This window comes from Patagioenas fasciata, chromosome 4 (assembly GCF_037038585.1).
Source record: "Patagioenas fasciata isolate bPatFas1 chromosome 4, bPatFas1.hap1, whole genome shotgun sequence".
NCBI lineage: Eukaryota > Metazoa > Chordata > Aves > Columbiformes > Columbidae > Patagioenas > Patagioenas fasciata.
The window spans coordinates 66,757,650-66,901,828 of record NC_092523.1 but is presented as its reverse complement, the minus strand read 5'-3'; the positions used below and the strand labels follow the sequence as shown (position 1 = coordinate 66,901,828).

General features: G+C 37.9%; 2 protein-coding genes and 1 long non-coding RNA gene across 10 annotated transcripts; 2 read left to right on the top strand and 1 right to left on the bottom strand.

Annotated features, from left to right (window-relative positions):
* The first annotated feature begins 45,438 nt into the window (after positions 1–45,438).
* On the top strand, positions 45,439–98,228 carry INTU (inturned planar cell polarity protein). Of its 6 annotated transcripts, none has more exons than XM_071808070.1 (17): positions 45,439–45,613; positions 55,094–55,680; positions 67,173–67,258; positions 72,010–72,171; positions 73,870–74,073; positions 78,740–78,858; positions 81,328–81,417; positions 81,962–82,039; positions 83,134–83,323; positions 88,318–88,371; positions 89,793–89,855; positions 90,902–91,123; positions 91,693–92,115; positions 92,619–92,716; positions 93,430–93,661; positions 96,504–96,649; positions 97,317–98,228. In XM_071808070.1, the coding sequence occupies exons 1-17, from the start codon at positions 45,501–45,503 to the stop codon at positions 97,426–97,428; spliced, it is 2,979 nt and encodes a 992-aa protein (XP_071664171.1). In that variant the 5' UTR covers positions 45,439–45,500; the 3' UTR covers positions 97,429–98,228. The 6 variants fall into 6 exon arrangements, with proteins under 6 accessions (XP_071664171.1, XP_065693769.2, XP_071664170.1 ...); XM_065837697.2 differs by lacking the exon at positions 45,439–45,613 and adding an exon at positions 51,060–51,189 and having other exon boundaries at positions 93,430–93,619; XM_071808069.1 differs by lacking the exon at positions 45,439–45,613 and adding an exon at positions 51,060–51,189.
* Positions 93,613–112,242, bottom strand: LOC139827837 (uncharacterized). 2 transcript variants are annotated; one of them, XR_011738890.1, is made up of 4 exons: positions 111,431–112,242; positions 105,222–105,327; positions 101,503–101,617; positions 93,613–96,337 (listed from the first exon to the last, which is right to left on the bottom strand). It is a non-coding gene; the product is annotated as an uncharacterized lncRNA (long non-coding RNA). The 2 variants fall into 2 exon arrangements; XR_011738891.1 differs by having other exon boundaries at positions 93,613–94,727.
* A 125-nt stretch (positions 112,243–112,367) lies between these two features.
* HSPA4L (heat shock protein family A (Hsp70) member 4 like) lies at positions 112,368–141,628 on the top strand. 2 transcript variants are annotated; one of them, XM_065836252.2, is made up of 19 exons: positions 112,368–112,598; positions 116,790–116,847; positions 118,327–118,467; positions 119,568–119,690; positions 121,173–121,272; positions 123,175–123,308; positions 124,237–124,481; positions 124,567–124,643; positions 125,805–125,956; positions 126,472–126,578; positions 126,982–127,115; positions 128,064–128,266; positions 130,891–130,992; positions 131,512–131,649; positions 132,542–132,667; positions 133,863–133,970; positions 135,057–135,176; positions 135,739–135,900; positions 136,357–141,628. In XM_065836252.2, exons 1-19 carry the CDS (start codon positions 112,492–112,494, stop codon positions 136,549–136,551), a joined length of 2,532 nt encoding a protein of 843 aa, XP_065692324.1. In that variant the 5' UTR covers positions 112,368–112,491; the 3' UTR covers positions 136,552–141,628. The 2 variants fall into 2 exon arrangements, with proteins under 2 accessions (XP_065692324.1, XP_071664174.1); XM_071808073.1 differs by lacking the exon at positions 130,891–130,992.
* The last annotated feature ends 2,551 nt before the right edge of the window (positions 141,629–144,179 follow it).

The following is a 144,179-nucleotide window of genomic DNA, read 5'->3' as shown; positions in this document are numbered from 1 at the left end:
GGAAGCATATTATATATAAATATATTTGTAAGAGAGAGCCAATTTAAGATTCAGATGGTATTTCCCATGTCTTTTGTTTTCAGATGTATTTGGTCTATGTCTTTTAAGACTGTCTCAAATGTATTTTACATTTAAAAGTATGTTACTTACACGTTCAGATTATGGATAACAAAGCATCTAAAAATAAAGAATATTCTGTGTTTTTATATAGAAAATTTAATTTTTGTATATTTTTTTAACTATTTGTATATTTTTTGCCAATAAAAGTAAGAGTAAAAAGTCTCTGACCAGATTTCAAAGAGTGACAACACCCTTCCTGCAGAAGGGTGCCGTGTGTTGTTACGATAACTTTTTATGATACAAATTAGAACACTTATTCACACTGAGGAAGAGAAAAAACTGTAACATTTTTTGCATAGTATCACTGTATGGGAAGATGTGGCAGTGTAGTCATGATAGTATTGGATAGATCACAGTAAAAATAAGAATTGGTTGGTACTAAGATCACTGAGATAATCTACTTTTTAAAGCACTTGGGAAATTCTAAAAATACTCATAGTAAAAGGGAATATAGGAGTAAAGGCAGATACAACTTATCATATCATTCATGTCAAAAGCAAGTCAATGGAATGATTGCAATATAAACTGAACAACAGGAATATATTACCACATCATCTTCCCAAGTAATAAAGCAAAAGTCAAACCCTTTGATGATCTTATCTGAGATATAAAGAATGGGGATGTATTAACAGTCCATTTTTCCCCCTCTGAAAATTCAATCATAGTTGAAAATGGCATTTATGGCAGTTATTTTTTGTGTCTTATCAGTGAGAAAACCCACCCTGAAAACAAAACAAAATAAAACAAATACAAATATAGCATAAGTATTTTTGCAATCAGTGGCATATGAGTAAGAGGTTTTCCTAAATCTGCTATTGTTGAGGTCTATGTTCTTAATTAATAGATGCCAGGAAAAAAAGTAAATGAGTTGAGAAGACAAAGCTAAATTTAAGTGAGGAAATGAATTGGCAAAACCTTTTACTGACATATGATTCTGAACATAATGTAGTTTATTGTTACTTTGTTGCTTATCCTAAAGTATTAGATTTGCTATTTTACCTGCCTCTATTATACATTACGTATTCCTAAAGAGAAACATTTAAATTTTTTAGAGACATCTTTGAAATTAATTTCTCTTGCTCATAGGCCCTCTTTCAATGCTGCTGATTTATCGATATGTTAGTTTATTAAATTTCAGGAGTATAATGAATGTATAATAAAATGTGATGCATGATATGAGAAAAAAGGGGGAAGAATTTGTGGAGGTCACATATACAAAAGCTTGGGAGGAGATTAAAGTCACGCTGCTGACACTCTGTTGGTTCTTAAACAGAATCCTCTACAGACATTTAATTAATAATACTTTCTACATGCTGAGAGAACACTGCACATGCATTAGTGGGGAAAATTACTATTTAAAATGTGAGAGCTGAAATCAAAGAGAAATCCAACTACTCCCATCAGGGTTGTTATGTTTGAAATTCAAGACGCTGTCTTCAGTGCTACACAGAGAGACCCAGGGAATATGCTTTAATTCTCCTTGAGTTCAACAGATGGAAAAAGCTGCAGTACAAACTAATACAATCAATAACATTGTTAATCCGTGATAAAATATGAATATTAATAATATTCATATTATTAAAATATTATATCAATTTTCAGTAGGCTACCTAAAGCAAAATAACTGAAATGGTTAATTTACAGCTGCACAGATCCTTAAGCACACAGCTACCCATTTCCTTTTGAATTTTCCTGTAGGATTATAATATTTGTAAGCTATTTGTATCTCATGCAGTGACATTAGGAAACTGTGTACCCATGGCTTCAGAATACGCTCTGAAGAAGAGAGAGATAGTACCTGGTTTGCCAGGCTATTGAGAAGCATAGTTTGAAGGAGCTATGTCCCTTCCAAGGGACAACTTGAATTAGAAAATATTTCCATGAATGCTAACTAGCAGTTAGCCATTATTCTGCAGAAGAGCCCTCAGAATTTTTAGGACAGAGAGATCTAACCATTTTATACAGTAGATACCCCTTCTGTCACTTGATTTGTAGCTTCATTTTGTCAGTTATGTCCCTTGGCATCCTTCGATATCCAAAAACCCTTTTTCTGCCTTTCAGATCATTACTGAAAATAATTCCTTATGAAGATGTGGCAGGTCACACGCATTGCACAAATTCCTCTCACAGACTCTCGACCAAAGCAGTCAGAGTTTTAATAAAAGTGCTGTAATGTAATTTTGTCTAACTTCTAATTTTCTGATTTGCATTCTGTGGATCACATTACCAGGAAAGAGAGGCTGTAACATAGCAGCAATCTCCTGTGTGTTTCAGAGGTTGAAAATAGTTTTGGAGTAGAGTTTTGGCTTGGGACACATACGCTGCTGCCTGATTAGAAACAGTTTTATTGCTGGATTCATGCACTCTTTGGGATATTTGTTTTATTGCAGACATTTCACTGGCTTCTAGCTCACACACACAAAAATGTGACTGTCTCTGTTGATAAACAATTTTGTTTACCACAAATGGAACAATAACTTTTTGGAAGTACCTAATTTTTTTCTTTAACCTAATATGAAATGCAGTGTAGGAAAAATTCTACAGGAGTAAACAAAACTACTTTGTTTTAAAGTACTCAATACATCAAAAAAAAAAGTTTTACTGAGGCTGCAGAGACTTAAAATGCAGAAGCTACTGTATTGCTCTAGAGCAGAGTGAATGTGTATTCCTGGCTCTGCTATCAGTTCCAGTGTCTGTGTGTATCTTGGATGTGCCACATGGCAGGGAGCTCATTCTTCTGGTTATTACCTGTGGAGGCGGGAAACCCGAACCTCCAACTGGAAATAAGTGTAATTGCGATCTGCCCTGGCAGCGAGCCTGCAGCCGTATATTGTACTTCTGTGGGCTCCTGTCCACTCCCACACATGCCATAGTGGTTTGTCAATACAGACAAGGAAGGAAGAATGAGACTATAAAAAAAAAGGCAGTCTGAGAAAGGAACATTTAAATAAAAGACATTCAGTGCATTACGTATGGCTATAGGCCAATATATAGCACTTGGGCGTAAAGCAAGTGCAAACATACTTAAGTTCCCTGGTTGCACTTCCCTACACTTATTTGCTTACGCCTTCAGCTACTTCATTACCTCTTGAAAATGACTGTCTTCCACATAGCTAGCTCAAGAGGCAAAAAATATTATATTTAAAGTCAGATGCTATTATTGTGTTGAGTCATTTCTCTGTGCTTCCTATTAATTTTGTGCAATTCAAGTGGTCCAAAGTGCAGAAAAGAGTCAGAAACACTGATGAAGGGACTTCTCCTGTAGGTGGGAATCTTCAAGAGATAAAGATGGAGTTCCTACCTCTGATTTCACAGCAGTTGAAGTACAGATCAAAAGGGGAATGGAGTCTGCTTACCCTTGGAGCACAGTAAAGGCATATAAAAGAAATTGTCGCAAGTGACAGCAACCATTTAAATCACGTTGAAAAATGTGAGAAGGCAAAGATAAGTACACAGAAATAAAAGCAGAATATGCAGCTTTCCAGTGTCAGCCTAAATTATTCCTCAAAAGCAACTCAGTGCTACAGCAACTCCCTGATGCTTCACACAGCCTTGAATTTCTTTACCTCTTTCTCAAAGCACAAAACATTGATAAGCGAAAAACAGCAGTATACATTGATATTTACCTTTCTGTTTGAACATGTTTTCTTTTTTTCTCCAGAAAGGTAACTTATTTACTAATTCCCTGTAGAAATATTCAAACGAGTATTATGTAAAATCAAAAGTCATCCTTGCCTCTCAAACAATATCAGTTTTAGGTTTTCTTCTGCTTTTTTGGGGGAGTGGGTGATCTTTTTTAAATTAATAGATATACCAATGAGAATCAAAGAGAAAAATCACTGCTAACAACATGGTCAGCAGATCCTTTGAACTGTTATATGCAAAATGAGGACAAACCTATTAAAATCTGCTTCAGCAACAATAAAACTAAAAATGCTTTAATCCTTCCCATTATTATAGGTAAGATACACACTGCACCTAAATTTTGAGTTTTATCTTGAAGGTGTCTGAGTATAGGCCACAAAAAAATTAATATTTTTCATACTCCAACTCTTCAAAATATATGTAAACTGCTCAAACATAAACATCTAAACCTTAGTATATAATAGAAATTAGCATATAAGCAGGCACAGTCCTTTTGTTGAGATGAAGCTGTAGAAATAAAACAGGAAAACATGATCTCTGAAGAGACATCAGCCGAAAATATGTACAGATGTCTAAGTTGAAACACAAGTGATACTATCCTTTAACCATAAATCTTGGTCTTTGACGGGCACTTGTTGGATTAACTCCAGTGAAGCTCCAAATTCTCACACCAAATCTGTCCCAGTGACATCAGTGCAAAGAACAGTGAAGAATAAGTCATACTGACTGCCAGACAGTTAGTTTGGAGAAGGAAACAAGAAGAATGGAGATATCAGGTAATTCCTCATCCTCACAGGTACACGTAACTGCAGAGGAGAAGGAGGAATGAAATATAGTGGAGAAAAGGGAATTTGGGTTTGGGGGAAGAAAAGTAATTGTGGAACTCCTAAAAAAAATAAAAAATAAAATAAAATAAAATAAAATAAAATAAAATAAAATAAAATAAAATAAAATAAAATAAAATAAAATAAAATAAAATAAAATAAAATAAAATAGCATGGATGTGAGGGGCAGGAAAGGCTGCACACTTTCAGGAAGGCAGGAGAGAGAAATCCCAATTACACAGCCTTTCACAACCCTTTAAAACAGCCCTGATTTCTTAGCGCATTCTTCAACGTCTTTGCCAGTTCAGATTCACCCTGATGTGCACACACACATACCCTCACTCTCACCCCTTCTCAACTGCCCAGTTTTCTTCAGTACTCTTCTCATTTCTCATTTGCACCCTCCTTATCTGTTCCAGCTTCCTTTAATCCCATCCAACTGCTTTTCATCCAACAGGTTTTCACCACTCCTGCCAGAACCACATCACCACAGAACTGAACCTTGCTTGCACAGCTGAGGAACCCTAACCCAGTTTTGCCTGCACTATTCAGGAGGTTTGATGTAGTTTTCAGCTTCTCAAATTTGCAAGTGTTTAGCTGGTCTTCAGCAAGGTTGAGACCAGAATCGCTCTGCTCCTTACAAAAGTATTTCTGCCCAAACAGAAGTCTTAAGACAGGCATTAAGGACAGAGATTCACCCTAAAGGAAAGCAGGTGAAGTTATAGATACCAGTTGGCTCTGTAAGTCTCGCATTCCTTTCTTCATTCCGTGTTTTTGAAATTTATCTCTGATTCTTTCAAATTTCTTTCTCACATGGACACATATTCAGTCAAACAACTCAGTGTTTTACTTGGTTAAATAAACAAAGATAATGAATTGCTTTTAATTTAAACAAAATGCAGAAAGCTGACACAGCATCTCTTTTTACCAGCTTTCAGACTACGTGTGCAATCATGTGCCTTCCCCTCTCCCCAGTGACAATACTGGAGAGGAAACTTAATTTGCACCATTGTTTTCATAAATGTGTATGCAGATATTTAGAGATTGATCAAATCTAGTGCTGTACAACAGATGTTATGAAGAATGAAAGCCAAAACACTGAAACTTTTGCATTCTGAATGAGCAAGCTGTTCCTCTTTTATTGTCTTAGTTCTGGTGTATTGCTAGATTTAGATAGCTCTGATAAATGTAATGATACAGAGATCCGTGGAACAGTGAAACCCTGTGCAGGTGTACCTCATTAACGTCAGATATGGAAAGATAGCTCCTTGGAGACTAGAGATTTATATAGCTGAATGCTTTACATATTCTGTGCTGAAACAAGCTAGATGCTGTGACTCTAGGCCAAAGCAAAGCCAAAGTTCACATCTAGATTGTACAACGTAACTAGCAATCAACTATCTTAAAATGGAAGGCAGTTTTTCTTTAAAACTATCATGGGACATAAAGTCACATTTACTTTCAAATTCCTCTGAAGCTTGAGTCAGAACCTTTTTTTTTTTTTCAAGTTTCTCACAGAAAATATTGCAAGAAGAAAAATGTAGTCCTTTCTCAGAGAAAAACACAACATGCTGCCTTCAGATTTATTGGAACACCAGTTGTTTGCCAGAGGGCAATGGGAGCTTTAGCGTCCCGTTAATGGTAACTGGTATAGCCTACAATTCCATATCATGTGCTAGTCACAATAGTAGAGGCACAAGCCTCCTCGGACATGGGAGCAATGGGTCCTGGTGTATGTGTCCCTGCCTGTATTGCCTTCCATTTAAATTGTAAAAGAAACATTAGAACAGGTTGCGTGTTTGAGCTAAGATATTGTGGCTGTTCCTCCCACTACGGACTAGAATTTGCTGGTCTTACTCCAAAAGTTTCTCATTTACTTCAAATACGGTGACTCGTGTATAAAGTGAATAGATCTGATAGTGTTTTAATAGAAATGGTTTCATATGCCACACACTAGCTCCATTTCTAAGTCACACAGTATTTCAACAGAGTGTTCATTTTTAAATTCTCTCACCTTTTGGAATTACAAACTCTAGCCTATTTCAGTTTAAACATATAAAAATTTCCAAAATTATTTCAGTCACTACAAATAAATCAGTTGGACTCTTATTATTTAAAATACTCCTGATTCATTTTTGTTCCATTTTTTCTGCTTCCTGTCAAACTTTCTCTTCCATTTTTGAACTGACAAAACTGACAGGCTAAGTCCCATTTAACTGAATGCTTCAGTGAGGTAACAGTAACTAAGAACTTTCATAGGCTGTCAGTACACAAAAATAACGGCATACGTCCATATATTCCCCACTGAAGCAAGTGGAACACAGCAGAAAGTGAATGTGAGACGTTTTGTGTATTGCCTAACATGGTCCTGAGTGCTAAAGAACCTGTGAACAGGTGGTATTAATCTGCAGCTGCTGCCAATCAAATTACTGCTTGTCTAGTGTAAAGGAGGGAGTCAAGGATTCTTGAGCACTTCTGTGTAATTCTCCCCCTTCCCTATCACAAGATATGACTTTTGATATAATCTAGCTGTTAGTATGAAGTGAGTTATTATGGCTTAGATTTCAATGCAAACATCTGTAAGTACTCCTGTAAATATTAGAAATTTCATTGCACACGTTCTAAAGTCTGACGTCTTCGAGGAGGAAGAAAAGGAGGTTAGATTCCAAATATAGAAGGCCTTTGTCTTACAAATTCTTGATAACAAAGGCTGCAGTTGTCAAAAATAAGCAGTTTTTCACTTAAATGGATATCCCTCCATTATGGCTATTTTAGGACACACAGCAATGTGAATCACATGTCCAGCTTCAGGAGTGGACTGCAAAACTGAAATGTTATTGGTAATATAAGCAGACTCTTCCCATTTAGAGAACAAAGTCCAGCAATTTTTCTGAAGTGTCTCCATGTACATTACAGAGTTCAGGCTCATACAAAGTCAACCAATTTAGGAAAGATGCCAAAGAATCATATATTTTTTTAATTCACAGGTTGAGAAAATAATTTCTGACAGTGTTCCCAATCTGTTGGCTTTGTGACTAGAGAGCTACAACCAGCTCAAAGGAATCTGGCACAGATGAAGGGTGGATATGATTCTCCAGATCTACTTAAATGTTCAGTAGGGATTATAAATTAGTACATAGATCCCTGAAAATTACTAGAGTGGATGGATCTGTTTTGTTCCCAGTTGCTGTACGCTGTGGTACTTTGAAAGGAGAAGGCTGAGCAGCTTGCTGTTCCTGCAGTACTGGCTGCTGCCCTTTGGGCCAAGTAGAGACAGGAGTGTTCCTCCCCAGAGCAGAGAAACTTGCTCAGCACAGGAAAGGATCTCAAGTGGAGCCTGAAGCAGCCAGAGAGAGGAAGCAGCACACACAAGGAGAAACATGCTGCAAGAGATACCAGGGACTTCACTGTTACAAGCCTTAGAGGTGATGAAACTCTCACACATATTTTTTTCCAAGGACTCACAGAATACTCGGCAGGGGTCCCTGCAGGTTATCAGGCCATGACACTCTACTAGAAAGAACAGCAAACCTGAAGACACTTCATGCAAGGATACAACATGTAGAGAAGACAGCTCACATTCAAGTAGCAAGTGATAGGACAAGAGGAAATGGCCTCAAGTTGTGCCAGGTAAGGTTCAGATTGAATATTAGGAAACATTTCTTCATGGCAAGGGTTGTCAGGCATTGGAACAGGCTGCCCAGGGAAGTGGTGGAGCCACCATCCCTGGAGGTGGTTAAAAGGTGTTTAGATGAGGCTCTTCTGGACATGGTTTAGTACTAGAGTTAGGTTATGGTTGGACTCAATGATCTTAAGTGTCTCTTCCAACCCAAATGATTCTATAGTTCTATATAAACATTTTTTTCTGTCTTACTCAGCAGCTTTTTTTTTCTACTTGGTAGAAGCTCGTAGTTCTAGTTTGTGCTCCAATAAAATTAGCTTTTCTAGTTCAGTGCTCTTTTGATGGGGGGGGGGGGTGCTTCCTGACAGGAAAAATGGATCACAAAGACAGCTTTAAATTTTTGATGTGCTAGAGTCCTGTCCAAACCTTTCCTCCTCTGCTTTGTTGTGTTTGTGTGAGTTGCTAATACAGAAATAGAACCTTTGCACAAGAGTGCTGGCTCTAACAGAACCTGAAGTTCATTTGAAAATATTAATAGAATCCATAGCAGACTGAAAACTTGGAAGGCTATTTGATCCACCCCACTGACAGTGGGCAGGATCAGATACGCAGAAACCATCATTGATACATGCTTTTCTAACCTGTTCTTAAAAACTTCAGACAGGCTTTCTCTGAGACCTACTCCATGTTTAGCTTAGGCAGAGATTGCCACTAAATATTTCATCTCATAAAATCATGGCCTCCAATTATTCCTACCTGAACGCAGTGGTTTTTACACATGATAAGTGAATTGTACTTTTAAATACTTCAAAACTTTGCAGCAATTTGCAGTCAAGATACTTCAAAATTCTAATATTATCAGATAATTCTAATATTAAATTATTAAATGTAAGATTACTTTCTCCACAGGAACTTTAATGAAATATTCTATTCCATAATTCAAGTTATTGATGAGATTATGAACAATAACGAACACAGGAGAGACTCCTGCTGAACTCCACTTGGCCTGTTATTCCATTTTGTTGGGGGCCCTTGATACTTACATTGAGTATAACTTTCCATGGATTCACATGATAGTAATTTAATCTACATCAACTTGTACTCATTTGCTTAGCAGAATATAATCTGAGACAGTGTCAAAATCTTTATTACAGTACATGTGACATGTACTGCTTCTAATTTAAACAAGGAATCCTGCCAGAGATGAAAATTAGCTTGTTTTAAGATGATTTATCTTGAAAATTCCATGTTTGTCCTTTCTGGTCACTTAATTATCTGTTATGTAACTGCAAATGGATTAGTTGATTATTTGTTCTTTTATTTTTCTGAGAGTTTTAGCTTGGGACAACTTGTGTATCATTTTATTTTACTAATTTCCCTGTGAAGACAGACATGTTTACCTTCCATGAATCTTATCTCTTCTTTATAAGTCCTCAAAGACAGCTGCCAAAACTTTAATATTCCATTGATATTATATTTCTGAAACAATTTTATATTCAGAAAGAAACCACGAAGACCTAAGTTACAGCTATATGAAAAATGGAAGACATGAGCTGTCATTTCTCAGCATAAAAGTACATCTGACAGTGCGTATTGCAACTTAATGAACCTCTTTAAAATATCCACTTTTACATTTCAGAAGGTCTGTCAGGTTAGGATAGTTATTTTTATAATGAGAATTTTTGATCTTTAGTATTGTACACTGAAAGTGTCATACATATAATGATTCTGTTGAGTAATATTTTACTCAGAGTATAAATTATGGAATGACTGACAAGCAGAATCAATACAACTCAGTACAAAAGTGAGTTTTTGTCTTCTTTGCAAGCCAGAGTGTAGCTATTAGCAAAGTAACACAGCCTTTTAAGAAAATATGGAAAAACCATGTTCCAGGTGAAAGGTTCTCCACATCCTTGAAGTTTCACTCTATTTCTAAAACAAACTCCAAGTGGAAACACGTTAATTCAAAGTGGTGGGCTACAGCCCCTTGCAAGGTTTGGATGCAGAAGAGAACCCTGGGTCTTTTCTCTGCAAGGCCCAGGCATCCTCACCCCACAGAGCATTTGCAAGGGCCAGACTGCCTCCCTTTTCTCTGTGCCTTTTTGTATTTTGTATTAGACAAACAATTTGTCTAAAACTTAATAAAATGACTTTTTTGTCCCTTGGCTTGTAGATCAAACTCTTAAACTGCAGTCATCTTAATTTCAATTAAACAAACCATAGCAACAACCATGACCACAAAAGTACTGCCAAATATTCTATGAAAGATTATCTGCCACAGCCTCTTGTGGGAATACAACAAAAAAGTGTGGCTATTCTCTCTGTGCAATAACTTCGATCAAGAAAGTTAATAAATTATTTTTAATTGTGAAATTCTATGCGTTTTGTAACCTATTTTTTGAATAAAGGGTGGGGACCAGGACAATGAAGTTGCATGCTACAGACAAGCTTCACCAGTCTCAAAACCAGAGTGTGGAAAGCCTGGCAAAGCTGCACTTGCTTTTAGCTTTCATAAGTAGTGAAAAGTTGTTCCACCAAAAGACGTTAGAAAGAACCAGAGGAAACCAGAAGGAACCAGAATGACTCATTAAGTAGTGCAAGAATAGTTAGATCTACTTTTTAAGACATTCAGAGAAACTGATGTTAAAATTATATCTCTAATTTATGTGGGGAGAGAATGAATATCTGTTTTTTTAAGAAAGCCCCTCCCTGAAATTACTAAGAAAATGCACTATCAAAAAGTTGAAATAAAAAGCATTAGAGCAGTAATTTCAAATTAAACTGAGGAGCAGATTTCAGATATTATATGACCTTAGTACATCACAAGAAGACATTATAAATATGCCATTGTCTTTTTTTCATGGCAATATCACAGGCATGATATAATTGCAGCTGTCTCCCAGACAAATAAACCCACAGACCTGCTAAGAGATGCTATGGGGAACTGTGCTCAAGAAAGGAAACATGCCAAAGCAAGCATAAGCACTTCAAAAACACTTTTGGAGATGTCTTTTGTCCTGGATAAAAAGCAGAGAAAAAAATCTGTATAAAAGAAAGAACAGGGCAGTAAAAAATGGAGGTAGAAAGGAATGAGGAAGTATGTGAATAATATTGCCAAAGAAGTTGAACTGATTGCTGAAAGAAGTAATACTAAATCAGTTTATCAGCTCACCAAGGTCCAACTAGCCAGTTTACACTATGTGGAGAAGTTGTCAAGGACAAACAGAAAAAAAATTTCACACAGAGAAAAAAACGAGAAGCATCACTTTCCAAGGACTAACTCAACTAGCACCACAGGACACTTCAACAAAGAAATTACATTCTCAAAATTAAACATTAAACATGTCACATCACAAAGTGAGGACTGGAAGACCTACAAACAGTTGAAATTTGCAAAAGTGAAGGCATGTCCCCATGATATGGGACAAGAAAACCATTAAAATAACAACACTTGAAATTGAGATACTAAAAAAGTGTCTTAAATGAGTGTGACTTAGTGTAACAGTGACTGAGGTGAGTCATCTGCTGTGTCATTTTAAGCACTTTTTCCTTTTTTTTTTCCAGAGGAAGTAAAGCAAAACCAAGCTACGTTTCATGTGTTAGCCAGATTTTTACCCTAAGTATGATCATCAAAGAGAGCATCAAATACCATTTACCACTCAACACAAATTTCATAGATTTCCTCAGCATACGGAGAGCTTCTGTCACAAACCATTATAGACCATCTTGAACTGTTATTATTTTCTAACAAAATTGCCATCATTACAGCAGAGCTTGCATAGCTAAACATAGGATTGAAAGAATGGTTTATCATATATATTGATATTAAATAATGATGTATTCTCAAAGCCATCATGTTTGGTATTGTCATTAACCTCAATATTAGCAAATAAAGACATATAGAATCATAGAACCATTTTCGTTGGAAAAGATCCTTAAGATCATCAAGTGAAACTGTTAACCTAGCACTGCCAAGTCCACCACTAAATCTTGTCCCTGAGTGCCACATCTACACATCTTTTATATACCTCCAGGGATGGAGACTCCACCACTTCCCTGGGTAGCCTGTTCCAACGCCTGACAACCCTTTCCGTGAAGTGATTTTTCCTAACATCCAATCTGAACCTCCTCTGGTGCAATTTGAGGCCATTTCCTCTCATACTATTGCTTGTTACTTGGAGAAGAGACCAACACCCTTACACTACAACCTCCTTTCAGGTAGTTGTAGGCAGCGATAAGGTCTCCCCTCAACCTCCTTTTCTCCAGGCTGAACAGCCCCAGTTCCCTCAGCCACTCCTTGCAACACTTGTGCTCTAGACCCTTCACAACCCAAAACTGAACACAGGATTCAAGGTGGGGTCTCACCAATGCTGAGTACAGTGGCACAATCACTTCTCTAGTCCTGCTGGCCACACTATTCCTCATACAAGCCAGGATGCTGTTGGCCTTTATGGCCACCTGGGCACACTGCTGGCTCCTGTTCAGCTGCTGTCAACCAACATCCCCAGGTCCTTTTCCCCCAGACACTTTCCAGCCACTCTTCCCTGAGCCTGTAGTGCTGCCTGGGGTTGTTGTAACCCAAGCACAGGACCTGGTACTTGAACTTGTTGAACCTCATACAGTTGGCCTCAGGCCCATGATCCAGCTGGTCCAGATCCCTCTGTATGGCCTTCCTACCCTTCAGCAGATCAGCACTCCCACCCAACTTGGTGTCACCTGCAAACTTGCTAAAGGTGCACTCAATCCCCTCATCCAGAGCATTGATAAAGGAGATTAAACAGAACTGGCCGCAATAGTGAGCCCTGGGGAACACCACTTGTGATTTGCTGCCAACTGGATTTGGCTCCATTCTCCACCACTCTTTGGGCCCAGCCATCCAGACAGTTTTCTACCCAGTGAAGAATATGCCAATCCAAGCCAATTTAAACAAGATTTGATCACCAAAAGTCTCCAACTTCAAGACCAAAGTGTGAACCTGTAACACACATTGTTTCCATCATACCAGACGGATCTGAAAGTCGGAAATCAACCAGAGCTACAGACATATACACCTTATCTTCAAACTTACCAATAAAGAAAACGGGAATATCCAGGACATGTTAAAAGATGGTCAATCAAAATGACCTTTTTGTAAAACTCCTTGGAAGAAATAGTATATGGGAAACAGGCCTATCTTTCCATTTTAAGTCATAATGGTGAAGCCCTTTTACACCCAAACAAAACTCTGATGTTATGGGAAAAAAAATCAGACTTTGGATAATCTAAAAAAGGTATAAATCAGGCATATTTGAACAACATTTGCTTGGATTACATGCTATTTATAGTTCTTGCAAAAGAATCACTTGCTGGGAATTCAACATAATAAGAAAGAGCAAAAGTACAACATACTATATTGTAAGTTATAAAAGAACAGGAGTCCATCTGGCAACCATGTAACAGATATTAAAAGGCTATTTATAAATGGAACTTTAAAGTAAAGTGTTTCTAAGATTTGATCCTTAAACATTTTGCAGTTTATTTCAATTGTGCCAAGTCAGCTTTATAGCCTGTATGAAAATATGTAGCACTGCTTTATGTTATTGCCCAGACATGCTGCCAAAGTCAGGCATACTGTATTTGGGACTAAACTTTCCAATCGCAGGAGGCAGCTCAGGTAAGAAAAAAAACTTAATTAACAATCCTCTTCTACAGACTCTTAGTAACCATCACTTCCGGCGAGAGACACTGAAATGATCCATGTGCCTGACCAGTGGCTTTTTGAATACCCCAGGGCAACCAGGGCTTTTGCCTGGCTAGGTCTGACACATGACAAATGGAAGAGCTGGAAGAGCTGCCCTTCTATAGCAGCAGCTGGAAACCAGATGGTTTACCTCAGAGCACGTAAAATAACACTACATACCTGCACTTGAAGTATTTGACTCATACTCATGGTTTTGTTATTGTCTGTTAAAGAACCAAAAAAGGAATCTCAGTCTGATTAGAATATCTGCCCAAGAATGAGGTGCAAATGATAGGTATGATTTAGTAACTTATTATGGGTTTAGCCCATGCACATCTTTCAAACAAAGTGATGGAGATGCTTGCATTTTCATGTTGTTGCTGCTAATCAGTGTGTCTGACTAATGGTTTATCTGCATGCAAGGCACATAATATTGTTTAGATAAAAATATTTGGAGGAATAAGGTTTTGAATAATTTTATCCAGATGTTGGCCAGAAGCTTCCAAAATAAAAGAGTTTACAAGTGCCAGATCTTATAACCCTTATTTATTATCACAGCTGGGAAGCAACATGCTGTCACCCAGATATCCAAGGCAGGACCACCTGGTTTGATGCAAGGAGATGGATGTGTAAGTAACAAATCCTGTTATTGAAGAAGTACACCAAATTGTGATTTAAAGTACAGTTCATCTTGTAGCCAAGATAGTATTAGGCAAAGAAGGAGTATGGGCAGAGAATGACAACAAAATCAAAGCATGAGGGCAAAGAATCACAGAATCATAGAATCACTTAGGTTGGAAAAGACCTTTAAGATCACTGAGTCCAACTGTAAATTGCATCACTTCCTCTGACTCTGACCCCTGTTAATACATATGGACAACCCGTTCATCCTTCAAGAACCTGCTATCCATCCTAACAAGTCCAGTCTGTATTTCGTTGAACAAGCAAGACAGAAGATTTCACAAGAGTGTCATTCAATGTCTGATTGCCAGTTTTGAAGCAGACTAAACAAGATGCTAGGAGAAAATAGCGTTAACCTCTTCCTTTTTCCACTATTCTCTTGATCAAGTTGGCACTATACTGTAATGACTCTCACTGTTTCGTATCAGTAGGGTAAGCTTTATCTAGCCAATAGACTTTCCTGTAACAGCTTATGCTGTCAATCAGAAAATACTCTTGATGAATCTGAGAAATCACAGGACATCAGATACACGACCTTTTACAATCCAAGCCTTTTGCCTTCTGCCAAATCCAATAGCTTTTTATAGAACGCCTGCCTTTCCAGCTTTGTGCCATTTTTCCCCATGATTTCACAAGGCTGAGTCCTGTACTGTAAGATTCTCAACACAAATGTAATTAAAGAAACAAAGAATTGCAACTAATTTTTTAAAAAACATAATGAATATCTGAGCAGGGTCAAGTACAATGCTTATTGTTTTTTACACATATGGTTGCTGTTCTGGGCACATACAAATAGTGCTTGAGCTGCTTTCCTACTTTCAAATCAGAAAAGACTCTCCTACCATGTCATATAAGCATACAAAAACTCTCATTCATGAGGAATATGTATAAAGGTAAGTTAGTCCCCTAGGGCAGTACATACTAACATATCACAAGACAGTTTTAATAATAGGTGGTTTTTTCATCAGTTCCACTTACACCAGCTTTGAAAATATTATATAGCAAATGCATAGTCTGACACACCATTCCAAATAAACAAACAGAAGAAATTTAATTCTTCTGTACCTCTTTTCTCCTATTACTCTAATTCTTCTAAGGATAGACATTTCCTAATTTTTTGAAGTCACAAAGACAAAGGCAGACTCCATTTCTGAAGTTAATTTATCCCTGTCCTGTATGGTAACCAGTGATGTTTTTTCAGAGCATTCAGTAATGTAAAATCTGGGAGTATTCTCAGCTTCATGTGTGTATTTTACTTGATATACCCAAGTCACTGATGAGGTTATCACAGGAACCTTAACTGAAATATTATTTTCCAGCCTCCAAGTGAAAATTCAGCATCAAAATCACCTCTAGATAGGAACTAGTGCAATTACACTGTTTCTCTCATCATTTCACTGTAGGACTCACTAATAAAATCTAAAAGTAATAAAACCATTTCCTCAAAGACTGAAATTCAAAGAAAACAGCATTTATGAATGAAAAAACATATATAGTCTGAAAAATAAACCTATCCTATTATTGTTTTGCCTATTCAAATCTTTGGGTTTTATATTATAATTTAGTTATTTAACTTCCTTTTTCTTAACAGTATTTATATAATAGAGCGATATCTTATTCTTACTATAAGTTTAGCTAACTCAGCTTCTATTGCAAATTATAATCTTCTTCTGATACCCAATCAGAAAGCTAAACAAATTTTTCAGTCCTTAAGGAATGAAAAGGTCAAAGATAGATGGCCGAAGTCCACCCCGTCACCACATCGCACATATAAATCCTCCTTAGCAAGTTAAGTACAATTTTCATGTGAAAAATATCATTCCTATTTACAATAGCCTTCAAGAGTCAACAGTCAACAAATGAGCAATAACTGGGACGTTTATGTAAGAAGTTTGCGGATGCCTGTTTTCTCACACTGTAATGTTTTCCCTTCTGGTTTTCTTAGGATCCAGTTTGGTTCCAGTCTCCTGGTTTACTATGCTCCTTCCTTCACCCTTTTCTCCAATCCATACACTATGAGCATGGCACTGAAGAGCATTTCTGCTTTCAGTAAGGGTGATTTACAGAGCTCTAAACATTGATGAGCCAGGACATAAAAAGAGTCGTACCTTCAAGTACTTTCCATGTCTCTGCCTCCGTGCTAATAGCAAGTGAAGAAAAGGTGGGGGAAAGTAACTATGCAATATGGGAACACATCAGCTGAGTGATGCTTCATATTGCATCCCACACTATCTTCAGTGCGGTATTTGAGCTGAACCTTCACTTCCTTAGGAGGACATTAGCAAGACAAAATCACAAACAAGCACCGCTCAAAATTTTCTTCTTATTACCTCAGCCAATTTCCTTAGTTTTTATATCTTATCTATGATGATGAAAACAACAAAAACGAACAACAAAAACACAACAACAAAAACCCCAAAACAAACCAATGAAACAAGCAAAAAACAACCAACAAACGAAACCCAACCAACCAACAAAAATCTCATGTATCATCTTAAAATCTTCAGTGGAAATTGTGCCACAAACTAAGATCAGTGCATGTGAAGGATCAGGAAAGAAACCTCTGAACAGCATGGCAGAAAAATGCAAAATCTACATGGAGATTATAAAATAACTTACTGCAATCTTCTGAATGTCTCTAAAATTACATCTTGTCTTTGTGCTTGCCAGACAAGATTAAAATATTATTATCATTATTATCATTATCATTATTATTAAAAGAATACAGTTATAATAAGTAGCTGATTATGATAATTCTATAAAAATGTGTGTTATTTGCTCCTGCAAAACAAGTTTACTTCTGAATGCTTTTTCCAATTTGATTTAAGACTCTGTGTTCTCATTTCTGTGAATATGCTTTGGCAATGATGAAATTACATCCCACAAGTAAACAGGGAGATCATATACCATGATTTGCACAATGAGGAGCCTACCTGGTAGTGATAGGTGCCACACAAGCTGAACTATAGCAGCACTCCAGTATTCTCTATGTTCTGTGAAACAGAACTAGATACAGGATGAATAAAAGCTTTTTACAGGACACAAGTCCAAAAAATGAAGATACTGCATGATAGTAGACAAATAAAGGAGACAGTCATACACATTTGCATTACAGAAAAATCCTCAGAAGTATTTGTTCTCCAAGATAATTTTTCTTACTGTCTTAATAACAAAAGATCATCTTCTCCTCAGTCACACACATGCAGTCCCACTGAGGTCACTGGTGTTAAAAAGGAGAGCATTAGACCCACCCTACTGAAAGAAACAGCTAACATATCTTTTACATGCGCAAATGGACTAGGCTAAGGTGCCACTGGGAAACAGGAGAGAGAAGAGATTAGGAGCACTGGAATCAGCAGAGGGGAGGCAGCGACTGAAGTGAACCAGCTGTGCTGTGACACTGTGACACTGAAAGAGCTGCAAATGGGCTTAAAAACAACAGGTGCCCTTTGTCGCATTCAGACACACTCCAGATACATAGTTGAGGGTGAGTTTTAAGATGTATTATTAATATATTATAAAAATACATAAGCTAAGAAGGCAACTTCTAATGAAAATTTGTTAAATGTGCTTTTTAAATAATTATTTCTTTAACTTGATAATTATTTTCCTTCAGAAAAGGAAAGTGAAGGCTGCGATTCTCTAAAGCATTTCAATCAAAAATGGCATTGTTACTGACTTTTCTCTTTTGTGTGCTGCAACTATGATGCAAATTGGCCTGTGTATAAAAGAGACTCACTTCTACTATGTTGTCATTTTTGAAAGGAATTTCTCCAATAAAGCCATTCAAAGAAACAGATCTGGTTTTTTTTCCTTGTTGTTGCAATTCAAATAGTTATAGAACCTGGTAAAGAGAATGCCTTGGAGCCTCTCATTTTGTCTCAGTCTGAAACAGGGTTGCAGATTTTTAAATAGTTGTTTTTCAGCTGCTTGTTCAGAATCCCTTATAGAACTGAATATGCCAGCTTGTCTCTTACTAATCTGCTTGAGGCAGATTGCTATGTTTTCAGAACAAACAAACATTAAAATACACACAGAATTCAGCTGAATGTTAAAAACAAGACAGTGGAGTCTGCTCACAGCTTACTGCAATGTTTTCACAACAATCTAGTCATTTTATTTTCTGAAATTAATTTAAAGCACTGCTAATCAGAGAATTTCTGTTGTTGTTGCCTTCTGTTTGGAAGATCTAATCGTACCATCTTTAACCAACGCAATTATGCAATTTTAAGTCACATTTTAGCACTATCTTCTCCAGATATAATAAATCTGATGTTCTGGACTACTTAAGAAGGTGCAATACCATTCCATTGTGTTTGCAAGAAGCATAATTTTGAAAGAGTGTTTGATAGAGCAAACCCATGGTTCTGGTGATATCTTTTGTATACAAATCGATCTAGCGGTGAAGTGTGTATATTTGAAAAGGTGAACATGTAACATTAGATTTTTTTCTTCTACCCTGCATTTGACTTTTTGCATACTAACCATTCTCAAGTTTTACTTTATTTTTGAAAAACAGTAAAAGGCCTGAATTAATACATAATTTACTACATATATGATGCATATAACAGTTTTGCTGCTAAGATTTTATAGGGTATTTGATGCAGCACTGATTATAGAGAAATTTGGAGGTCACATTAAAATTAGTAATGCGTGGCTCTCTCTTCACTAATAATTGTTCACAGCTCAGTGATTCTTCCTGTGAAATAGACAGTTTATTTTAAAAAAAAAAAAATATATATATATATATATAAAGCTTTGGTCATCCTGTATTTATCTATTGCCTATTTTTGCCAGAACACCTCACCTGAAAGCTTTTCCGGGGTAATGGTAACAACATGAAGAGGGTTGCAGTGGTCTCTTCAACATAACAGACCACAGTAGAGTATTATTACCCTGTTTCTCTCTTGCCAAAGTTCCCTGGGGTCTTGAACAAGCAGTGACAAGTGAAGAAAGATGCTCTAGAAAATTCCATCAAAAAGATATTATTGTTAATGATAAATTTCAATACCAAAAAAATGCTATTCCCACCCCTTTCACTTCGACACCTGATATAAACCTACTGAAATGTAACCAGGTTGTAGAAAGCCAACTAATATCCTCTGAAATAGGCAGCTCTGGAAGAGTCAGCTGAACTGACTGATTTCTTCTAGAGAGCAGTAAATGATCTCCACAATGCCAAATCAGGTCAAGCTAAATTGTAGGCCCCTCTGGTTGGTAACAGTTGGTAACAGCATTGTCATTCTGGAGTTTTTGCTGAAGAAATACTTGAATGAGGAAAAGATTAAAATCTCTGATCTAATTTTCTCCACAAGGGCACATTACGCTGTTACTCAACTGGTGAAAGAATAAGCCCCAAGGCTTGCAGCTCTGAAGGGGATAATGAGTTACAGCAGCTGACATTTTAAAATGAGTACAGTTTTAGAAATATACTTAAAATAAAATTTAAAAGCCTTATTTAATATGATCAATTAATCTCTGAACCTCTAAGGTTGATCTCAAGACTGACCGTCTCTTCAAAGGAATTACTTTTGTTGTCATGAAGCATGTTTGATAGACTTTTATGCACCATTGCATAATAAAACTGGGATGTGTGCTGAAAATATTTTCCAAAGAGCACAATTGAAAAGCACTTATTTGAATGACCACTTTCCAGATTTATTCTGAGAGGATGCTTTGTCTTCAGTCAGTTAACCAAAACCAATCATTGTTGCCGTCACCCATCAGGAACATGGCTTGGTACTTAAAGCCCAGCAAGTCTGAATACCGACACAATCTAGGGATGATAGCTTGGAGCTTTCAACAAGCATTTAAAACTTGCTTCTCAGGAGATTCAATTCAGCATGCTAGTCTGGAGTAGTTTTTTGCATATTGTAACAAAGTATGCAGGCATATGTTGATGAAAAACAGGAAGTTAGCGGCGAAAGAGGCTCCTGAGCACTTTGAAGAGCTGTAAAAGGACTAATGCAAGCATAATTTTATTTTAAAATTGTGTCCTTTCTTAACCGGTCATCTAGCCCTGTAGTTTTTTTTTATTTTAGGGAACTGCATAACTAATGAAAACTGTTATTTATTTAAATGTAAATAACAGTTTACATGAGAGTCTAAGTTGTCTCAAATATTACATTTGGTATCTAGTTACACCTATCTTGCTCTTCTGGTGCAATTCAATAAGAACTGCATTGTAGGATCCAGCACAGGTTTTATTCAAGACTTGCTGTATATGAGCAAGGACTTCAGAATTTGTTAGTCATACCTTGTGTAAACACAATAGCCTGATAGGATTTGATTGAGAAAGCTGCTGGTTCTTTGCAACAATATCAAGCCTTAGTATGTTAATTCAAGGTTCTCAAATATCTAAGACAAGTTGTTTTTTCCTTAAACTTCCTTTTTGACCTTTTCACTGGCATATCCTTTCACCTTACACTCTTTTTCAAATAATCTCAACTTTTTCTTGACTCACATCCAAAATATTCTTTTTGAACTCTCTCAGCAACAATCCTTCCTCTGCACAATGTTGTGTTATCTACTCGGTTTTTCTTGTTTTCCTTGACATTCAGTAATCAGCAGGCCTGGCTTATGATCAAATAAGTGTTAGAGCTGAGCAGCCCTGAACACATGGAGTGGCTGCTGACATCACAGGGTCAACTGCAGGATAGATTTTCCTGGAGCCTTTGGTATAGGGTATCAAACAGACTGTTAATTGCTGTTCTTCTGATAACTTGTGGCCATTTTTGTCCTAGCAAATTCTCATAAGGTCCTGGAAGATTTTGTGGGCTGAAATTGATGGAGCAAAAATATTTACCAATGGAAGAAGTCCCATTATTGAAGATTTTAATTCACCGATTCTTCATACTGAAGGTTTTAATTCAAGCCTGTTTCTAGCAGGCCAGATTGTGACTAGTTTTTATGCAAAGCACCATTCAGGGCCTTGACCCCCTTATCTTACACACCTGCCAACACCTGTACCAGCATAGCATAATTTTTACCATATAAATCTCTCGTTCATACTTCCTCCTGTCTATCTTGTCCTAGTCCTGTTTTCACCATTCAAGAATCAGAAATTATGATCAGTTCTAATTAGGAACAACTTGTATTTTAAAGTTATTTAAGGTCTCATTACTCACTCTATATATACAAAACTGATAGCTCTCTGTGGTCAGTTTAGGAATGTCCAGAAAATCATCCAACCCAAACAGTCTGAGAGACTAAAAATTTGTGAGCTAATGTTTTTCTCCTTTGTTTATCAGGAAATTAGGCTTATTTACATAATTTAAAATCAGATATGATCAGCCTTTCTGTGTGCATAAAGAATTAGACCTGATATCCCAGGGGAGCCAAAAGAAATCACATACATTTTGGAAAATTATTACGTGGCCAGTATATTTCTCTAATAACACAATTATTACAAGGTTTTTTTCTTTTCCATACACAATAACCATGCTTCTTGGAGCTGCTTTCATGACAGTTCTATCATAAAAAAAGTCTGACAAATGGAGAACTGAAGACATTGCCCTACAAGGAACATCACTGGGAAAGATTTTTATAAGTACAAAAATAGTATTTATAGTTTGGACAAATGTCTTTAAATCCATGTTAGATACTGTAAACATCAAGGAAGGATAGGAATAGTTTAGGTTAATAACAGACACTATAAATATGAGAAATAGGATTACCATTCTTTGTTTTATGTAATAACACCTGATGGCCTTAAACAGTAGGAAGCTGAATTGCTACACACTATCCAAACACAGCAGGTCCTTGTCCTGTTGAATCAGATTGGAAGTTGAAGAGGGGATATAACAAGTGAGAATAGCATGTGGTGGAATCTGGCAAAGAAAAACCAGGGGAATGTTACAATAAGGCATACTGCTGTGTTGGCTATATAGATACAGACATGCTTCTAAATCGCATACAAATTTAGTGAAATACTGTCCCTTTTGTTAATAAATCTGAATAGTAGCAACCCACAGTGACTCCTTCATTCTTTGAAATCAAAGAAAATAAATGGGAGTGGGATAGAGGAAATATTTTCCAACTGTGATTTCTACCAGGAGATAAAATGCTCAGGCAAACAAAGCTGAGAATATTTTGGTTCCTCTGGTTAATTAAAGTGAAAAGAAACACTGTAAAATATTTACCAGTGGACAACTAGGAAGAACACAGAGCAAAATATTTAATACGATCTCTTAATAGCCTGCTACTCCAAAGAGTCATCCTAACATGCAAGAAAGAGAGCTCTAATGAAAGATGAGAAATGGGAAGAGCAAATACTGAGTGTTAGAGCAACAACAGGGAATGAACACGTGTCAGTAGTACAGTACAAGAAGGGAAGAGAATGGAGGGAGAAGAGCGGTTAAAAACTCTGCAAGCAAAGTGAGAGACGAAACAATCAATACTAAGCCTGGAAGAAGAGTGAAAAGAGAAAAAACAAGGCCACTTTTTTTGTAGAAAGAGCTATGTTCAGGGTTTGGGGAGGAGGGAATAGAAAGCTATAAAATTATGAGTTACAGCTTGGAATTTCATCTGAGGTTTTGTGACTTGAGTTTCACTGTTAATAAATTAACTTAATAGACCCACCCACTACTCTGATAGATAAATGGCCCCTCAGTTTACACCAAACTATTTATTCTATATTTAATACTCCCTGTAGGTGATGGAACACTTGAGACTGCCGGCTGTCAACACGGCAATCTGACATTTAGTATTAATGAGTCAACAAATATGCCCTTTTTGTTATGTATGAAGGCCCAAGATGTTCTTTTGTCTTTGATTTTTCCTATTCATTAAAAATATACAGCCTTTCAAAGCATTCCCTGTCACACAGAGATAATGGAATTTCACTGGCCATTGCCTTGTACATGCTGATACATCTTCTAAACAAAAGTGTCAGAATGTTTACAGAGGAGGAATCTGGCCAGCTGGAGGGCCTTACTGGGTAATAAAATGTAAAATTAAAGCATTTATTACTGTTGCTTTTAATGTAGAAATCTGCAGAAGGTAATGACTGAATGGGTAATTTCAAACAAAAGCATCAGCAGTCAGAGAAATATAACTAAATATTAGCAGGGGGAATTCTTGTTCCAGATCTCTGGAGAGCATAATTGGAATATGGTGTGTGTTTTTGCAATGCAAAGCAATTATGGGCATCTCTGAATAATAAAAACACATAAATGTTCTGGTGTTCTGATGCATCTTTTTCATTAGATAATGTTGAAAAGTTACAGAATTGCATTGTATGCTGACAGCTCTCCACATCTGACAGGAACACTGGGGAGATATAAATGCTTATGTAATCAAATGCTTATGTAATCAAATGCTGTATATTTGTTTTTAAATGTATCCTTTAGGTTGAGTACAGCATCATGAAAATGAATATATGAACTTGTAAAAACTGAGAACTGTATTTGTTCCTTAAAGAATCAAAGTCAGTGCCTGTGGCCATGCTGAAACAAAGTGCAGCCAGTACAAGATCTGAAACATCGCAAAATAAAATTTGGCCTGTAATAAATCATCTAAATTGACTTTCACAACTTACTGTTGATGGTGACCATATCAGCCATTGGGGGAAAATCTTTCTTTGCATTCTGATGAAAGACTTAAATACTCAAAAGTAGAAAGGATTTCCAGTTATTTTGAAAACCAGGATTTCCTGCTTCCAGACTCACTCTATAGAGGTTAATCCATAGGAAACACTACTTTAAATTTTAAAGAAGTTTCTTTCCATTCAAGTTAATTGAGATGGGTTAATCCTAATCAGAAACTAGATAAATATATGAAAATTTGGTATCAGACTCAATTAATACAGATTTCAAGTTATAAACAATAGTACAATAAAGAAAGAAACTATCCTTGGTTTATATTTGTCTTTGGACCACATTAAAAATTAAAAGGCAATGTGTTTAGATTTTTCAACTATAACTGAAAAACGGTTCATTAAAATATTTGTAAAGCACAGGTTAATTAGCTTAAAAATGGTTTATTTATAGATCTCAAAATAGACATCCATTAGAAATCTTCATTCAGTAAGGCTGCATCTGATAGGGTTTTCCTGGCATTAGAATTAAGCTTATTGGTATTCAACATTTTTATCAATGATCTGGAAGTAAATACAAAATCACAGTTGATAAGATGTGTGGAATCCATGACGAGTGTCAGACTGGAAGGAAGTGATGTGATCTGGATCATTTGGCAAGCTTGGATCATTAGAATTCTATTTCACCATTGCCAAATTCAGAGTTCTGTCCAGGAGTAAAGAATGCAGATTTTATTTATAGAGTACAGGCTGCATCCTGCAGAGTAATGAGTGGAAAATATTTAGAGTCAGAATTGAGAGAACACTTGCATTCCTTCTGCTCTCAAGCTACGGCTCACAGAGTGAATGTGACCTTTAAGCCTACAACTGGGGAGGACTGAATATAAATAAATGGGCATTATTATTTTGCGTAACATTAGGAGATTGGGCCTGAAATACTGCGTAGTTTTGATCCTGATAGTTCGACTGTATTTACAAAGCTGAAGAAGATAATGCAAGAGACATTAAGATGATACAAGGAGAACCTGCCTTAGAGCAAGAGACTCTATGTAGGTCAATATGCTTATTAGAAAAAAAGAAAAAAAAAAGGCCTGAGTTGCTGAGTTGCTATCTTCAGAAAAGACAAATAAATTCTGTTTAACAAAAGACACGGTATGGACAACGGCTGTAGCTGAATTGACACAAATTTAAGCTGGAAATAGGGCACAGATTTTTGACTGTGGTTAACTACTTGAGCCAATTACCCAGGATAATGGTGGGCCCAGGCTTCCCTATGTTCTCCTAAGTCTCAGTGCACGTGGAGTTACAAGAAACACAGAGCTAAGAGGATATTAATCCAATCACTGGCATGGCTGTGGGAATTCACAGTGTTCTAGCAGGCCTCCCTCAGCTCCTCCGGAGTACATGGCAGCTGTAGAAATCATTGCTGGGCAGAGACCTGTCTTTTTCCCTCCCTGTGGCTGCTCCACATCCCAGTACACAAACCAACACCGGGAGGAAATTGTTCAGCCTGCCTTTCAGCAGTTTTATTTCAGTGTGTTAATTTTTACTGGCTTCACTTGTAAGTACCAAAATGCTTTTGAAGATTAGACTTTACTGCCTATGTCTGAGCAGAAAGATATCTAGACCAGGAGAAAGCAGAACTTCCACAATTACTTAGAAAAATTAGGGGAAAGGTTAAACACTTTAAAATATCTGTAAAATCCTCACTGCAGGGAGGAATTAAAACACCTGGCATAACGTAAGAGTTTGTCATTGTTTCACTGTTGTTTTTCTAAACCTCTTTTCTATTTTTCTGGCTAATTTCACATCTTGATAACAACATTTGGATTCTAATAGCTAAAGGAATATTTTATAAAGGTCATATGATACTGAGTGAGCTGAACATAAAAGATGTCTGCAAGCAGTGAGATGCCATTCCTTAAACTTACTTGCTACATAAGACGCAATCAGTTCGTCATCTGTACAATTTGTGCAATTTGTTCTACCCCACTCAGCTAGTACATTAGTTCAAGGAATTTGGATATAACTCTTCCTATTGGAAAAAGAAAGATTTAAATCATTTAGTAGTATAAAATGTAATGCTTTATATCTCCTTTGGTGGAGAAAATACATAAATTTATATAAATACATCTCAGAAGTTCTGCAATTATTTCATAAATGCTTCACAGTACCCTTGTAACTTGCTGGTTTAAAAAAAAAAAATACATATTATTCTTTGATAGAAAAAAAACAAAAACAAATGTGAAAGCAAACTAAGTTATCAACAACAGAAGCACAGATCCCAACCACACACACAAAATGCTTCAAATAATTGAAACTGATAGTCCACTGGCATCCCAAGTATGCTGTGTATACATAACGCAATTAAAGATTCTTAACCTATTAGTTTGCTGTATATTTTCTAGATATGCCTCGTAGTTTTAACAGCAACACACTTATCAATTACAAAACATACTTGAGAACACTAATGAGTTTATCATTCTTAACCATATAAGGACAAGAAAGTAAAGGTATTATTCCATTTATCTTCTTATGAGTTCTTGAAATGCCTTTTTATGAGAGTTAGAATGCTGGCCAGCTACTAAAGGGATGGCAAATTAGGAAGGAAATCTTCAAAATGTTTTCTTTTTTCCATCATACCTATAAAGTTGTTAACTACATTTACCCAAATGAAGTTTCCCATTGTGACTCAGCAAACATGAGCAAGACCTGATGGTCTTCCTACAAAGACTTAGAAGCCAAATTACTACAGGTATCAAACACTTGAAGATCCAACAAACATTTTTAATGCTAATTGATAACTCCTCTCTGATTAGACTACCAGGTAAATCTCGTTTTCTTCATATTTTTAGTTCCTGAGGAGTTTTCTCACTGAGTTTAATGGAAATCATACATTTTCTTTACCATCCTTAAAAAGGAATGTGCTCATATTAATGCATAATTTGCTTTCCAGAGATCCCATATTCTCTCACAGTGTTCACTACAAATCTTACAAATACCCAAATTCTTCCTGAAATAAAAAAAATAAATGTCATATGTTTTGAGGTTTAATAAAATAATTGTAATAATTTGAATACAGTATATATAATTCACTACGTTTGTATTTTTATCTTGTAAGAGATTGTGTTATTGTCTTTTATGACACAGGGTGGAGTTTTCCTGTTTGGAGGCCAAAATGAATCCAGACCTTACAAATGCATCCGGGAAAACTCTTATTTCTTTCACGTCTCAAGAAGTCTGTAGGACAAAGAGGCCTGAGTATGCTACTTGATTTGAGGTATGTATTTTCTATCTTAACAAGAAAGAAGACAATCAATTACTTAAGGAGGAAAGAGAACAAATCAAGAGGAGGCTGAGGTATACATTGCTTTCTCTAGTTACGCTTTTATAAAATTAATTAAATTTCACAAGATTACAGGTATGCATGTCAATAGAAAAAGGTGTTGCAAGGACTTTGAAGGACAGATTCAGAATCAAAAACTATCTATCTTGGCAAATGTGAGTTATACTTAAAAATTATAGTAAGAAAGGTAAATGCCAGGTGTCACAAATGAAATAATTAGTAGGTAGCAGATCAGGAAGTGAAGAGAATCCCAAATGATCCAAGAATACTACTGCAAAGAAAGCTTGTTCAGTATAGAATATACTAACGTAACTGTTATAACAAAATCACATAAAAAATTGCTCTGTAGTGGAACCTCAACTGAGAGTGTGCACAGTTTCAGGCATGGTCATGTGGGAGAGATAGAGAGGAATGGTTTTGAAGGAGAACAGGAGGGAAACACATTTAGAAAACATGAAATATGAGGGAAACCTGAGGGAATTTACTTTATTCTATAAAAGAGAAAAGTGAGGGTAAGACGTGTCTTTCACTTTGTAAATAGGACAGCTGTCAGCTCTTCTCTGTGCTAACAAGCGGAGAACACGAAACTTCAATTTGCCAAAAAAATAACAAGGTAGGTGTCACACAGGGCAGCAGACTTGCAAGCACAGGGTCTGAGAACTGCCGTGTTAGACAAACACCTGCTTTCCCAAGGAACTATCTGATAGCCTACGTACACTCCAGTCTGCCTCAATTGAGTTAGATTAGATTGGCAATATCTCAATAACTCCAAGCAGATAGTCCTTGAAACATATGTCCTTGAGGCTTCCGTTCCCCTCACATGTCTAGGATTTAAAATCCTAGTTCACATGCATGGGTTAGGTTAGATTAGACACAAAAGATAACTCTGCTACACTTTGCAATGATGGTAGGTTATATTTTTACATCATCGTGCAGAAAGGATATCTCAGCTAAAAAGTCAGCAGAAAGTACACCGTGCTCTTTTCTAGTTTTACTGAGAAACATTGTCCTGTTGTATCACAGTAAAGAGACTTCTATTTCATCATTGCATCATTTTCCAAGATCTGAAAATACCCTTTCACCATACACAAAAAATTGTATGTGGTTATAACTCTCCATAGCATGTCCAAATGAAGATCTGAATCTTCCAAAATACGATTGCAAAGCTTCCAAGCTGCCTGTCCAGTTTTGTAAGCTTGTGTTTCTATTCTGCAGGCTGTCCATAGACATTAAGTAGTAGACAAAAATATTTGGAGGTCTGTAAAATGACATGTTATCATAGAATCATAGAATAAACCAGGTTGAAAAGGACTGGAGGAGGTCGGTTGGTACAACACCTTGGTCAAAGCAGGGCTAACTGAATTTAGATCCAACTTCAAAGTTGGATCAGGCTGCTCAGAGTCACATCCAATCAAGTCTTGAATATCTCTAGAAATGGAGAATCCACAGCCTCTTTATCTCTCTGTTCTACTGTCTCTAAAAAGTCCCTTTTCTGGAATAATGTATCATTAAAATCAGATGAACACTGAACAATTATTAGTACACACCAGTGTGTTCTAACATGTTTAGGATATTTCTCCTTTCTGCAGAGTTTGGATGTGTGGTTCATCAGAAAGGTCAAAGGCATCCAAGCTTCGATTTTACAGTTGTTTACTCCTGTGGGCTTACTTACTTATCTTTCTTTGGGGGGGTAGGATAATTAACAATACAATCAACTAAAAGGCATCTCCACAGGGCTGCTCATAATGAGAACACACAAAACCCCCTATCACTCAACACAGTTAAGGCCACCTTTTTGTATTATTTGGTTTAAATAAACCTTAATTATTTAAAGGCAAGGCAGTGAATAAGCTGTGAATTTTAGATTAAGTGCTATTTAGATATTCAAGGGATTTTTCAAGTACCTATTTTATCAATTATGTGCCACTAAATACAATCAATCACATTGTTATTGTTATTTGTGAACCATATTGACCGTAATAAATCCATGTATCAGACTAATAAACATTGCAAATTTTGTCCAATTTGGAAGCCAAGCCTTAACTGCACTAGATTTCATAAACTCCAAGACTGCTGTCTTAAAAATTTTCTAAATGCCCTATCTCTAGGATCCTGTTTATGTAAAGAATTATGGCATACACTGAGCTGCATGCAGGGTCAGCAGGAATAGTCACAATGTACAAAATTAAACGTGTCTTATAATCCACCCCAGCATCTGGACCCAATTCAAAATGATCCACTGTATTTAGTATATAATAGACAAAAAGAGGGAGGGAGAAGAATCATGGATGTTGTCAGAGTTTACAAGTGTTCACAATTCAATAATTTTTTAAAATGTTTTTGTCTATGACTAAAGAATAACCTCACTTTTTTTCTAATATATCCATTTCTGTTTGTCTAATAGGTAGGTAGCATCAAATATGCATCTAGACGAAAGATTTCAGAGATGGTAGTATTGCTGAACAATGGAATAGTTGCAATAGAAAACTAGCTTAAAAAAAAAAAAAGATAAAAGATAAAAATTGAGGAAGAAAATTGTGGACATGGACCATTTAATACAACTCAAGTGCTTAAATAAAAGGAGCACTTTTAGTGCTACCTATTTTAATTGCTCTATTCTGGAAAAAATATTCTTATCAGTGCCCTATGTAGCACAAACAGCTTTTGACGTTTTAGGCATGTTCCATTACCAAGGTCTGTGCTTACACTCCAAACACTTCCATTGAAATAATAGCCTTTAGCTTCAACCCAGGTACAAACAAGTTCAGTGTTTTTTCTGACAACAGTATGAACAAATATAAAATAACGTGGGATTAGGCTACAGCATGTAAGAGAAGTATTACGTACTATCAAGCACACTGCTCTTCCAAGATGCCTATAATTTTTCATTCGAACTGTAGTGGCACACAGTCTCTTTGGAATATGTGGTTTTATTCCAAAGTTTAATTGACTGGTAGGCAAGAGAGAAGTATCTTCAGGTTGTTTTACTGAAGTAAAGTAATCCTGAGGTTAGGATATTCCAGGAAGCTTAGGATAATCTTACATAATTATGTAAAAAAAGACACATTTTACGTTCTTCCAGAGGATACTGTCTTAGTACTTCTACCAGGCAGATAGCTATTTCTTTCGCTCAAAAAGCACCGGTCCATGCAACAGCAGCGACAGCTGTTGTTTCAAATCCTGCTTACGGCCCACAGTACAGAGAAAGGGTATCAGGAACTTGTCACTGCCATTTAGGGGAAGTATTGCAAAAATATATTTTAACATATGAAACGTAAAATAATTGCAGGCAATTCTTGTTGGATAACAATGTACAAAGTAGCTCACAGTCAGTTGTTACTTGACCCCTCTCCAGGGCTCAGTACTCAAGCAAAGTTCCCCTGATTTCTGGGGAAGCAACTAGCTCGGATTGACTGTTTTCAATGGAATCTGCAGATTAAGTGGAATTTACTCCATTAAAACCTATACTTGACAAAACACTTTATCATTGAGTGCAAAGCACTAACTGGACTTCTTTATTTTATTTCAGATAAAACCAGAAAAGCTTTCAGATACAGAAATAGTATTTGAAAGTTAGCTATGCTATAAGGTGTTATTAGGTATAACGGTATGTAGAATTAAAAGAATTTAATACAATTGATGAAATAAGTATTCTTTTAAAATGTTTGTGCTAATATATTTTCAAATTGCACAGTATGAATTTTTTTCTTTAGCCCTTTGTAAAATGGTATTGTCTGCATTTTCCAGCCTTTAATCAATAACACCCTGCTGTTACTGTTGGCTTCTTTTGTGGAGGAGATCAAATGGGGATTCTCCCCCGATATATAATTCCTTAACCTTTACAGAATTCCTTAATGGGCTAGAGGGCAATTCTTAGTGCTCTCTTGTCACAGAGCTGCCGTTGCCCTGCAAAATGCTGAAAGTGATAGGGCACAACCACAACTCAAAAGGATTCTGAAAAGTAACTTATCTGACTCCATTCCTCAATGCTCAGCCTGAAATCAGAGAAATTCTAGTGTAAGCTCTATCGTCTAGTCAGATTCTGACCTACACTTCAAAAACTTGCACACTTTCCACAGCTTTACTTATAATGAAACTGAAGAAATATAAATTACAAAGTTTTATTTCTTTCTTCACAGCAGACCTTAAAGCTGAGAATCCAGTTCTCCAAGTTTAAGAATGTATTTTAATTGCACTGACCAGCTGCTGTTTTCATACATCTTTAGCTGTTCCTCTCTGTACTGAACATTCATTTTACATGAGGTAAAGAAGACAGGATATTTTAACAAATAAATATCCAAAGGAATGCACAGCACCACTGTGGTATTTGTCAATAGAATAAAAGGTGCCAGAGCTAGTACAATCAGTGAGCTTTAAAGTGTTACTATATTAAGTGACATTGTTTTTGAAGTATTTTTAAAACACTGTCCACATGTAATATAAGCAGAAATATTATAAACGTTTCAAATAATACTTCAGAAAAAAAAAAAAAAACCACAGGTGTAGTTTATAGTTTACTATTCGATGGAAACTAGCGCATCATCTAAACAATATGATTACACCTTACCCTTCCAGTATTCCCCAGTAAAGTCAGAGCATGATTTCATCAGTTACCAATCAGAAAACAGAACTCTAATCTACAGTATGACTTTTATTGCATACCTTGTCATTGATTTATTATAATCATGAAGGCCTGTTATGCATCTTGACATAACGAGGCATTAATAGAAACAGCTGCATAAGTTCTGCCTTTATAGATGTTTCTGGAATCCTTTGGTTTTATTTTGGCATACCATTTTAACTTGAAGATATGTGCTCTGCTGTAATGCAGTTTGATTTTTCTTCATATAAACCATCGTGCTTAAGAGAGCTCTAGGTAAACATAAGTTGAAGTGGTTTATGCAGCATATACCAGATATTACAATGCTATCAGGCAATTGGACAGGTATTTTCTGCATATTAAAGACATGCGAATAATTTGCAGATTCCAGCATTGAAGGCCTTGTCTTAAGATCCTCCTGAGAAAGATATTTTCCTTTATCTTAATAACCTAAAAATGTAATTGCATCTGCCTTAAGTACACTATGACTCTAATGTTCAACTCATTACACATCTTTTCCTAGTGAAGATAAAGCTGTTGTAGTCAGACTAGACAGCAGCAAGAGTCAATATAAAACGCTTTACTCTCATTTGTTTTGGCTACGTTCTGGTTATGCAGCTGTCTCTTCAAGATGGCTACAAATACTTGTTCCGTGTTTTATTAATACTTGATTTGTGACAGAAACCCCACCACAGTGTGGCTCACAGAGAGTGATGGTACATCTCAACTCATCACAGTAGACCTTAAATGACAGTTACACTCCTGTTTCCCAGTGGTACAGTAGCTATGAAAATGTATGTTGTTCTAAACCAGAGGATGGCTGATTAAGGCATGTATCATTGTGGCAAGTCAAAATAATTTTCTGATTAGCCATAGCTAGAAAAAAGATTGTATCATTCTCCACTACCTGAGATGGACAACAACTAAGCACTGATAAGGTGCATGTTCTTAGCGCCAATTGATAATGAACAGAAAAATAGTTAAATGGTAAAGAAAACAAGGTTTAAAGACAAATACAATGACAAAACACAAGATATTTCTGGTGCAGAAGGTTCAGATACTGTGTTTCAGTTCAGTGTTGGGCTGCAGCTTGCCTGCCTGCATCTGAATTCCCTTCTATAACAGCTGCAAACAAAAAGCAGAATCCACAGCATCTGAGACTTTGAACAGAAACATTTTCAAATCCCATGGTGCAATTGTTCTGCTGAAAAATATAGCTAGTGGCAACTCCAGCAGTTTGTCATAATGAAAAAGAAAGCTACTCATAAAAGCCTGAACTGGTGAACACAAATCTGATGCTGCACCACAGGGAAACACTATGGGAGTTCTGGTCTTCATTTTGTAGCTTCCATTGATGATTTTCTATAATTTCTTAAAACATTCCTGTGTGACGTCAACCCTTACAAATTTTTATTGGCAACTTGTGAAAGATACAGTAAGATTTATGTTATTTTTGTAAGGCCTGGGGCTTATGACAGGTAGAGAATGTCTGTTTGATGTTCTCACTGGCTAAAAGTTGTTCTTCATTCTTCTTGTTACCAGATAAATATACACTATAGTACAACCTTGCCACCAGTGTTCTTGGAAGAGATTAAGTTTTACTTTTTACTTCTATTTGGTCATCAGATTTTTTGAAAATGAAACACTAATCCAGTGATGAAAAAGCTCCTTTTCCTTTTTTTTTTTTTCCCCTAGAAAACATACTTTTTTGAAAGCATCATCTGTATTGTAGCCATAGTACATAATTCAGATCTTAAAATAACTTATTTGCTATTTGTAAAAGCACATTTTAGTCACCATTGGTTTATGTGCAAGTCAAAGTGCTACATTCTACACTGGATTTTGCACAAAAGCCTTAAAACAGCAATAGGCAATGATTCCCCTTTGGACAAGAAGAGTTGTCTGTTTTCTTATTGCAGAACATACTTCATAAGATTCCTATCTACTACGTGTCTTCATTCTCTAATGGAAATATGCCTTTGTTGGAACTGGTTTAAAGTCATGGGACAGTTTCATTGGAGTTGGCTTTCTATTTCTCTGCTTCACTGCAGTGATATCCCTGATAATGACATCAGTGTGTGTATGTATCCTACTTCTATATAAAGTATGCTCCATTTTCTCTGATTTTCCCAAAAGAAAATTCAGAGTCACAAAAATAAGTAATGTCTTTTTCTTGATATGGAAATCTCTAAAATCCCTAAGAGCAGTTCAGTTATGACAGATGATGTTAAATAGCTATATGGGCTGGGTAGTTTAGCAATATGCAATAAGACTAAGTTAAAAACAGCCAGGCTTACTCATTTTTTATTAAACACAGAACTACATGCAAGTAAAACAGCAATAAATGCCAGTGCTTTGGACCCCTGGCCTATGATGGTACATAGTTCTGTGCAGGTTTGCAAGATCGATAGGAACTGAGAAGCAGGAGGATGCTGCCTTTCCTTGCACCGCTTTGCATCACTACCTCTGGCACTGTGGCGGCATCTGCACTTTTCAAAAGAATACGCTTTTTGAAATCTGCCATATACAGACGTATCAGACACATACAGACCTCTGAAACAGATGGAGAGATAAGGGAGCGCAAGCAACCTTTCTGCTCAAAGGAAGACATTCCTCCGCTATATCCCATATGCGCAGCTCTGCCTCAAGAACTCCGCTTCCTTGGAATTTTTCCTGCACGATTGTTTTCAGGAAGAAAGATCAGTGACTTGTATATAGGATACAGAAGCTTCTGAAAAGCCCACATTTTTTGCAGGAAAATCAAAGGACCATCCTGCAAGTTCTACTCCTATCACTGGCAAAATATTCCAAACTACTTCTAAAATCCTCCCTTTGTGTATACTCATTCTGTCTTTACTTTCTTCCTCTCTTTATGAGAACACATGCACTTTAGACCTCGCTTAACACAGACCCTAGAGAAATTATCAGGATTTAAGTTTTGAACAGAATTTGTACAATGCATACGGAAAAAAAACCACATTCTATTTCTCAGACCAGAGATAGGTTAGAGTATATAACCCCACTAGCTGCCAGTCCCAAGTTATATAATTCATTATACAATTCAATTTTCAGAAATGGCTGTACTTAATATTGTTTTTCCTCCATTTTCAGAGAAATCCATGTGCAACTTCAATTATGTTGGTTTGTATTGTGTGTGCTGCATGTGCTTGCTGACCAAAGCAATCATTGTACTTGTCATTTAAGTGCCAGAAGTTGTTGGGTTGGGTTTTTTTCAGTCTGCACATGGCCTCCACAGCTTTTTCCATCATGTTAGTAATCTTTTATTTGTTAATCACATCGAGAAGACAGCTGTTGAATTAGAGCACTGTGGAGTTACCAGATATATGTGCACAGAACTTTCAATGCCCTCTAGTGTTTCTTGCTTGCAAATTAAAATTTATAGTCAGTGAAAATTTGTTAGCATAGTTGGTTAGTTGGATTATTAAGTCCCTCTGCTGATACTGAAAACAAACCCACTGTAACTACAGCCATATCATGAAGCACAGAAGGTGAAATAAAACCGTCCGCAATGGAAACAGGCTGCGGAATGTTTTCAGTGTTTGAAATTAAAACAGTGAATAGCAGGCCTCTGAACTACTCTTGCAGACTATAAGATCATATTTATTGGTCAACCCACACATTCAGGATATGCCTGCACAAGAAATGTGATGGATACTTGCCTACAGCTACAGTCACACAGTGAGAAAGAAGCCGTGACACTACCTGCAGCTGAATGGATCTTCCAGGAGTTTGAGGCATGGGATTAGACACAATGGCTCTGTCTCTGCGGTCCCCCAGCCTCCTTTCAGCTGTGTCATCCTATGCACTGGATCAAGATGACCAAACACATCTGCTACATGGAATGAATCAAGGAAGTAGAAGGAGACTATGTTAGATCAAAGTGTCTTGAGAAGGTGGAAAGCAAACAAATAGCTGAGATTTCAGAGACTGGAAGAAACCGAAGTTTCATGATAGTATGATTAGAATTGTGTTACCTCAGTAACAGAGAGTCTCCTGTGCTAAACAACTGTATGATTGCCCTAATTTTTATGTGTGTATGCAGTGAGAAATAGCATGGATGCTGGAAAACAACAAGCAATCGAGCCAAGCCATGACACAATGTGTGTACGAAGTTGTCTCCCAAATGACAGAAATCATAAAGGCTGCATTAACACCAGGATTTTGTCATCTAGCTAGCAATTATCTAAGAAACAACAATTATTTTTAGAGCTTTGATTTCCTGATATGTAGCACAGCACAGTAATGTGTCATTACAGCACTACGCCCAAGTTAACCAGCTTTGATCAGACTTTCAGGGTCAAGCAAATAATACACTATCACTCTTATTGTGTAAGTTTTTGGCTTAGTAGTTCAGAGATCTCTACCCTCCTGCTGTGTGTACTCAAGATATGCTCTTAATATCTCTTCGCATTAGCTTCCTGGTCAGCAATTTCTGTATATAAAGGTGATTAGTTCTGCCTCATTAATCTGAAAAAAATACCATTTTGAACTGTTTTCAATACTTTAAACACATAAAATTAAAAAAAAAAAAAAAAAAATGTTCCAAACCAATGTTGTGACAAACAAACTATCCCTTTATCATTTGTGACAGTTGACCTAGTTATGGGCTTGTTTATTTTGTGAATGTATTGCTGTTTATTGTACAAATGTATTGGTTTTATAAAAATAACTTTCTTCACAAAAAAAGTATGTGCAAGTGATCTTTAAAAAGTAACATAATCAAAACAAAGTGGTGTCAATGGGACAAAGTGATCATAATGTTACTAGCTACCAGTCACTGAGGAGGAAAGAATGGTAAACTGCAACACGGAAGCACAAAACATCAAGCAGAAAAACAACCTTATCATTCTTTCACGTTCTTCACAGTAACAGTCAACACCAATTAACCCTTTTGTCAATACATAAAGTTTTATGGAAGTTTGTCATCCAATAGCTTTAGCATTCAGTGGTTTCAGCAGGAAAAAATTAGGCTCAGCATCTTTCCCAAGTGGCACCATAGGTAAGGAGAAATGCATCTGAGCTTTGGAGGACAGGGTTTCTTTTCAGTTTCAATGATGAGCGGTTGGTTTCCTTTCACTGTTTGTGCAGCCTTCAGAATCAGAAAGCCTTAAAAGTGACAGTGCACCTGGTGACTGAAACCTAAGCTATCATTCTAGGTAGCTTCAAGATAGAGCTGGAATTTAAGGTTCCTGCTAGGATGTCACATGCAAAGGGGGTATTTATACTTTTCATAGGCTTCCATTGAGGACATTATAAATATCAAGCAGGAAATAGATAACTTAAAAACTAGACACTATCTTTAATTATTTGCAGAAACAAATATATAATGCCGGGAAATTTAGTTCTTAGGGATACATCCTCAGGCACTTATCTTCCCATTGATTTTGACAGGTTTTAGGCATCTTAAGTCATTTCAGGATGTAGGTTTTAACCTCAATTACACTTTTACTTCTGAGCACCATGAGAAAGCCCAGAAATAACCAAAAACAAAGAAAAAGAGTGGTGAGGTACACTTTTAGGTGTAGTTCTTCATCATCCTCAAATATACACCAGCTGAAGAAAAGCTGAGAAATCAGATTTTAATCAATAACTTTTTACATGTGTCCAGAATGCTTAAGTTACAAGAAGAACTTCTTTTAAAGTCCCCCCAAACTGGTAAATAATGGATGAGGATTTAGAAAAAAAGTGCCCATAAGAAAAAATGGCCAGGAAGCATTAAAAATAGAGATAATTTTATGTCCCTAATTATTTGACCCAAAATCAATGATTGTGAAAGGCGGTAGTTTAACTGTACAGCAATAATCTCAAAAAAGTTATTTGAATGGATCGTAAAAACTTTGCTCAGCACCAGGTGGTGCTAGTCTGCTTTTAAAAAAAAATCTTGCAAGCTACTAAAATATTTATATTTTAAAATAATAACCTCTATTAAAACTAAACAAGTGAGAAAAAGTATCTGTTTTCTCAAGCTACAAAGCAATTGTGACTGCTTTCAATCTTATGCATTTATATACTTTTTTTTAAGTTACTCTTAAGTTTTTAAGACAGTAGAAGCTTATTTTGTAATGAACCCACTTGCAGAAAAGCCAGTTGAACACAAGAGAGAACAATCCAGTGCTAACTGATCCATTTCCTCTATGGGTTTTCATCTCTTGAGGTAATGTAGAGCACCAGCTTGCCTAGTACATCCAAAGATGAACAATCCCCTATTTAAAAGTAAAAGGTAAACTACACATCACCCAGTCAGATGGGAAATAAAAATCCTTAGGCAGTCAAATCTCTGGCTTTTCAGATCAGTAGAAAATGTGGGCTCTGGTTCATCATTTATATACTTAGGAAGCAGAGGATTTTAGCTTCAAAAATAATCCCGTTTACCTCACAATTAAACTAGTTATATCAATTGCTTAATCCACAAAAATTCTACATATGCTTTTTTGAGAGTCTCACATGAAAAAGCAAATTAAGCTTAATCCAAAAGCGCTGCTTGTGAGACAGCACATGCAAAATATGTGTATTTGCTCATAATTTTTTTAATTACAGACAGCCTGTCTAATTAATGTCCCATAATTTCCCTTGCCTTCAGTGTTAAATAAGATTAATACACAATGTCGAACATTGCCTTTACATGAATACAGGACAGAATGTTTTTTGACATGGGTTACTGTGCCATATACTGCATTGCCAGCCCCAAGTATTGATTAGCACAGGTCAACTCATGAACCATTAGATTTATTTTTAATTATGAGGTCTGAAAGTAATAAAAGTATGAGTTTTGCATTCTTATGTAGTATCGATAGAGTTGAATTTTCACGTTCTACATCGAAGCCACTAGAATTAGGTGTAGGAACAATTTTTTTCTAAATTAAATTAAATTTTCACATGTCTCTGGCAGTCGGACTTGGAAGAAAAGCGCTAATTTTTGTAAAAAAAAATGAACACATATTCAAATAAATGTTTGCAAACAGAAGCATAACACAACAACATCAGGATGTTTGCCTTGGATGAGACAGGCAAACAGGCCCACTTGCTGCTTGAAGGAAGAATAAAACCAGTAGGAATCAGTTAGCTGAACACCAACATCTTTGCCTCCAGAAAGTCAGGCAAGTCCAGAAGGTGGAGAAAAAAGGGAGAGAGTGCCTTAAAAACAATTATAGAAAAGGAGAAATCTATGAAAGGAAATAAATCTGGGGTCAAAGTTCAAGGATTTTTTTTTTTTTTTTTTTAGTTTGGTGTGTTTGCCAAAAATTCTTCTGTTTTGTTCAGATGTTTGTATAAAACCTAAGTTGTCCCTTTTTATGGTTCTCATCTAGTTCTCAGAAGACCAGATGGTCACAAACCGTATCTATAGACAAACTAATGAGAACTTTATCAGCTTCAGTTTAACATAATTTAATTATGTTTTATCAGTCTTTGCAATATATGAACAATCTAATAATTTTTAAGGTAGAATTTTCAATTAGATTTAGACTCCTTGTTATTATAAAAAAAAACTGTCTTAAAAGAATTAAGAATACAGCAAATTATTGTAAAGGTCATGAAGCAGCTACATGTTGCCACTCTGCTCCCACTATTCTGCAAAGTGAAAAGTGTTTGCAGAGGTGAACTGATAGACTGATACAAAGTAAGTAACATCGTCCCATGTTGCTCTTCAGTTTATCACTTACTCCTTGGAGTTATGGTTTACTTGTGGACTATTAATTCTTATTTCCATGTTTTCTTGTATTACTGACTTCACCAGTTTGTCCAAATCATTGCCTTTGTGTCTGGTTTCAAAGAGATCCCAGAATTACAGGAAAATTGTTTGACAAATACAGTGGATTTTCTCTCTTGCTGCTGAAAGGCTGAACTGAAGGCAGACATGGCAACTGCACCTAGTGTTTAGTGCCCCCGCACACTGAGAAGGACAGATCATTAAACTCAGCACAGCAGAGCTAAACCTGCTCTCTGCAGTGCAGTCCTGATGTAATACAAGTGAGTTATAACAGGACAACTTGAGAAACCCAGCTTTCTTCATACAGACAGAAAAGAAGGAGCTATTCTTTAAGTGATGCAATAGCACCAAAATCTGTGTTTGGAGTTTTTTTTATAGACATCTAGCCTCAGTTAGAATGAAAAGCAAATCCAGAGGTGAATGATCACATTTTATCCCATCAGAAATGAAAAGTGTAGTATTGTGTCTGCCTCCTGTAGCCTTCACAGCTGGTTCTGGAAAGAAGGCAGAGCCCGGAAACATGTCCTTGGCAAAAATGCCGCACCCATCAATCTTCTAAATGTGGTCAGTAGCAGCCCAAGTATGCACCTTACAGTGAGTGAGAGCCTATTCTGTTACCTGAGAACAAATATCCACTCCACAAAATTGCCATTACTATCCACTATTAATTACTGAAAGACCAAGTAGTACTAGAAATAAACCACTACAGGCTTGAAGAATGTTCCTACACAGAATTTGTGCATATTAATTTTTGACGGGTCACGATTCTGAAGAACTACATTCACTAATGTAAATCACTGCTTTTTACTAATCTTTGCAGTTACTCTTAAGTTTTTGAGACAGTAGAAGCTTATTTTGTAATGAACCCACTTGCAGAAAAGGCAGTTGAACACAAGAGATCAATCCAGTGCTAACTGATCCATTTCCTCTATGGGTTTTCATCTCTCGAGATAATGTAGAGCACCAGCTTGCCTAGTACATCCAAAGATAAACAATCCCCTATTTAAATGTAAAAAGTAAACTACACATCACCCAGTCAGATGGGAAACAAAAATCCTTAGGCAGTCAAATCTCTGGCTTTTCAGATCAGTAGGAAATGTGGGCTCTGGTTCATCATTCCTAGATCCCTTCGGTTACCACAGCTTAATGCAAGTGACATGTGAACTTGACACAGCTGCTGCAGCTACAGCTTGGCATAATGAACCAGGTGGAAGTCAACAGGGGCTTAAGCTAATATGCTGGATTATGAATTGCAGCTGGTAAGATGCATTCTCAGTGCCTGTTCTGCTGTCTCTGTTAAAGGAGCAGTTTCATAAGCAAAGAGGTAAGGAGGGATAGAATAGCCAGGGAAAGTAACCTTGTGCTCCAACAACAATTCGCCATAGCCCTTAGTTTGGGAACTGAGTACAGTAAGATATAGTTTCCCTTACTCATAGGTATAATTGAGCAGGAAAAATAAGCTTTTTCTATGAATTTATTACCAGGGTAAAAATTATCTAAAAGAGACAAATCTTCCAAATTCTTCCCACTTGGCAATCCTAATTTCCATGAAATTCTTGCAATCTTGTCACAACTTTTGTCATATCTAGATGGAGTCACAGCTGACCCACTTTCTTTCCAGCCTCCTACTTTAGCCGGCCTGGGTCTGCAGCCAACAATAGTCCACAGTTGGCTACTGCCAACATATTGGATGTGGAAGTACGTGTTGCCTCAAGAGAAGGGGACTGATTAATAATTATCTAATATTTCCCCTCCAAAATCAGTGGAAGGAATGGAGGCTCTTCCAAAAGATTTCAACCATCCCCGGAGTGCTAAATCTCATGGCTAATGATATAAATGACAAATAATATATATGAAACGATAACCTGATTTCAGTCCTGTTCAGCCACTAAAAGCAGGTTAGTCTTTGATCCCTAAGCATGCTAAAACTTACTAGCCAAGTCAAGGAAGCCAAAAGTCTTCAAATACAGCAAAAGTAATTTACTACCTCTTTTAGTCTTTTTCAAAAGAGGATTATGCTCCAAAAACTTCTGAGCCTGTCAGCATAGGAAATAGTTTCATAATCCAGAGCCTAACAACTGCTTCTTTAAGAAAAAAACCACACTACAATCTCAGAAAGAGATCTCTGTCATAAGCATAGCATCAAAATACTTGGCTATTTTTTTTTATTTTACATCAGAAGCACCAGAATCACTCTTTAACAAAGCAGAAGGGCTTTTATAAGGCAGCTCAGCTGGCAATAAAAGTACCACAAACAGAAGGGGAGCCCAGGCATGCAATTAGTTTGTATGCAGGGTGCCTATTAAAATTCTTTTTTGTTGTCATTGTTCTGTTTTTGACACAGTTAAATTTCGTCCTTCCCCAATCCCTAATGGTTTGTTTCTCTGCATCACAGAACTTTAAAATCTTCTTTCAGTTGCATGTATTTCATTGGGTCCAAGAAATACACTGAAATGCCATGTTTTCTATATGTAGATAGAGTTAAAATAGAAGAGCAGACAGACTTCAACTGGAATGGTAACCTTCATTTTTCTGTGGCATATTGATCATATGCTAAAATTTTGAAGAAAATACAATGAAATGGGACTTCATATTTTACTGAAATTTCACTCTGCAAGATTAAACTATAGGAATTCTTGTAAATGTCAAAGGCTGGAAGGTTTGCAAAAGCTGTGTGTGAGCATTAATCCTTCTAGCTCAGAACTCTCATTTAACTTAGGAAACTTGTGTGCAGCTAAGGTAACACAAATATATTCAGAGAAAAAACATACGTCTCTGACAGTATCCACTGTTGAATTTCTGTTCCTCTTTCTGCTCGTCTTTCCTTTTTCCAGTGTGGTCATCCATAAATACTGAGCCATTGCACACTAAAGGTAGCAAAAGTTGTAATTCATATATAGAAAAATATTTTATTTTGATTTAAAGTGAATAATTTTTCCTGTATTCCAGCAGGATGGTGCTGTTGGATCTGTTATTTCATAACCCACACAAAACCTAAATCACATTTTTTAATTTTGCCACATTTTGAGGTTCTCTTTATTTAGATTTACATGCTCTAGTTTTGTTGAGTTGGAAGCAATGCTAATAAACATCTTCACAATCAATTTTAAGCCCCTGTAAAAGTACAATACTAGTAGCAGATGATGTTATCCTTAAGCTCAGTATTAGGTCAGTAGTTGCAAGGAACACAAAAAATGGTCTCCTGGGAGAAGGCGTACAGGGAGGAAGAAAAGCTGACAAGCATCTTGGAAAGGCCTTCTGGCAATGCGGTGTGATTTTGATGGTAATGTCTGGGTTTATTATTGTTTTCTACCAGCAAATGCCAGCCCTAGAAGTGGGGTTTGTGGTGTCCTAAGTGAATTGGGAAAATACAGCCCTGTTGCGTACAAAATTAACCATCTCTGCTCCCTCAGGACATAAAAGTAGTACTAAGAGTGGAAAAAAATAGTACAAAATAAATCTCTGCAACTTTTTCCTCTGCTGCAGTTATATAATGCTGTTCTGAAAAACATGTTGTTACAGGACTGATGGGAATCTAGAGGTCCGGATAAGTTGCTGAAGTCAAAAATGCATAGCCTCAGCATGCATGTGCAGGGACTTTTGCTTCATGTTTGCTTGAGGAAAATACATGCAGTGCTGGCAGCTCTGGCTTCTCATAGTACTGTCAGTTGCTGAGCTGCCAAAGGCTGATTATTTTAAAGAGCAGTTACAAAATATTTTCAGATTAATCAATGCCACCTTAAGCATTATCAGATAATCTTTGGGTTTGTTTTGGTTTGGTTTTTTTGTTTGTTTGTTTCAGCATGAAGCGTGAATACACAGCTTAAAATGACCTGAACTGTCTGTTCCCCACTTTCAAAGGACTCAGTTACCAAAGCAGACATGCTGTGAAGACACAAAAGCAGCTATAACTATGAACAGGGGGAAAATTTTGAACCTTGCCATCTGATCCATACTTCCAGGAACATTTGTGTACGAAACATTCTAAGTTTCATATCACATGTTGCCCAGTGGTGCAGTCACCTAGAAACACGGATTGTGCCTAAGTGATTTCTTAGAGTGATGGGTGCACGACCACCATGCAATTTCCATCGTCTTTCTGAAATCGAGATGTGGGTATTACAAGTTCTCACAGAGACCACTGCAGAATTCTGCTTATTTTGATACTGTCCATCCCAAACTCCTCCAGCCACGGCTACCTGGACCCAAAATCCTGGTACACCTTCAGCTTCCCTAACACCATAGCCCTGATGCTAAAGAGCAATAAAGAGGTTTTATAGTCATAATCCTAGATAGTACTGCTGTTGCTCACCTCAGTGGATGATGGTAGTTCTCACATCATTGACAGTTGTAGAATTCAGAGGAGATTGTCCTTCTCTTAAAATTTCTAGCTGGTATCAAAGAAAGGAAAGCAAAATTACACAAAACAAAATAAATAAAATTGGAAGATACCTAAATATTAGAGTCATACTATTTGATGAGAATCACAGCCAGACTCATGGTTATCCTGCATTCACCCTCTCAAAACCGAGCTGTTGTCACTGTCTACACAAGCAAAAGTCTTCAAGAAAGTATAAGCTTTTACTCCATGTAATGGCCAATGTGCCATGGAGTTGGGTGCTAAAATATTCAATAACTTCCAATTTGTTATCACAGAATCATAGAATTGTTTGGGTTGGAAGGGACCTTCAAAGGTCATCTAGTCCAATGCCCAAATCCATTATCCATTCTGTATCATGCTTATGGTCCTCTTCTTAATGGTCTTTCTGGGAAACAACTCCACAATTACGTCAGACACAGCGACTGAGGGAAACTGAAATTGATGTTTTTAATAGCTGACTGCAAGACTTCATTAGCCATTCATCTTAAATCACCTATAGAAGAAAATCTGGAGGCAATGACCAACTCTTGCCAAATTCTAAACATTAGAGAACACAAATTGCTTTGTAAAAGGAGCAGAGAACATAAATGATGATAGTTCATGGGTAAAAACTAAAAATGGCAAAGATATGGGTCACACCACTTTTATACATTCACATACCTGTACATGTGTCAGAATTTTGCAGATGGGAAACCAATAAGGAGTCCTGTAACGTAGTGATCATCTGAAAGAGTTTGTAATTACTGCCTCATGAAAGAGGGAAAATAAGACTGGATAATATTTTGTTGGATTGAAAATTTTTCATACTAATACTTAAGGAACTTTAATCAACTGACCAATTCCATTATTACAGGAAAACACGTGGGGAATAATATTTTTTCACATAATGAGAGCTGCGGATGCAGCTGGGGAAAAAAGTATGGCTGCAGTCAAGAATGATTTCACTACATTTCAATTAAACTTGTGTTTTCAAGTTTGCTCTTTCCTGAGGGAAACAATACCGTGAAGCAGCGTTAGGTCGCCCCCCTCAGCGGCCGACAAGACGGCTGGGACAGATCCCTCGGCGTGGGCAGGCGGCAGCAGACCACCATCTCTTCAGGACCAGTCCCACTGTCTCCCCGGCGCACGCTGCAGTTCTCAGCTGCGTGGGACGCGTTTCCCCAGTGCCCCGCGGCGTGGCGCCGGCGGGCTCTAGGACCGCGCGGGAGGCGCGGCGGAGGCGGGCGGGTTGAAGGGCTCCCACCTGCCCGCGGCCGCCCGCAGTCCCCGGTGCCGCGGGGCAGGCGGTGGGGCGGGCGATGAAGGGGCCGCGGGCGCTCGCGATGTTCGGGGCCGGCAGGTACAGCATCCCGCGGCCCGTCACCAGGAACCTGGAGGACCTGGACTCGGTGCAGAGCGTCCTGTTGCACAGGTCAGTGGCGGGGACGGGGAGGCGGCTCCTGCGCTGGCCCACCGCAAACTTCGCGGCGGGGGGCGGCTGCAGTTTCGTTCGCAGGCTTGGGTGGCTCCGGCGCCCCTCGCTTCCCGACTGCTTCCCTTGGCAGAAGAGCGGCCGGGTGAGAAGCGCCCTGGCCCCTCCGCACAGGAGAAGGCAGTCGCAGCCCGGCCAGGAGCTGCCAGTCGGCGGCGCCCCGGGCAGGAGGCGGACAGCGGCGGGACGGCCGGGAACCCCCGTCTCTCCGGAGGGGTTCCCTGCGGCAGCCTTTTGTTGCTGCGGCAGGAAGGGAAAGGGGCCGTGTTCCTGCCTCCCCTTTCCTGCCCCGGGGGGCGCGGGCAGCGGAGCCGGAGCTGGGGCTGCCCGGTGCTAGCGCGGAGGGAAAGAGCGGTTGTCCGCGGAACACCCACTCGCTCTCGGGTTCCCTTGCGTCCCGGAGAAGCGGTGGACCTGCCTGGTGCGGCCGCTGCTGAAGGGCGCCCGCCGACCTCTGCAAGGCTGCGTGCGAACTCAGGGGCTTGCCGATGGATTGTCTGCACGTGTAAATGCACTGACAGATAGAAACTCTGTTGCATCGATTCTATATGCTTTGTGAACTCTTCTTTAAGGGGAGGGGGTGGGAAATCTGTATACGGAAAAAAAAAGTATGTGTACACACAAACTCAAGATGGGCACTCCAGGAGGCACACTACATGAGAAAGAAGCAGCTTTTTCCCTTGCCGTCACCAGCCCTAACGAGCAATTCTCCACAGTATTTCCTCACAAAGAAATCTTGACAATAAGATCTCATCAGATAGGCCAGTGCAGGACTTTGAAAGCTGCTCTCCTTGCCATTTTCTAAGCGGCTGAGAGCTGCTTAAATGTTACAAGGGAAACACCATCCCATTCAGCGTATCCAACAGAAGCTCATCTCCAGTTGTTCTGTAAACCATTCGTTTCCTAACGTGTTTTCTCAGCTTCATTGATTTATTTCCTACTGCAAAGAAAAAGTGCACTCTCTCTTAGTGCCAACTCCAAACAGATCTTGCTATGGAAACTAACAACTAATTGTCAACTCAGCTTCTTTCCAGCTCAAAGCACCAAACTGAATAGTCACTTGAAATCCAGTCCTGTGAACACATGAAGTGCAGCAAGAAGGGCACACTGGAATCAGCCCATACTTGCATTGCACTCAGAAGCTACTTTATAAGTAATAAATGTACCCACACACTACCAGGGGACCCTCTGGTATCTGAAACCCCATGGATGCATTTGTCAGTGACTTAACAAAAAATGTTCCATTTCAAAGTTGGATTAAAATCATGCAGCCCTGTGGTAGGGCTTATATTAGTATACTTTCACTGTAATAAGGTACTATTCATACTTGAAACATTTGCATGTTGACTGACTGCAAATAATGGTTTTCTTTCATGTTGACATGCCTGGTATGCATAGCAGGTGATCCTTAAAAAAAAAAGTCTGTAGATTTAAAGTGAAGTAAAAACAGTAGGAAAAATCATACTTGAAATTACAGCTTCTTTTCATGCTGGAGGGAACTCTTAACTCTGTAAGGCTGTTTTGCAAAAGAATGAGATGGGTTGAACTAACCTTCCCAAATTCTTCATGGCTGTCCTGTTATTTTTATGTTCTTTTTCTGGAATACTTTTTATGATCCATTTTAACAGTTGCATAGAAGGAAGTTGATGCAAAAAAAATTAAAAAGAAAGAACAGCATATTTTATTTATTGAGCACTGCAGTGTCTTCTCACAAAATTTCTGTTCCTTTGGTCACAAAGGTAGCCTTCATTTAAGTCTGTTTATGTGTAGATATCCCAATTAAAATGACAGTCTGGTATCACTATTCAATCCATGCCACTTCGCTATGGATGGTTTCTACGCAATAATGTCAGAAAAGCTGTGAACAGAAGATTTTGTAACCAACAGTCATATTCATGTCTTGATTGAAGTCACAAAATCTTATTTGTTAAGGAATGCCTAGGGAAGCATGCCTTTTGCCTCTCTTAAGCAAGGAAAGATTTTGGCAGGGTAGGGGAAAGCTGTACTGTCGTCATTAATCTTGAAAAAATATAAACTTATTTGTGTCTCACAGTATTACCATGGCCTGCTTATACTGCCTACACTGTACAGAACCACCAGAAAGCAGTCAGATCCGGTTGTTAGAGAATCCTCCCGGTTTGGAGCGCTATTCAGATAGTGCAGAGACAACACCGCAGTCTGTGCTCTTCATCACCCACACTGGCATTTAACAGGGGGAAAACCCCTGAACCAAAAATAGGAGATTGCTGAAAAATCAAGGATCTGATGTAATTCCTGGGTGGTGCATTGGCACCTCAGGGGCATAAATTGGGCACTCCTAAGCACCAAGTAGCATTCACTTATAGCAGAGGGAGCGTTAGTTTGCCCCAGTATGTGAAATGCATAACGCTGTCTCTGTTTTCAGCCCTGTGTTGAGAAGAGCTCAACTACATCCATGATTCAGGTCCAAGACGCCTGCTGAATGTGGATCAGCAAAATCAATCTGGCGTATCATCAGCAAATCACGGGTCCTGGTAAAATTGCCAAGATCAGGCCTAACTATACAAAACCAAACAGGACAAGAAGTTAAGAATAACCATAAACACCGATCTAAATTTCCCTGTGCTTTCCCATCTAGCTGCTAGAAAAGGCTGTAACTCCAGCCTCATTTCTTCTTCAGGTTGAAAAAAACAGCTGTCAGTGTGTAACAATGAAAAAATGTTAGTAGTTTAAATTTTCAGTTACATGGACAGTGGTTGGAGTAGGGGTTTGTAAGTATCCATGCAACAGGACTAAAAAATGGAGTTATGCCCTAGTTATTTTCTTCCTTCATTAGAAAGGACCAGTATATCACTTTGGTGTGTCCTATACACTGTCCTCTTTTAACTATGATCTATTCCTGAATATAAATGTGTGGATCAAAGCAGACTGTTCTTATCTTTAAAGCACAATAGCATTTGAAGAAGGTTAAGCCAAAAAAGTAACAAGGAACTCTTGTTCTGAAATAAATTTCCACACATGGAGTTAGTTCCTTGCAGGAACACCTAATCAGAACTACCTTTAGGCAAAATAGAGTGCTTTTTAATTATCCACTTTTAAATGCTTGTTAACCAGTTATCCAGTAAGGCCGAGTAGTAGTATTGATGCCAGGATGCCCTGGGGCAAATTTTACCATCTTGTTAATAACAGCAGCCTAGCATAGAAGGCTCGTGGATTCCTCAGTGAGAAGCATCAGCCCAACTAATTGGACTAAGTGTAAAGGATCTGCCAGAGAACAAATTATTTCAAATCTTTTCCTAATATTTATACACAAGAAATGAGAAAGTGTCTTCTCAAGAGGGATCATGTGGGAAAATCTGTGTCTTCACTAAAATAAAATCCTGCTGTGTGAGATGTGTCTTATGATTTTTAATTGTTCCCACAGCAACAAAAATTCCACATTAATTTCAGGAAAATACTTCGGTGAATCCCAACTACTTCTCTCAGTGGACCAAAATCTTCCACCATCCTTTCCTTCATTGTAAGGCTATCCCTATAAAACAAGCAAGTAGCATAAGACTCCCCTCCTTTTTGGGGAGCCTGTATTTCTCACTTATTGAGCAAACAACTGGAAACAATTAACCAACACTGAAATTTAACTTAACTAACAGGACCATCTGGCATAGACTATCACTTCACTGCAGTAATACTTCAGTGTGCTCTTTGCTCTACTAAAAGTGCTAGCAAATAAGAGCAGAATTAGGGAGGGCGGGACAGTGTATCTCACCTATCTCTATTAACTAAGTCCTGCGTTGTTCCCCTTAGAAAATGATAACTCTTTAGGCTCTTCAGGGAATGCAGTTCATGCAGAATATTTTGTTTTCACAAAGTAAGTTTTTTGGGAAGTGGGGTACTTTTAAAATCTTTTTTCCACCTGTTTTTGTGGAAGTGGTAGAAAGAATGAAATTTGGGGCAAGTATATCTTGCATTCTGACAACTGGAAACGGAGATCTGTTTACCATAATTGTTTACCATGCATACTTCCTATGAAGAGGAAGGAAAAAAACCCCACAACTTATCTACTATGTCATGTTCTAAACCGAATGAAACCATACTAGAACAAAAGTATTTTTTCTTCTTTAGGTAGAGAATATTTGTCTCCTCCTTTGGCTAGGTTTGTATTCTTTAAATCCATGCCACAGTGATTTATCTGTAAAATCAGGTCTTATACAGGCACTTAAGGATGGCCATGAAATGTGAGTATCTCTGTCTACTCTAGTTGAAGCCTTAATCACATGGATATGAGTCAAAAACATTCCTGTCTATTAATTCACTTGAAATCACACTTATTAACAAACATTTCCCCAACAGTTTCAAGCACAAGCATTGCATACCAAAATTCTGTGACTCCTACACAGTGCTCCAGCGCTATAAAATCTCACTGCTGAAGCTGTGCAAGTATCCCACTGAGCAGAGATTAAATCCAAGCTGTTAAAAATATTCCAATAATTATTCTCCATCTCTTCCCTGATTCACTATGGATGTCCTGATAGGTTTACTGACACAGCTACACAGCAAGTTGTCTGCAGGGTTGCCATGGGTCTTGTTTTTCATGGATGCAAATAATTTAAGTCCTGAAAGCTGAGTAGTTTTTTTTAATCTCTCTCTTTCGACTGTGCATGATTTTGCATTCGTAGACTTCATTGACTGCTTTAAGGTGCCAAATCATCCAGATTGTTTGGTTCTGTCTCGCATCCTTGCCCCTCCTCCCTAACCCAACCACTCTCCTGACTAACCAAAAGAGAAGTTATCTTAGTTCTCACAATGCTTTAAATTATTATAATGGAGCATGACAGAGTACAGCAGTATTCCACTGTTAACCGTGTGAATTGAAGAAAATTACTATTTACCTCAGGTTTCTTTCTCCAAATCAGTTTTTGATTATAAGCAATGCTCTGAGGAGCATGAGTTTCATTAACAGTCTCTTTTATGGGACTGTTGCTGAGACTTTGGTATCAGACAACTAAAGAAATAGTCTGTTCTCCATTATGTGTTCCATATTGAGGCACTGAAAGACTTTCAAGGGACTAGTGGGACTCAGCTCTTCGTTTTTGGGAGGTCGGGCACTTTCGAATGTTTGTGTATCATTCTTGTAAGCCGAAGGAGGAAGGCGAGCTGGCCTTTCTGCCAGGTGCTGCACTAAACCCACAGCGGATCAGCCGTGCGTGCCGTGGTTCCGCTCACCGCACCCTGGCGCTCAGGCGCGGCGCGCGCTGCTCCCGGGGGCCACCGTTAAGGCTCCACGCGCGCGGCGGCCCGGGGCGGGAGGCACCCTCCAGCTTCCCCCGTCTCCATGGCGCCGGGCCGGGGCCGCCAATGGGAAGGGCACGGCGCGGGTCACGTGTCCGCCCGGCGCGCGGGGCGGCGGGTGTCATGGCGTCCGGCGGGCGCGGCGCTGCCAAGGGTCCGGAGCCGTCGCGCGGAGAAGGCGCCGAGCCCGCGGGCGACGGCGGCAGCGAGAGCGGCTCGTGCGCCACCTCGCTGTCCGCGAGCTCCGAGTAAGGGCGGGCGGGGGAGGGGAACGAGGCGCTGCGTCCCGGGGGTCGGGCCGGGCCGGGCCGGGGGGCGAGCGCCTCGGGAAAGCGGCTTCTCACTCGCTGCCCTGACACTGAAGTGCCGTTAGACACTCGGGAGACCGAGGCTTCGGTGGTGCCGTGTGCCCGAGCACCGGGCGCTCCCTGCCTCCCCGTCTCCCCGCTTGTGGCTCTTGGAGGCGTTTCGCGTGGTTCATTCCCTGAGCGCGTCTCCTCAGGCCGCTGGGTTGCGCGTTCCTGCGCTCGCTGCCAGGGGGTGCGCTGGGCGCCCTGAGGCCGCGGGTCGCTGCCGCAACCCGCAAAGAACGGCAGCGTGAGCTGAGCTGGCGGGCGGGCTGTGGGCTGGTACCCGTGTCCCCGATGCCTGGGAAAGGTGGGAGAGAGGGACTTGTCTCACAGAGTATAAATACTTTAGCGTTGGAGATGCTGTCTTCTTATTTTAGTGGCCTGTCCTTTGGGAAATGGTAGGTGAGAAGATAGCTCTGTAATACCAATACATATTTTAAAGTCATATATGCAACCACTGGGGTTTCCATTCGTTATTTTAAAATTTTTGTATAGAAGTTTACTCTCTGCCAGTTCCCTGCATTAAAGCAACTCTGCTTGACAGTTCAAATGTATTTTTCAAGATCTGAATTAAAAGTTACTGACTTTCAGAATAATCTCTGACAGCTGAAGCTGTACTACTTGCTAATAGAGCAAATGTGGACAAAGATACATCGAGGGGTAGAAACAGGGGCAATACAAGTGCTTCGTTGCCAGACCCCTATGATTTTGTGCAAGGCTTTTCAGACAGAGCTGTAAAATGAATGCTTGCATATACCATTGTGAAGGTAGTGTGTTTGTTTTTATGGTTTTATCTGTGATAACAGAGTTTTAACATTTGCTGTCGCTTTCTTTGATGGTGATGGATCAGAGCCCGCTAGGCAGCCACAGCTCTTAAGACGGTGGCAGCTTTGCTCATACTGAGTTCACGCCTCAGTCTGAAATGATACATTATTGTTGCATAGGCAAAGGCTGGGAAAACTAAAGATGACGATCTTCACTTCTGTGAAGTGTCATATGGGTGGAATTTAATCATAGAGTGCAATGAAACATTTAACCCTTTATTTGTTGTCATCTTTAACTGCCTTAAAACAAGGCTCATAGATGTTGCCTGTTTATTGTTTCTGAGTTTCCTTGGCTGAGAACAGTCTTCTCTTGCTTCAGAATCAGAACTTGGATCCTTTGTTTCACAGAATCACAGAATGATAGGGATAGGAAGGGACCTCAAAAGATCATCCACTCCAATCCCCCCACAGGAGCAGGAACACCTAGATGAGGTTATAGGGGAAGGCGTCCAGGCGGGTTTCTGGTATGTTTCTTCTGTACATGGACAATTTCCATTTGCATACTTTTTCACACATTTATCCCAAAGAAGAAATATCTGTGTGGAATCAGTGAAACTGCTGTTAGAGGAATGCAAGTCTTCCAGAATTTTAGATCCCTTGATTGAAGCTTCCAGATCCATATAGAAGCTCAGGTTATTGTGTAAGGGCTTGTTTTGGCACTAGGGAAGAGAAATGGAAAAGAGATTTAATTTTTTTTTTTTTTTCCTTGTTTTAGATCAGTTGTGAAACTGCAGCATTAGGGGAGAAACTTGCCATCCTAGGTGCAGATTTCTTAATTCATGTTGCTTTTTCAGACGTCTGTAGATATCTATATTCAGACAGTGATAGTTTCTTTACAGTACACTCATGAAAATGCCTTCAAGGAGAGCAGTTAATGCCCTTGAGACACTTTTTCAGTCTCTTCTGCCTTCATCAACTTATTTGCAGAGTGACTTTGCCATATGTGCTCTTCCTTGACTAGCCGTCTCCCTGAAATACCTCTGTTTGAGCAGACCCAATGTAAACACCCCTCCACCTTTTTGTTTCCCTTGGGCTGTATAGTACGTTCTAATAAAAATAGACAACGAAGTTGGAGAACATGAGTACATGAACTGTTCTTACATGTCACCTTTTGAGAGATGTTGGATTGGGTAACTGACTGATCCTAACAGCCAGTAGGTGTTGTTGTCATTCTGATACTTATTTTGAGTAAGAATTTGTAGAAGATGCAAACTCTGACTTACCCATGACCATAACTACATCAGGAATAGCCAAACTATCATAAGTTGTGGCTATTCTTTTAAAAACATCAACTTGGGCAAAATAATAAATGCAGAGACAGTGAATGATGTTTCTTCCTGTCTGCAGCATCCATAGACTTCTTTAATCACTGGGGTTCCAGGAAGGGAATAATACCAATGTTTCTTATATTCTTTGTCCAGCCAGATTCTTTCTTTAAGCCCTTAAAGGTGCTGTGGTGCAGTGTCTATGTATAATGTTCTCTGTTTAGCAGAACTTTGAGGCTGTATTGTTTATCTGTGGATTCAAATCAGTTATTTGAGTTCATATTATCTATTTAAATAATATAGCAATACTAGTTTTAAACAAAATTTGTATCTTTAGTGAAATGAGATGGTTGTCATATAAAATGTAAGAATATATGTTAACTTTACACAATTAATGTTGTTATTATCTAAGTCTCCATTCTAGTTTTCCTTTGTTTGATTTTTATCAATGCAGTCTCAGATTCATAGAAAGAGAGACCTAGTGAGTCTGTGTTGTTTTACTGAGACACAAAGAATGAACCGATCCTGTTTGTTCCTGAAAATTTTCACTACAGAACATCCCAGATGTTCCTTAGCCTCCTAACACTGACTTTTTTGTTGGTTTTGTATGTATGTGCTCAAAACTCTCTAACATTTAGCTTAAATATTTTAGTAAATTAAACCACTAACTACACCTACTTTGACCGTTATTGATCCTCATCCTTCTGTAGTAATGCTGTGTGGTTCACCTTGGGGTGGGAGTGGAGAATTTGGCCTGTGCCCTCTCAGCTCTCATTTTTTGTTTGCATTTTTTTGTTTGTTTGGCTGCTTTCCTTCAGCCTCTTCCCCTTTAAAGCATGTTTATAAACTACTTACTATTCCTCTCTGTGCTCTGGGCTTGTTCCAGTTACTACATTTTTCTTAAAATGTACTATCCAAAACTGGACATGGTTGACACATTGCCATTGCCAAATTAGGACAAAAAATTTTTTGTGCTGTGCAGATGGTACTGTCCTGTTAATACATCCTGGAGCTGCCTTGCCTTTTCTTTGCAGCAACTTGATGCTACTGACTTAAACTGATCCACTCCAGCTGCTCGAACTTTTTTTATAGCAGTGCTGCCTCTTTACTTTTTGTTGTGTATTTTTCATGCAAGCTCGAGTATGCTATTCTTAACTTGTCTTAAAAAGTGTTACGTCAATTTTGTGTTTGTTTTTTGGTTATACTGAGGTGATTTTAAAATGTTTAATATTGTCTTTCGAAGGGCTTGCAGTACAATCCTTCTTATAAATGCATAAGGGAAAAAACAATAGGAGAGAGCAAATAGAATGGCTTTTTTTTATCTAAGAGAAAAACTCATCATGCCTATGAATGTAATTACTAATTAAAACTTGCTCATGGAGGAAGTGTTTTGGGGTTGGGGTTTTGTTTGTTTTCAGAAAAGGGAATATTGCCTTTTATAATGGCTGTTTTCCTGTAAGGCATTTGAACAAACTATTCTAACATCTGGGAGGGTTGCCTTGCCTGGCCGTATCTGTCATTTGTCTGAGAAGAGCTCTTACCCTCATGGCAAACTTAAACCGGTTGAGCTTTCAATATTCAGGAGGCAACAGAGCTAGGTTTTGGTTGGTTTGTTCATTTTATCCTTGCACTCTCCCTATCCCCTCCCCACTTGCGTAGCAGTCTTCCTTATCAGAGCTGTCACTGATGGTTCGTTCGTTCTTTCTTTCCCAGTGACCTTGAGCCTGAATGGTTGGATGATGTGCAGAAAAATGGGGAATTATTTTACTTAGAACTGAGTGAAGGTGAAGAAGAAGCTCTGCTTCAGAACAGCTGTCCAGAAATGCCAGCAGTGAATCATGTCAGGTTCCGTGAAAATGAAGCTGAAGTTATTCAAGAGGGATCACGGAAAGACAGAAAGTATGAACTGAAGAAATTGACCAAAATATTAAAAAAGAAGAATCTTTTACCAAAGCATTCTGCTAAGAAAGGCAGTGGAAGCTGTAATGTGCACTCTGCTGGTCCTACTTCCATACTGAAACACCAGTCCACTCAGAAAATGGGTGTCATTGTTCAGCAAAAGTACAAAGACGTATATGTTTATGTAAATCCCAGAAAACTGTACAGTGCTGGAGAAGATGAACAGCACAAGCTGCTGGAGGCCTTAGTAGGAATTGTCCATCAGTCTTCATGGAGCAGCAGAAGAGCAGAAAAACAAGGCAGGAAGGATAAAGTCATGAGAGGCATCGGTGAAGAGAAGCTTGTAGTACATGGCTTGGTGCCAGGTAGTTCAGCAATGAAAACGGGTCAAATCTTGATTGGTAAGTAATCCAATTAATAGTTAACTTCTGCACTCTTCCTTTAAAATGAAGATTTTTATTTTTTTTCTGTGGCAACTGACTTGAAGAGACATAAGTAATTACAACTATTTTGTCAGTTCTTGAGGGATTTTTTAAAATACAAGTCATTGCATCTGATGTTTTGTTACCTGTTCATTTTTGCTATATTACTGTTTTTAAGAGCATGTGATGTAAACTAGAAGGTGTTCATATAGTAAGGAGCTGACTACTCTCAAAGTGTACAGGGAGTGAGCAGCTTGAACTTGGAACAACAAATGCCCCCACCACCTTTCATTTAATGCAGAATTTGCTCAGTAGGTAAGTGGGACTGGGGGAAGAGCTATAGTCTGCCAAATACTTTGGTTTTCATTCTTTTCCACACCACCACTCTTAGATAACAGGTTTAATGTTAAATGGATTTTGCAAGATAAAAAATAGGAAAAAATATTGAGTAAGATATATTCATATGTTACAGACTTTCTGCACAGTCTTGTTTGGATATTCTGTTTAGCAAGTAGAACAGCTGCTTCTTCAGCAGTTATGTTCAGAAGGGCTCCAAATGCATAGTGGGGCTGCAGTTTGAGGAGGCAGTGAGCCAGTATAGCAGCTCTCCTTTCTTTGTGTTGGTTTGGCTCTTGTCAGACACTTGCATCAGCTGATGCAACTAAATAACCCAGCAGAAAACTAACCCAGCAGAAAAACTGCCTGTCTAGTTTTTGCTGGTGTAGTGAGTTAAACTTGGGTCACAGAAGGTCTGACAAACACCTGAGCGTGAATCACAGAGAGGAATGAACTTCTGTGGCCAGTAGTGAAGGAGCAGAAATACATACACTTCCAGCATCCAGAGGCCACTGAAAGGCCTCAGCACTAACAAGACCCCAACCCCAGAGACAGTAAATGCAGACAGCCTACGTCTGCAGAGGGGGGAAGGCTGTTTAATTACCCCCGAAGCTGGTCCTTCATAGGGAGAGAGCAAAGATGTGATGTTGGTTAGAAGACCATGAAAATCTAAATACTATGGTAGCACAAATCCCACAAAGTCAGCGTGAATGCTTTTTAAATTCCAGTGTTGTGTGTGTAAAAAGGCAAATCGTGCTTTGACTAGCTGATTCTTCTGGCACATGTTTTTGGTAGGGATGCTGAAGAATACTCCAGAGAGAAAACTGGAGGGCTTTCAAATTTCACCAGAAAGAACTGATTAGTCAAGAACGGGGGAATGCAGAATGAGGGGAAGGAGGGAGTGAGTTTCAGCTTGATCTGCTTAATGGTATTTAATCTAGTTAGTGTAAGAGTGGGTATTTATAACCTGTAAGTTCATTTTGGGACACAAATTTGCATACAAATGCATGGTTGTAAGAGCAGGTGTGAACTCAGAAGAGTGTAGGCAATACCAGATCCAGGAGATAAAGCTAACCTTCTAAATGTTGATGGTACTTCATGTGCAGTACTTGATGATTCCCAGAGCTAGTGAGGACAAAAACTGTAAGGGTTTTGTTTTGTTTTAAATAGAAGAACATTTAAATAAATCTAGAGAGTCAAGCAATTTAATATGTCCTAGGCTATCATCAACCGGTATTGCCTTGGTTTTGCACGTTGGAAACAAATACTTTCAAGCATACTGTAGTTATTCAGCTTTTAACTGGGAAAAGGGGCTGCATTCTGTGCCAACAGCGTAAGATGTATAATTTTCATGTAAAAATACTTTCAAATTATATATCTATAGTGAACACTGAGCACTCTGCAATTTTTATGCGGTATCTAGAAACAGGGATGCTTTGCATAAATTAGATGGTCAGGTTTCAGTGCTGTTTGCATAAAGAACATACAGTTAAAAAAAAAAAAAAAGAAATCCAGTCAAAAAGCTGTCTGGTTTACTGCCTCTGTATTGCACATCAGATGGGATAGTTATGGTACACACCCAAAGCCTGATTTAGAAGCAACTGTAGTTTGGATCATCACAGGATCTGAAGTTGGACAGAAAGTTCAAGAAAAATACAGTAGAAGTTTGCTTTTATGTTGTTAAAAGTAAGCTTTAGGAATCCTGTCGTGAATTGTGGAAACAGTCAGTAAAGAATATTTTTGTGGCCAGTCTAAAACTGAAGCATTTGCACAAAAGTTAGCAACTTCTTGAGCCATCACAGGTGGGAAATACCTGATCAGTATAGTCATGATGCCTGCTGGCTGGTTTGGTTGTAACTTTGTTCATCTTCATTGACCTGCATATGCATAGATATGAACATGTTCTTGTTCTGAGTTTTAGGATTTTAATAGCCTGCAGTGGTGCAGACCATTTTTGTAGTAGTCTTTTATGAAGCAAATACTAATTATATCTTCATTTTAGAACACATGATTTAAAATGCATACTGTGGTCCTCCTGGTGACCAGTTTGCAACACGTGTTGCAGGCAAACAATCTTGACCCAGGGAGTTGTTACTGAATTTAATTTTTTGCCGACTAACATAAAAATTCAGACCACTGTTTCGAGAACTGAGAAGATGAAAACTAAACAAGACCCCAATTAAGAAAATGCCTTTTTCTCTGCCTTCTCCAGGCTCAACTTCAATCAAACACCTCTTCTCTCCCCCTTCCTGGTCTCATCTTCACTAATTTCACCGCATGTAAACACTATGTCCCAACTCTTTTGATGAGGTAATGGGTGGGATTGTGTGTGTGATGTTTTCCTTCTGCCCCTCATTGATTACTTGTTTCCCTGTGCCGCAGCCTGACTCCTCCACAGGCCTTGGTCGTTCAGGGATGGGTCCTCTCTGTGGGCTACAACCCTTCCCCCAGTCACTTGCTGCTCTTTTTTAAATACATTTGGGCAGTGGTGCCACAGCGAGTTGCTTCCACCACCTTCAGAACTGGCTACGAGCAGCACAAGGCAGCTCACGCCCTCCTGCCACATGGGTCACTCCTGCAGCACCTGCCACCAAAATCCTGCCACTTAAACCCATAGAGTGTTCCAGCTCTCCTGTCCCAGTTAAAATTTGAGCTCTCTAGATGATTTTTCCCAAGTCTTGGGTTTGTAATATGTTAAATAATAACCAAGTTACTGATTACTTCGTATTTCATTGGCAAATTAGTTAATATGCTAGTGATAAGTATGGTAGCCACTTAAATGGCTAACAGGGTTGAATCATAAATGAAACTAAACTCTCTTGATTTTTTTCACTCTGAATAACCAGTTACAATGTGGTTATGGCGTTAACATTTTTAGCAGAAATAACTAGTTTTTTTCCCCCTAAAGAATAACTTTCCTTAGGTGGCTTCTTCAATTTATTCGGAAATGTATATCCCTTATAGCTTTGAACACTTAAAACATCTGTTTATTATTTGTGCACTACAGTTCATTTTTTTTTTTTAAGATTGCGTATGGAAGTAATAAGTCTTGTTGCTGTACTCTATTAGCCAAGTAGAATGCAGACGCTGACCATATGAAAGTAAATACAACAGCAAAGCTAAATAAAACCTGCCGCTTTGTAACTCTGTAAAAAGATGCCACTCTATCCTTGTGTTGTTTATCAGTTCGTTTATCTTTTTTTTTATATTTAGCAGTTCAGCATCCATCTTCAGTTTTGAAAACAAAAAATCCCTTGCTGATTTTTAAATTCTTGCTGTCACTTTTATTTTGGTTGAGATGAAATACAGTTGCTTTTATCTCATGTCTTTTAAGTGTATTTTGTATAGTGGGCAAAACTTTTTTCTTGCCTGGCTTCATGAATATCAATAAGCAAAGCTTGGTCTGCTATGGAAAACTCTCTAGTCTCATTTTTGAGTCTATCTTCAAAGATAAAAAAGTTCACCAAGTACTCACTTTTAGATCCAGGCAAATAAGTATTGTGATAGAAAATGCCATTATAATGATTTTCCTCTCTTCAAATTGAAACCTGTCTATCTGCTTCACAGCAGGGGATACTTCTTAGAAATGCCGATGATCATCAGCTTTATTACAGTACAAAAGGAGAAGTTATTCCAATGACACTGAAAACAAAAGAAAGCTCTTTTTGCTAGCAGAGTGTACTTTTGTTATGCTCTTTGAAATGATCTTCTGTTCTCCCTGCTCTCATCACCAAATACTTGAATGGTTTGCATGAATTCTCTCACCTAATCAGTAGGTACAATTGTCAAAAAAATATGAAAACTACCTAAGGACAGGGATTAATCTTGGATGATAGTAAAGATGGGCTATAATAATCCAGTTTTGAACAAGTATACGAAAGATGCAGGCTGTCGTTGCACGCTTCAAGGTCCAGATCCCCACCCCATTTACTGACAAAAGTGGTTTTTTATGGGTTTCTAATCTGATAATTCTGTTGGTGTTATGTGGGAGGGTTATTTGCTTGTTTCCCCTGAATAAATACATGTTTAAAAAGTAGTATTTGCTCATTTAATTTTAATAGTAAAAACACAGATATTGCTGTTGGAGTTCTGAAGTTCTGGTAAAACAGACGATCATTACTAGAAAGCCAAGTGTATTTGTTAAATTTCTGTGGCATAAACAAGTGTTTAAAACATGAACCATTTACATAAAAATAAGCAACTTGCACTCATCTTCTGATAAAGTAAATGCTGTTTATTTGTCATTTGCAGACTGTGGAACTAAGAGTCCTGTCAGAAAAATGTCCTTGAAAGGACCAAAATACTGTGAGAATTTGAGATTTTCATGAAGAATTACCATATATGGTGTACTTGTTGAAAAGGCTCTCCAAAGTAGAGATGTTGAGCATGCAAGATAGAAATACAGAGCTTGCGTAAGCTTTGCTGTGTTCTTACTGTGGAGCTTGGGATGTCATTTATGTTGTTTTAATCTCCTCTTGAAGCATAGCAGCATTGGTTTGGGTAAAAGCAGCCTGCTAACATATAAAACAAGTAATTGATCTGGCTTTCTTCAGCAGAATGTGTTCCATACTTTGCCTTTTTTGGAAAGGAGTGTGTGAACATTTATAAGTACTTCCACCAAGTCATTACCAAGAACAGAGGAAACTAAATATTGGGATTTTGTGGAAAAAAAAGTGTCCTTCATCCACTCCCATGTGAACAGCATGGTTCTGATTTTAATTCAGCCAAAAAAGTTCATTTTCCATCATGGTATGGAAATGGGATTCACACTTAACAATCAGTATCCACAGGCTTAATGCAAAGAAGATCTACCTCTAGAAATGGTACAAACAAAAGTAACAGACCTATGCCTCGTGGCAAATTGATAGGCAGTTCTGAAATAAACATTTTAGGGATGCCAGCAGTCCCAAATACTTTTCTAAACTTTGTTTAAAAAAAAAAAAACAAACCAGGAATAATTCCATCAGCCATGTGCAAACTAGATATTTGAGATCAATATATGTTCTTAGCTAATACTGACTGGATGTGAGGAATCTTTTCTAGTGAGAAGATGGAAAGGCAGAACAAAGAACGTAGGAAAGAATTCCTTCCTCTCTTCCCTCTCTGTGGAGAACATATATGGACATATATAATTTCTTTGTGGACTAAGAATCACTTTGTAATTTTGTGATAGAACTCAAAAGCTTGATTATTCACTGTTATTGGATAAAAAAAGAAGGAAGCATACTTTATTCCTTGAAGAGAAGGATCTGTATTTTTCTAAATATAAATATATTTATTCAACGTCTAGTAACCTGGAGGTGCCTGAAGACAACTTGTTTCTTCTATTGCAGTTGCTCACCGTGTCTCTAAAAATGAGACTGAGTGAGAATTTGTTCAACTTCCAACATACGTACTGGTGACTTTCATGACTGACAATAGTGTTCTTATTGGCCGGTAGAAATGCAAGCCAATATGAGCAGGTCAAGTGCTATTCCATATACTTACAGTAAAGCTTTTGTATACAACTGTATTATTGAAAAAGCTAAACCAAAAAAAAAGGCAGTTTTACGTTATTTCCTATCAGGTTTGAAACATTTCATGCAAATGTCTGCTTGCCTAAGGAAGTATATACATCTACTTCAGCAAAAAGGAAAAAGTTCACTTTGGTTGTACTTAAGAATTAAGTCACTTGAAGGGGTTTTTTTCAGCAACTTCACGGAGTACAACAATGATTGGAAAATGTATTTGCAGTACCCTCCGTACAACTCTTTTCTCTCTGCTAGTGAAATGTCTCTCTGCATCTGAATTTCAGCAATGTTTCAGTCTGGGAAAATTTGACTTCACTCTGCAAACCATCAAGTGAAAAAAAAAAAAGGGTTTTTTTCTTAGATCAACTGCAACAATTACAAACACCATTTACCCTTTTATTTCATTTAACCTAAACTGATTAAGCTGTAAGTGAAATTAGATTAAACTTTATACATTTGTGCTGTGTTTTTTACAGACTTAATGTCTGCAGAACTAAGTCAGTCTCACTTTCTGTAAGTTTTTCACACTGCTAAAGGGGAAGAAACGATTCTCAAAGTGTGGATGTGAAGCTAACAAAGGAACACTTGCATATATAAACTCTTTCACTGGCATTATCACACTGGGTAGATCTTGTGGTCATGTTCTGCTTTAAGATATTCTGTGTTCAGAATTCTACATAATTCCTATTGTGCCAGTGATGTCTTTCATTCTGTTACTTCATAGCCTCTGTTCTTTGAATGCTGTTCTGTTTGGCAAAAAGCAAAGAAGGAAAAAGCGCAGACGCACACCCACCTCTGCCCCACCTCCAATTTTGGAAAGCCCATACTGATAAATGTAGCTTTTCTCAGTTGTACATCAAGTTGCAGTTCTTTGATAGTAATACAGCATTTTCTGGCAAAATGAAGGCAGCCTTGCAGGACTGCTTTGGCTGTGTCTTCTGGAAAACTGTTCCATTTATGGTATGTGATTATATTTTTACAAATTGAATGGAATAAATATTTACTGCTGCTATAAAGTTTTTAGATATGTACATTAGATGTCAAAATAAATAAAACACTTTTGAGTATATAACATGTAAATACTGATGGGGCTTCTCCTTTCAAAGTGTGTTTGTATATTCGACCCTGGGAGATGTGGTTCAAAAATATTGCCTGAAGTGCTAAGGTGCTTATGTCTTCACAAAATGTGTGCAGCTGGTTTGAATGTCTCTGTGGATTATATGACTGTCTTTACAGCAGAATTTGTAACGTCTCTAGTGAAACAAAGAGAACACCAACAACTTTTGTTTAAACAGTGTTCCACATTCGCACAAGAGCAATTTGTGCTTTCTCTTGTATTAGTGAATGATGATCTTTAATACATGGTACTACACTGTTCTTCAACAAAGAACATAGTAATTCTGTTTATAATTTATTGTTATATTAGAGGAGCCTGAACACTCTGCTTTTGATTACTAATTTTCAAGTCCTGGGGCTCTGGCATGGACTTACTGAGTTGCTTTTAAATGTTGTTTAACTTTCAACTTTACTGTTTTTGATTTATTATTGTGTCAGAGATTCAATAGGCTAAAATTTTACTGTGCTGTACATCCAGAAACACATAGGTTAGGGAGAGAACTATTATTACTTGAAATAGAAAAAGCAATTTAATTCAGTCCGAGGAATGGTAACATTTTCGTATGTATAATAAAGCCTAACCTTTTCTTGGTTTTGCTGTAAGAAAGAGCAGGAATGAATTTTGCTTCGATGTAAAATAACAGTTGTTGCCTAGTACAGTAAAGAGGAATATTATTTACATTTTGGGGGGATTCTGTATTTCCTTATTGATGGTTAGTTAAGAAGAATGTTCTTTCTCCCATTGGCCTTAATTGTGTTTTACACCAGTTTTAAGCAGTTGACCTAATACCTGGGAAGAATTCCAGTTCTATTTGATTGTATTAACAAGGTAGAAGAATTCTGACAGTTTATAATTATTTCTAAACTTTCAGATTCTGTTGTCTTTACTAGATTCTCATGCATACTAAAGAAAAGGAGAATCTGTGTCTCTATGCATGTTATTATTATCACCATGTTATTACTAGTTTGTGCTGAGCAAGTATTCTCCCTAGAAAACTTGAAATCTGTACTGGACCTTATGGTTGTTCAGTGCTCTATTTCTGCAGTTGAGTACATTTTTGTTGACAAGTCAAGGCTTAAAATATAGCTTTACTAACACCCACATTTGCTACAAATCCATGTCCTTTTTCTAGTCTCTTTACTCTGCCTGAAAGAGTGACGAACACTGCTGCTACTAGCTGGCTGAGGATTTCTCTCTTGCAGTTGTAGTTGAACACTGCTGTAATGCTGCCTCTGATGGCTTTTCACATGTCCTGGTGCAAGAAAAAATGATTGCAGCTTCTAGCCTGCTCAGTGTGCTCTGGAATTGATGTAATTCCCTGAGCCCTGCAAGTACAGCAGCAGCTGTGAGGGACACGCTGGTTTATTTCAGTTTTCTCAATAAGGCTCACCTAACTGTGATGAGAGAGAAATGTAGATACAAACAATAAAAAACCTTGTGAACAGAGGAAGTAATGAACTGTCCAGCTGTCTCTGAATTTAGATTATATGCACATAGCGTTGCTATGCCAGTCCCAGAATTCTTCCCTTCACACCTTTCTCCATACAGGGGATGCCTCATCGTGCTCTTACACCACCATTCCCTCTGCTCCCCTCTGACAGCTTTTTGGACAAGTCCAGGTTTGCTGTGTCTGATTCTGAACTGCCCTGTGCTGCCTGGAGCACCCGCAGGACAGGGGGTGAGCTCAGGGTGCAGCTTCACCTGGGGTGGGACAGGCAAGGAGAACAGAACGGGCTTCTCTATCCAACAGCCCATTAAGAGAACTTGTAGCATGTAACATGACTTGTGCCTTCTCTTCCACCTTTGGCTGAAATTTAATAATGGGATCAAAGCTATTCATGGTACAAATGTAAAAGCCTGATTTAACTAGGAAAAAAAAGCTCAAGAGTAGCTAGGCAGAAAGGAAACATAGTACCTCAGTCAGTCATTTTTTCTGGGTTTTTTCAGTTGTTTATTTAGTGTCTCATACTACATGTTACACTTTTTATAATGCTAATATTAAGAGGATGTGGAGGTACTTTTTTAGTGGAGTCTTTGTGCAGCTTAAGCAAAATTGGGCTTGATCTTCAATTTGCTGTTCCAGAGTAGGTTTGGTATTTTAGGTTCACGCCTGTAAGGAATAAGAATGACCTGGGAATCAAGTCACTTTCAATGTTAAATAAGAAGCTAATTTCTTTTATTTACTTCCCTTTCTACAGACAGCAGATAGAAGCTGTAAACTAATCAGGTTTTTCACCCAATAGGACAGAAAGCAGAAACAACTGAAAATGACACCAAAGCAAATCAAGTAGAAAATAAGGCCTGTTTTGCTACTCTGAAGTGAACACTGGGCTTTGGAAAGCACATAATAAACCATCCAGTCCTATATCCTGGTGCCACTGGCAGTCACCTTGTACAGTTCTTTTCATAAATTTACATTGTGTCATCTTAGCTATTTTGCCCTAGATGGCATTATTGGAAAGCTTTATAGAAATTCTTTGAGACTACAGAACCTTGTGATTTCTACTCTAGCTGCTTTCAGACCTAACCTTTACTCACCTCACCTTCAACCAACATAAAGGGGTTCACCATTTCCCATGGTCACTGCAGTATTACTTCTATGCATCTGATCTCACTTGATTTCATTTTTCTTGAGCACAGGTGAATAGAATTGTAAGGAGTACTCTGGACAGGATCCTGTCAGCTCCTATTAATACTCACCTATATTCAAAGGAAATGCATTTCCTAACATATCCAGGTGTTGTATTTGTCTTTTTTTCATGTTTTGAGTTACTTAACTGCTTTCTTGAGAATTAATATACAATTTAATTCCATTATATCTCTCTTGTTCCCATAATATTTATTGGGGTTTTTTTCCTCTGTGATACCATGTTTCTTTTATACTGAAAAGTGCTTCCAGTTTTCAATGTTGACATTAGAGAAACCATGAAGGACTAAGCTTTTAGTGACAGTTCTTCTGACTTAGGTTTAACCTAAAATCATACTTTACATCTTGGACTGATGTTCTAAATTACCATCTTAAATAATCAATTCTTTGGGGTGATTTTGTCTCCCACTATCATACCTGAAATATCTACTGCTGCTTCTGCCTTTTTTGTTATTTTTGTTGTGTTGTTTTGGGCTTTTTTTAAAGTAGATTAATGGCCAAAAAAACTTCTATTTTTACTTTTCAATTTCTATTCCTTTTGCCAGGTTTAAGTGGTTTTATCTTTTGGTGTTATTTTACTTCACAGGCTTGGGTTTTATTCCTTCGGTCTCTTTCATCCTTTTACACATTCCATGCTTAAATATGCATCTTTTTGAGGCAGAGGTTATTAACTAATTATTATTGGTATACTTCTCTAGAATATTTTACCCTCACTTCAGACAGAAATCCCAGTTTGATTTTTGTACTTTAAATTTCAGTGTCTATTTTAAGTTTGCAAGCTCTAGTTTGGTTCTGTTTGCTTTTGTAACTAGTGCCTTTAATTTTTCAAACCTTTTCCATTTGCAGTTAAAGACTTTCTAAAGGATCCTGTTTTTTTTTTTATCCCCATTTCCAATAATGGGAAGACAGAAAATGCAAGATGTGGTTAGGCAGGAAGATCTGGCAGCTAAAAGCATGAAGAGTGCTAAGTAAGAAGCCACAGCAGTGGGCAAGGCATGGAAAAGACTAAATCATGATGTGGCTTGACAGACAACAGAGGCATAGGGATGAGGTAGCTGTGATTTATTCAGAAAAAAGAAAGAAGAAAAGTGACATTTCACAAGGAGCTAAGCCAAACTCTGACTCTCAATACCACAAAATAAGGGTGTCCGAAGGCTGTCACATCCTGTCTGCACAATCCCTGTCTCCCTTTTGCCAATTCTAGTGCTCATTTAATCAAGTCTCTGGGTTACAAAGATCAGCTGCCGGAAGAGTGAATGGGTTTCTGTCAATTTAGTGAACTGAGTTACCGAGGTGTGCGGTAGCTGCCAGAGCTGCTTCAGGCAGAGGGGCCCAGGGCTGGTGAGATTCTCCCATAATTAGGTGCAGCCAGCACTTGAAACCTCTAGTGTAACTGATGGCCCTAGAACTTGTCAGCTGCTCCAGGAAGAGGGAATTTTGGAGTGCTTTTGGAAACAGCAGGGTTTACATCAAAACAGGGAGCAGTGGAGAAGGACTGGCAAGTGAGCAGAGGTGGCTTTGGAGGAAAAAAATAATGCTTCTTAGGCGTAACTTAATCGGTGAAGTTGTTGGGTTTTCTGATCAAGTAACAAGAGTGGTATAAGCCTGGATGAGGGGGAAGATGCTTTGACAGTTATTTTTGTAAAATTATACAAGCATGGCAGTGAGGCCTTGAAAGCATTGAGGTAATAGATGGATGTTTCTAAACACAGTAAATGTTGCATGTAGAAACCATCTACTTAAATGTAACAAAAAGACATTTGATTGTTTGAATGCCATATTCCCTTTTCAAACAAAACGCTGTTTGACTTTATCCTGTGGTGTAATACTTTCATTATGCTTTTGTCTGTTTTATTTCCAGGAGATGCTCTGGTTGCTGTAAATGATGTTGATGTGAATTCTGAAAACATAGAACGGGTTTTGTCTTGCATTCCAGGTCCTATGCAGGTACAGTAGTTGAACATTTATTCTAAATGTCCTCTGTAAAAAATAAATATTGTTTCTAGCATTTTTTTCCTTAGGAAAGAGAACTTAGGTGGTCTTTTTGTAGAACTTTCGTATCTATTTTTGGAATGCATTAGCTGATTTCAGTTAAAACTGAGAGTAGAAATTTCAGAGTTTAATTCTGGTAAGTTTTGTGAAAAAGCTGCAAATAAGTGACTCAAGCTGGTTTCCCATTAGGGGACATGAGGTGCAGTCCAGCTGTTTGATGTTCTGTTCGTCATCAGCCAGAGTAAGCAAGCACATGCAACATTGTGCAAGAGGTGGCATACTTGTAGGTTTAGACTAACCATAACACTTGATTTTTTTGCCCAGTGTGAGAATCAAGGTATTCTATGCTTGCAGAATTCTGTTTACGAGAACTAATATGTACCTACGTGGAAAATCAAGTTTCGTGACTTTTCCTGCTCAGAAAACAAGCTCATTATTATGTTACCACTTGCATCAAAATCAATTACTTGTTGAATAGAGGGAGGTAACGCCTTTGAGACACGCACAGACTTTTAACCAGTCATAGTTGTAGTTATGAGAAAAGGAGGCAAATATTGTTGCTTTGAGAGTTGTTACCTGGAACACCGATCTCGGCAAATGAAGTACAGGGAATGTGATGCCTTGCTGCTGCTGGGTAAAAGGACTGGAGGCATGCAATCTACCAATAGCGTGTATTAAGCAAGATATTGATACCTAGCTTAAAAATAAATATGTCAGCCACAGAATAGTAGTGGCTTTTTGTCAGGTACTGTTTTTAAAACACTAATATTTGGTATGGAAATACCTAAACAAAATAATTATATCTTCATCAATATAAAGGAGGCTCAGAAACCACAAGAGAGTAAAAAGAAGCCTGAATAAACAAGTAGTGCTATTAAAAGATATTTAAGAGCACTTAAGTGGAGAAGTTGATGTCACTTTCATCTTTAAATAGAAAAATTAATTCTTGAGTATTTTAAAGCTTTTAGATTAAATACCTTTAAGACCTTTCAAAACTGAACAGCGATGATGGTTGAAAGAAGTCAATAATAAATACTGATTTTAAAAAAAATTCCCTGAATGAGTAACGTCTCTTCCCCCCACCCCAACCTGCTGCACCTATCTTCTCTTCTAGCTATAATGAAGAATTAAATAACTAATAGAATTAGATAGCTATTTCACAATTAAACCAGGAGAGTGTTGATTACCTCGGATGTTAGTAGCATGAAATTAAGTATTTTGAGTTATTCTGCTTAAATCCACTTCCTGGTGGACAGGAAGACAAAGTAAAGTTGCAACTTTATAGATATGAGATGGAGCAGGTTAAAATTACAGTGTTTCTTAGAGTATGTCTGTAACCTTTAGGTAGTTTTTCTTCAGGCAGAATATACGAGGTGATAATAATAGAAATGTTTTACTGTCCATAGATAAAAAGAAGTAGAAATCTTCGGGTTTGGTTAAACATCCTTCTGTTTGCAAGTTATGTAGCATAAGTGGCTGTAGAACTACATCTGCAGCTACAGTGAGACTGGGCGCTCATTTGTCAGTTCAGGAAGCTTTCCAAGATATCTGACAGTATGAAGCGAGCCTAAGCTACCAGACTTGTGGTCAGATATTGGCAGAGCTCCATGGTAGAAAAACCTTGTCTTGCCTGTCTTTGACCAAATATGGAGTTGCTGTAACTGTTATTAAAACCAGAATGATTTAAAAAGCAGAGATTATATAGGTTATTTAATTGTATCCTTGGTAGATTAGAGTATATGTATTACTTGTTGCTAAAATGCAATGCAACCCATTATACATAGTAGTTAATTTTAATGAAACATTAATGCTTACATTCTCAGTAAATCTGTCGAGCAGACAGAGATTACTTGAAATGTGTAGCTGTTTGTCGTGTTGGCTTTCCAAAGCCTTTTATTAAAGTGCAATTATTCCCTTTTTAGTGTGCAGTTTGAGTCAAGCCAGAAGAGTGATTGCTGAAATAAACCAGTGGAGAATTCAAGTACAGAGTTGTGGGTTTGTTGCAGTGTAGAACACTGTTCATGCTGCTGAAGAAAGAAGCTGGTTGTTTCTGAGATTTAGTAATAAAGGCAGCTATTACACAAGCAAGATTGTTAGTGTAGTCTCATTCATTGCAAAACATCAAAAAAAGATGCAGTTTAAAGCCATTTTACCATAGTCACAAGTTATTTACATAAGATATGTCACTGCTCTTCTGGGTTCAATGTTAAAAATTACTGGAGGGAATTTCAAAAACTACCTAGATTTTCTCAGTTGCAGCATGTGGCATAATGTCTCTCATTACTAGGTTTTATTTCCAGAATTTTGCTTTCCTTACCTCACTTTAGGGAAACTAGCTCCTAGGCATGTAAGGGCTAGTTTAGTGTATTTATTGAGCAATAAAAGTACAAATGCTACATCAGTCTTTTTTTTTAAATGTTTCTCTTTGGGTGCCTGCATGACACCTGGTAAGATAAAGTCCCAATTCTGATTAAAGCACTGGACATCTCGTTTAGAAGTTTTACAGCAGTCACTGAATGTGACAGGCCAAAGCATACCCCTCAATCAAAGCTTGAGATAGTATGAGGAAATTACATTCTGCAGTCTATACAATTTTATATTTCTATCATCAAAATAGCTGTTGTTTCCTAACTCCACAAGACAGAGAAGACTGAAGAGGAAGATATGGTAGAAGAATATACTTTTCCTTACCTTGATACTCTGACGTAGTAGAACCATTTTACCCCAGAATTTCACATAATATTCAGCCTGAGGCAGATATTCAGAATCAGAAATTTCAGCCTGAATTTTTGAGTTACAGTTGTGCAAACCTTAAGCGAATGGAAAACAGAGACTAACAACAGGAAATGGCAGGCAATGCTACCAGCTTTGTGTATAATAAAATCCATATTCTAAGGCATAGAGGTTTCTTGCAGACAAACAGAAATCACGACTTTCTAGGTCACACCAGAAGTACAACAGCAATATTTTCCATTTCTTACACTGACGAATGTTTAAGTAAAGAGTATTAAGAAACAAATCAAATACAGAGTGACCTTCCCATCACACTTTTCAGCTTCTAGCAGTTAATAGCTAGGGACTTGTTGGGACACTTACAGGTTTTGTACCTTCTCCTTTTTTAATCTAGTTCTTAAAATTCCTTTGATCTCCACAGCATCCTGTAGCAGTAATTTACGGAACTGATTTGAGTGTTACGTTTGTTTTTGCTGATTTTCCAACTGCCATCTAATACAATGCATTTCATACCCCCAGGTTCCTGTGTTATGAGGAGTAGTTAACCATCTGTGTCTTACTCTTCTTATAATTCCACAACTTTGGAGAGCTCTGTCACGTTCCACTTCTGTCACATCTTTCCTAAGTAGAAAAATCCCCATCTATGTGCTTCAAAGTTTGCTGTTATTGTCACCTGCATCATTGTCTTCTTGCAGGGTGAATGAACTGTTTTGAGAATGTGTGCATGCTGTATATTTAGAGAGGAATAGTAGTGTTTTCTGTGTTTTTCCCATTCTTTGTTTCATTTCCTTTTGTGTTTTCTGCTATGCATTGGACTGATTAAGAGAAATAGAATCAAAGTTGTGAAAGAATTCCTAGTCAGTATTTACAAAAGGGTTATTCAGAGTCTTGTATCTAATCAGATCCTGTGCGCTGCTCAGGATGAAGATTCGTTTCTTCTCCACAAAGAAAACAATAATTTTTTTTTTAGGGTAGGTAGCTGTTTAGTCTATTGATCATTTTCTATTACAGCATTTTCCAGTCTATTTGGTCTTTTTCACAGTAATTTTTTAAAAAAAATGGGGGAATTAGATTAGAACTTGGACAAAAGTAGAGTGGAACAGATGTCATGTTTTGTGGTGTTTCTTGGAAAGGGCCTTGTGGTCAAATTGTGGGGAGGGACCTTTTTCAAAATACAGTGACTTCACATCCCAGCGGTGCGGTATTGCCCACAGGGATGCAGGAGGCAGCACAGATGCCCGCAGGAGGAGGGAGAGTTAAAGTTCTATTTGGGCTCAGTTGCTTTTGAGCTCTTGCTTGGAGGGCCATGCTGTTGTGTCTCTGTGACAAGACAGAGTGAGGTCTTTTTATTTTTGAACTGAGAGACTAAAAGATAGACTGCAGCAAGAATTACATCTGTGCATCGTTAGTGTAGAGACTCTAGCCTAAGTGTCATGAATAAGTGTCCACAGACAAGCTGTAGTAGAAGTTAGGAGAAATAACTATTGAGCCTTGAGGAAATGTGCAAGAAGTTAAACAGGGCATCTGAAATTAATGCAGATGATGTGACGTAAAAAGAGAACTGAGTCACACAATACCAGAGAAGAAAACATACATCTACTAAACTGTAAACCATCAAGTTACTACGTCTTAAAAAGCCACTGCTGCTTAGCTGGGTGTTTCTGCTCCTGGAGTCCTGTTAATATGCAGTGTATGAATTGAAACTGAAATTATGAGGAGAGAGCAACCCGTGAGTTACTGTCAGAAAATAAAGTGGTAGCACATGGCAGGAGAGCAGGATTGAATGCTATGCTGTTCCAGAGAATGGCAAAGGAAAGGAGAGAAAAAGCTGATAGCAGCCAAAATAGGAGAGGAAAAGATTAATGAGAACTGTCAGGAGGGAGAAGACAGGAATGGGGAGGCAGCAGCCAGTGACATAAGTGTTGTAGCTGGAAGAGCTGATGATGGCACTTCTTTCTTATCTAATTTGACAGGCAATGGGTGTTTTAAAGCATCATTATTTTTTGCTGGCACACCTCTCTTTAATCACAGAATCACAGAATGGCTGGGGTTGGAAGGGACCTCTGGAGATCATCCAGTCCAACCCACCCACTAAACCAGGTCCACCAGAGCAGATCACACAGGAATGTGTCCAGGTGGGTCTTGAATGTCTCCACAGAAGGAGACTCCACAGCCTCTCTGGGCAGCCTGTTCCAGGGTTCTGGCACCCTCAAAGGAAAGAAGTTTCTCCTCATATTCAGATGGGACCTCCTGTGCTTCAGTCTGTGCCCATTGCCCCATATCTTATCACTGGGCACCACTGAAAGGAGTCTGGTCCCATCCTCTTGACACCCACCCTTGAGATATTTATACACATTGATGAGATCCCCTCTCAGCCTTCTCTTCTCCAGGCTGAACAGACCCAGCTCTGTCTGTCTCTCCTCCTAAGAAAGGTGCTCCAGAAGTATGTATATACACAATTACAAAATATAAATAATCTATATTTAAATGTGTAAATTACCTCTGCTTAGGCTTTTCAAATTTATTATAACTGGGAAAATAGAAACCTGTTTTGTTGAATCAATCGTTAGGCTAAACTGCCACTGACTTTAAAGAGAAGCAGGATTTGTTGTGATGTATTATGTTTAGAACTTGCCCGTCAATAGGCATATTAAGGATACTTTAAGGCAAGCAATCAATCTTGAGTCAAAACATATGAAAGAGGAACCTGAGAGGGTTCTTGCTTAGTCCAAATAGATACATTTTAGGTCAGGTTGAACAATGACAAAAACTAAGGTATCATGCAAGAAAATAAATCAATTTATTCTCTTTGGAAATTACAATTTTATGCCCAGTCTAGAGGTAGGTATTTCTCACATATCCTTCTTTCATACTTAGGATGAAGTGTTCGTTCACAGAAGACAATACTCTCTCCTCACTGCTGGAACAACTAAAATATTTTTTGTAAGGCAGTGCTCATAAAAAAAAAAGGTTTATTAGGCAAATTGTGAAGTAGATTTCTGCACCAGGTTTGGATTTTGTGTTGCTTGTGAGCTATTTATTCTAAAACTCCTGGTTTTTGTTGAATTGGGGAAAAAAGAACAGTATACAAAGTAAGCTTAATCATCTAAGCTATTTTTTAAGAGGGAATGCTCTGTTGGTGCTTTGATTATTTTTTTTCTTCTGAAGACAGCGCACAAGTGATGTAAACAATTATTGTGCTTCTTGCTAGTACAATTGTGAAATATGAAAGTGAAAATCTTATTTGCTGACTTCACATTTTAAAAAAACAGTTAACAGTGAAAATGTTGGCAGTTTGAAAAAAGCATTGTTACTGAGTGTTACAAATTAACAAACTTTTGCAGTCTAATGTAAATCGATACTCCTGTGCAAATGTACCTGTCAGCACATTTTGAAAAGCAAAGAAATGCAGATGAAATAACCTTGCAGATATGTACTTATGAAAGTGCTGACATTTTGACATAAGTCAAATGCTGTGTATGTTTCAAAAACATGGCAATAGGTTTTGTGTTCAAACAAACTCAGAGCAGTAAGTGTACATTTCCATTCCCAAAACCGTAAGAATTAAGTATGAAAACACGCGAAACCACATGCTTACTTACATGGTTCATAGAGCATGTAATAGCTGGTTTTGTCCTTAATAATAGATGGTTATGCAATGCTGAATATCTAACTGGTTTTCTTGAAAGAACAGAAATTTTTGAATGTTTACACCCTTGCTGGTAAAGCTGAATTTTATCTCTTAAAGGGCTCAGACTGTATCTGCTTCATCTGATACTGGAACATAATCATAAATACAGCCTCATTGTCACAATAATTAATTATCTTAATAGGTTAAACTTACATTTGAAACATCAATGTTTGAGCCTGAAGGAACTTCTCAGCAAAGGTATAAACAGACACAGTCGAGTATGAACAATCTGGTTCGGCTCCTGTGGGGAGAAGACAGTACGGACCTTCAGCAGGCTATACAAGACCTGCCTCATATTGTCATGTTCCTCACACTGAAACTGGACTCTGAAACATCGAAGGATGAGGTATGTGGCTAAAACTGAAGGTGAAAGGTAACAACTTAAAACAGCAACTGCTATGCCTTTTGATGTTTAAAAATAAAATTTAAAAAATCTTGGTAGTCATTGAATAGTGGATAGTCTGTAAAATGTCCATTTTGACAGAAATAAGGTCTGCAATTCCAGGAAAAAAAACTTAGTGTCACTGCTGACTAACTAACTGGACTTGAAATCACTTCAGTGCTGCTGAAAGCCTTTATGTAAAAAGAGCAGGTTAGAGGTGTTAACAGACAAAGCAGACAAAAATTTAGAAGTTAGTTACTGTCTCTCAGCTGCTCACAGTGATGTTTTCAATATGCCTCTCAAACTCAAACTATGAAATCAGCCTAGTCAAAATTAAGTTTTTGCCCAGCGGGAGCCGTGTGCAGCCCATGCACATGATCCATCTGGCCCCTCCTGTTTTGAAATGCTAATGTGTCTTTTCTCAGAGGACTCTTCACATCTGCTCTTTGCGGTCTTGATTCTTGCTTGGGCAACATTTTTGAGCTACTGAAGAACTTTTCTTTTGTCCAGTAAAGTTTCCTTTCACATCTCTTGTTTTTTTTGTGTTCTTCAGAAGAATTTTGCCAGAGTACATATAACCCATTGTAAGTTTGTTTAGATGTTGTTTGTGATGTAGCCATAGCTACAAGTGCTCCAATGAGGGTGCTGGGAAGATACAGCACAGTGTGGAGGGATCAGTTTGGCCTCTTCCCTGATCTGAAAATGACGAATGGCCACAGTGGACTTGTAAGGAACAGACATTTGGAAAATCACCCTCTTCCTCTTCTATAAATTCCCCTTCGATTTAGCATAGTGCCCCAGTGATCTGTATTATCTGTGATGTGGAGACATCAAATGAAGCACAAGTTTTGACAGTCCCCAGAGAGCAGGATGGTGAGACAGTGATGGAGTGGGGAATAGAAGAAAGACAGTTTGCTTTCTCTCCCCTGGAATTAATCCTTAGATCCAGTCAGTTCCCCATCCTTTCTCTGAGATGTCTCTATTTTTTGGGTACTATTTTTCAAGTGATAGAAGTCTGTAATTCTCTGTTGGTGATGTGTAATAGAGAATAAGTGTTAACGGCTACACATAATGGAGTTCTAGACACAGGGCTGGGGAGGAGAACCCTAGAAAATTACCTGGTATCATAATATCACTAAAACTGTTATGAAGTTTGAAGAGTTAAGTGCTTGAAATCCAGGAAATTAAACTTATAGCTACTTGTGCAAATTTAATTCGGTCCTTTTGTACATACACAGCATGACATTGTCTTGAAGTGTTACACTTTTTCTGAAAGGTGCCTGTCTGCAGAGGACAAGACAGACAGATAATATAATTAAGGCCTAGTAGGCAGCCATAAATCCAGTACTTCATAACTCTGGAGTATGGGACTTTGCAATATAAATCATGCTCTTTTAACACAATATTTTTAAGGTAATGGATGCTTCATTTTGTATTTCAGCAAGATACTAACACTGTAAGCTTTGGTTTGCAGTTCCTAACAGTCCTGTTGAAGGTACTAAAATTTTTAATGGGAGGTACCTTCGGCAGAAATTAGTTTATACAAGTGTCTCTTATAATTATTTTTATAGCGTTGCAACTTGGCAAAGTCATTCTGTGCTTCTTCCCACCCTGAAGCTGCTCCTATTAAAACATAAAATACATCAGTATTTTTCTGCTTTATTTCCCTATAACAAAAAGAGCTATTTTAAGTGTGAATTAAATAAACTTAAGATGCTTAATCAAAGTTCACCTACATACTGCAAATGGTTCTCTTTTTTCTTCACTTCTAAGTTTGTAGTCCAAGACTACTATGTTATATGCATAGAACAGCTATGGGCGATTGCTGTAGACTTAAAGACCGGTGTTTCCTTGGTCACGTAAATAAGCTTTTTGAAATATAAAAAAATATTTAAAAAATATTTCAGGGCCTCTGACTCTTCTGTTAGTAGATGAATAGACATGCAAATACCTAATTGCAATTCCTGCACTTCAGAGTAAATGGAGTACTGCTTTCTTGCCCCACGATTTCTTTACGCTTTCCCAAGAAACAGGATTAACCCTGAATGTTGGGCAGAGGTAAAAGAGGAATTGAAATGCACTTGTTCTCCCTTCATACTGTGGAAGAATTGTTTCGTGAGAAGTCTTGGCAGTTACACAGCCCCAAATAGCCTCTAATGTTGAGAGATGCTTTGCTGGTGTAATCAAGCTCTTTGTAACGTTTCCTAACAAAAGAATGCTGCCTTCTTCAAGGCATTTGTCTTTAACTTGATGAACAGTAACCGACAATTATCCTGTAGATACACTGTTCTAGATTTGGTTTACAGTAGTACTTCAAATCAGTGCTGAAGTTACTACATACCTATGCCATATTGCACAGTCAAAATATAATGGTCCTTCATGAAGCTTCTTTACCCATATCCAGAGGAAACACGGTATGCACATCACACCCACGACAACAATGGCAACTAGAACTAGTAACTAATTCTTCCACTTGGGAGCTTTTGGCACACAAAAACAGAATTAATGAGCTCTAAGACTTGTACGCTGTATCTACTCAATGATAAAGTGGTACTAGAAAGGATGTAGGATGTGTGGGTGCATGTGAGGAATGTCCCATATGGTAATGGTTTCAGTAAGTAAGGTTGGGCTTGTCTTTCTTACGGTTTTGCTCAAGGTAGGTATACCATTATAACATATGTTATTTGTACCAGTGTACACTGTAACTTTTTCCTCTGTTTGAAATTATTTTGGCCATACCTTGTTTTGAAAGGAATAATGTTAATATTCTTTGTTCATGGTGATGTTACTGGAGGCACGTGTTCTGCAGATATTACTGAGCAGCTGCTGTCATAGCTTGGTGCAAACAGACGCTGACTTGGACTTCTGTGGCACTTCTCCCTGTTTTTGTAACTTCTGAACTAATCTTTAACAATTCATAGTTGTCTTTCCATCTACTCTTTGTTTTTTAATTTATGTAAGATGCAACTTAAAGCATCAGTGCACTGCATTTGAAGATTATAGGTGTTTAGCAGGTTAGCACCATTTTGACACAATTTCTTTTAACCATCTCCTATGTTCTCCTGACTGTACTCTGTCTCTCTTTTTTATTTGGTTTGGTTGGTTAGTTTTTTGGTGGTGGTGGTTTTTGTTGTTGTTGTTGTTCAGGCTCAGAAATAAGTCAAAAATTGGAAGCTGTTTGGTAATCCATTAGTTTAGATAACTCTGGTTTGGTTTGGGTTTTTGGGTTGAGACAGAATTTATACTTCTTAAGAAATGAGCTACTTCTCATTTATTAATTCCATTGTCATTGGCTTATGAACTTTTTGCCCTTCTGTGAAGACAGTTGACCTTGTATGGTGTAATGCGCTGAACCTTGCTAACTCATTAATAAATATATGATGCAGCGATGACCTTTTTTTACAGTTATCTTTTCTTTCCCTGGGAAAGTGCGCAGATAATTCTCAATTTTGTGTAAAGGCCCCAGTTCATAGTGAGGAGAAAAAAGGCTCTTTCTCACCCTTTGTAGCATTGTAATTAGAAAATGGCAGGGTTTTTTCCAGCCGAGGGACTGATTCAAGAAAAAAAAAATCCTTGTCAGTAATGAGCATTTGAAAATACAGCTAATTAAAGTGGACAAGAATTAAGAGTTTGCCAGGTCCTTTTGTAATCAAACTTTGCATTCTTTCAGTAGTGAAGAAGGAAAATTTTCTAATGGGTGTTGGCACTGGCTGGATGTGTTTAGTGACATAAATAGGAAAAGTTAATCACATCTGTGTTTCTTTTGTTTGTGTAGAAACATGATTTAGTATGCTCTTTGCACTGGATATGCTTAATATGACATGGATTATTTCTGGCCCATCATGATTTGGCAGAAAGCAATAAATGCAGGGAATCATATGTTTGCTTATTACTACATTGTTAGGTTGATGAAGTAATTAATGTATCATTTTTGAAAATGCTTACATAAAAAATATTTTAAAGAACTGCTTAGAAAAAGAAAAATAATTGTCACAAATATTTGTCACCAAGCTTCTGACCGTATGTGTCAGCACACTCTTAAATAAGTCATCTTGAAACTGAAGATCAGTAGTGATAAAGTTGTTAAATGGTGTATGTTATTTCAGTTATATTTTATGCTATACATGTAAAGCAATTAGGTGGGATTATACAGAGATGTGGGAGTTTTCATATTCATATTGTTGGTTTTCAAGAGCTGCATGTTTGATGGACAACATGGCTCCTAAATCACAAGGAAAATACTGACAGAAACATACAAATATTAACTATCTCCTGGAATCAGATTTTTTAAGTGCACTTTAAGCTGTAAAATCCAGTGGCCATAATGTTTGTAATACTATGTTTCTCCATATTATAATGTTTCTAAATAGTCCTACTTTTCTATAAAACAGACAAGTTAAACTTGTTGTAATCATTCATGTGTGTTTTAGAACTTTCCAGCATGCTCGTGCAGACCACTGCTTGCTTTGATGCCATGCAAAAAGATATAATAGAAGCTTTCATGTTTAAAAAAAGAAAGAAAGAAAAGAAAGAAAGAAAAGGAAAAAAAAATCTTATCTTGTTTTCTGTGGGTTTGTTATTTTTGGGTTTGGTTTTCCTTCGCTTAACTAACAGCGAACTTTCTTCACAGCAAGAAATTCTTTATCAGTACCCCAAATCAGAAGCATCCCAAAAACTGAAAAGTGTAAGAGGAATATTTCTCACACTGTCTGACATAGTGGAAAGTGTTACTGGTACCCAGATTATCAGGTAAAAGTATTTGAAATGTAATGTATTATTACTTTATTATTTTATACATACATGTACAGAAAAATACACATGGGTCATGCATCAAGTTCTAGAGCAAACAAGAGCAACTCTTCCTCTTAGGCAGTAATATTTTAACTAGGAGAGCATGCCAGAGTTGGACTGCTCAGTCTGGATGTACATTGACTATGGGGAACTACTTTGTCATGGCTGGCAATGACTAGGATTTTTAATTCTGTGAAAATGCTTTTAGATCCCTTCTTAGATGTCTTAAAACATTTTTATCTGAACTGGGATGGCAGATTGGAAATTCTACAACCGCCTCAATCAATTTTTTAAAAATTTTTAAAAAGATTAATTGTAATTGACTTAAATTCATGAGTGCCTCCTACTTTAAAATTAGCATCTAATATGCAACCCTGAAAGATTGTTATACCCACAGACTAGGACTCCAGTAAAAAGTCTCATAAAAATGACTCCTCAGGTTTTGGAGCAGTGTAGAGATAGTGGAGATATGTCAAGATATTATTGAATATTTAAAGTAGATTATTAGAATAATCAGAAGTGAGAGAGCAAGTATCATTTCTCATTTTCAGACTACTTCTTTCCTTTGAGAATTAGTACATCAGTTTACACCTTTTGGTGGTGTCAGGCAAGATTCTTTTCTGCACAACCATGCCTTGTGTGTCAGACACAAGACCTGGATTTGGTATAAAAAAGCCAAATATAAGTAGGATTGCAGGCCCAAGAATAGAGAGTGCAAACAATACTGCAGGAGTGAACAGCATTGGTGATAATAAGGAATTCCTCATAAAGCCTGTTTAATAGATTTAGGTTGGGTTTTCCACTGATACATTTTTCCTTAAAGCAGTTCTTGAAGTGCTTTTGAATATTGTTGCTTACCAGAAAATTGGTACTGGTGAATTCACTTTTGTTTACATTTGTTTCTTTTATTTTTTGTCTCAGACTTGTTGGTATCCTGTTACTGTGACTGCAACACTGTGCTTTAACCATGTTTGTAACTTTCTAGTTAGTAAGTTAGTAAAAGTCATGTTACTGATGTATTGATGAACAGGAATGCAAATTGACTTCTAGCAACAGGTAGCAAACACGATATACCAGTATTTTAATGCAGTGCCACATTAATTACCACTGAGATGTGTTAAATGCTTATGCACCAGAAAAACAATACAGAAATCCATGATAACATAGACCTTTCCTGTTAGCTTTTCAATTTCACAATTTTCTGAGTTCTAAAAAGATAAAAGCACTTCTGCTGACCTCTGTGGACTGTCTCAGCTCTTCCAAAACCAGGATAGACCCTAGCTCTGCTGTGTAGCTTTTTCTGTCAGCAGAGTAAATTATGATTACTGTGTCTGTACAAGTACTGTTTATCTTTTGGGATGAGGACATTTATTTCCTTGTAGTTAACTGCATTATACATATATGACTTGGTTTGTTTGGAAAGCACTTTTGGTTACTCAAAGGATAAAGCTTTTCTGGTGACCTGTGGAAATACTAAGGTATTTCATAACTAATGAAATTATACTATTGATTTATTCAGCACCATCAATTTTATAGTATGAATGAATCAGTAATGGAGCTATATCCTAAAAAGTAAATTCTTGAATCTTTCAAGCATAAACTGAAGTTACTCTTCTTTCACTTTGCAGCAGTGTCATCTTGTTATTTAAAGTTTCTAATGTGATAATAAAAAAGGTGGGGTCTTGTTATGAATTTAGTATTGGAGATACTTACAGGCCTTTGTTTTAGCAGCAACCAGTACATTAAATCTGATCATCTGGTGCATAATGTATGGTTTATTGCTAAGTGGAACACTGGGTCTAATCCTGTTTCATGTTCTAATCCGCTCTGTGGTTCAGATGAAAGTTCTCTGTGTCTTTCTGGGATTCCTGAGCTTCATGGAGCAGTTTTTTATACAGAATGATAGCATCGGGCTCACGTTTGTCACTCAGGCAGTATGTTCAGATACCTCTTGGACTTGTTTCCAAAACATGTGTGTGGGGTCTTCTAAAAGGATTTTGTGAGTGATTACTACATTCACAACCTTCATTAGTACCTCCAGTTGCCTCCCTGGCATGCCTCCAATGGCATTCGTTTTTGGACCTGCTTGTGTTGAAAGCTCCGCAGGTATAATGCCAGGAAGACCTTTAAAGAGCATCTGACTCATTCAGAGGAAGACTGTGGTGCTTCAGTAGCAGTTGTTCATCCTGTGTATTTGTATACTTGAAGATACTGTTACTAATGGTGTGATCTGATCTTTTGTTTGGAATAGAAATCAGGGAATCTTTGAGTTCTGTAATACATATAATTACCCAGCCCAGTTGCATGCAATGTTATTTTACATGAGCATAAGACTTTGTGTGTAAAACACATATAAATTATTCTTTCAGTGGTGGTCTTTTATAACTTCATAGTGTTAACAGAAGTACTCCTGGTTCAATTTTCCAGTTCCTCCCTTTTCTTATGCGAAAAACTGGTTCAAGTTGTTTACTGGAAAGAGTCTGACAAGTTGCTTGTAATCGGCCTTCCTGAAGAAAAGTGAGTTTCAAATATAATGAATTATTTTCCTTTAAATTTTGTTTCCTATTATGTGTCCTCAAATCGTACTCTTCCCCTATCAAAAAAGCAAGAAAGGGAGGGCTTACAAAGTATTATTTTTACTACAACTACTTTCTATATCTGCAATCCCACTTTTTGATGGACTTCATTCACATCTTTTATATATACATTGTTACAATTTCTTTTTTATTTCCTCTGAGATCTAATGACACCTTATTCTCTTTAGATATATGTGTATGCTAGAAAACAGCAGTCAAGTCCTGATTAGAGACTACAGAATAACAGCAGTAGTATTGCATATTTATGTGTTCTAGGAGGAGGGGGGTTGTTTTGTCCCCATCTTTCCTACTGTCTGTGTCATCATGGGCAAGTCACTCAAAGGAAATATCTCATACAGTCTGATGAAGAATTTTTTGTTTGTATTATATCACTGTATAAGAATACAGCTCTTCAGAAGATGCCTATTCTTATTCATAGTAAAGACATTACAAACATAGGTGGACGTTTGAATTCTATTTTTCAGTGTGCCACTTGCTCAGCTGAAGAACATGATTGAGGACGTTGTCAGGACCTTGAAATTTATGTATAGTTCTTTAGACAGGTGAGTTCTTTCGAAACTATTTTCAGTTGCTAATTTTTCATTCCTCACTGCAAAAGACAACTGGTAGCATTCATTTTTAATGTTCAGGTGGAATTTCTTTGCATGGTCTTTTACAAAAAAAAAGCTCAGAATTCTATTCTTGCCACTAGTAAGACTCTTTTTAAACAATCTGTTACTTCAGAAAGTTTTGTCGTTGATTAGGTTAAATCATTAACATAATGTAGGTCACTCTAGATGCAAACAGGACTCTGCAATTGTTATCTTTGTGTTAAAGCACTGTCTGTAAGACATACATATGAATCAGTGTTATATTTTTAATAAAATAAACAATCCAGACTTCTCAACTTTATTTGGCAGAGTGTCTGTCAGTCTCTGCATTTGGAAATCTCCCAGAAAATTTTCAGTCTGACCGTAACCTAAATAAAATTGCCAAGGTAGGTTTATCCATATGCTTGCATTCAATTCAGGGTTAAAGTGTGTATGCCATAGAGAAAAGCCTAATATTCATTTTTCTGTGCTGAACAGCATAAAAGTTTCTAGAAAGAACAATCTCACTTAATGTCAGACCTTATCTTTTTCTTACAAAATTTTTATGTCAATTCATGGCAAAGAGTAACTTTACTTCTAATATCTGCAGCTGTTTAAAGGTATCTCAGAAAAAGCTTAGCTTTGAATGTGAGGGATAGACTACTTGATTTTAATAGAAGTATAGGAGACCATTTGGAATAGTAGAATACTTTCTTATATCTTCTGAAGAAAATAAGATGATCTATAACACACACAAAATAGCTAAATAAATTACTAAAGCAAAGAGTAACCTTAATTTCCAAAAGGATGAAGCTGATGATTGTCTCATCGTAAGTTGCTCTGAGACATCTACTATTACACTAAACTGCTTGCAGCAAGGCAGTTTTTTCTTTGTAGGTACTGCCTGGATATTAGCCCGCTGGGTTTTTCTCATGTTTAAAATGAATGTTAGAAAAAAATCCAAACGTAGTCTCATGCTGTAAAGAGACTTGTATAGCACAGAGGGTTATATAAACAAGCGGCAAGTTTCTCGATGTTATTCTAACTTGGAGTTCATGTTTGTTCAGTGCTTTTTGCCAGGTGGAAAATGTTTCTCGCCTGGATCATTTTTTCAACCTGTTCTTCCAGCGTGCGCTTCAGCCTGCAAGACTCAACCCCAGTGCCAGCCCCAGCACGCAGCACTATGAAACCTGCAGCGCCTTATTCTTAGACAACCTCCCGGGCCTGCGCTGGCTGACGCTGCCTCAGGAGATCAAGGTAATGTCACCTCCATATCTCTCTGAAACAACTTGTGTATGAGAGACCATAAAACCGATGCAGAGATCTTCCGTTGTTATTGTGTAGTTTATGTATCCCAAACCACCCATTTTTCTACGGGATCCTTGATTTAAGTTTGGAACTACACAGTCATTCCAACAAGGAACATATTGATATTATGAGTGTAGTTTGTGACTTTAGGGATATTTGGGAAGAACACATGAGGACGAAGAAATTAAACTTTATTTAAAAAAAAAAAAAAAATACATATATATATATATACACACACACACACACACACATCTCTATCAACTAGCATATGCAGTAGCGAACACAGCCCCATCTATGTTGCTTTATCATAGAATCATTTCAGTTGGAAGAGACTCTCAGGATCATCAAGTCCAACCATAACCTAACTTAACTCTAGCACTAAACTGTGTCCCTCGTCTAAACGCCTTTTAAACCCCTCCAGGGATGGTGACTCCACCACTTCCCTGGGCCGCCTGTTCCAATGTCTGACAACCCTTTCTAGGAAGAATTTTTTTCCCAGTATCCAATCTAAACCTCCCCTGGTGCAACTTGAGGCCATTTCCTCTTGTCCTGTCACTTGTTACTTGGGAGAAGAGACCAACTGCCTCCATGCTACACCCTCCTTCCAGGTAGTTGTAGACAGCGATAAGGTTTCCCCTCAGCCTCCTTTTCTCCAGGCTGAACAGCCCCAGTTCCCTCAGTCGCTGCTCATCAGACTTGTGCTCCAGGCCCCCCACCAGCTTTGTTGCCGCCTCTGAACTCTCTCTAGTGCCTCAGTGTCTTTCTTATGATAAGGGGCCCAGAACTGAACACAGGATTTAAGGTGGGGCCTCACCAGTGCTGAGCACAGTGGCACAACCACTTCTCTGTTCCTGCTGGCCACATTATTCCTGATACAAGCCAGGATGCTGTTGGCCTTTATGTTTGATTTGGGCCATTTAACTGTTTTTTTCCAGGTATAAAATATTACTCCAGCAGCCCATACGTAACTTGTAATTTAGGAGAGTTATAAATGGCTGTTGCAGAATCAAAATAAATACCCATGTATCATTTGTATGACACCATTTCACTGTGTCTAGTTAATTCCCAATGAGAAACCGAGTTCTGTTTTAAGCAGTAGTATGAGAAAAGCTAGATCACAGTGAATAGAATTACAGCTTTGAGTCTTAAACCTCATTTTCATCATGCGAGGAAGCTAAAATAGGAATCATTGGATAATTATTTATAAAATAATATTTTTAAATAAAAATAATAGATTTTATATGTGTGATGCATGATCCTTGCCAAGTCTTTTCTGAAGTGGTTTTCCATACACACTATAGAATTGATGTTATTAGACCAAATTACATAAAGGTTGTATTTCTCCAGTTTGAAACAATTCTAACGATTTTTGTCCAAGAGAAAACAATCCCAGTGAGATCTCAGCAGTGGAGTTGTATGACTAACACATCTCATTTATTCAGAAAATTATGGTATTATTTGAAATTATATATTCATTTGCATTACTCAAAATGAAAACTGAGTTGTTTGAATTATGCGAAACGCTGTCTGCAAGAGGAGTTCTCAGAGCGGCAGATCCTGTGACACAGTTCCAGCAGAGCTTGGCTCTGCACACTGAGCAAGTCCCAGCTGCGCTGCACAGTAGTGCCAGACAAGCTGATTGTAACAGCTTTTATCAATGGAGTAAGTTCTGCCAAGTGAATAGGATGCAATCCTCAGAGAATGTAGGGGAAAACTGTTATGAACTTATATTTAAGACAAAAACTGATAATTGTGTCTCATGTAAAGAAAGATCCTCTGAAATGTCTTTTCTTGTATTTTTTTGTTGTTGTTTTGTATCCAGATCATCTTTCACTCAGTCTTTTGTTTTTAAACCCCTCTCGCTATTTTTTTGTTAATTATTGTGTGAAATGTATTCTTTAATAACACAATGATGTATTCATTTGTTTAGAAGCAAACCAGACGACTTCCCTTTCTCCTTCAAAAAGCTTGTAGTTTCTGATTTATTTCTCTGTTTTCCTGTTACAGTTTGTTATGAAGCGATTTAGCGTCACTGCCTAAGGGTTATGTGTTCCATGTAAAACATTGCTAGATCATGTTTTGATCTGACAGGACCATGAGGTGTAGATAACTGGGTCTTGCTAGCTGCAGCTTGCTGCTTTATTTTCAGTTATACTGGAAGTATGGAAGTCAATGTGTTACTTCCAAGGCATGGTGATCATGAAATTATTGCTGTTCATTTTTTATCAGAAAGACTTGGGACTTTAGTGAGGCAGAGTTGATGAAAGCACTCCTGTTTTATTTCTTTAAACCTACTCCTATTCTGTTTTCTTAAATGAAAAGCTATTCTTGGAAGATGGTACAGCCCATATAGATAAAGCAGCCGCAAGAAATTATTTCGTAGACCACTAAAGCAAAAATTTAAGCAATACTAAGTACCCTGGCTCTCTCCAGGCTTTTTTTATTTCTTCTAAGTTCTGTAATCTCATCAGTATTAGTTGTTAAACCCTTCTAGGTTTTATTAATGTTTGTTATTTTAATACTGTAGAGGTTTTCTTTCCTAATTAGGTTTTTAGCCTCCCAGAAAAACAAAGCTAAAAATGAGGCAAAATGAGGCTTCTCCACTTGACTGAACCTGTAGCAGCTCGGGGCGGCATCCATCTCGCCTTCTTTTAGAGCTATACCATAAGTGACTGCAGCTGAGGTGCTAATCCTGAACTCTTCCTGTTATTTAATGGAGAAAATCTGGCACTTTAACTGCTCGACTTCCGTTGTTTACTTTAGTATTAGATGAATTACACCTTAGGACTCCAGTGGCTTCATCCGCATTAACTATGAAGAGAACCTGAAATGAAAAGACTAGCTCACATAAAGACTATCTACACTGCAGGTATTTAGTGAAATGCAGTATCATTCGAGGAGCTAAATGCATTAATAAGTAGCTAATTACTATTTAAATCTGCTGGCCTTTAATGAGACATATTTTAAAATTGGACCTCTTTTTCTATTTAGAGCAATCATTTTACATATAACATGAAAACTCCAATATATATGATTCCGGTTAAGATGGTAGCTTTCCACTGAGTGCCTATGCTTAAATTGTGATTTGGTAATAGTTTATATATTGTCCTTTATTCACAAAGTATTAGATGTCAGGCATCGTACTAAGGCCCAGTGGACCCCTTACATTTTCAGCCATTTCACTTCAGGGCCTGAAGTGGATAAAATAAAGATTCACTACATTTTCATTTTCCATCCTTTTGAACGTTAGCAAATCTAGGATTCATTGGTGCCTTTGTGATTTTTTTTTTATGTAATATTTTCAACTCTGCAACTAGGAATTAATTTTCCGTATCATAGGAAGAGTTGTTTGCATATCATACCAAACAGATTTGTCTTTGCTGGTGTGGCCTTCTCTCTCCTTTCTACATTATATAAATTTTGTCTTCTTTAGTAGCAGTCTGATAATGATTTAGTTCTTTCCACTTTGTCCCATAGTATGTGTCTAGATACATTTTTGCTAAATGTGCTTGAGGCCGTGTGTTTGCAACAATTTTAATCAGACTCCTACTTTTATAATCTGTGTGTAAGAACACCCTGTTATATATGTTTTAGCTACACAAGTACATATTTATGGAGTGTCTCAGAAGAGTTTCTTTCATGCCATAACCCCCAAGCTAAATCTGCTATCCAGGTGCTGTAACACACCCGTTCGCTCATTTGCAAAATCCATGCTCCGTAAATGAAGGGAGAAAACATGTAACACGGCGTTGTAGAATATGATCAGTCAGCAACCTAATGTATGTCTGAAATACAACTCAGTGCATCTCTAACTGTTGTTTGATGTTTTTTTCTTGTACTATTTAGTGATCTGGTTTTTTCCCTCCATGCTTTCTTCTTTTACTTTCTCTCAAGTTTCTGTAGAGAGACTCTATTATGCTTTGTTCTCTAGTTTAGGTTGCAGGTTGTTTCTTTCTTGTCAAATTGTAGGTTTTAAAGAGATTTAGGTAACAAGGCAGTTCTTACTTACAATAAGGACGTTGTTTTCCAAAATTGTCTTAGATCATCCACATTTTGCAGAAAAAAAAAAAATTGTTGTTGCAAAAGAAACTTCCAGTTAAGTTTTGGTGAAGATCTTTTTATTCTATAAGGCATATAAAACTAAAAATGTCTGTTCTTTTTGGGCAGAAAGCCATTTAAATTTTAACTGGGGAAAAGCTGAGAGATTGATCCGTGGTTGACTGCCAACAGCCTTGCTGACATTTCCCTGTCTGAAAAACTGGCTGTATTTTAATCAGAAGCAGCCTGTTAATACATCCCAAGAAGTTTTTGTGATGGGGTTTAGGTTCTTTTCATTAATTAGCACATCTATGCAGTGAACATCTGTGGCAAGTATCATGTTCTTCAAAGAAAAGTATTTTTAGCAAAACTGACATTAATGAACAGCTCTTGTAGTGAGAGAAATATGCATGCTTAAAGCAGTTGCAGTAGAACGAAGATAATGTGTGAGAAAGCTTTGGCAATTTCCATAGAGACAAAAACTAAATCCATTGTGAAAAAGATTTTTCTAATAACTCAGTTGGATGCAATAGCTCGCCAGATCTCGGAGTTGTCTCCAGCCTGCAAGGGGTAGTCTTGAGCCCTCATGTTTTAAAGCAGGCTCAAAGAGCGACATCTCCTTTATACGCAACACTGGGTTCAGGACGCACACAAGCACAGGAATTATACAGTTTCAAAGAAGAGGGAAATATGTGGCAATTAAGAAGGATTTTTATTTAATCTGATGAATTGAGGTGTTCTTGATATTTGATATTACTCCTGAAAAGTAGGTGCAGATTTTTATCCGGCCACTTTATACTCATTAATCCTAAACTTCCAAGACAGCAAGATAGAGTAAACGATGTGATTAATGTAAGTTAATGTGTTAGAAATGTCTATTAAAATGTAGTTTTTAAATATTTCAGATAGAAATTGACACGGTACTGAGTGACCTGGAAGCAGCTGATTTTGCAGAACTGGTGAACGGTTTTCTTTTACTTTTGCTGTTTGCATTGCACAGTGTCTCTTTGCCTTGGTGTCGTATTCCGTAGTTTAAGAAAGTGCTAATTCCAAATATCTACTTTTTTTTTTTTTTTTAATCAAATGAGAGTCAAAGCAACGGTGTACTGTATTATTCTCGTTTTAAGATAGCTCCATTTTACCCAGTCTGTTTATCCTGAATTTCTCTCTGTGGTTAACATTACAACTATATTATGATCTCATAGGATTAGTCACTGAAAACCCATGATTTACGGTAATTTAAATTCATGGGATGTCTACAAAGAAACCCTAACTTCAACACAGCTGTTTGTTGGTACATTTCTTTTTTCCGTGTAGATAACTGTCTCCTTCCCAAGCAGTTGTGAACCTGAAAACTTCTATGGAGCACAGAGAACTTAATTTTCCAGTTTACAGAAAGCAATTACAAGTTATACATATTTTTTCTCCTGCCAAACGAGAAGATAGTAATTTACTTAAGTATCACTTACTGTTCATGCACTTTGCTGTGCTGTATAGGACAGTGGGATGTAAACATATGGAAATTTCAGTTTTACTTCCTAATGAAAGAGCTTTCTTAAACTCGTGATCCAGAACAGCTATTTTTAAATTGTATTCGTTATAGGTATATTTATAATTGGGCATAAAGGTAACATATCATGTTTGATCACATATTTAGCACAACAATTTAGGCTATACATATTCTTACTTTAAAAAATATATGTAATGATTCTTAAAACCTAAAATACAAAGCAGGCAGACATATAGTCCATCTTTCCAAAGAATAAAAAAAAGGAATCGCTGTACTAATCAAACTGCATAGTTATTTATAGAAAGCGATGTTAAAAAGTTGTAGTTTATTGCATGGAAATTGATCACACCCACTTAATTCAAAATACGCTGTATCCACCTAAAGTTAGTGTTACTAATCTGAGAGCAGCACTGGGTGTCTAAATTAAGAGACTAATGAGTGGGTATATTTTGGGTAAAATGTCAAATCCTGGAAAAAAAATGCTTTGCCTTGGAAGTTTTGCTCTAGGGGGGCCTCTGGTGTCAACAGTCATGCTTCAGCTGCTGTGCTCTTAACAACTCTGAGAACTGGCAAAACGTAACAAAATAGTCTGTGGACAGATAACTAAATAGGAAATCTGTCCTTTTGAGCTGAAGGTAATTAGAAAAACTTGCAGTGACACTAAAATGAATAATGGAAGCTAAAAACTTGGTATTTCACTTAGCTGTTCAGTATTAACTACTGTGCTGGTAATAAAAAGTGGTCAAAAAGTCAAGTATTAAATAAGATACTGATTACAATTGACTAGAATTAGTTTACCTGCATTTGGTCAATAAAATAAAAATTCTGAATTCAAAATTATATAATGCTTTTTTTTTTTTCCCCCCACAGTCTGAAGATTATTACAATATGAGAAGATTATATACGATTATGGGCTCTTGTCTCTTCTACAAGGTAGTATAAGTGATTAAGGCCTAAAGATTAGGAAAATGCTTACAGAAATCTGGAATAACTCTTTTCAGAATCTCACAAATATGGAAAAATCTATGATTGCTTTAAATGTCTATTTCTAGTAGCAGACATAAAACTCACACACTCTAACAGAAAAAATTGATGCCGGGAAGTGATTTGTACTATATGATCAGTAAGAACAAAACACTTGTTTAAAATTGTCATATGGGAATTTTGTTGCATATGATCCAAGGATTGAAGCGAGACAGAAATAAGAGAGTAAAAAGAGTCAGTTCAGGCGAGATTGTATGATATTCTCATTTTTTGCTCACTGCTGTCTTTTAATAAAGGTAACAGACGATCTACCTTTAATCTGTCTTTAAATTGAAGACTTGAGAATTTGGATTGAGAGCTTTTCTCTCTTTGGCCTCATTCTGTGAATTTATTTCTATTTTTTAAATGTAGATAGTGTATTCAACAGTATAAAGAAAGAGGAAGACAGCAGCCTTCACTTGAAGGAAACTTAGGTTTTAAGGATGTTGTCAGGCAGTTGTTCTTTATGCCAGTAGTGTTATGACACTAAACTGTTAGCACAAACGGAACTGCACAGTATCCACCACAACAGCACTTCAACTGTAATGCCCTTAGTGCTAGAAACACTGTTGTACTATGTAGCTTCTTTGGAAATTTTATTAATTCCAGTGAAAGCTCAGTTTTTTTGGTAGGCAGGAAATGAGAATTAAAGTACTTTAAGTCTGTATCTGTTTTGCAAGCTGTTAAAGCCCTGTATTTTCCAGCTCACTTTTGATAACTTGCATATATGGTGATGTTTTATTTGTTTATAGTTCAGTATGTTGATTGTTCAGATGTGGTGCAAGAGCTCGGTGTTGTCTGTTGTACAACTGTATACCAAAATGACAGTCTCTGCCCAGAAAGCTCACAGTCTGGATGCATGTGGAGCATGGATATCTCTAGATGACAAGTACTCTTAAGTGAGAAGCGATGTTGTATTTCTTACTGAACACACTTCCTTTTCTCTTTTAATGAAGGGTTACTTGATTGGTAATCACTTGCCGAAGGAAGACCTTCTTGATATAGGTTTCTATTGTCGGCACTATTGTCTGTTACCCTTGGCAGCAGAGCAAAAGGTGGGGCAGTTAGTGATCTGGCGGGAAGTATTTCCACATCATCACATCCAGCCCTGCGAAGCTCCAAGTTTCACAGGATACAGGGAACCTGAAGCAAGATACTTCTTACTGATAGTTGGCTTGGTAAGTTAACGTTGCTGGTGGGCCCTTTCTCTCATGCTCTATTTTGGGGGTTTGTGTTGTCTGTTGTTCAGTAAGATCAAGACTTTCCCTTCACTTTATTTGGTAATTTTACAAAATATTTGTATTGTAGGTGTTTTGTGGGATAGAATTTCTCAAAGAATAGCATTATTTATGCATTTGTAAAGCTAGCAAGTTTAAGTATAAATTCTCATTAATTTTATACTTTTTCACTTTGGTAGAAGATATTTTTTCCTTTCGTGATTTTCAGGCAATGCATTTCAGAATTGTGTTTGATTTTTTTTTTTTTAATGTGGACTTTTTTAAAGCAAACAACTGAGTATGTAAATGATGTCTTTTATGTTTGCATGTTTAACTTAAATAACATGATAACAGAAAGATGTCCTTGGACATGATTTGATTAGAAAAAAATAACTCACTCCTCTGGAGGTGAGGAAGGAATGTTGAATATAGTTCTGTATTTAGCCCAAGTGCCAGATAAGATATAAATGTAATACAGCACATACTGTATTTTAAACCCCAGGCTAATGTTGGTACCCCCATGTTTACAGAGACACTTTATGCTGTGTGTGCTGCTGGAGGCAGGAGGCTGCGCATCCAAAGCTATCGGGAATCCAGGACCAGACTGTATCTATGTAGATCAGGTCAAAGCCACTATCCTTCAGCTGGAAGGAATAGAGGCCGGCATCGAGGAAAGGCTCAATTCTCCTTCCATCCCACCTCTGTCTTGTGCTGACTGGTTCCTTCCTGCCACATGTGACAAACTGGACAGCTCAACCGCCTCACCCATCCTCAGTAAGCTACAAAATACTTCCAAATCAGTAACCACTCCAGCGAGCAAAAGGACCCTGTTTGGTGACTCTTCCTTGATGACACGTAAGCCAAGTCCTACGAGGAACAGTGGAGGACCCAACCATGGTAGCGAAGGTCCTGCGGAAGATGAAAGCAGTAATCCACAATCTGTAGTGGATCAGGTCTGAGAACAAAGGCAGAGAACTGATAACGTTCTGGAGGGCTTGGGGGAGGTGGAAACTCTTTAAAAACCTCACTGAAGTAACTTTTTAATTTTAAAAACCATACTACAGAAATGTAAATCTAAGAGGCCCTGAATTCAGTAAAAAATAATTCTGTTGCCTTGGAAATCTTTGGGTCAGCTCCACAGCCATCACATTTTAAAAATTTCACATTGCTTGTAAATATCTGGGTTTTTTCCCATGACCAAAGCGGGAGAATATCCCTAAAATAATAATGGTGTAAACATAAGTTAATCAGAACAAACTGCTGTACAGTTGAACAACTGCTTCTCATCCATCTTAGTCTAAAGTAGGCTACGTAATACATCTATATAAGTTGATGCATTTGTTTGAGCCTTTTTAAAAAATGCTACATTATTTTAAGTAGGTGATCTGTTGGTTTGATTCTGTTCTCTCATTAGCTGTGTTTTCTCTGTTAGTTCATCTATCTGTTTGTTTTTTAGGTCACTAGAAAAAAACATTCCCTACCAAATCCATTTAATTTAGGAAACCTCAGAAAGAACCTTTCAGAGAAAGATACAGAACTTCTTAACGCTATAAAGTAAGAAATTATTTTTTATTAAGCATTTCTTTTTTGAAGCCATACTTGTATCGTTTTTTGAAGACTCACAGATCACTGGTTTTGCATCATTTTAATCCAAACAAAACTTTGCTGTGCAAGGATTCTCAAAAGTGACACTCTTAAACAGAAAGCTTAATAAGAAAACTGTTTCTCAAGAATGTGTCAGTAGAATGTATGCACGTCTCACGTATATGTGACTTTGGGAGTTGAAATAAAAGAGGTTTTGGACCATGCATCTACCTTGTGCCTCCCTGGTACATCTTGGTAGGTGGTACAAAGGACAAAGCAGCCGTGATCTTCCCAGTTCCCACTTGCTGCCTGTGACAGCACGGTCTGCTCTGCTGTTTTGTTTGAGCTCTAAAGAACGGGGGTTTTTAAATTTTTCCCTAAGCTTTTATTTCTCTTTTTTTTTTTTGCATGAGAACTTTTGAGAACACAAGTGCAATATCTAACTAGTACCATCAGGGGTTTGTGGTGGTTATTGTTTTGTTGTAGTTGAGGATTAACAGTTCAAATTAGAAGTATTTCCTTGATGTAGAAACAGGTATCTTTTGAATGTCTGTATCCATTTTTGTACTCTATTGTAGTTACCAGAAAAACAATTCTGTCTTAAGAAACAAAAGTATTTGTTGTTTAATTGACATTATTTTTTAAATTATTTCAATATTAAATGAATTATCCTATTTTTGAAGGTTGACATCTGGTCCTGAGAATATCCTCTTCCACTATCTATCTTTGGAAACGATGCAAGGAATCTTTATCACTCCAACTCACAAAGAAGTAGCACAGCTTGGTGGGTCCATCCACCCTCAGTTAATTGCGAATTTCCATCGTTGCTGTCTGTCAATTCGTGCCATTTTTCAGCAATCCATGATGAAAGAAGTATGGAAGCTTTGGTTTCTGTTTTTCTATTTACATTCTCAAGTCAGTATTTCACAACTGTTTTCACTTCATTATTTAAATCGTTCACTGGCAGGTGTCTTTGCATGTGTGTGGTTGTTTTTAAAACTGGTGTTTTTACTGTTATGGGCAGGTTCTTTCTCTGACCTACCCAAACAAGTATGCATGCACTTATGGCTCTCTTTCCCACCAAAAACATCCTCAAAATAAGTACTCCATGTCTCCAGTATATAGTATTTTCTTATTCTGTTGATTTTATGACTCTTATTTGTAACTTGGCATGAAGTTTTGTGTACTGGGTTCGAGAACTGTAAGTAGTAGCAAAAGAGGAGGGCTTAGCCATTTTAGTGCTGGGAAGAGATTTCAGGCTGGCAGCGGAAGAAAATTTCGGCCCTCTTTTGTCACAGAACATGTTTCATTTGAGCAGTGACAGTGAGGTCGCCCCTTGCTGTGCTGTCAGCATGTCTGAACAATGATGTGAAGAGGGTCTCTGACACTGAGAGGGTCGTTCATTCTGAGCATCTTGGGTTTCTGTGCCACCTGAGATTGCTTATACGTTTGCCATCCACTGATGTCTGTAAGCATTTGTTCCCATGGGTATCTGTCTAGAAGAAGACTCTGTCTAATGATTCATTCATTTGAATTATGCTGTCAAATCTCTTGGATTTTATATTAGGTGGAATACCAGAATAGGTAAGGCTTTTTCGCCTTACAAAATATACCAGTTCAGGTCTTGATCTAGACTTGGGCTGAAGCCTGATCCCAGCTGCAAGAGCTTGATGCAGGTACTTGGTATTTAGATTAGACTTGGACAGCTCTGATGTCAGCAACTGCACCGCCTTGTGTTTGATTTAAAAATTCTCTTGACTCCAAATGATCCATCTGGAATAAGATGGTAGTAGTAACACAAAACTCTAACCAATAGGTATGAGAATCAATCTATGAGACGGTCCATTCAGATCAGACAGTTTGTGCTCAATGCACATTTTATAGTGCTAGAACTCTGGTTAATTGCACAGTTGATCTTTGTTGACGTGAACCAAATAAGGGCAACATTTGATCTCTTGCCAATTTTGTGACCTGTTTAGTCCTTTTGGAAAAGAGAAATAATTAAATATAAACCCAAGTTAAATACTGTCTATCAACTGCAATTTTTAGATCCTAAAGTAAGAATCCAAATGAATTACATGAGAAATGGGAAATAACAGTACAAATTGAATGACCACAGTTTGCAAATAGCAGTATAATTTATAATTTTTCTGAATGTTTTCTTGAAGTTACCGAAGTTACCACTTCTGGCTAGACTGATGTGCTTTGTAAATAATCTAGGTTTTTTTCAAGTGTTAGAAAAATAGGTTAATTTGGTGGATTGTTCTGTCAGCTGCTAATGACACCGAGGTTCGGCTGAGCAGGACTTTGGCAATGAGTTCTGTATTCTGGGCACTTCCGTTGGGAGATGTAGAAACCCAAAAGCAAGCGAGAGAATACACAAATATTTCTTATAATCAAACTAGCTTTGGTTACAAGTCTTAAAAAGACACTTTAAAGTTCAAACCAAACCAACCAAACAAACAAAAAAACCATTCAACCATTAGTTGTAGCTCATAAAAAGTGGAAAAACACACACTTGAAAGCCAGAACTTCTGTTTTGGCCGCAGCTACCTCAGCACATGCTTTTCTGGCTTCTTCAGACATGAGTACAGTAAACAGCAGCTGGGTTCATTCTGCTCTGAAAATTAGAAGTAATTTATGAATGTGTGCTGCAGAACTAGGTGTGTCTTTTAGAGAAATTTGGGGTGATTTTTGCCTGTTGGCTTCAACAATGAATGCTGAAAAATTGCCAGGCTGTATTATGGCATGAGGAAAATGTAAAAGAGTGAATAGAAGTTTTTCTTGTCCATGGGGCATGACCAAAAAAGTCAAATACAGAAGCATTCTATTATACTGATTATTCTTTGGCATCAGTTAAATATTGTTATAATTTAGGATTCACAGAATTGCACCAATAGTGCAAAATTATTGTAAATTGATCAATAACTCATTTTGCCTTTTCAAGAACTGAAAATTTACAATTTAATTTCTAAATGTGTACAGAAATTTTGAATAAATTTTAAATTGAGCAAAAATAAACTCTGTACTCTTAAACTCTGAAATATATGTCACTGTATGTAATAAGCAGCCCTGGCCTCATTTTCTTCATCATCATCTTAGTATTTTCTTACTCTTAAATCAGAAGGAAAGAAGTTTTAATGAATATGAAAGTACAGACCCTCATAGTTCTATCAAATATCCAGCTTTTACAAGGTTTATTCAAAAGCTCTGTACAAAACTCAAACTCAACAAGACGCAAAAATGTCATACATATAGAAAATAATTATGCAGTCATACCGAGTAAGAGCAAGAATATGGTCTGAGCAAGGTGCTTCAACTGTTTATTTACAAGAAGTTCCTGCCTGGTCAAGTTTATTCAGTAGGTTTTTTGCCATCACAGTTCTTAATTAGGGAGGCACACAGAGAAAGAAAGAAAGACGGGAGCTTTAGCTGTTTTCACACACTTTTAAAAGAAGCTGTATTATCTAAGATGTCTCATGAGAGAAATGGTGTTCAGTTGGAAGGAAAAAGAAAATCAAAAAAGGAGGCATGTGTCTACCTCCAAGTTGTATAACTGAAAAAAATCTGGTTGATGCCAAAGTAACAAATCTGTGGAGAAAAGAACCATGTAAACAAATCAGTTGTATCTTCTAAGTCCGGCTTTTTGACAGCAATATAGTTCATCAGAGATTGCTGAAGAGTTCACATTATATTTGTTAGTATTTATGTAAAAAATACTTAATTCTATACTAACATTTCACCAATTGTTTTACAGAAACAGAAGAAAGCAGGCTGTGTGATTTCAGAATTTGCTGAAGACCTAGATGTAGTAACAGAACACGGAGTTTTGTTTGAGTGCTCTCCCGATAACTGGACTGATCAGAAGAAACCACCACCAACAATGAATTACTGGGTTGTGGGGTGAGTTTAAAGACAAATTAATGTCCCCAAAGTCTGTCATATTGAATGTGCCACTGTACTCTTTAAGAATAAATTTAACTCTAGCACATCACAGAAATACTCCAGCCGACCCCCGGAGCTATCTCTGACTGGGGATCTGGGAAGCTGTGTTAGCGTGATGTTCCACCTGTTGTAAAACACATGTGTGGTAACCCGGGTGAGCACCGTGCCAGCGCATCACCCCCGAGGGCTGACGCCCCTGGCCGTGCCCCACTGCGCTCTGCAGATGTGCTCAGGTGCTGTAATCAGACACTTAATACCCTGCGCTTTCTGTGTGCTCCTCGCACCCCTCCTGACCTCTCCAGTCCCTGCCTGGCAAATAATCCCGCCTGTCTTGCCTCCATGTATAATGCTGATTCAGTGATACAAAGGAGAATGAACAATTGTAGTTGTTAGGTTTTTGTTGTGGTGAGTTTTGGTTTGGTATTTTGTTTGGATTACTGCAAACACACCAGTGTTGTACACATGCTGAGAACCTGAAGAATTTTTTCATACGCAGTCTCGAGAAAACTGAGCAGAGAATAACTGGATTTAAAATCCTATCTCAGAGTACAATCACCATATATCAAACAGTTGAGGAGAAAAAGCTAACAGCTATAATAATTTTCTTCTGTTTTTTTTTCTGCAGGAGACTCATTCTACATCCCAAACCTCAGGAGTGTTATGTCTGCTTTCATGACTCAGTCACAGAAGCTGCTGTTGAACTGGCCTTTAAACTGTCCTTTGGCTTAGCCACATAGATGAGCAGCTGGAACATTCAGCCACCCTGTACGGTGCTGTCACCTCCTTAAAGCATTTCAGGATAAAGCCCCATGAGCTCAGCTGTGGTGCCCACCCGTGGCCTATGTTTGAAATGCTTTTTAACAAACAAACAAACAAAATCTACCTTGTAGTGTGACAGAGGTAAAACTTCAGTGATTATTCTAATGACCTCATCAATTGAATACTTTAAAAAATTTCAGAAAACCAGTTATTTTTTATATACTGTTGAATAATTTATCCCGATCATAACTTTATTATATGAAAACATCACATAATTTGTACATTCACTGCTGTTCAGTGTAGAATATTCACTGTAAAATGATAAACTGATATCCTCAAAGTGCTCTTTGAATATCTGGCTATTGGTGATGGAGGAGGAAAAATAAGTTTTCCAATTTATTAAAATTTTGCGCCTCTATGAACATGAAGAATACTGAATGTTTTCAGTAACACTCTGTTAATCAAAACAGAAATAAATATTTTAGCCAATTCAAGGCACTTAGCCACACAAAACTAATGGCTTATCATTTCTGTCAGTATGGTATCCTGTACACTCAAGTACTATAATGTGGTTGATGTTTTACTTGGTTTCATGAGTTCTAATTGTAAATAATACTTATATTTGTTAAATAATACTTACATTTGTTAAAATGAAATTTTGAAGGCCCAAAAGAAGATGGTGGATAGCAAGATGATCGTTTTAAGACATATGCATGGACTCAGCTAATTTTGTATCATATTCATAATTTCATAATAAAAAAAATGTGTATTTGTCAAAGACCAGTAAAGTGCTACTCTATTTTTTTTTAATTTAACATTTCTTTTCTTTGTTAAACAAATATTTATTTAGCTAGGACTTCTACAATTTATGGCTAAGTATTTAAAACAGTAATTAGGTTACACCTGTATAAGGCAAGATGTTTTCAAAATCAGAATTTGTCCTGGTTTTGTTAGAAACAAGACCAGTTTCTCTTTCAGTGAATTTTCCTTTCAGTTAAGTTCTTCTGACTAACTGCACTTTCTGAATTTAGCTGCATGTTTTTTCAGACACTCTTCACTCCAGAGCTGATAAGGTGAGCAATGGTACACAGGAGAGCCCCAGGTTTAGACTTATTGCTATGGCAGCCAATGTTACTGATAAATTTTGCACGTCCCGTAAGTGAGACGGACGTATTTGCAAGGAGGGGCGAACAGAACAGGTGACTAAAATTGACCGACTGTTCCATCCCATCCACGTCATACACCCTATAAAAGTGGGAGATCACAAAGGGTTTCGCTCTCTTCAACCATGGCCGGTATCTGAAGAGGACTCTGCCTGTCGTGCCTGAGATCCCAAGCCTGGTTCCAGACCCTGCATCCCTGAGCCCAGTTCTGGTTTAAATGTGGAGTCCAGCCCAGGACTTCCGGGTGCCTGCCCTGCAGCCACTGGAGTGACGCCAACTCCACTGAGGACAACAGGCAATTCAAGACAGGTTTTGTATATTTTGTATTATTTTCTTTATTAATTAGTAGCATTATTAAAGCATTTAAAACTTTTTCAGACCTGCAAGTCCCTCTCCCTTTTCTTCCTATTCCCTTTCCTTAGCAGGGAGGGCAAGGGGTTAACAGAGAGCATCTGCCTTGGTTTATCGTCACCCTGCAGTAAACAGTGAGAGAATTCTTCGACAAAATTCATCTTTCCTACAATTTGTTGAAAGGTTTGTAATCTACAGATGAGCTGCTCCTAAAGCTTTTTTTACTAAAGATTTAGTTTAAAAGGTAAGATTTTTTTTTTTTTTTGGAGTCTTTTTACCCCTAGCCAGCACATTTAGATCTGGTTATCTGCACAGCATTTAATTATGCTCCATGTCAACAGTGCATTTTTTTGTTGTTGTTCTGCTGTTTCTAGTTGCTTTTCATTAGTGCTTTTCATAAAATGCATGACTAAAGTTGTGATTTAAACAATGAAATCAAAAAGTTTAGGTATTCAGGAAAGTAAATTCAGTTCCATAGGCTCTCATTATCATATCTTTAGATCTTGTTTCCATTAGCAAATTACGCTGTTTAGAGTAGTTCTAAAATAGTCAAATGCTTATAACTGCCCACTTTCACAGAGCGATTCACAGCTTGGCTTGAATCACTCAATGGTTGAGTTAATTCCAAGCAGTGGAAGTCTTAGGCCTGAAGTTTTAACATATGATTGAAGATTTTGTTAATCAGTGTTCTCTAGGATTTATGGTTCCTATAACATGAAAAATATACAGTATTGCAGTTTGAGACCTCCAGAACTGAGTTACATCAATAATGCTTTAGATTTGTTCTGACCTGTAAATAAAGTGCTGTGAAATTTGCTGTTTGAAAAATAAGAATATGTATTAGTATGGATGATACCTGAACAGCACCTTTTAAAAGTCTAAAATATGTGGGGTTTGAATATTGGATTTGTTTGTAGACAGAAGAAGGAATACAGAAGCGCAAGCAGTCTTTACTGCAGTGTGTTTGTGCTCATTAGGTGTGCATCTATATGGATATGGTATTATTGCTGCTGTTCGTCTCCTGTTTCTGTCTTTTAAAGGCTGGGCTATACGGTTCGAATGCTTACCAAAAAAAAAGGGTGTTCAGACAGCTAACTTGTATCTAGATTCCTGCCTTTAATCACATTATTGGTTGATTTCACACCTTCAAAACTCACTAGTAAATGGCAAGCAAGACACAGAGACTTAGTTAATTCTGCTAACAACTATTTTTTTTTAAACTCAGTTGACTCAGCTGGGATAAATGTACAACAGAGTCAATGTAGAAAAAGTAGTGTGAATAGGTAGATGTGTGTGGGGGAAAAAAGGAACTGAAGGAAGTGATTGGCTTGCTCCTTCCCCAGAAGCCATACGTTAAACTGAATAAAGGGCATCCAAATACGGTGCAATTTTTTACTCAAAGCTGTGTACCTCAGCAACAAAATGCTGCAAAACTTGTATTAGTTGTGTTGCTACTACACTTCAGGAGATGTTTATTGGTTGCTTTGTTACTCACATGGGCAGAGACTGTATTTTGCAGGTTTTTAAGAAGATGCTTAGAAAGAGTCCCAAATGATTACAGGATTTAATATCCTACAGAATACATTCTTTTTTAATCAGGTATCTTTGATACAAATCTTGTAGCTTTGTAACTTTCAGGAAGATTATAGCTGCAAATTGGTATATGGAATTAATGTTTAAGTAGATAGGGAAAAGCTACTGAGTTAAAACACTAGTATTATGGCTAAAAAAATGAATTTCTTTTGCCTTTAATTATTACTTATATCCTCCGCACCTTGTCCTCTCCCTCCCAAACCTTGTAAAAACAGCAGCTTTTGGAAAAGCCATGGAAGTGGCAGTGATGGAGCATCCATTGCGGGCCACTGGTGTTCCAAGGGGTACAGGTGCTCAGTGATGAGGTGGCGAGAAGGGTGGTACTTCACACTCCCTGGCATTTGTGGATAGTGTAAAATACCTACAACATTTTCCTTTTGATGGCTTTACAGAAGCAGTATTTATCTGGCAACCTCATGTGAATACATAGGAAAGCACAATCAAAATAAGAAATCAAAACCCAGATTTGAGGTTTCTTTGTCCTTAAGGAGGATGTACCTTCACGATAACACAAAAAAATTCAGATGTTTGGATGGTTACACGTGAACAGACATCATGTTGTTGTCAGTGCTTAGCAAAGCCTAACATAGTCAGCCAGTCCAATGTCTGAACACCTTCATGTACATTTTTTTCTCATAATCCACATAAGATTTGCTCCTGCATTACTTCCTCAGCTCCATTTGGCTTCTTATGCATTTATCTTAGGGATGTTTTTTAATTTAGAAGAATACAATTACAAAAGCCCTATCAAGTTTATGATATCTGTATAAACTGTTTGTCATTAATGTGGAGTCTGAGCACCCCCTATGGAAGCAAAATCGCATAGGCAGGCTACTTCAGGAAAACCATTTCTACCCAGTTCTGGGAAATATTATTTCTGAGTGCAGTTTACAAAGGTATCCTTAGTCTTAGAAATGGATAAAGTAAGCAAGTTGAAAATCTTACCCGTTTCTCAGCATTATTGATGTTTCACTTGCAGCATTAGATTTTCTTGTGCTAACACCGAATGCATACCTCTGTTGGTAAGCATCAGAATAAATCCAGATCCAATACCAAATACCTGGGGAAAAAAAAAAAAAGGACCCAAATAAAAGCATTTTTGGCCTTTTCTTACAGCTCATATCAAAGAAGAAACAACAGAAAGAATATTGTATGATACACCTGGGGTAGTATAAACTTCAAAAATGTTATTTTAAAGACCCTTTTTTTATTTCTGTAGGATTTTCCAGCTTTTGGCATGGCAATTTGGCAAATGGTATTTGGTATTTCCCAACACAGGATCTAAACTTTGCTTTTAAGGAGAAATATAAATATTATCATGTCTAAAGTGGATAAACAGGTAAATAATCTCATGTATAATAGTTCTGTTTAATAAACAAACTACATCTGGCCAAGAGCTGTGCAATTCTTTCTCTAAACGTGGTTGATAATCAGTGGTGGTGTATTGTTAAGATCTTGCAATCAGCGTATTTTATAATAAGAGGAACATGAGTATGGCTTACTCTGTAGCTTATTGTTGAGGGTAATTTAATCTGTTTTATTTTAAACTTCAATGATGGATAACTTTGTGAGGTAAATATAAGTAACTGCTTACAACTGCAGTCGATTTTCAAAGTTTTCTTCGGGACATAATTATTTTGGAGTTACCTGATGCAAATTTTAAGATGGATACTAGAAATCTTAGACTGGGGCACCTGTGTACATGGGCTTTGTCAAAAACCCCAGTTACGTTTTCACTGTTAAGATTGCATTAACTTTTAAGACTAGTCTTCCTGTTCGTCATTTAACTCACATGAAATTACAGCTGCTTTTATTCTAATGTGGCAGGTTTTTGGTTGCGTCCCTGAAGCAGGAGTCTCTCATTTTATGTTTTTTCATATTCTTTTCTTGATAATCATTAGGATGTGTCAGAAAAAACTTACAGGTATTGAAGTGCATATTAGTGCTGTAGATAAGTAATGCTTGACACTGAAAACTGATTTATTCCTACCTATAAAGCTAGAAACATACCTATGAATAGTTAAAGCATTTTAAGAACTTTGTTTTTTACAGTGCATCAGAAAAGGAACAGTTTTAGGTTGTAGCTCAAAAAGGCAATGAAACTTCTGGACTATGCTGCCTTACCTTGCAATTCTGTGCACTTGGGAAAAGTCCCTTAACTTGGATGGCTTCTTGAAAGACACAGAGGTCTATACCCATGGAATTAATTAGAAAAAATCTTGGGTTTGGAATGTGAAATGTTGATACTGGCATTTGACAAATTACATACAGTTCATTCATATCAGCAGAATGGAAAATAAGTTTTTTATATCTAATTTGTTTCATATGCAAATAGCTGGAAAATCTGCTTTATTTGTGTCTATCCTAGGCTATCTGGTTTAGGATTTCTTTGGTTAGGTTTTGATAATTTAAACAAAAATCCAATGTTCTGTGCTTTCTCTTGTAGACAGTTTTTTACTGCAGTGCCAGAAACTTTTCTTGCCACAGGCTTTTCTGGTGTTGCTGACCAGGAAGAATGCTGTCAGTCATTAAAGTTCGATTAATCTCCTTGTATTGCGTACAAATTCTTAAGCTGTCCTTATTCAATTACAGTCACTTTGTACATAAAAAAGTTTAAGGATGCTGTTTCCTTTCTTCTGTTACTGTGGAAGAAAGTAAAACATGCATGATGTAAATAACACAGTGTTTATAGTTCATCAAATCTCCTTCTCCTGGAAGTGTTCCCAGATGGCTTACATGTGTACGAGCTTGTGATTCAAACTTCAGAAACATTCCATGGACAGCACTCAAGGTTAATTTCTTGGTAGTATTTAATGAAGTAATATATCTGTTCTTGAAGCTCAGGGTCTTTGGAAGCTTTCTTACATGTTATGTGTGGTATAGGAAATGGGGAAGACAATATGGTTACATGCATTAGTTTTTGCTTAGATAGATCATCTCAAAAAAAAAAAAAAACAAAAGAAATTAAAACAGGTTGTGTGAAGTAAAGTGCAAAGGAACTTCTGTTAAAGAAGATGGGCTGGATCTATGTGCTAGATGCTTGGTACTGAAGGTAACACTGGCACGGTCCAGTGTCTTCAGACGGCAGCTCCCCCCGCTCCTGCTTGCAACTACAACTAGCGAGTTTATGCAGCAGCACGAGCTGGGGCAGGTAGCAAAGCCTTCTGTAAAACTAATAAAATATTAGGGCAGTTAAGGTATGCTGGACTCCATGCTATTACAGCTACAGTGTTGCTGTTACTAAACAAGCAAATAAAAAGTCATTTGGGGTACATCTACATGGTCTGCGTTTACTACACAAGATGTACCTGTGATGCCACTTAAGTCAACATAGCTACGTTGAATATCACCACTGAAAAACGTTATGCAAAATGTTTCTTCTACTGCAATTAGCTTTTTCTTGTTTGGTAAACAGTGTGAGCCACAGTGGGAACAAGTACATTGATTTTTCTCTTTCCCTGTTCATCGTGTACTGTTGATGCACAATTTTTGTTATCAGGGAGATCCACAGGTCGAACGTTACGGAAGACTGGATGATAATGGATGACAAAGATGTCATCTGCTATCTGGGTCACAAGAGGACTATATAATTCAGAAGTTGAAACAGAAAATAGCTTGTAAATATTTTTAATGAATGTAAGAATAGACAGGGCATCTTTACAAGTGGAAGTTTTGAAATATCCTAATATAGCTCTTACTCAGGGACTGGCACATTTCTTTGTTGGTTTGTAAATAATATAATGTTTCGGGTATTACTCTTCATGCTTTAAAGTTTCATTTAGTGTCTACAAAAAATGTCAGTCTTATAGTACTGTAATCCTGTATTTTCATAACTGTATACAGCAATTTGTGTGTTGCAGTTCTGGAAATGGTTTTTGGCAAACCTGGCTTCCAGCGGAGCAGCAACAGCAACACCCCTGTGCGTAGTGTACATCTTAGAATTTGCACAAACTTGTTTAGCTGCTGATGTTGGGAAAGGTAGTGAAATCTCTTAAATTCTAGTTCCCATTTGTCTGACGTGTGCCTCAGGTTGTTTATATTTGCTTCATTTTAGAGGCAGACCAATGTTGAACAGTATGACAACTCTTTCTGTTACTAAAAAAATTACCATTGCATAATTACAAACTTTAAAAGTATATTAAAAAATGCAAGCCCCTTACTGAAAAGATGAGAGTGAATGAAAGAGGGTTCTTTGGAACCCGTGCTGTGGCATAGCTCTCAAGGTTTTTGCATTATTTTTAGATTCTGTATGGAAAAGTTTAACTGAATTTTGCTAACTTTGGATGCCAGAAAGTAGAGGAGTTTATTAATGCTAATCTATGGTTTTACAGGGTGTCACATATAAGAGCTAATGACCATCCTTTTTCTGTAGAAATAATAGCAACTGAAGTCTTTCAACAAAGATTTTGGGTGGCCTGTATCTCTAGATTTATGTTTCATTCATTCAAAGAGATAAAATGAGTTTCCTGAAAACAGTGTCCAGAAGGCTTTGCAGCAGAGAGAAAGAAATCTCTGCTTTCTGTATTGTTGCTGGCTTTCCTGCTTTGCCTGTTAACTCTGATTAATGTCTGTGCTGGGCCTGGTTGTGCCAGGAACTGGCTGCTCGACTTTACTGATTGCCTTCTGTGCCCTGCACTTGGGCCAAATTAATAGTTTCATGATACCTTCTGTATAACAAGGTGTCCAGTTTGAAGTTCTTACTTCAAAGATTGGTTTCTTGCTTGCCATGTTTTCACCTGTAGAAAATCTTCAGAGCTTCGGTGTAGTTACCTATGGAATGTGGAAACAGATTAAAAATGTATAGATATAAAAGTGGATTTTTAAACTTCGTCGCAGCTTGTGGCTAGTGTTCCACTACAGGGAAAAGCTGAAATGAGTAATAAATCTGAGTAACCATGTGTGGGGAAGAGATGAAAGCATGGTTTTACATAAAGAAACCCTCTTTTCAGAGAGAGGGCAAGAGAATTCACATCTCGGCGTTCTGCTGAATGAGGACAAAATTGGAATGGTAGTTATTTACCCTGAAAGCGTTTTAGCAACCAGCTACCACTGTCTGTTTGAATAAGCTACCTTCATCTATCCATGTGTCTCTTTTTCTTGATTTTTTTTCTACGCTTTGTTCATAAGTGTTTTCATACAATTTTGATAACATTAACTGTTTCAGCCGTGCAAAGTAGTTTGTACTAAAAAGAAGGGCTTCTGTAAAGCCTAACAAATGTGCATAAAATTGTTTTATATTAGGTGTTGCTGAGCAACTGTTCCAGGGGCTTGGTGACTGTATTATTAAAATTGCAAGGGCAGATGGACTTCCTGGCCTGTACCAGGGTTTTGGTGTTTCAGTGCAGGGAATCATGGTGCACCAAGCCTCCTATTTTGGATGCTACAACACCATTAAGGTAGCTTTTACAAACAAAAATGCCAACGTTTTAAATCCTTATAATTATATTTTAAATATTTATTATGAACTAATGAGGGTGTTAGTTACAGCTTTTGTCTTTACAGTACTTTGTGCCCATCAGAGTATATTACTGAAGAGCCAACTCATTTTATAGTGGGATTAACAACAGAAATGATTGAAATTATCCTTGATAAGTGCTGGATTTGACACACATCTTAGAGAATGTGTACAGGCTTCAATTTTTGTTTTATTTTGCAAGGATTCTTGCCAAATCAAAACAAACTCCATTCTTTTTTATTTTTATTGCTCAAGTTTTGACTACTTGCCCAGGAATGCTGTCTTCTCCTTTTGACACTGTCAGGAGACGAATGATGACGCAGGTACAGTCTACCTTGCAATCTTTTCTGAAAATAACATACTAGATTATTGAAGTTCGATATGCTAATCGAAGTGCTGTGTAGCCTTACAGCAGGCAAGACTCTATTCAGAAAGAAAGTGAAAGCATCTACAGAAAGACAAAAAGAAAAATAAATAATAGTCTTGTGGGAGGCTGGTAAAAGTATGTTCAGTCACGGCTTGGTGGAAGCTCTTAGTAGAAAAACTATCTATTTTCTTTTTCCTACTCAGAAGCCAAGTATTTAAAGACAGGTTTCTGGGTAGAATAATATCCTTTCTCAGCCCAGTTAATGTAGTTGGAAAAATGGTCTTTGTGGCACACAGCTGTGCTTCAGGTGTGAAGCAGAATCAGTCATCTTCAAAGCTCCGTAGAAGCTGAGAATTATTTTTCAGCATGTGTTGGAAATGGTAGTGTATTATTGGTAATTAATGTTGGATCTTGTTAGCTATTTAGGTAATTTTACTAGGTACCTCAGTAGCATTTCAAGTACATGAAATAATATAAATTATTGCTATGAAAATTATCCTCAAACATGAAATAAAAAACACAAAAATGCTCTTGAAAAAACAGGACACTGTTTCCTTCATCCTTAAGGAAGTTTTGCCATCTGATAATGTTTGTTCCAAAGAACTGTCTCCATGTTTTGTTTCAGGAGTATCTTCTTTTCTCTCAGTATTCCAGAAAGTCAAAGGAAAATTCAAATAAATGTTGGCATAGAAGTTGCTTGGGTGTTTTCAAAAAATCCCAGGAGGTACCTAGGTTCTTACGTAATGCCTGCATACCTCTGGTAATCTGTCCTAAATAACAGAAATCCTTGAAGCTTACAGTGGGCAAACACCATTCGCACTACTGACTTCTTCCTTTCAGACTAAATATGATTCCACCGTCTTCAGATTCTACCTTATCAGCAGTAGGCCTACAGTTAATGCCGTCTGTGTTCGGAAGTACTCTGCTGCTTGAAGCCTTACCAAAGAGTTGCCGCTATTTCTGGTAATGAACTTTGTACTAGGAGAAAGAATAGTATTGAGATGATTATAAACATAAATTTTAATAATACAAAATGAGATAATGGGTTTACGAGCACAAAAGAGGATGAGAATGAGAGAATTTATATATGTTGTGGATGTAGGAATATATTTCATGTGGTGTCCTTGTTTCATTCGTGTAGTTATGAAGCTTCAGGTACAAATAAAGCTGACTGGTATGATTTCTGTCAATTTCTTATCATGACATTCTGGTCCAAGAGGAAGGCCTGAATTAAATACAGCCCCTTTTTATGTCTTTAGTTAAAAGTATATTTGCCAGATGGGATAATTTTTGGAAATAATAAGCACAGTACAGTTACTGTTTTCAGTAAAGTTGATTTGTCAGCTAAGCAGTAAAAACCATTACAAAATATCCATTAATTTGCATATGTTCATGTAGATTAAAACCAAAATATTTTAAATGCTTTTTAGCTATATTACTATGCTTATTTATATTGATTTATGTGAATGTTTATCATTTATGTATTTCCTGCATTTAGTATGTTCAGGAAATCTATAGTGATCTCACGCTTTGATTCTTAACATAAGATGTAATAAAACATAACGTTATCTTAATCGGAAAATTCAAACTTCACTTTATTAGCTGCAAAGTAAGTATATCACAAGAGCACAAAAAAGGCAAGATTATCTTTCTGCCATGATAGAAAGTCTAGAACTTTACCTTGATAGTGCAGGTGGATTTGACTTAAGAATTAGCTAATTTAGGTAATATCTTCAACATCAAGTATAAAAAATAGTGCTTTTCCAGTAGAATTTCACATAAATATAAGGATTTTGGATTAATTTCTCCAGAAAGGTGCACTTCTTTTTTTTGTTAGCGAAGACAAAAACCAGAGTCAGTTCCTAATACAGTCCTCAAATCCTAAGGAGACTGCAGTTCCAGAACAGGAATAGTTTGACAGTTCACCAAGGACATCTACAAAAAAAAACGCTTTGTCAGAGCTGTGTTGTTACTTAGAGTATCTGAGACATCTGCTGTCATCATTATAACAAGTTCCACACTGGGCAAGCGTGTTTCCCAAGTGCTGTGCTGCACAGAGAGTGGCTAAACAATTGTTCCTCTGGGCTGTCTTTACTCCACTGTTGCAGTTTTTTACAACCTAGAAGAGCTGACATGATTTTCAGTCATACTGCACTTGAAAAAGCTGAAGGGAGAGTTCAGTGCTTTGGCACTGACTTGTACAGAAACAGTCAGACACACATATGTGAACATTCACTGCTTGTCATCCTTCATTTCCTTCACCTGCAAGCACTTGAAGCAAGTTTTAGTGAACATGGTGCTGAGGTCTCTAACACACACACATCCTTCCTTTTGCTTTTTTTTTCATTTGTCAAGCAAATACAGGGTGGGCTAGATGAAAACTGGACTGTGCTGCTTCTTAGCCTTCCCATGTTTTTACATTATCATGCTAGTCAAGACCTTAACATTTTTTATGCATTTTTTGGAAAACAGATGCTGGATGGACTCTGTTGATCACTAATGAACTGAAATCTACTCGGTATAAAAATATTTCAGTGGTGCTAAAGAAGGAAAAAAATGAACTGTGGAAGTTTTAATAGTATTGAAACAATTCAGAGCACCCTCAGGACTACAGTGACCTCATTTAATTCCTAAGCCTTCTACTTGCCCAGTAAAGCTTAAAAGAAGCATCAGAAGAAGGATCACGGCCTTTCTAAATTTAGCTATTGGAACCAGCTAACAGAGCATTACATCACATAAATATTTATTAGTTAAAAGATCTCTCCTTTGCAGTAAGGGAAACATGAGGAAAATGTGCTTTAGCATTCTTTACTAAAGACAGGCAAAGTTTGCTAGGCATCTAACTTACTTAGTGCAGTGCAATAACTGAACGTCAGTTTAAAGGAACCATAGACTGCTTTACAAAAATACACAAGCAGGAGGGTCTTAATCCTGTCTTTCACAGAGCATTCTCCACCATCCTTCCTGGAACAGGAGGTGTCATACTGCTAGTTCTTTATGACAAAATTAAGGACATTTTAAATCTTGATGTTTCAGAGGGTTTAGGACCTGATTAAAATAGGGAGTGAACATCTATTTTGTTTGTACAGTATTCATGATAGAATTCTTGTCGTTTGCATATTTTTAGTTTAAATGTTACACAAATAATACTTTTACGAAATTATTTTGATGGTTTTGTGACTAGGTACTAAATGAAATAATTTGTTTCAGGGAACTAAAGAGCACTGTTTCCATTTCATTCAAAAAAATAATCCAAGAAAATACCTCTTGCTTAAAATTATCAGTGTTTAAATTTTATTGATACTAAATGTTACATATCTTGAATTTTAAATTCTGGCATCTACTTCAATACATTTTGGTAACAGCAGTTTCCATAGCCTGTCAGCAAAGCTTGTCAGCAAAAATTGTAAATGTGTGTACATACCAGCCTGCTACAGCTTCTACATGAACCACAGTAAAAGGAAAATCTGTTTCTAGCCTGTTCATGTGTTTTCATGGTATTTTAAAGCACAAGTCCAGACAGCAAAGGAGTTGTTTGGTATTTTTTTAGTTGGCATTAAAAAAATACAACAACTCACTTTTCGCTCTGTCCCATCCCTGAAACAACATCGAGAAGACTGTAGTCTGGCTGGAAGCATTTTAAGTCAAAACATAATGCAAAAATGTGGAGACCCAAACGCTCAGAGACTTAGAACACTTGATACATGATTTCTCAATGAAATTTAAAATGGTTGAGGATTCTTCTCAGTCATGAGGATTAAGTTTACATTGTACATAAATGAGGAGAGACTTTTTATTTCTGAGGTAATAATTTTCAACAGAGCAAGGAGAAAGAAACCAGACTTCTTGTGGAATATTGGTAATTGAGGGACTCAAGAAAGCATTTAGAAGGCCTATATTTAAATGTTTGGTTTCAAACGAATTAAGTCTAGCAATCTTTCTAACATTTCTTCACAACCATTAAGTTTCACACAAAGCCCTCAGGTGCTTGAGTTAGTACAAATGTGGTTGTAGCTGCTGAAAAATCAGATGTGGACCACAGGCCAAGGATTGGAAGGACTCGGACATCACCAATTCTAAGACTGCTACAGTGACAGTAGGTGGTTGGGGGGAGATATGCTCAGGCAAGTTTGTGGCTAATCTGATTTGAATGAATTTTGTTTATACTCACAGACTGGGCAATCAGTATGACGCTGAAGCATGCAAACAAGTCTTTTATGAAATACTTCAAGAGTTTGGCTTATCCTGCTTATGATCTCAGCTCCAACTGGTAACTGTCTTGACAAAGCACATAAAAAGTCCACTGGCACTTTCTTGTTGCTATCATGAATATCTACATGTCTATGCTCCTGACTGCAGTATATGGATACCTGAGCCAGCTTGAAACCAGCTGCCTACAGGCTGATTTATCCTGCCAGCACTTCTGTAGCAGTGGCTGGTCCCCCTGCTGAAAGGTTGCACAATATCTTCTGGGCCTGGCTTAGTACTACTGCATAGCTACACAAGAGCATTTGCATGTAATCTCTTGGCCCAAGGTTTCCTCTCAGTTAGGAGTTAGCCTCAGGTGCTACCGCAGAAGTGCTGCAATACCTTGAATCACCGAGAACTGGTTTTGTAACAGGGATTGAAACAGCACAGCAGAAACCTGAGCTGGGATTTGTCTCCCTGTCTGCTGCAGATGGGTCTGGACCTGGTTTGCCTTTCTGATCCTAATACTAGCAAGAAAAATGAGGTGGTTAATGCCTTGTACTACAAATAGTAGTTGTTTTACAAATAACGCTGTTTAACAGTGGCTTCTGTTCCCTCTGGAAGTTTTAGAGGGAAATGTCATCTGTCATTTTTGCTAGGAAAATTCTAGCTGTGAAGTAGACCATTGAAACAGTAACAAATGGAGAGATAATCACAACTATTGACAGGGATGCAAATCTATTTTAGTGGTTTAACACTTAGTTTTAGGACTAATTGTGCAGCATCACATCATGTGCTGTGTTAGAAAGCCGCCATTGCTATGTGAAATTGAGAGGTCATTTTAGAAGCAAGCAAATACTTACAGAGCTTTTCCATCCTGTAGGTATGATTTGTAGAGTTTCAGTCCTCCGTAGTTAAAATGACACCCATAAAAAATGGGGTAACTGCAGAAGAGACACCTAGATTTCCAGGCATGTTTTTACTTGGAAATAAAAATAATAAAGATGAGGGCACTTCTGGGAATATGTTGGTAAAAATTAGGAAGAGTTCTTCTGTATGCATTGGCGGTGGAGGGAGAAAGGCCTTGAGGCGCCAAGTCTCTGCCTGTCACTGGTGCTGGAAGCATTGAAGCATTCCCTGCCTCTGCTTTGGACACAAACACTTGGGTTCCATTTTGATGCCTGACTTGGCTTCCCGACACCTGGCTAACCCTACACCTTGGGACTTGTGCGGTTTTCCAGGCTCCCCTGGCTGTTCTTCTCCCCTGGACTCCCGCAGCCTGGCTCAGCTCTCCTGCCTCAGCACAGGGGCAGGGCCCTGGGCCTACAGGCCAAGCACCCTCGGGTGCTCCTGTGGGTGACTCAGGATTACCCACCATGAATGTCAATCAGCCTGATCATCGCCCAGCAGTAATTGCACTGGATTGTTATAATCACATTAAATTATATTGTTTTGCAACCGACATTAATTAAAATGATAGGCGAGGGCGGGTAGCTGCGTTTTGCACTGCTCTCCACCGCAGCACCACCACCGGCCCCACCGCCCGGCGAAGAGCAGCTCTTGGGCCGGGCGGCTCCTTTAAGGGGCGCGGGGGCGTGTCCCGCCGCAGTTCTGACGTGTGGCGCGGGGTGTCGCTCTAGATAACGTCTGCTTCCTCCCTTTCCAGATCTTTCTCGAACGCACACCGCCCGCAGCCAGCGCGGCCCGAGCCCTTCCGGAAAGTGCCGAAGCCGCAGCCGGCGCCTGGCGGATTCCCCACCGGCCGGCACAGCGCGCCTGCGCAGAGGAGAGTAACTGGCGGTTGGTGGCCGGTGCTCCGCAGTGGGGGAGAGCCGGGTGAGGAGCCGGGTCACTGGAGCGCACACGGTCTCTGCTGCCGCTGTAGTCACAGGCCGGTGGGGCGCGGGAAGCACCAGGCGCAACCATGTCCGTGGTTGGCATTGACCTCGGCTTCCTCAACTGCTACATCGCTGTGGCGCGGAGCGGCGGTATCGAGACTATCGCCAACGAGTACAGCGACCGCTGCACCCCGTGAGTACCGGCCTTCCTGGCCTCGCGGTGTGCGGCGCTCCCCGGGGCGGCCGGGCGCGGGGGCCGGCGCCGTGGGGCGGGTGGAGTCGCGCGTGTCCCCGTGGGGCCTTGTTCTCTCCGCGGCCCACGGGCGCTCCCCGCACGGCGCTCCCGCCCCAGCGCCGCGGGAGCGGATCGGGGCTTTGCCGGCCGGCGCCGAAGCCTCGCGAGCGTTCCGGAGCCGTGCGCCGCCGCGTCTGCCGGGCGAGCGCCACTTTCTCGGTAACGCCGGAGATGTTTTAAGTAGGCGCAGAAATGCTGAACTTGGTACAGGAGGTTATCCGAGAAACCGCCCCCCCCCGCCCCAGCTTTTGACTCTTCCGTGTCCTTGAAATACCGCACGGTACTGGATGTGCCACACGGCTCCTGAGGCACAATGCATTTAATTTTTATTTTTTTTTCCTGGTAACACTTTAGTTTCGTGTAGCAAAGATCTTGGTGAAGTGCATGTGTTTCCTTAACTGTGGAACGGTTGCTAGGGCTTGAAGCGTTTTCATTAACAATTTTACGATGGAGCGGTGGTGAGGCTGGAGAGGACGATGTTGGTTCACCGGCGGAGCAGGAGCGGCGCGATGAGTTCCCTGTGCTGAACCTGCAGCTGCCGGCCCTGCCGTACCCGGGTCTGGCGCGGAGGTGGGGGGGCAGCGGGCAGCGGCCGTGATGATGGGATACGCAGGAGGAGGTGGAGATTCTTCTCTTCTGTTTCTATGGGATACGTCTGGGATTTTTAGAGCTCCATCTGTGTGTGATTTTCAAGGAGGAATCAGGAATTTGTATAAATACTCATAAAAATCGAGTCATGGATGGTGCTTTCTTTTATATAAGGAATTTGTAGCTAACGGCAGAAAGCTGTTTCTACGATGTGAGGCCATAGTAACTTTACCATTGCTGTCTTTTTGATGTCAGACAAATGTAGGTTTTGTTCTACTTTCTAAGAAGTTGTTTTGGAAGTACAAAGAAGTTTGGGTACTAAAATGCATACTGTCTGTATTAACCACAATACTGTTCAGAATTCTTCTAACTATTTAAAGAAACATACTTTTCACATTAACTTTCCGGAAGGCATTACCCTTGTGCACATTTTATGAGAACAGAAGTTCTGGGACCTTTCAGATTCTGTGGAAGGAACCCCCTGAAATTGTCCAAATCCTCAGGCAGCCACAGTCTCCTTCCTCCTTATGAAGAAGAGTGCTTCTAATTCTTAGCTCTTCTTGGAGTGCCTTCTTTCCAGGTAGACTTCACAGAGGTTTCCCTGGTTTTAATAATTTTTCACAATAATGTCTGAGTAAGTGTACTTTCAAGACATTGGCAAAGCAATTACGAGAGGGGTTTAAAAGCACAGGCAGTAGTGATGTAAAGTGACATTTTCCCTGTTTTTTTTTTTTCTCTATAATACAGAACACTAGGAACTTCATTTCTAATGCTGTTGTCTTGAGGCAAACAAAAAAAAGTAAATAGAAATATAATGGGCTTATTACTGGAAGCTTATCGTGATTAACTAAACCTTACTTGAAGCAAAATTTGAGTGATTTAAGCAGATCTAATGATTAATCAAAACTTTGCTGCTGTGCTGCTTATTACACATAGCAACACGGTGAATTAACTGTTTATATGTTCCTATGGAGATGCTTATGTCATTTAGATACTTGAATTTAGCTAATAGTTAACATTGATTGGGTATATCCCAAATACCTGGGACTTACTCCCAGAATTAGTGTGTTAATGTTTGTTGCGTCTGTGTAGTGTGGTATAAAAAATATCTGAACTAGCTCTGGACAAGCTAGTACACTTTTCATGTGCTGTTATTAAGCCATGTAAAGATACTGGGTTAGGTCCTAAAGATAGGACAGTCCTGGCTGTGCTGTACAGGGCTAATTGCTCTTTCTGGGCAAGGCTAATTAGTGCAGCCAGCTTCTAGTTTTAGAGCTGGTTCAGATATCTGTGCAATACAGCTGTGAACAGTACAGTGTTGGTGAAAGTATCTGTGCTCCAGACAACAGTGGTGTAGACTTATAGAAGATATATGCTATCTCAATTTAATACAATGCTATTAAGTCATAAATCCAGTGTCTCAGTTGTTAAAATATTCAGGTGATCCTTCCTTGTTTGCGTTATCCTATAATCTAAGGCATGGAACTGTTAGCATTTGTAATGTGTCTATCGTATACTTTAGCACAAGTATTTTAGAAAGAAAGGAAAAAGATTCTGCCATTAAGCCATCCATTTCAGTAGAACTTGTACTTATTGAGGCTTTTGGCATTAGTATTTCTTTGGATATTAACTGACGCTCAACTCTTTCTGAACTGGGAACTCCAGCAAGTCTTGGATGCATTTCTAGTGAGCCTGGCATGCTAAATTCATGGCAAATGGTCTTTTCAACTGCTGTGCCGCACCACTGTGGTTTTGTGCAAGAAAAGTTGATTGTTGACAGCTCTTAATTTTTTAGTAGCTTTTTCCAGACCATGCGTAATTAATGTTATCACAGGTAACATCTTCTTTAAAACAATGCATGGAGAGGATTGAAATGCCCTGGTGAAGGGAGTTACTACCTTTAGAAAAGTCTGTGTGGTGTTCAAAATTCCTTTTCAAAGCAGACGGAGGGCAGTGGTGAGGGAGACAGTTGAGTTGTCACGCTTGTATCCTTGTGGTGGATGTGCTTCCTAAAGGGCTGTATTGGGTAGGACTGAAGTGTTTGAGAGCCAAGGAGCATGTTTTATTTCTTCACATCTCCGCTTCGCAGCCAAGGAAGGGAGAAACAATCCATCCCCTTATGCTGGAAGGAACTGAGTAATTGAAGTAAACCATGGCAAGAACTTTAGTGGGCTAAGTAGCTTCTGACTTGATGCTTCATGCTTTGCAAAGGGGTATTTGCAAGCAACACTATGAGCAGTCAAATTCCTACGCTGAAAAGGTGTGTTATAATAGCATTAACATGTTATGATTGTTATCCACAAAACAAATGTATTGTAAACCATTTGCATGCTTTCAAAATCACACTTTTATCTGACTTTTCATTATTAGAAAGTGTAATTGAGAACTGTAGTGTTAAGCAGCCTTAAAAATTGTAAAAACCATTTGCAAAAGCTGAGCTACATATTTGAAAATGTAGGCCAGTGCGTTGTCTTTTTGCAGCAGTTAAATATAGAGAAGGTTTTGCATGTTTAGTATGGTGGTATAGCAGAAGAGGTTGCTAGATAATACAATCTGATGGCATACAGTGCCCTCATGGTAGTGTAGATGGCAAGGAGGCAGGAAGCAATCTACCTTTATGCATTCATTAAACCATTAAATTTGAAGCTTATGAAATCTGGGTTGTAGCTGTTATTTACTACTGAATGGTTTTAGCCAGATCAGTTCCTTTTTGTGGAAAGAGTTCGGCTTCAAATCTGTAAAGCGGAGGTGTGACCATAGTAACTTAGAGAAGTGTCCAAAGGCAGTAGTGAAGTGGCTGTCTGGTGGCTGGGGACCTGGGGCAGCCTTCCCTGGAGCTGGAGGGGAGGCCTGGAGGGATGTTCAGTGGTAACCTGACAATCAGCGTGCTGCAAGGGACCGTGGACTGGAGAAGTTCCCAATCCCTTGGAAGCTCTTTCCAGACATCTCCCGTGGTGCCTGTTTGCAGTGCATACCTGGTAGTTCTCAGTCACAGGAATGCTTAACAGTTTGTAGAACTGGGCTGTTAGCTACCCTGGGCTTAAATGGTTTTTCTAATTGTTGTCTGATGGTTATTGTTGCTAATGGCTTGTGCAGTACTTACAGACTTCAGGGCTTTCAGTTAAGGAAACCTGACTGATGAAGTTCAGGTTTTTGAATCAGATGTCACAGGGTTCTTTGGTTACAGGCTATGACCCAAAAATAACCATTAATTCCTTACCTTCACGATAAGATCTGTAGAACACATTAGCTTTTAAAGAATTCCTTAAATACAATTACAATGAAAACAGTTGTGGTTGCTTGCAGTTTCTAAACTAATCTGCAAAGCACAAAATAACTAGAATTCCCCTGCAAGTTCTGGTGCATCACACAGGAATGCTGTTAAATACCACATCCGTGTTCTGCTACTTTAGTTTTTATGACTGTTTTAGAGTACCATGTAGATACTTGATAATATTTTCTTTTAAAGCTGATTTTTTTTTTTTTTCTGTTTTTATTTAGAGCATGTATATCTTTAGGATCCAAGACCCGGGCGATTGGGAATGCAGCAAAAAGCCAGGTAAACAGATCAGAACCCACTTACCTGACTTGTCTCCTGTTGAATTGTGGAAAGAAAAGTAATGAATAAACTTGATATTTCACTGTCTTAGAGTTAGTTTTCTACAATACGTATACATTTCACAGTAAGATGTCCTGCTTCAGCTGTTCGTTCCTTATTTTAAAATGGCAACAGTATTTCTGCATTGTTTTGACATTCAGAGTGGAGAACTAGGAAGAAACAGAATACCTTGTTTCTTTCCCAGTAAAATACGTTTTTTTACTTGTTTACTTACGACAGCAAGAATAGAATTCATAATTAGATCTCTGTTGAGAGTGAGGAGGAATACTGCGCTTATGTTTTAGAAATGTTGAAACTGAAGTTGTACAATAAAAGTTTGGTATAGATATTGGTTGTTACTTATAATGTAAAATTAATGCATCTTAGTTCACTGTCTTAATTTGGAACTTCGAACAGAAGTAATATTTCTCTAATTCTTTGTAAATTCACTTGCAACCTAGGAAAACCTTCATTTGGAAGGAAAATGTGTAAAAATTCATAATAGCCAGTGTGAATTTACAAATTCAGAATAGGTTGGGTATTTCTCTTTCTTTGCATTCACGTATCGTGTTAGCATGCCAAGAAGAGGACTTCCTTTCCCTTAGTGTGTAGTGTAGGTGACTGGAAATGTAAAGCTGCTTTGCTTGGCGGGTATAAAGCTAATAGAGCCCACTGGTGATGCCATGAGCAACGACTATATGCAGAGGCTGGATCACTTTCATTCTGAGAAACTTTAGACTATTTATCTGAGCTCAACACCCAAACTTTGCTCGCAAAGAGATGTCCTGTCAGTATTTTTACCAGCTACAAAGTTTCCTATTTAGACTAGCAAAGTACACTAGTTTATTTGGGAGAAATTGCCCTAAAGTAATTTCTTTTGATAGCTTAAATATTGTGTTTTTTATGATGTGTTTGTTCTGGTCCTTACTTTGCTTGAAGTCTGTCCTTAAAGCAATTAGATTGAAACACCGGTGAGAGAATAGGTGTGGGAAGGCTTTATGCCCAGGTAGGATCTGAATTAGAGGAGAATTTTGAAGTGAAATGCATTAATTTGTTGAAGCTTCGTTTGAGATTGATGTAGTTAATAACTTCACTCATTCCTATTGACAGCCATTGAAACAATATATAATATAATCTAAAATATGGCACACTCTGTCGACAGGTCCTCTAAAATAAAAGGTAACGTGAAAATTGATGGGAGCAAGTTAGTGGATGTTCAAGAGTGAAGTAAACATGACTGTATTTTTTTAATGGAGACCACAGATTAGAAATCTGATGCTTTTTTCTCTCTCCCTACCATTTGCTTTCCAGTAAATTTGTGGGGCTTTACACGGGTCTTCAATATGTGCGTTAAGCACAGCATAACCATAGTTCCTTTCCGGATCATCTTCTATCATCTGCACATCATAGGTAATTAAAAATAAAATATCTTTTCCACAGATTGTCACAAATGTAAAAAATACTTTGCATGGCTTCAAAAAACTGCATGGAAGAGCGTTTGAAGATCCTTACATACAAGCTGAAAGGGCCAGACTTCCCTATGAACTTCAGAAGATGCCGAATGGCTCTGTAGGAGTAAAGGTGAGTTAGAGCTTTGTGCAGGACATCTTAGTGGTAGAGATGAGCACTTCGGACCTTTGCAGTAACATGTGCTCAAATATTTTACTTTCTCTGAGATGTCTGTTGAGGTTTTCATCAATTGTATCATCTTTCTGTAGTCCCATTAGTAGCTTTTCACCTTACCTTACTAGATCTACCTCCAGATCATATAATTACAGTGTGTATTATTCTCATCTTAAAGACATGCAGAGACCAAGTTTCAGGAAAACAAGGTAACACTCTGAAGATGTAATGCGAACAAGTTATTTTTATTTTACTTCCAAACTAAATGGCTGGAAACCGCTCAAAGTTCAGGCCTCCTGGCTTCAGTTTCTGAATGTGTCTTTCAGCGTTTTAATTTGAATCAGGAGCGTACTTCTGAGGCAAATCTCCCAGTCATCTTAGTGTACTTTGGGTTGCTTTGTGGTGGGGCTTTTTACCATACCATGTGAGTTTCTTCTGTATTACCTGCTTGTGTCATGCTAGTTTTCAGTGTAAATATAGCTGCTACACATCTTTCTGGGTTTCCCTGGAAGTGTTTGGGGTTGCTGGAAAGATGGCAACCCATCAGGAATTCAGAACATAGAACCTTGCATGAACATTGAAGATTCAGATGTGTTTCCTGAGCAGGGCAGGACTGTTAAAATTGCCTCGTTTGCCCCTTTCCTGTCTCATGTACTTGAGTGACCCTTGCAGGAAGCAAATGTTCCTTGGGTTTGCTCCAAAACTCTTTATTTTTAGCTCTTGCTAGGATGCATGTGATTCTATATGTATCATGCATTTTCTGTTTGTCTGTTTGGGTTTACTTAATTTTTTTAATACAAAGAACAGAAATATTTTACCATTGTGAGTAGCCCCTCAAGATAGCTCAGATGTTGAGGTTTCCCACAAAACAATTTTCAGCTAAACTGAACTGATATGATTTGGTGCAAGTAGCACAAATCCATAGCATCAATTGATATGGAGAGTCTGGTGTTAAACTTGGGTCTCATTGCTCAAAAATTCCCCCATAAGTGTCCAAGACACACATCTTAGAGAAAAGTTGAGATGATTTATTACAGAAGTGCAATTCTCTATTTCAGGTAAGATACCTGGATGAAGAGAGACTGTTTGCAGTTGAACAGATTACAGGAATGTTGTTGGCCAAACTTAAGGAAACTTCAGAAAGTGCTTTGAAGAAGCCAGTGGCAGACTGCGTGATTTCAGTAAGTTGTAATATATTTATTGCAATTTTTTCTATAGATAACTTTGTGTGAGCTAATACCATTTATGCTGTGGTGCGATGCTAAGAGATACAAGTAATGGATAGAAATCACACCTCCCAAGAATGGGCCTTCATTATAGGTTTTTCCAAATAAGGATACTTTTGTAATCATGTATGAGGAGATTGAAAATTTGTTAAGAATGTGCTTTCAGAGAGGGCATACTTCTTAAACTGATTGAAACTGGCTAACTCAAAGAGCTACATAGAGTAGTCCTGACTAGTATAGTTCCAGTAATAAATGGGAACTGTCCCATGTGTAAGTTTGTCTTCCTTGGTTTCTCAGAACCTTGCCAAATTCATGTTAAATTTCTTCGTTGTTACATAGCTGAACAGTGGGTTGCAGTATAGTTGAGTTGCCTGAACTTTATGGCTCTTAGGGTCATACTTGCAATTTGAGAAGCCCAAGCTGCCTGTGTTTGTTTGAAAAAGTATTTTTATTTGTCTCATTTACTTGTGGTGGTGGTTTTTTTTTTTTTTTTTAGCTAGTTTTCACACCCATGGGTGGGAGGAAGGGAGTGGAAGCAGAGAGCTTGAAAACATGAGGTTTTGTTCCTGATATTAAGTCCTAAATGTCTGCTGTTCACATTGTCTTTGTTTACTGCTTGACTTCTGGTGAGAAGTCTGGGCATGAAGTATTGGGGTTATCCCTTCTCTGTCAGACAGACATGGGAACCGGAAAGCTTTATACTTGGCTGTTAGAAATCTGCTTTGATCTTTTTCCTTGCTTCCTTATGGTATACAAAGACACTTGCAGAGAATCCTCCCACACAAACAAGGTTCCTTGGTAATACACCACAGTGGTAGCTAATGAAATAGATGCTAGAATGCAGTTCTATGTCTGAAACTTCACACAAGTAGCAGATGTAGCAACTGATTGCAGCTGGTTTCTAAATGGGCTCTGATTGTGCTTCAGCTATTTTTGGTGGAACTGAATATTGTAGCGCACTGTAAGCTGGCACGATGCTGGAGGTGATAACTAAAAATTGGATGCAAGTTCAGTTGTAACACACAGTTCAGCATTAAGTTTAGTTCCAGTACTGCTGTAGTGCAGTAACTTATTTTGGGGCTATGTATGACTATTTATTGTGTTGACATTATGCTATACAAACATTTTCAGAAACAGGTAATGATTTTAAAATCAGAGACTCATCAGAAGAATCTGAGAAAACATGTTCAGTTGTTTCATGCTAAAATCTACTTTGTTTAAAATGCAACTTTTGTCTGTCGCTTCATTTTTGACGTATTTTAAGTTTTAACTAAAATATGCACTAAAATGAATTACCTAGCTCTTTGATTAAGGCTGTCCTATTAATGTGAGGTTAGCACAAAACAGTTTCTTGTGGTACTGAAATTTATAGTGTTGTTTCTTCAAATTAAAAAGTCTATATTTCATAATATCCTGTATATTTTTTTTTTTAAACAGGTACCCAGTTTCTTCACTGATGCTGAGAGAAGGTCTGTAATGGCAGCTGCACAGATCGCAGGATTAAATTGTCTGAGACTGATGAATGAAACTACAGCAGGTAAAGGGTAGCAACACTTTTTTTTTTTTACGCATTCAGGCTATTGAACCCGTGAGAGTGATGATGTACTCCTGTTACACAATGAGGAGCTTGGGAAAAAGCTACCCAGGCTAGCACTGCCCGATCCAGCTTGGGAACTGGAAACACAACAACTGTGTCAGCAGGGTGGTGTTCAGCACTTAGGAGACATGATGAGAGGTTGGGTTTGCTAACTTGACTAGAGTGCCACCTGAAAACAGCTGCCCTGCTGCCAAAGTGAAGCTGGCATCTCTTCTTATGTCTACTGTACGGTGCAGCTATAGCATCTGTATCGGGAAGGCCTGAGCTAGCTTCGGAATCTCTTCGTAATCCAGCGGGGGTGTGCACCTGACCTAAATTCTCAGTTGTGTTTTTAAAAACTAGTGTAGTACAGCATTATCAGATGTCACCTGCATCTGTCTGAACGATTACAGTAAGTATGTTATTTATAGTTATGTAGTGAGGTCCTTTAGACGCGTGATATTTCCCATGCTTTTGCTCTCCATTGCACTTCCAAATGACCTTATTTATCTCTTTCAGTTTATTTACAGTTAGCTCTTAATATAGCTCTTCTTTCCTCAGTTTGATAAAACAGTGATGTAACTGAACTTTCTTTCCAGCTTAATGGAAGATGTGTGTGCTGGACTAAAAATAAGTCTCATGGAAGTATTGGTGAAATACTTTTTTATCGTAACCTGTTATTTATTTGAAGTGAAATACATTGAAGGGAAATTTTAAAACGTGTAATCCAAGGACTTTTCATTTTCAACTACGTAATATGTATGCATTAAAAGCTGCTTCTACACAAACTGCATTTTTATGAAACTTTCTGGAAGCAGACTTGCTGATCATACTTGGAAACAAACTGTATGGCTTTTCAAAATATCTAAATCAAGTCAAGCATAAGTCTGTGGGAGAATGACAGTTGACATTTGTGAAAATCCTGTCAGTTGTAGCATTGGCACAACTGTTGTTTCTATGAAGTAGTTTGTTTCCTGCCTTCCTCTGCTTTTGGTGGACTCTTGGTAGTGTATAAAAACATGTTACACTTCATGGGAATTAAGTTGGAGCTGTTTAAACCAGTAACTTTTTTTTTTTTCCTTGATTTAAATTGTGTGATTTATAGTCTTTCCAAATGAGTGCTGGCAATGAAGTCTTAAATTCTTATAAAATAGTCTCTAAAACATTTTTGTTCTCTTGAGCATGCTTGAGTTTTGCAAAACAGAGGTAAAAATATTGAAAGTAAGGCATTTCAAAGGAGAGGTGTAGGCATGAAGCTCAATCTGTGACATGTCACAAATTACAATGTTAATTTGTCTGCAAGCAGAACTGAAATACAAGGTGATGCTTTAGGAGCATTGAACCCTCACTTGGCATCTCTTTACTCCATTGACGGTGAAAAATGTGGTTTTAACTTGTTAACTTTCTTTGTGGTGAGCTGCTTTATATTCGAACAATAATTCTTAAACAGAAGCAAAAATAATCAGTCTTATAAATCCCAGATTTAAAAATTTAAATTTATGATGGCGCATACATGACTGACTTCAGTGCTTTGGAGGTGCACAGGATGCAGTTCTTGTTGGAAAGAGATGTTAAGTTATACAGAATAGTTAAATGTCAATTATATGAATGAACATGAGGTAGCTTACTAGTAAAACTATAAATCAAACAGTAAAAAATGAGAATAAAGAACACGGCAACTCATGATGGTCTGAAACTTGTGACCCTTTTGACGCTTATGTTCTATTTGGGCAGAGTAATGGAGATGTTTAGAAAGAGGAACCATAAGTATTGTCTTTCTGTTGGCTTTTTCTGCAGTGCTTTTACTGTGTGTTTACAGTTGCATACAGCTTTCCCTTAACTTGGTGGGTTGGTGTTTTTCAGTTGCACTGGCCTATGGGATATATAAGCAAGATCTGCCAGCCTTGGAAGAGAAGCCAAGAAACGTGGTCTTTGTAGATATGGGGCATTCTGCGTATCAGGTTTCAATCTGTGCTTTTAACAAGGGAAAACTGAAGGTAATATTTGAAGTTATACAGTATAATCCTATATACCTGAAGTATTTAATTGTGCAATACTCAAAGTACTGTTCTGTGGGAATTTGAGGGTTTTTTTGTGAATAAATAAATATATATCTATAGCAAATATTTTTTAGATGCAGAATACAAAACATTTATTATTTTTCAGCTGTTTTGCAAATCCATTTTTATAAAATGCAAAAATGAGGTATCCCAGAGAGTTTTTTGAAAAGTACTTGGTCATTAAGCCTATTGTACGGTTTTTACGTCATATCACTTAAATATATGCATTTTCTGGTAGTCTCATAAGCATTTTAGTTGTGCATCTGACTTGTATATGGGAAGTTGTTGAACTGTCCTGAATTGCTTTGTGATTTTTTTCTTCTTCCACCTGTGACGATTCAAAACCTAAATTCAATAAGATATGAAGTAAAACAGAACAGTCTTCTCTTCCAGTTGGGATATTTTTGTCTTTGAGCTGCTGATGGCTGAGTGATTTTATATATTTGTTTGGTAGCAGAACGTGGTCATCTGAAGTCATATGAAGATGATAGAAGGTTTTTCTGTTTTAAGTAAATGACACAGAACTAGTAATAGGATGACAAAATAGCTATCCTAGTGTGTCTTTAAGTTAGTAAACTGAGTAGGGGCTGCAGTATGGTAGGAAATAGCATGGTAGCTGCAATAGTATTTTATTTGGGGAGGGCAAAAACTAAATAATTGAGGAGTTTGGTTTTTTTTGTTTTTTTGGTTTTTTTTCCAAAGTTCTGTTGGGCAACTACATAGAAAATCGTGAGAAAACTAATTTTCCTATATCAAACCTGTGTTTAAAGGTGTTAACTTCTAAAGCCAGTGTCTGTATGAAAGCTATCTCTGTATCTAAGTGAACATTATCTAAAAACTTTTTAATCTCTGCTCTTCTGTGCAGGTCTTAGCTACTACTTTTGACCCTTTCTTAGGTGGCAGGAATTTTGATGAGGCTTTGGTAGACTACTTCTCTGAAGAATTTAGGACAAAATACAAACTGAATGTAAAAGAGAATCCCCGAGCACTGCTACGATTGTATCAGGAATGTGAAAAACTAAAGAAGCTTATGAGTGCAAATGCTTCTGACCTTCCACTCAATATTGAGTGCTTCATGAATGACCTTGATGTCTCCAGTAAGATGAACAGGTACTGTGCATCATTGTCACTGCAGTGCAGTGAGGTGGGGTCTCTGTGCTGTCCTGTGACATGAAACGCTTTCCCTGTTCTGCAGAGCTCAGTTCGAGCAGTTGTGTGCTGCCCTGCTGGCCAGAGTGGAGCCTCCTCTGAGAGCAGCCATGGAGCAAGCTAGTAAGTAGGAGCTAATTTAGGTATTATTTTCGGTTCAAGAAAGTAACTAGTAATTCAGTTATCCTAGATCTCTTTAATGATTATCTTTTTAATATATTTTTGTATTTATTAGAATTGCAAAGCTAAGTACTGAAAAGTTAAATGTAAGTTCCATTCATATGCTTGTCATATATGCATGATCCCATTCCTGCCTCATTTAGTGCACCTGTCACTTTGCAACCCTGATTTATTGACCCTCATTCACCCTGCATAATGGAAAAGGTTGGCCCTATGAAAGACTATTTAAAAAAATAAATGTAAACCAACCAAACCAAAAGCATGATGGGAAAAACTATTATTCTTTACTGCAACTGTCTGGCCAGCCTGTTCCATATGTGATACATACATGTCCTCACTGACCTGAGAATTTGGCAGTATATCCTTAAAATAAATTATCTGAAGCATGTGCAAATAACAATTTTTTTTTTTTTTTTTTTGCCTAATGTAATATAAAGGAGAGAATTAGACTTTGCCAGGAAAAGGTTTTAGCCCTAATTACAGCATCTTCAACTAAAAGAAAGAGAAAACTTCTGCTTACCTTGTGTCTTGGCTAGATAACTAAACCAGGAAGTAAGAAACTGAATAATTGCTGGGCAGAACTGTTTAAGGACTGACAGTTGTATCTTGAATCCAGAATTAAAAAGTTACCCTGCGAGCACAGTCTAATATTAGTGTTTTTAGTTAAGGGGTTTGCTTTTCTTTATTGGCAAACAAAAGTAAACTAAACATAAAATGAAGTATTTTTGGGATTCATTTTGTTCTTGTTTGTGAGGAGTGAGGCGTTGTCCAGTAGTGCGGTGCTACCAAAGAAAACCCAGTTGCACACACTTGAGTTTACACGTATCAGAGAGGGGATGCACATGGACAGTACATTTCAGAGAACAGCTGTCCTGGCTTCTGCATTTTCCAGGACTACGTAACTAGAAAACTTGGTAGCCTACAGGAGGGACAGAGATTTTGAATAGGGCGCATCGTGACAAAGCTGATTTTAAGGATCATGTCGGCTATTGAATATATTCAGTGCTTGTCTCTGTCTAGATAATAAGGGAACTCTGTTGTTGTTGTCCAAAGACAGCTTTGCTATCTTGATGGTAACTGAAGGCCATGCACTCTCTCTTCTAGAACTTCAGCGTGAAGATATCTACAGTATAGAAATAGTAGGTGGGGCTACTAGAATTCCAGCAGTGAAGGAACAGATCTCTAACTTTTTCTGTAAAGAAATAAGCACCACACTAAATGCTGATGAAGCTGTTGCAAGAGGCTGTGCCTTGCAGGTATAGTTATTGAAATTAAACTTCAGTATTGCTTATTTAACTTCATGTACTAATGAAATACAACTAACTGAAAACAAAAGGTACTATAGCTGAAACAAGATGTAGAGTCTCACTTGTTCTTTCACCAGTTGGTGACAGTGATGATGTCAGAAACGATTGTATTTCATCTGGTAATTTGCCACTGAGTTATCTTAGAAGGATGGTCTTGTGAGAGGCCTGTTAAATTTGGTAAACCGCATAGCACTGTTCCACTTCTGTGGAATCATTTGGAAGCTTTGCTGGCTGCCTTTACTGACAATCACTAGGGAAGTAGCATCTGTTATTACCTTAATTAAGTCCTTCAGTTCAATTAACTTTCTACAAAGCATGGGAACTTTCTCTTAAAGTTCTGCAGTAAGCAAGACCTCTGTGTGACTTAAAGGAATTGTAACCTTTTTGCCCTAAAGTATTTATTATTGTACTTGTTATTTGTTTGACTACATGGATATAACGAAATTTCATTTTTTGCTTTCTAGTGTGCAATTCTTTCCCCGGCTTTTAAAGTGCGTGAATTTTCCATCACAGATGTTGTTCCTTATTCTGTAACATTACGATGGAAATCATCTTATGAAGAAGGAACAGGGTAAGTTGTATGGTGCCTGATAAAAAGTGTCTGTTTGTATGTGTATGTAAAGAAAAATGTTAAGCTATGGGAAAGACCAGGTCTCAGACTTCGAAGCTGTCACCCACTCCAACAGTTCTAATTTTTTTGCATTATACCTCTTGATTTCCGATTACTGCTTAATTGGAAATATGTTTAAAAAATGTTTGTGTGAAGTTGCTTTTTTTCTTCTTAAGTGTGATATGGGATCTGTATTCTGGCTTTGAGGCGTGTAGGCCTGCAACCTGGAACTCTTGTCGTAAACAGAATTCGACTAGTTTACTTAGCTGCTTGGTTAGCACAGCTGCTGACCATTAGCATACCTTGATTTTGATTATCTGTTATGTTCAGTGGTTTAATCTTTGTTAATATTTTACTGCTTTAGGGAATGTGAAGTCTTCAGTAAGAACCACGCTGCTCCATTCTCAAAAGTAATTACTTTTCACAAGAAAGAGCCTTTTGACCTAGAAGCTTATTATACCCAACCACATGAAGTGCCTTATCCTGATTCCAGAATAGGTAAGAACATGTGAATAAAAGCTTTATACCTTACTCCTCTTGACTATGGCAACAGTGGTTCTCTTTTTTTTTTTTTAAGATGTTACTTCTGTATTTCCAAGATCATAGGAAAGACAAGGTTCTTTAGAAAGGCTCCACACGATCTTGGTTTAGGTGTCTTTTGGCAGTTACTAGCAATTTTTTCTTCTTTGTATCAGTCTTCATTTTAAAAAAGGCGGTACAAAGATTTTAGTGCTGTATTGTCTGGTTCTTTCAACCTCTCTAAAATGTGGCAGCCTAGATTTTTCAAAGAGATTTGATCAAAGGAGCTGTTAGCACTAGACAGTTTCCTGGTATTTGTCTGTATTTTTCTGTTAATCTAAGAACATACAGAATAGACATATCCTGAATGTAAGCGTCTGTAGGAGTCTAACGTATTAGATGGTATGAATAAGTTTCCTGGTAGCTAATATTACCTTACTTGCAGTTACTAGAGACGCTGAGAAGTCGACTAGTTTACGGTTTCGTTTATTGATTTAGGAATTTGATATAAACTTGGCACTACCCAATTAGCTGTCTATGGAAGGAGTCTGTCATCTTTAGGGATAAAAGGAACCATTTGAGATGAATCGCAGAGCAATTCTCTAGTGTGATAATTAGAGAGGCAACAGAACACCTAATAAAGTGTTACCTTGGTTTTTTTGTGTTTTTTTAATGAAACACAGATAAAGCAAAACCATCTTGTTAATTACCAGTTCACTGATGATAATTGGGGAACCAGATTTTAGGTTATCTAGCTGCAGCTTATGCTGTAGAAATGACAGCTAAGGAGGAAGTTTCCAGAGATTTGACTTAAATTGTATAAAGTTACTATTGAAATTAACACCCTTCAAGGAATGTATTTTATTTGTTGTTTTCTTCTTTCACTATTTTTGGAACAACTATTAAAACCCTCTTTGTTTTTTCAAGGGCGTTTCACTATTCAAAATGTTGGTCCCCAACACGATGGTGACAATTCCAAAGTGAAGGTTAAAGTGCGTGTCAATATTCACGGCCTTTTCAGTGTGGCTAATGCCTCTATAATAGAGAAGCAGCACATAGAGGGAGAGCACAATGACACACCTATGGACACTGAATCATCAAGCAAGAACCAAGGCAGAGATGATGAGCTGGTATGTGAACTTGTAAATATCTACACCCCTTGTAATTCTGAGAAGAGAGCCAATAATTGGAGATTAAATCATAGTGTATAGCTTTTTACACTTACTTCTCCACCCTTAAATTATTTCTAGTTATGTAACACACTTCTTCATGTCTGTTTATTATTAAAGTACTGGTGACATGTGGCACTGAGGAAAAAACCTACAAAAACAGATTCTAAGAAAAAAAAGGTTTTTTTCGTTGTTTTTTAGCATCTCTACTAGTCTTAGTATTATCTAGTGTTGCTATTAGTATCAAATGGCAACAATATTTAATGAGAACTGTTGACAAATAATTCTAAAGGTTTGGTTTTCCTCAAGTACTACATTTTCATGGAGCCAAAACTCCATGGTATTTCTTTGTTTCATAAACATTCTTTCACTAAGAGATTTCTTGATCTGCTTCAGTGCTGGTAATTATTACAAACTGGCTTGTAAGTCCATAGGGGAGAATTACTGGAAATAAATGTGCAGCAGCCTTGTCATTAATACTGAGAAGTGAACATTTTTTATTTCCTTATGTCACTGTTGGCCAGTGTATTAAAGTACTACAGATCCTTAGTGCTGGCTCACAGTATTCTACCCATCAATTCTCTCATTCTAGCGTGAGGAGGATCAGCTTTCTTGATGGTGCCCTGTGTACCAGACGTAGATTTGCTGAGAGTAGTGAGGTGCAGCAGCTCCATTTGATACTGTGGAGTTGAGGGCTGGGTCCCAGGGAGCACTTTGCAGCCAGGAACAGCACACCAGCAGTGGCTTTGGCAACCTTTCCTTTTTTACTTGTGTCCTTCTGGAGCTTGGAATTTTGGTTATGTTGCAGCCCACAGAGGAGAGACATGATAGTGTAGATGTCTGAGACTGCAAACTGCTCAGCAGGGTGACCAGTTCCATAGGCTGTTGGACATACTGAGGCGGGGTTTCCTTAGGGAGTAAGGCTGGACAGACTGCAAACACTCTGAAGCTTTATTTAGAGGAAGAAGTGAATGCATTTCTTGTCATTATCTCTTAAAATCTGTCCTTAGCAGCTTTCCCCACTTCAGTTGAATATACTACAGGAACTAGAGCAAATACACAGCATTGCATAATTGATATAAACAACTCTGTAAATATTATGCTGCTTTCCAGGAATTTGAGTGTTTGAAATGCCAAAAATGATGCAGTTCCTTGTGGACTGGTGCTCTGCATCTGGTAGTGGTACACAAGTGAAAAGTGGTTAAAAGTGACATATTTGGCAGCTAGTGTAATAAGTGTACTGCATGTGGAGGTTACTAAGACTAATACACTGTGTTTGGTACCAAAGTAACCACTTCCATGCTCAGGCTTTCATTTTATCAGGCTTCCATTCATCTAACACGTCTTCTGTTTTGCAATGGTGCTTGTCAGCAATTACCTTTCATTATTGAGGATGATACTGTCGACTCGGAGGAGGAGGTTTGTGGTGTATATATGTAGTATTTCCCCCTCTAGCTTTTTTGTGTAGGCAAAAGAGTTGCTTCCAGTTGTTGCATTTTCTGTGTGAACAGTAAGAACAGTAAATGGGGATGTTTGGGTTTTTCTACTCTGAAGTGCCAAAACTTAAACTTAGTAAAAGTAGCCTTCTTGTTTTCAAGTTTTATTTTTAAAAACTTGCCAGATCAATTAACATAGCTGAACTGCATATGTACCTGTGCTAGAGTTTGAAATCCCTAAATACATTTTCTTGTACTTTGCAGAGCTAACAGTAAATTATTTTACATGCACATATAGTTTTTTAATCCACGAATCTTAATTCCTTGTAATAGCAGTCATCTTAGACCTTTCAGACCTCAGCTATAGCTCGTTGTTTATTGATGCTCTGGACAAGGAAATATTAGAATCATTCTGAAAACTTCAGATGTACACATTACTATGTTATTAAAAGCTTTTTGCAATGATAACAGGGAATTGTGTTTCTTAAACCGAATCAAGCAATCAGCACTAGTAATTAGTGATGTCTTTAAGATCCTTACATTTAGAATAAGGCATAGGTGAACTACAGATAAATAAAAGTGAAACCCCCTTAATTTCAGGGGGCAGGGAGGTAAGACAGTTGGTAGTGTGCTCCAAGAGGCTACTGCAGAAACTAATTTTCATGGTCTTATGAGACAGGTGTAGGTAACAAATAACAATGACTAAATTACTTCTGCTTTGGATTACAAACTTTAAAGTTTAGGTGTAAAATGGTATGAGGTCAAAGTTCTGGCTGTTCCATAGAGAAAGTATTGTTGTTGCCTGTGTTGTTGGTGGTCTGTTTCTAGAATGCTCTTTGCATACGTTAGGTATGTATTTATTTCTAATGGAAAATGGAATATTTGCGGTGCTTAGTGTAATTCTGTACAGGGGACAGACTGCAACATCACAATTACTTCAAGGGGGACAGGCAGAATAGAATTTCCATTTAATTTGAGAAAGCTATAAATGAATGTAGTATATCAAAATAGCTGTTTAAACATGGTGAATCAAAAATCCTTAAGATTGATTCTTAACTCCACATATATTATCTGTGAGGTACTGTGATGAGTGTCAGTCTTAAATTTCATGGCAAACCTATGTATTCAGTTATGTAACTCTCTTTCTAGGATAAAATGCAGGTTGATCAAGATGAAGGTATTCAGAAAAGTCAAGCTGAACAACAGAACCAAGCAGAGGAGGAAACTGAAAATGCAGGAACCGAAACAAAAGTTTGTATTCAGTATTGATACAGAAATGTAACGCTGCTTCCCTTAGACATTTTTGGCCCAGTACTCTCAAAGTTATTTATCTTCCTAGTTGCAATACATGAGACTGTATTTGGAGGAGTACAGCCCTATTGCAGTGGTTAAGTTAGGAATTCTACCTTAGCATTTTCATTACCAACATAGTATACTATGATTAAGACTTTGAAGTAAGTTTCTGTTATTTAACACAATTTTATACCGAAGATGGAATCTAGGGAAACTTGAAAACATTATGAAGAAGAATATGCAGTGTCTTTGTCTTTTGAACAAGTTTTCTCAATAGCTCTTCACATTATGTTTAAAGAAATTAAATTTCACCTGTTTGGTTCCTAATTAAGGTAGTGGTGATTCTGAATAGCAGAGGAATAATTTGTTTCTTTATTTACATATGGTTAATTTGTAGCTGCCTTGCTAGTTTCATTTGTCTCTCGTTTTTGTAGTAATACTCTTGAAAGTTTCTTGATAGTGTACATCTCTTTATAGGCTGCTTTTGGAGACAAGCAGGATCCTCCAGCCCAACCAAAGGCTAAAACAAAAGTTAAGAGTATTGATCTACCTATACAAGCAAGCCTCTATAGACAACTGGGACAAGATCTTATCAATTGCTATGTAGAAAATGAGGTAAGCAGCATAAATAGATGACCACTCAAATTAATGTCACTGTAAATAATTATCTAGAAAATATTTGCAACCATAAACTTACCGTCTAATTTAGGATTTCTTGGGGGTTTGTTTTGGTTGGGGTTTGTTTTGGTTGGGGTTTGTTTTGGTTGGGGTTTGTTTTGGTTGGGGTTTGTTTTGGTGAGGTGAATCTTATTTCACTAGACTTAACTACCCACATCTCATGACTTTGACCTATCAGTCAGTTTTAGCTGAAATATCAGTTCCTTTCTTAGTCAGGAAGTGCCCAGGACTGCCAGTCAGGGCTGCACAGTGTGTTACAGGAATGCCAGTTGTTATTGACTGACCTGAGCCTGGTCTGGAGTAGCAGTTGCCACATCTTTTGGTGCTTCACAAAAGTTGTGTCCTTAGTTACATCACATTTTTGCCCTTCAAGTCCTACATCAGCAGGGAAGTACTATAATATGTGGAAAACCTGCTGAAAGGCAGGTTCGTTTCTGAACTTAGTATGTATTATATCTGTGAAGATCCTACCGGCATAAGCTTCTCTGTGAAAGATGGTCAGTCTGAAAAATAGGAAACAATACTCGTAGGGCAGAATGATTCCGAGTGACTTCCAAACCAGAGTCAAGACTTGTCTTCTAGTCCTGTCTAACCTGATCAGATCATAATTGATACCTGATTGATTTACATCAAAGCACTTGCCAAACAGCTTCAAATATGAACTCATTTTTCCCCCCATTCCAGTTCTGCCTGCAGTGAAGATAATTTTAATAAGTAACTGTGAATTAGCAGGCTTCTGCAGAGTTCTGTGATACAGTTTCAAGGTAGTAATGCCCAAGTTCGACACTTGAAATGCTTTTAGTCTTAAAAAAGCTTTTCTCCACCCCAGGGGAAGATGATGATGCAAGACAAGCTTGAGAAAGAAAGAAATGATGCTAAGAATGCTGTTGAAGAATATGTGTATGACTTCAGAGACAAACTGTGTGGAGTTTTCGAGAAATTCATCACTGAAGAAGTAAGACTGGGCTATGTGTTTTAGCTGCTGGTATAAATTCCTTTGTAAAAGTTTTGAGTGTGGGTTATGTGGAGGTGGCAGGGGTCTCTTGGGCTTGTTTAGGAATATGAAATGGATTGGCTTCACAGAAGTGAAGTTCAAACTACACTTACACCTGGCATTTGACATGCAAGAATGCAGAGTTCTGTATTGTCTAAGAAGCTTCTCAGTGGCGAGGAAAGAGTCCAGATACGGATATAAAAGAAAAATCCTGTGGTGGGAGTAGGAAGATGGGACAGATCACCATGAGCCTCTAAATGGCATGAGCAGGCGAGAACAAAACGAAAATTAGCAGAAGTGGAGTACCGGTAGTGCTGTGTCTTACTGTCTAATTTCATTAACTTAGAAACATGATTTGTTTCCTCCTTAAAAGTATTTTGATCTCAGCATGCTGTTGAAGTCCAAGTAAAGGTGATGAATAAAGCTGCACACTGTGCTTTTGCAACAGCAGTATTGAAAGAACACTTGTCCTATCATCATTTCTCTGTAGCAGCCATCTAAATAAAGTGGCTGGTTTACAGTCATTGAGTAGTTGAAACAACAGATGTCCAGCAGCAGTTTTAAGGTCTGGTCTCTGGATTACCAGGTCATCAACCCAGCAACTCACTACAGATGCCTTTCCAGTATAAACTCAAGGGTATGAGGCTGCCTTTCTCATACCAATTTCAAAATAATCTCTTATATGAGTTTAGGAGATAGAGAAGATATTTATTTCTGAATAACTAAAGGTAAAATCTTTGTTTATAGCAAATAGTCAAAATAATTCTAACTTCAACTGTATATATTGTTATCCAAATTTGTCTCTTCTTCCATCCTGCTATCAGAGAACCTGAGAAGCAAAACTTTCCATGTAAAGATAATATACAAAAATGTTATTAAGAGATGCATATGCTTTCTTATAAAATTAATTCTGAAGCTATGTAACTCTCATAAAATTCACGGGCAAACCAGATTAGTAGGGCTCTCCTGCCTCGTTCTGTAAAATCTTGGCTTTGAAGTCTATTAATTACCATTTTCCTTCACTATCGCTTTGAATGTTTCAAACTGACTATAAACAGTCCTTTTTGAGTAGGGGGGTTTCTTCCTGTGTTGGGGAAGAAGTCTCATTTGTCATGTTCTCTGCGCAAGTAGAGTGTATCCCTAACTTACTTCACAGGATTCAAACAAGCTGACCTTGATGTTGGAGGACACAGAAAACTGGCTTTATGAAGATGGAGAGGACCAGCCAAAACAAGTATACATGGATAAGCTTCAGGAATTAAGAGTAAGGCTTTCAGTTACTTTCTAGAAAAATCATGCGTGTGTTTGGAGGTGGGGATGTTTATATATGTATACATGGCTAAAGGAGGCAAGGCTGGTTTAATGAGGGCTGTATATGTGCATACGCAGATGTGAGGTTTTTTTAATCAATTAACTTTTAAGTATGGGCATCCAGATTGTATCTTGATGTGGTTTAGTTATGAAATGAACGTAGTATTTAGAACTAGAAATACAGTTTGCTTTAATGTCAGTTGTGCTCCTAATTTGAAAACAGTCAAAATTAGACTAGACTGTCACGAGTGACAGTAAAATTAATTGATGTGGGAATTTTCTGTCAGTCTTGTTACAGTCTGAAAGAGGCTGTTGAGTAGTTTGTGACTGCTTTCTCAGGTATTCAGAATTACACTCCAGAATAGTGCTCTGGTTTTCCCATTTTCAGTGGTGTTCTATTATCTGTATCATAAAACTGAATTTTTGGTCTAATGATAAGGGCTGAAGAGTGTTTTAACAGCACATTCCACTGTATCATGATTAGGAATGATAAACCCTAAAATAAGTAATCTCATGGAAAGATGTGAATTCTGATGAATGACTAGCTACTTGGGTAGTCATAAGTTTTGAGTACATATCTAGTTCTCAGGCTCCAGCTGTTTTTCTCTCAGGTCAGGGCAGGGGATAACTAATGGAGACAGCAGTGTCAATTCTGGCAACTGCTGTCTTGCCTGGATACCAGTAGTCAAGAGGAGGAGAAAATGGACAATGGATAAAAGGAAAGTTTTCAGGTGACCTACTTTAAACCATCCGTGTAAATCCTGTCCTGTTTCTCTTCTGAGTGCATGGTTCCAAACGCTCTTTTTGCTGAAAATAATGGCAAAATGCTAAGCCTCACACAGGCAGAGCACTATTCCTGTGTTTAAACTTCAGGGGGTTTTTTTGTTGTTGTTGCACTAAAGAAAAATGCAGAGATTAAGTTCTTGAATGAGCAGGAAAAGGAGTGATAGGCAGCTTCCCTTCCAATGCCACATTTTATTCTTAGATTAGACCAAAGTAAACTTGCATTTTGTCAAGATCTTTGTGCTTATCTTTCCAGAAATTTGGACAGCCTATTCAGGAAAGATACATGGAACATGAAGAGAGACCAAAAGTTTTAAATGAATTGGGAAAGAAGATCCAGCTCCTTATGAAAGCAGTAGAAGCATACAAAAATAAGGTAGAAGGAAATTATTTAGGGAATGAACTATTAAGGGTGTTTTGATTTTGGTTTAGAGTGTTTTTTGTGTTTAAAAATAAATCCTATAGGATTCTCCGTTAAGCTGTTTTCAAATGCCTGTTGTGCTTCTGCTCCTGAGAACTTCTAAAACTGTTCGGGATTGCAAGTAAAAATGTTTTTTTCATGAGAACCTAAATTAATCCTGGATACTTTTTTTATGATGACCTATACCACTTGAAATGGCTATCTCAAGTTACAGCTGTTACCATTGTTCCTGTGACTTCCTATTTGTTGGGGTTACTTACTCAAACTACAGTAAATCTCAGGTGTTTTTTTTTCTTGCAACTTCATTCCTAACCTATGCTTCAGCAGTGGGCACTTAAGATCAAAATTTCACATGTCTAAAAACAATGTCCTGTCTTGTTCTACATTCTCCATACTAAATGCTTCTTAAAATATTTCTGGTGGGTTGTAGCAATGTTATCCTATTTATGTGTCCATGAGATTCCTAATTGAGTGAGAAGCAAATATTAATTGATGATATAAATATCTTTCTCTGTAGGATGAAAAATATGATCACCTAGATCCTGCTGAGATGGAAAAAGTTGAAAAATATGTTACTGAGGCTATGAATTGGTTGAACAGCAAAATGAATGCTCAGAATAAACTAAGTCTAACTCAGGATCCAGTTGTCAAAGTGGCAGAAATACTGACAAAATCTAAGGTAAAGAAAAAAGTACATGTTCCATTCTATTTAGTTTTTCTTTAACAGGATTTGGGGGTTTTCTTTAACAAGATTTTGAGTTCTGTATTGAGATAGAACATATTAGACCTGCAGAGTGTTCAGGCTATGTGAAGATCCATACAGAGGGATCGAGAGTTTTATCAGTGTTCATTTTTGGCTCCTGAGCCCCTGAATATCCCTTTTTAAAATACCCTGAGTTACAGCACCAGGCTTGCTAGAAAATGGATTACTGTGTAGGCTTTTAACAGATTGGAAAGCTCTTTAGCTAATACAAGGTTATATTTTACATTTCTAGACTTGACAGAATTGAAAAGTCAAGGCCTTGAAGATTAAATTCTAGGTCATTATGAACCTGAAACAAATTTGAGACATTCTAGTTTAATGTGACTACTGTGCCACCAAATGAACTTGTTCTCTCCCTTCTGTTACAACTAGGAATTGGATAGCTTCTGTAATCCTATTATATACAAGCCCAAACCGAAGATAGAACCTCCCAATGATGGGCAGGCAAAGGCTAGCGGGGAACACAATGGACCAGTGAATGGACAGAGTGGTACTGAAACAAAACCTGAACCAGCGAAGGACAATTCTCAGCAGACCAAACCACCCGGAGAAATGGAAGTGGACTAAATCTTGCATTTCTTATCCTTAATTAAAATAGTGCAAGTAACCACAGGGTCCATTCTTTTTGTCTCAGATGTTCAGTTATTCTTAGCCAACCTTCTGTCATTTGTTGCTGAGTAGTTTTGAAAGTGTTTTATATCAAGTACACCTCCGATGTTCATTTCCACTGATGCTGCTTATGTGGAGCTTTAGCCAAATGTAGATTGTATACGTCAGTTTAAGCTTTCCCAATATATTTTATATCAAACATACAGAATTGATATATAAATGGCAACAATCTACCTTATTTAAAGCTTTTATTGTGGATAAACCTCAGCTCCTTTATTCAGGAAAGGATACTGTATTGCACTACTGATGCTCAAGTGTAGATCTAATTGCATCTTTATTTTGGAAAAATATTGGAATTGAAGTGGCAAAACTTGTCACTTGAAGCACTGACCTTTTCTAGTTATTGTATTGTTATAATTTAAATATTGAAATAGGTTAGTTGGCATACTAGTCCATCTTGATGTACCATGAGAATTGTACTGTCTTTTTCATATAAACTGAATAATACAAGCTTAAACAATTTTTAGATTCCCATACCACTAACAATCTTAGTTACAGAATGCTAGCATAATGGCTCTGCCAAGTGCTGAGATTAAGTGAACAGTCTCAGTGCACACTGCTGTACATAACGTACTGTGCTTATAGGATGATGCTAATGATCATAGTATGGAGCGGTAGGATGTACAAGGACTGTTGCGTACTTTCCCTTGAAAATGTCTTGGTGCACATATTACTATTTCCACTTCTTTAGTTTCGAATGAAATCTACATCATTGTCATGTGCTGCAGAGGAAAAACAACAAACTGCTTTGTGAGCTGGATATTGGCACCCTGATTTTTCAGGTTGCTTAAATGTTGTTTCTTACAAACTTGAAAGAAATACAGAGAGCTTACTTAAGCCTTGGTACTCTGCATGTAAACCTTTTGGTCAAGGATCTAAACAAAAGAACTTACAAAACAAACTGGATATTATTATCCCAAAGACAGAATCTACTTGATGAACTTGCATAGCTTACCAATTAATCTTTGGTCATTTACTTGATCTAATGAAAGTGTCTGTAACGTATTACACAGTTGAGTCACTATCTTCTTTGATGCATCTTAGACATTGTCACAGTCCAGTGTATGTTCATATTTTCTGAATGCTTCTGTCAGTCACGAAGGTACTGTAGCACTTGCCAGAGCAAGTCACTCTTCTTTTGACTTGAAACAACTCTTCTACTACCAGAGTAGGCTACTCTTGACCTAAGAAACCACTTTTCGTATAGTTAGCATAAGAGACTGAGATTAGTTGCAGTGTACCTCTTCAGTGACTTGAGCTCCATTGTAGAAATGCATTTAGGTGTTCAGATGTTAATCGGGCATTCCTGCAGCAGTTTTCCTGTAGCAGCTTGGTGCTGTTGTAAACAAGTGAAGGGTCATGCTCTTGTTTGTCTCTGACAGCCATTTTATTTCCAACCATGCCCTTCATGTTCTACCACTCTTCATGCTACAGAGAAATTCTGTGACCCAAGCTGTAGTTGATAGAGGTGAAATGTACTTGCACATCTTCACATGAAAAGGAAGCAGCATTTACAGCTGTATACAAACTAGCTCAAGTGCTAGAACTGCATCTTCATGACCGACATCAAGTGATGGAGATGCACGTACTTCATTTTGCTCTGCTGTTCCTCCTTTATACAACCAATTGTGGATGGTTCACATCTTGAGTTTACATATTCAAAGCCCTTTAACAAAAACTGAGTGACCTTGAAGAGAGCTGCAGCTACTCGGCAACCTCAGTCTTGAATTCTGCTCCTGTAGCCACGCATCTTTGGTATGGAGGGGGTGACTGCACTTCCAGTGTCAGTTGTCCTGAGCCGAAGTTGGGACAGGACTGAACTAGCTCTGGTCCCATAGACTTTAACATCATTAATATCTTAAATGGCTTTACCACAGCAATGTAATGAGTAGCATCTTTAAGTATCGGCTTCCTAAAACCCATCTACGTGTTACTTTGTGTGTTAGACTTCTGATACCTGGCAGAAGAGCTCAAACACTTACACTCCAGTGTAAGCTTGTCAATAGCTAAAAGGTCATGTGTAAGAACAGAAAGCCTTCTGCTTATCATCATCAAATGTTCAATATTACATTACAAATGTTTCAGGCTATTATGCATAAAGGCTGGAGTAATTCTACAGCAGCTTAATATAGCAAGTGTAAAGGCAGATATGGTTAAGACAAGCAATTGTAGTAAGGTTTTCTTACTAGAATAGGGTGGGTTTTTTTTGCTGTGCATCTGCTCTGTCTCTAGATCCCTGGTGAAGAGAAATGCTGTCCGAAGACTGCAGACAGAAGCTGGTTGCTGATAGCACACTGCTTGTTAAGAAACCCATTTGGAGGGCAAAACTGTTCTTTCTGTAGTGAGCTTCACGTGAATGTGTGAGTGTATGACTTCAGATGTCCTCTTCGTAACAGAAAACAGATTACATTTTACCAGGACACAGATTAAAGGTTCTCAAGTACTTACATAAACTATGCAAAACTTGAAGATGAGGTTTTGTGTGTTGGACTCAAGCGAGTTATCCCTGACAGCACCAGAATGGGCATCTTGCAACATAAGTTTTGCTAAGGAACCAACAGTAGTATGCTACTATGCATCTGGTATATTTTTAAAAGCAGGTATTCATTGCTAACACTTTCTGTCAGACTTTCTGTTGAGGGCAAGATACAGTTCTCATGTTTGAAAATGTTTCCTCCATCTCACAGAAAAAGAAAACAGGAAGCCATGCTATCTTTGTAAAGGCAGTAGAGTTGTGGGGTGGTGGTTTGTGGTTGTGTTCTTTTTTTAAGTCTTGTTAATCACAGTCTACAACTTTTACATAAAAAGTTCACTTACAAAACCGCATAAATACTTGTATTTTACCAGTAACACCTTTCTTCTTCCCTTTAAAGACCACGGACGTTTTCCCTCCTGTTTTGACCATTAATGAACTTGCTCAAGAAATGGCTTTCAAATCAGTTTGCTTTACTGAACCAAGTTGGTGCTAGCTGCTTTACAACAGATTCATGGCTTCTTTTCCACATCTTTTATTACACTGGTTAATATTCAGGATTTTCTTTGAACTTCATTTGGATTTTTTAACAATCCCTTGAAGTTAAACTTCTATACTCCTCTTTCTTTCAACTGACAAGGGAGCTAGATGATAAAATAACAGCTGCTTACCTTGTTTGGTCTGAATTTGAATGAAGAATCCTCTCTCTCCTTTGCTTCTGGCAGTGTCCCTCTTTCCCTGTTTAAATATTGCCTTCGGGGCATGCTTGCAAAACTTAGAGTAGGCAGTTGGATCCTGAGATCCTGAATCCTCCAAGCTGTTTAAGTGAAGCACCTGACTAGTGTTACCATACCGGCTTCACAGGACAATTTGGCAGAATGAGGGAGAAGGTGCCCTTGTCTGTTGGGTATGGCTGCCCACTCAGGGAGCTGCTGTGTTGCTGCTGAAGCAGACAGGCCTGCAGTTGTGGAGGCTTGTGGGCAGTCAGGGGGTATGGCTGCTGCAGTGGCCACTATGAAGTGTTTTATTCTCCTGCTTTAAAGTGAAATTTGTTAATCTAAAGCATCCACTCTGTCTGTTGGTAAGTTTCCTTTTTATCTCCAGCATTGGAAAGTATTTCATATATTTCTGAGTCATTTCAGTGTGCTGAACTCCAGTCTCTGGTATAGATTCTTCCTGTTACTGTTCTCAAATACTCTGTATTTCAGTGGGATTTTTCACTGTCAGGATTAGGTATAATTTCAGGAAACGGGCAAGGAACTGGCAGGAAACTTCTTCTTAAGTATTGTCATTATTGTGAGAACTTTACAGTTGTAACAAACATTGGAATCTTTGCATTTATCAAGGCTCTGGTTGTCCATGCCTTTCAGTTAACCAACAGTAGCTTCCAAAAAATTGAAACCATTTTACAAATATGCTGCATTTGCTGGCTCAAAGCACCTAGCCAGCTGCCATAAGAAAACAAGTTCAATTCATTTCCCACAGGTAAGTTTCAGCATGAACCTTATTCCTCAAAACAGGGTTCTCATTTGTGTGTTACCACTGTAGTACTTCAATATGCTGACTTCTGTGAGCCCTTCTAAACTGAGGCCCAGATGCCCACACTTTGTTGTGGCTCAGTATAGTGGCTACATGCACTAAAGGTGCTTACATCAGCATTTTCATTAACTGGATGGAGGAATATTATGTTGTCTCTTAGAATTTTTTTGTTATGCTGTTTTCTCGCCTTTCAGGCACCCGGAGACAGAAATGCTCTGTCAAAAGCCGTAGTAAAAAACATGTTGCTTAACAAAAGGCAGTTAATACCTTGTAAATTTTCATTTCAACTCCCAAGATAACACTTGGGGTATAAATACAAACTGTTAGTAGGATAGAGAAAGTCTGTGCTAGCTAACTCTTAGCTCAAGTCTTAATTTTCCACAGTTGAAATTTGAAGATTTCGGTCACCTATTACATACACATGTAAATAGCCAGTGCAAACAACTTCATGTGACTACCAGCCCTGTGGGATACTAAAACAGGAATGTGTTCATGTGACTTAACCGATACAGTTATTAAACCCTGTTTTCCATCTTCCTGGTCAGAAGTAAATATATCAAGCAATGAAAAGCAGGAATCACTGCAATGTGATCTATGATGAGTCATTTTAAACAAAAAGCAATTAAGAGCTATACCTACCAGCCATCTCGACAAAGTGCTGAAATGGTTAAATTAATCTAATAGAAAAGGTGGTATTCCCTGAATGTTGCATAGTTGGAAGAGTTTGTTTACATAGTCTAAACATATCTCCACAGGATGGGGGGAGGGAAGAGATGGGAGTGTTAGAATTCAAAGCAGTGTTTTAAGTATGCAAAATGTTTACTATGTATGTAAATGGGATTCTTACTAGTGACAGACCATGTGCATATTGACAATACTTCAATTTATTTTTGAATGGCAATATGGATTGTCAAGGTTGTGTATAATTATAATAAATATATAAGCTGCTACTTGAACCATAAATGACCAGGCAAGACCTCATTTTTTCTTAAAAGAAGCTTTGTCTGAAGTCATGGCTTAAGACAATGTATGGTTTGCCCAAAAGACCACAGGTAAGAAACAGACATTTCTGGTGGCTCACCCTACTCTGCTGGCTTAGGTGTGGTTTCTCTCAGACTTCACTCTGTCCCAGTCAGCTGCAGACTCTTGTCCTGCCAAACCCCACCAGATAAGTTACCTAGAAATACCGTGACTGCACTCCAGCATACCACTGCTTTCCCTCTGGGGAACTGTGCTCATTTTCACATCTGCAATCACATTTGTGCCATTGGATAAGCATGAATTGCCAAATTTCAAGTAATTAATCTCCCATGAATGATGTAGTGCAACATAAAAACAAGTTCAAAGCATAGTCTTCCTGCATCTTGAACTGCTTAGGAAAAGTGATGGCTTCAGGCGTTGTTGGTTCTCTGAGAAGATTCTGAAGCACAGCAGTGAAGCAGCAGTCCATGGGCTTACTCCAGGAGTTCTTTTATGTCCCAGCAGTGCAGTGGGAATTCCTTCATGTCTCACCAATATGCAAGGACTGTAGAATATCTGCATAACTTATATAAATGGATCAAAACACAATGTGACTCAACATGTTTATATCCATCTTCCTCAATACATTGAAAAGCTTCATGAAGTCTGCATTTTTTCCGGGCTTTGCATATGTGGATCTCGATAATGTCTAATAAAGTATTTCAGTGATATCATTCATTTCACAGACAAGGTTTGGGAACCAGGGGTAGGGAAAGGTCCTTCCTTAAAAAAACCCAACATGTATACATGCATTGACTTAAAAATAATGTCATCTTTTGCAGACCCCCTGCCCCTGGGGCATCTGACACCACCAGCGCTGCACAGATCTGCAAATATTTACAGAGAATCTCACAATATAGGATAAATAGCAATATGGTGCTTCTGGCTAAAGAAATCACTCCTTAAGAATGAGGGGGGTGTGTGTGTATATATATATGATCTGAATTCAACTCCATGTGCTTAACAAGTCAGTACTGGGGAAAATACCATCTTTAACCTACTTTGCCATCTGAGCATCTCAGACCACTCAATTAGCTGGTTTACACTCCAGTATGCATCAGCTGTGCAAGGATGCTCACAATCAAGGGAAGTGTTCCACTGTTATACTGCAACAGAGGAAAATAAACTATTCTAACAAAATCAGGTAAACATAAAAAGAAGTTTAAGGTAATCAGCTGAAATTCTGAAGGAATTCCAAGGAACAGCCATGATGTCACACTAATGATACTGGCATCAAAATATTGAAATACATTGTGAAGAAGTGAATTTCAAATTTCATCTGAAAAATAGCTTATCTGGCACTGTAATATCCTAACGCTATCTCAAGGAGCTGACTTGATGGGGCTTCAGGGAGAAAAGAGCTGCCTACAGAATAAAACTAATTTATTCCCAGAGATGCACGTTTGTCACAGAGCTTCTGAAACAAGGTCCCAGTGATCATTACCGTGACTCCAAGTAAATATTAACCTTTACTTCTCAGATTAACTCTGTCTTGCCTTCTTTATTCTCCCTAGAAATACCGGTGTGCCCTTCCTTTGATAAGAAATTAATTGCATCTTCAGTAGTGTTGAAGCACTTTGAGTCACAAAGAAGAAAACAGTGTTTTCTATAGCAAGTACAACATTTTTAAACTACTAGTCAAGTGTATTTTACTTTCATATTTGCCCAGAAAATATTCTCATCCTTATAGATTCAAGAAGGAGACAGCTAGTGGAAGGTAAGTCAGCAGAGAAAGAAAATAATCCATTATTTGTTAGACACAATTAAAAGCTCCCCAAAACATCACTAAACAGATGCAAGAGTTCTGAAAATGCTGGTTTTTCTCTCATACATATTTTTTGCTGCAGCACTGAACTTGGCTAACTCTTCAGTAGAAACATATTCTCAGCTGAGACGTGAACAGCACAGGGGGGTCCCTACCATGTACCCTGACACTACCTTTCCCAATCCTCCATTGCTCCTGCTGGTACTAGTGGGCTGATCCTTTGTTGAGGAAGCTTTCAAATATACTGCATCCTTGATTATGCTCTTCCAATCCATTTAAATGACCTTAGCCGATATCATTACCCAAGGGATCCAGCTTCTTTGCTAATTCAGCTGCTTGCCTGCTAACTAAGCACTAGTTACAAACACAAATTTACAAAAGTAGCTTCAAAGGGAGTCAATCAAAATTTCTGACATAATACCCTAGGGAAATAATTAATAGATTTTCATTTAAACTGGTTATTGGCTCTAGGCAGAAAAATCTGTCCTTTGGTTTTAAGTTTGTATCACTTTACAAGGCCGAACATCACCCATAAGGGGACACAATGCAAGTGCTAACCCAGAAGTATCTGCACTGATTTGAAACCCCTTCATCTCTGTGGTGATGTTATTTTCACTTTGGTGTGAGGAATTGTTTTCACTGATGTAAGCAAGGTTTGTGAAGATTCTGTTATGAATTTAATGACAATTCTAGAGTCTTCTTCAGAAACAGGTCAAATACTGAGACCAC

Excerpts from the sequence above, each read along its gene's own strand:
- INTU (XM_071808069.1), top strand. The coding sequence starts at position 51,065 with ATGGCGTCCGGCGGGCGCGGCGCTGCCAAGGGTCCGGAGCCGTCGCGC. Across the intron at positions 91,124-91,692 it reads TCTTACTGATAGTTGGCTTG|AGACACTTTATGCTGTGTGT; the intron begins GTAAGTTAACGT and ends CCATGTTTACAG. Across the intron at positions 93,662-96,503 it reads TTTTCTATTTACATTCTCAA|AAACAGAAGAAAGCAGGCTG; the intron begins GTCAGTATTTCA and ends ATTGTTTTACAG.
- HSPA4L (XM_065836252.2), top strand. The coding sequence starts at position 112,492 with ATGTCCGTGGTTGGCATTGACCTCGGCTTCCTCAACTGCTACATCGCT. Across the intron at positions 131,650-132,541 it reads ATTGCTATGTAGAAAATGAG|GGGAAGATGATGATGCAAGA; the intron begins GTAAGCAGCATA and ends TCTCCACCCCAG. Across the intron at positions 135,901-136,356 it reads AAATACTGACAAAATCTAAG|GAATTGGATAGCTTCTGTAA; the intron begins GTAAAGAAAAAA and ends TGTTACAACTAG.